The sequence below is a fragment of the Crocodylus siamensis genome, chromosome 3 (assembly GCF_052110815.1).
Source record: "Crocodylus siamensis isolate JL-2025a chromosome 3, ASM5211081v1, whole genome shotgun sequence".
Lineage (NCBI taxonomy): Eukaryota > Metazoa > Chordata > Crocodylia > Crocodylidae > Crocodylus > Crocodylus siamensis.
Window position 1 is genome coordinate 222,402,665 of NC_143397.1, and position 115,120 is coordinate 222,517,784.

Consider the following 115,120-nt stretch of genomic DNA (forward strand, 5'->3'; position numbering starts at 1 on the left):
GCCAAGCATGAGGCCCATCAGCAGCCCAAGGAGCCGCACCTGCAACCAGCCATGGGAAAGCGGGGTGTGGCAGCGCAGGGCCGTGGGTGGCAGCAGTGGCAACACAGGGCAGCGAGTGGTGGCAGTGGCTGCCATGTGTGACCAACACCCCCGGCTGCCACCACCAGAAAGGGTACGCTTGCTAAAAAAGGTTGAAAACCCCTGCATTAGAGGATCATACACAGCTGAGAAGTGCAGAGGGGGTGCAGACAAAGTTAAAGCCAGGTATTTCTGATACATTTGAAAAGTGTATTATGCAATACAACCATACTGATCCTCCCAAATACAGTGCATTATTAATAATTATATAAATATACTCAGTGTTTTAGATGATGGAAAATTAGTTAATTACTCCTAAATTAAGTTTTCTGTAGGTAGTTTCTGTGTAATGAGAGAATGGGCTAAAACTAATAATTTATGTCTAGAGGTATTATTTACTAGTACTATGCAATTTCATATGCTTTACTGTAATTATAAAATGAATTCTTTAAACATTTTCAGTATCTAAAAATATAGGTAATTGGAAAAAGAAAAACAAGTGCAACAATTAGTAAAATTTAAATGCAATTTTTGTTAACAGGAAGAATTACCTTTCATACATTACTAAAATGAATAAATTCAAGCTGCTGCATTTTTTTAAATGAATTGTAAACTAATAATTAGAATTGTATTCCAAACCCTCTTTCCCAGTCTCTGGAGTTCTCATGGCTTTCCTTTATCAAGTGTAAGTATAGATAGCCTAGTTTATTTCTAATATCTCCTTAACCACAGCTAATTATTTGTAAGTTTTAATAAATAATAACAAGCAGAGAACTAATCCACTCTTTTAAAAATCAACACTGAAGTTTACACATCTAACCAGATGAGAGTGAAGTATTTCTAACACCTGCCGCTGTACTGATTACATTTTCATCATTCCATTCAGATCAGATCTGCCTGTTGAAATCAGTCAAGGGGAGAGAATGCTCAGTGGATGAAATTTACCCTGCTATAGAGAGGTTTCTTAAAGTTCCCAACACACAAGTCCCACAATGGGACTAGGAAATGGAGTTGGACTCAATGCACTTTGGGTGGATTATTAGAAATAATACACATTTTTAAATTTTACTAATGTTCCAATACCTTGTTGTGTTAGTCAAAAATGTCTATGAGGCAACCTAATCCTTTTCCTGAAGATTTTTCATTCTGGAACTTAGCATCAATTGCCTGGTTTGTTCATTACTCATCTCATCTTCAGTATCTGTGGCTTAATTTCCAATTACTCCTCCAACGCATAACAGTCAAGTCTTAAATAAATTGCTTTTTGTTCAGGAACTCTCTTTAAAAGGTCTCTGCTGCTCATTTGGTATTTATTACTTTATTGCACTGATATTGGTGTTTATTACCTTATGGAAAATAATGTGGTCATTCACTTATTGTAATGGTGGGCTTCCAATGCCGCATGAACCAACCCTGCTACCTTCCCACCACCTGGGACTGCCTGGGATGGGCTGGCTGCTCCGGGAAGGTGGCAGGAGGGCAGCTGGGTGTGCTGGCAGCCAGAGAAGGCAACAGAGATGGTGCACAGGGGACTGAAAGCCCACCAAACCTGAGCTTTCCTGAGCACACCCAAGCTTCCAGCAACCATGCATCATCCCTACTGCCTTCTCCTGATAGGGCCCTTGTACATGTAAGGAATATCACTGTAATTTGTTACATAGCAAACTAAAATACATGCGATGTGTTTTAGTTTGCTATGTAAAAAAGTTGTTTAAATCGAAATATGCCACCAAACATGTACACTTATAAAATTTGATCATAACAGCCCACCGAACATGTACACTTATACAGGCGATCCTTGACGTACATTCCGAGTTACAACATTTTGCACATACAATGTTTATAAATTGACACCCTGTTTCAACTTTATGACATCAGTTTCAACTTTACAACACTGAATCCGATGCAATGCCACGCCAGCGAACAAGTTTGCTGTGTCGCTCATCTCCCTGGAGAACATCTGTCCAAACTTCCTTGGACACTTTCTTTTAAGAAAGCAGACAAGACTCCAGAAAAAACTGCAGCCAAGACTCCTGAGAAGACTCCAGCCAAGAACCCTTCAAAAAGTCCATCAAAGTCACCTCAGTGAAGTTCTTCCAAATCAATGAGACTGCTATTTACAATATAAGTACATTAATGTATCTATATTACTCATCTATAATTGATCCAGTACAAAATTCTGGGGTATTTTTAGTAAAAATAGGGTGTCGGGCCTTGGTTCAGAGACTAATCCCCCATTTATAACGTTGTTTCTTATGAGAAAATTGGTTCTGAGTTACAATGTTTCGACTTAAGATGCGGTTTTCAGGAATCAATTTTGTCATAAGTCGGAGAACTGCCTGTACAATTAAATCATTAAAAAAGGCAATTAAACCACTAAAAGGGGCAATTTTCTCATGTGTACAAGGGCCCTCTTATTCTATGACTATAAATAAGTCACAAGGTCAGATTTTTGACTGAATATGTATTTATATTCCTACGTCTGTGTTTACATATAGACAGCTTTATGTAGCCTTTTAGACAGCAAGAAGTTTTGATTCTGGTAAAGTATTTGGTCAAAGAATAACTAAAAATCCTGTATTACAATAAAAAGTTACTTGCAGGGGTTTTGTGGGTTTCAGCTAATATAACAATAATGTGCCATCCTTTCTTTTCCCTGGGGAAAACACATCAGGTGACAGCTATAAAAAGTAGTTCCTTCCCTTGTTCCCTCTTCTTTTCTCTTTCCATATTTCCACCTTGATTATTGTCATTTTGATGGTTGTGGTTCTTACTGTTAAATATTGATTCAGTGCTGTCAAGCCACACACATTAAAAATAGGTTCTAGCCCTGAATAGTATATAGTCTCTTAGACAGGATAAACACAAGGCATCATATAAAACAAGTTCAGAACCTGGAAGGTGATGGAGAGGTTACTGAGAAGGAGATATTTAGGAGGAGAAAATTAGGTTTTAAGTTGGACTTTCGGAGTGGGGATAAGGGGTTGTTTAGCAGTTCTGTTACATACAAAACTAAGGTTCCTGGCAAAGGTTCACTTAATGGTGCAATGGGATCTAATTCCTGATCACAACAGTCATGCCTCCTGCCATATCACATGTGCATGGCAGGACCAGAACCCAGTCACAGTTCTGCAGCAGGGAGCCTGGGACATTGGTTTGTAAGAGCTGGATGAGGAGAGTCAATCAACCCTACTTACCTGACACCTACAAACCTATGGGCTCCCTGCTGGGGCCCAGAATCAGAGATCCTCGTCCCAATCCTGAGGTCTCAGTGGATGTCTAAAAACATGAGTGCAGCCATAGGCACAGACTTTTATCTTTGCCGGGGGCAAGGGGCTAAGATGATGGACATGTGGAAAGTTTTACACATTTCAGGTGACAGCCCTCTTTCCGAAAGGGCCCATACCCCCATGTACTTGGCACCTGTGTGTGAAGCTGGGCTACAGCCCTGCTTTTTAAAGGTCCTGGGTTACTGGGACCCCCCTAGATCAGGAAGCTTCTCCACAGTTCTAAGGTTCTGTTGCACCAGAACCGTTAAACACTGTGTGCAGAGGCTCTCCAAACTCAGGGTCCCCATGTGCAAGGATGCCTAAAGTGCTTTGCTTTTAAAGTGAAAAGCATTTTAAAGTGTCTTGTTCTGCAACCCCTTGCATAGTCAGCCTGCCTGGTTGTGGAGAACCCCAGAGCTCCCCATGACTGTGCATTTTAAAGTGCCTTACTATCACAGAGCGGTCCCGATAGAAGGGTCTGCTCAGTGCTGCTGTGTGACGTCAGAAGCCAGGGGCTGAGCTCCAGTACAGTGGAGCCTGTCCGAGACCAGGCTCCAAATACACTTACCCACAGGGACATGGCAGACTGAAGGGGAGCAACAAACTCCACCACCGTGGTGTTTCATTAGCTCTTGCATCATCCAGCTGGGCAGGCACCCCACAGATGATGTCAAACAGCTATGATGAGCCAGAAAATATAAAGAGGAGACAGACCCAGCAGGGAGGAATGAGCAAGAGATGGAGAACACCGGTAGGTGCCTGATAGGTCTGTACTTACCCTTAAGAGAGGGCCCTGGGAGGAAGAGCTGGGGCAAATGAGGGGCAGGCAGTCCCTAGCTGAGCTGGAAAATAAGGGGGATACAAAGAAGCCCCAAACTTGAAGGCAGGCAGACTCAGCTCGCCAGGCCAGCCTGTCCTGAAATAAAGGCAGGAGGCATCCTTAGCCCAAGAGATATCGGGTGCCCCTAAGGGGTTGTGCCTAACAAAAAGGGCAACTCAGTTCATCCATAGGGACACATTATTTTGGGACAATTGCCCGTTTTATTTCCTGGGCCAAACACTGGAGAGACATCCTGTCAGAGAAGTTGAGCTGTAGGACCCTGATTTCACTAACCAAGGAGACCACACATAGCTGCGTTGTTGTCAGGTGATGTGTGGATGGGGTGTAGGTGAGGTGGAGCCCCAGAGCACTGGGGCATCATACCCTGAGTAACCTCCTGGGACACCATTGACTCCTCCTTATCTTTATTATAACAACTAAGGCATGGCAGAAAAGTGAGAGGTGTCCCTCCCACAGGGACGTGAAGGTAGGCCCTTCATGGAAGTTGATCCTGTGACATACACCCTTCACAGAGGGCTGTCCCATGACACTTACCCTGCAGCCCCCATAAGGCAGGAAAGGCTTCTGTGCTTGGGGGCTGCCAAGTTCCTAGCAGGATAAAATTCTCAGCCTCCTCCTCTCATCCCCCCCTCCCCCACAACCACCAGGCCATTGCAACCTATCCTCTCAGCAGCCCATTTTCAGCATCAGGAGCAGGGCTGCCCCAATGCTAATCATCCCAATTAACTGATTGTCAGCATTGCCTTTGACATGCTATTCATGGGCAAGCACATTCAAATTATGACACCATACAAATGAGCCACAAAGATGTTCCACATATTTTGTGCAATATCTTTGTGACTGGTATGCCATTTTACAGTGCCATAAATCAGCTTCACATGTAGCACTTCTACTATTTATGGTGTGATAAACACATGAATTGCACCTTAAATGTTATGTATGCCAGACACCTGACAGATGGAGAGCAGTAGAGCAAGAGAATGGGCAGGAACATAAAAGGTGAGCAAGTATGAGGAAGTTAATTTCTCTTTGCCATCTCATTGTCTCTACAAACATCTCTCTCCACTGCTACAGTTCTTTAAAGATCTTTTTTGAAAAAGTGAATTTATCTTTTCTCTCATTCTTTATCTTCTTCGTTTCAAACATGTCTTTTGGTAGCTGGACTCTTCAAGAAAAGGTGATTCAAAATACAACTCTCTCATCCAGATTAGAATTAGAATCCAATTTAGAACTTATAGCAATAGTTCACCAAGAGAAGTGCTATTTAATACAATAGAGTTGGTGCATGTCTCCCTTTAGTGCTTAGATTTATTGAAGAGAAGAACCAGGCACCCCTCGTTTATTCCATTAATTCCATTCGATTAGTACCAAAAGCACAAAATGGAATTGATACCTACTAGTGATTATGGTGACTATAGATACTCTGCTAAAGCACATTGCATATTTTGGATTGCAGTTAATTCAAGTATCAGGAAATCTATCACACCAATACCTTTATATAAATTGGTGGCAAAGGACATAGAAACCTTACACTGATTATATTACAAAACTAACTCTCCTAATATTACTGTACAATTATGTATATACAAAATTAGCAGTTGTGTAGTACACAGAGAAGTGGAAAATGTGAGCATACATCTCACAGCCAAATGCAGTGAAAAGGAACTGATGGATAGTCAGGCCTATTTTGACTTTTATGCCACCAGGTTGAACCATGTAGGGTCATTCAGGGCACAGGCATGGCCCCAGTGGACACTGCAGGCCAAAATATTCCAATGTCATATGCCTGGGGCACACATGCAGCAGAAATTAAATGTGTCTGGACAGACATTTGAAGAAGAACTGCAAAGTTATCAAGGATATTTGGTTGTTAAAGCTAGAACAGTGAAGTTTGGGTAGTTTGCAATGGCAGAAGAGATGTATGTGCAGCATTATTCACATCTTTCTGGTGTTATTTTACAAATCTGAAAAAAGCTGTTTTCATTACAAGTCAAAGAAATGGACAAAGGCTAGTCCTGAAGTTTTTATGTCTATGGAACTCTAAAAGTTAGTGAGTTTTGCTTATGGACAGAAGGAATCCTATTGGTACTAGTACTAAAAAATGTCAAAAGGTACAAGAAAAAGGGGTTTCCTGGATATGCAAGGAGCAAAAGGATAACAAAAGAAAGTGTGAGCCATCTACTGAATAGGACATCAAAGGAGAGAGAGAAAGAAAATGGACATACATAAAGTGACCAACTTTTAGGGAACAAAATCCAGGAAACAGTCTTCAGTGTTCCTCAGACCTGCAAGTAGTTTATATTGCTTCCAAATCCAGTTAGTGAAGCTATAAGAATATGTTACTAAGACAGTTAAAGCTCATGAAGTGAGAAAGAGGGTAATTGATAGAATAGTATGTTTGCATATCTGAAAATGCTACATCAGTACAAGATAGTTTGTAATTGTTTCAAGAAAAACAAATTTATAAATATGATGGAAGGCAATACTGGTTTAGCAAAAAATAAATAATCCAGTTTCTCTCTTTAATATAGTAAGCTTGGTGGCAAAGGATAATGAGGTTATTCCACAGTGAGATATCAAGTATAATAAGGCTTGTAATATTTCATAGAGATGGCTAGGGGAAACAGCCAAAATATAGGTTAAATTAAATTCCTATCAAATATGTACACACATGCTTTACAAAAAAGTAAAACACATTAAACAATGCAGGTCTTGATTCTGTTTTCAGTTACAGGGATTGGTTTTACAACAAATTTTCCCTAGTGAAAGAGCAGAATTAGGCCCCCAAGGCTCAAGGGTGGGAGCGGAAAAGGAGTTTCTCTTTTCTGTTGCTACTATTGCCCCAAGAAATTGCTATTAAACTGACTGTGGACAAAATGTTGACATGCACAGTGGGGAAAAGAAAACACAGAAAAAACACTGTCCCTCTAATCTCTCAGTTATAGTAACTTTGGGCATTGCTTATAAACATTAGTAGATAAAAATACAATTTAAATAAAAGTAGGACATTTGTTATATTTTAAACAATATCAGAGCAAGTACCGATACAAACACAAAGTCTTTTCAGTACTGAAATACTTTTCAAGAGTTAGTGAAAGTAAGAAAAAATAAATCGTAAGTATTTAACAGCTATTTTTTTCAGAAGGGTCATTGGCGCCCTCTAGTGGTACAATCATTCAAATGCACTCTCTTTTGTTCATGACAGGGTATAACTGAATTTCAAATCGAGTAAGCTAGGAGTCATACTTGTTCTTGCTCTCCACTGCACATGTAGATGCTGAGACTTTACTGCAGAGCTAATTAGGCCTCTACAGTAAACATCTAATGTAGATGCAGTGACTGAGGCCCTTTTAGGCATTCACAAAAGCAGAGCATACAACAACTGGGAAACTTAAACACTGAAAACTAAGGTGCCTGTGGATTTAGCTTCAGGGCTAGGAAGAAGGAGAACAGAAGGGCCTTTATTTTTTTGTTCCAGGATTTAGGATGAATTTAGGTGCTTAAGTCCATTTTAGGTATGCATATTCCTTTTGTGGATCTAGCTATAAGTTGTTTGAGGTAGGAATCTGTGAAACTTCTAGCACACTTGTTCATGTAAAACTCATACTAAAGCCCAATGGAGCTCTCCAGGATCTATCTTGATGTAAGCAGTGGTAAAAGACTGCTCTTTCCAAAGTGATGCAGCACTAACACAACAAAGTTAAAGGGAAATACATAAATAATGCATATTTCTATAACCAACGCTCTCACTAGTTAGGCTGAAGGAGATAGTCAAAATACTCATTAGAAATGTTTTAGCTGTTTTTTAGACACACATAGTATTCCTCTGTAAAATACAATGTATGAGAAAGTACCGATTGACTTCGGAATGTGACATCAGAGAACACATTAGACTACCTCCAGAAAGATTCGTTCCAGTATGTACATCATAAACCAAGAGTCAACTTATCACAAGTTAAAAGGAAAATATATTATGTGATAGCTTTGTTGAGCCAAACATTACTAAGGAGTTTCACAGAAACAGGAAAAAAGATGAAAAGTGTGAGATTTTAAAATATTAAATTAATTTTTTCTGTTCTGAATGTCCCCTAGTGTTTAGTTAAATGACTGAAACATTTAAGTATAGAAAACTCAATTTTTCTCTGATTATGTCCTCTAGAGTCTACCCAGTTGAGAAAGTAGTTACTTGCATAAGTCACATGTTTTCCCCCTGAAAATTAGCTGCTGAAAATTGGGGCACATCTTAAATGAGGAAATGCAGGGAACTGAAGGCCTGATCTTACATGACCTGAACTGCACGATCCCTCTTCCAGAGCCCGGTAGGTGGGCAGCAGCATTTGCTTAGTCAATTAAAGGCAACTCAAAACAGGGCTGGGAAGTTCTACTAATTTGGCAGACATGGTTAACTGAGCCAAACTGCCTGGCCCTGCTTCTCCAGCCACATGGGAAGTCAACAGTGCCTGCTGGGTCCTGGAACTAGGGGGTTCATAGATTAGCCACAAGGTTTTGCTTCTTCCTGTTTTCGCTTCCCCACCCCCCTGCAGCTACCTGTGTTTCCTGCAAAAATACTATACTTACCAGTATTTTCAAGGAAAGATATTTTTCCCCTCATTTCACCTTCCAAAAACCAGGCACATCTTTTTTGGCAGAATGTAGTATGCAAGGAAATACAGTTGTAATAGCAATGTGTAAATGCTTGTACAAAAATAGGCTGCTATATGCTTTTAATGTTGGCTTCCTAAGTATGTTATGAAGGTATTTGAAGAACCTAATAATCCTATTATAATATGCTTTATTATTAACCACACAAATCACCTGATACTAAATTTTAAAACTACAGTGATAGAGGCATATTCAAGACTTGAACATGCTATGTCAGGGGTGGGCAAAATATGGCCCATGGGCCAGATTTGGCCCATGAGGCCATTCTATCTGGCCTGTGGGGTCCCTAAAAAAATTTAGAACATTAATATTTCTCTGCCCTTGGATCCTGTCAAAAATGCAGGAACCAAGGGCAGTAGGACACAGGGGAAGCCTGGCAGTCTCCAACAACGGGGGGCCCACCCCTACCCAGCCCCGCCCCCCAGCTGGAAGCCCCAGCCCGGTTTCTGGTCTGGGAACATGTGGCTGCCCCAGCACGGGAAGCTCAGGTAAGGTGGGAGGGGACCCCAGGCAGGGCAGGAGTGCAGAGGGGGGGAGCAGACCCTCCCCACCCCACCCCCAGTGCCCCATGCTGCAGATGCTTGCAGCCCTCATGGGCTGCCTGTGCTAACTCCAGACAGCCCCATGCAGGCTGCAAGCACCTGCAGTGTGAGGCACCGGCCATGGGAGGATCCGCTTCCCCCCAACACTCAGCTTTTCCCCGGGTGCCTTTCCTGCACAGAGAAAAGCGGCCCCTCACCCATCCCATGGCCAGCGCCCCATACTGCAAGCACACGCAGCCCACACAGGGCTGTCTAGAGCAGGCACAGGCAGCCCCAGACCAGCTGCAAGTGGCTGCAGCATGGGTTGCTAGGCAGGTGAGGGGCTGCTTTCCTCTGCCCCCCAGGCTCAGCACCAGCTTGTAACCCAGCCCCACTCCCAGGCTGACAGTGGACTGGGTTACAAGCTGGTGCTGAGAGTGGGGAAAAGTGGCCCCTCACCCACCCCATTGCCAGCGCCCTGCACTGAAGCCACCCAAGGCTGCCTGTGCCTGCTCCAGAGAGCCCCTCATGGGCTGCGAGCGCCTGCAGCAGGCAGCACCGGCCACGGGCTGGGCGAGGGACCACTTTTCCCTATGCTCAGCACCAGCTTCCTCCCTGCCGGCAAGCAGGGGGTCGGGGCTGTGCGCTGCCCCCCCCGTACCGCAGGGCTGGGGAGCACTGGGTGTGAGCAGGCGGGGAGCCAATGGGAGCACTGGCCTGCACCGATGTCCTGGGGCCAGTGCTGGTGGGGCCCAGACCAGGGTGGCAGGAGCGCGGGATCCCGGCTGACAGGGGCTCTATGGATCCAGGCCAGCTCCCCACTCTCCCTGCTGGTGCAGCCCAACCCAGCTCCATAAACCCCTGCCAGCCTGCACCTTCGTTCTGGGCCGCACCAGTGCCTTTGGTCCCAAGACATTGCCCCAAGATGGTGACCAAGGGGTGGACCACCTGTCAAGGGGTGGGGCTACCCATGCAGCTGTCGACAGCCTGCCAAAACTGGGTAAGCAGCCCTCCACCCAAAATAATTGCCCACCTCTGTGCTATATGAACATTTTATAACAAGTTATTCAAGCAGCAACAGAAGACGCATTTAAATATGAGATGGTTAGATGGCATTTGAGTTAATAGCCCACTTTTGGTCCTTGTCTACTATTCATAAAAAGAATATCAGAGGATATATCTATACCACTTTGTACTGCTGCAGTAAGGCATATGCATCTGTTCTGCATGTGTTATCTTTTAAAATATAACTAATATTGATGTTGTGAGCTAAAAGAGTTTATAGGCATGTTCCCCAGAGATATGATTGCTGCCTAAATTTAGCTAGGATTTAAACACCAGGGAGTGGGGAGGGCTGTCCAAGTTCTTAACATCGGCAAAAGTTAGAGGGCATAAACTAACCATTAAATAAAATTAGGCTGGAAATTAAAATAATGTATCTAGCTATCAGAGTGGTGAGTTCTGTAAAAAGTTTTAAATAAGGCACCCTCTATATGTTCAGGAAGAGGTGCCATCTAATATGCAATCCACATTAATGTGCATACATGGCAGGAGGTGCAATTGTGGGATCATGCATTAGATCCCACTGAGTCTTACTGCTGGTACAGGGGCTCCCCCTACACTGGCAAGAAGCAAACTCTTGAAGCTGAGAGCCCCCTCAGCTGAGAGGTCTTCCAGTCATGGGGGCACCCCATGCACCCCTACAGCTAGGAGATAAAGCTCTTGTGATCTTCCAGCCCTGCAGATGCTAAAATCCCTGGGGCTGGGAGATTGCAGTTTCACCCGATGGCTGCTGGGAGGATCTGCAGGGACCCATCCACAGCTGTGAGCTGCTGCTGGAACCTAGAGTCCACAGCTGCTGCAACTGCAATTCCCCTCAGTTGCAGGACTCTTGGCCCCTACTGAGCATGGTGCACCCCAGCTGAAGGGAGACCCTACTACACATGCAAATTAAAGCTCAACAGCAACCAGCTCTAAAGTTAGTACACATTTTCAAGGTCTAACTTTATCATTTGTTGGAGCCATTTATAGTGTGATAGCTACTTTGCACATTCAGCTGGTCTGGAGGTAATTGTGCAATAAACCAATTAATTGTATGATACCTGTAATGTGTAGAGTGGGCCCGAGAGTAATGGGGCAAAAAAAATCCCAAATACTTTTAAGAGGAAACTTGATCAACTTGTCAAAGGGATGATATGACAAGATTGCCTGCAATTACAGGGGACTGGGCTCATCAATCCAGGAGATCCCCTCCAGTCACAACTTTCCCAACTTTGTAAACACAACATCTCTGAACACTGTGTTTACAAAAGCACATTGATGACTGAAGAGTTAGTCTGCTAGAACACCTGTTGGGAATGAGCAGATCTAACAACTTATCAGTCCCATTTAAGGGAGAATGTTAAGCTCTGTAAGTAAATCCTATTTGAGAACAAAAGAATTTTGATGTAACACAAAATATCTCAACTGGTAACAGCAATCTAAACCAGGCACTGCTAACAGAAAGTCTGTGTGCTAGTCTATGTGCTAGAAACAATTGTGAAGATTTATTGCTTGGATTTCTCTGAGCTCTTGCATTCCTGTCAGCAAAACAAGATTGAAATGGCTTCAAAGACTCTGATCATTTTCCCTCACCAAAACCACTTGAGGCTTATGACTGTTGCTCCAGAGAACTGGAAAAGATGGGTAAAGTATGTGCAGTTTTTCCTGGCATGTTTTGTTGGCAGCAGCAAAGGATGAATTCAAAGAACTAAGCATTCTTCTTAGAATTAATACACACCACTGACTTAAGCCCTCCTTCAGAAACCTTGGAAAACTAAACATTTTCCCTGGGCATTCTTAATAGGTAATGTTTCCCCTCCCACAAGGAACAAGTGTATGTATAAATATAGACAACTCCATAAGATAAAAAGGAATTCAGCATTAATTTGGGAAAGAATAGCAGAAATAACCAACAACCAAATGTTTCTGCCAATACTAAGTCATCATTTACCCCATATTGTTCTGGGTAATGTTGCTGTTTCTCCATTTGTCCACGAGAAAGAATGTCCTTCAAGCATCTCACTGCATACTCCTTACCGTCTAGTGCATCCCACAGTCTGTGGCCACTTGCTACTGCAGGTATCCTTGCTGTCTACACTGTTCTGGGGACATAAGCTCCCCTTGCTCCATTCCAGCTGGGCTGCACATGGTCTGGGCTCAGTTTGGGATGGCAATTGGTGTGTGGGTGGGTTCTCTTTCTGCATCTCAACTCCTGGGATGGCTGGGAACACTGTTAGGGAAATCTCAGAGCACGGGAACATACTCAAGCAGGCTCATCTTGAGTCCTTTGGCAGGGGGAAATGCTTCTTTGAAGTGAGACTTCCATGCCACTTCTTCCTGTCCCCTCACAATGATGTCACTTCAATCCTAGTTTAAACTATAATAATTAAAAATCTGGAGATACTGGGCAGCATCTATTCCAGGTTCTTACTGCAGTTCCTTCATTGCTGTTGTTACACTGAGGAGCTTGGAAGGGTCCAGAGAGCAATCAGATATAAAAATGTTGATCAGACTTTCTGCTACCTGAGATTCACTCTCCATAGGAACACATTTCCTCCTTCTCATTAGTGTCAGAGTTCTGCCTGGGGTAAGGTGGTTGAGGATAGGTTATGGTGAGCTCTTATTCAGAACATTTTAGGTATAGTTCCATTACCCTTGAGTTGCACAATAACAGCCAAAACTTAAATGAACTATAATAAAAACCAACAAGTTACCCACTATGCAAAAGTGGGCATCACTGATGAAAGTCAAGACTGTCTTATTCTTCCTCTTCTTTTAATTAATCAATAGATGGCAGCAGAGATATCATTTTTCTCATCCACAGAGCACATAACTGCTATGGCACACCAAGTATTAAGGGGAGGAGGGGAAAGTTCCTTATAAATTGTAAGAACATGATTTTTCCTCTCTTAAGTTAACCTCTTTCTATAGGTTACAAAGCCTATAAGCTTACTTCATGGCTCCTCTGTTCTTGGTTTTTAATTTAGGGAAAAAAACCCAAAAAAACAACTCCTTGAATCCAGGTTAATTTTCAACTGTCCTAAAAAATGTCAAAAGATGCTTTCCTTAATCAGGGAACTGATAGTATACTGACCAAGAGTCATGCTCTTAGAAAAAAATTCCCACATAACTTTCCACTGCAAGAAGTACCCACTTTCCAGAAAGTGAAAAGTTTCTCCCTTTGGAACAATGACCCAGGAGCTACAGGACTTTGAGAACTACTGTTTAAATCAGAGGTGTCAAACTTACCCCACCCAGCACCTCACAGGCCAGATCTGAATGTGGCAGCAGCTGTGGAAGTTGTTACAACCATCACTTGTTCCCCACTGCCAACACAGGTTCCCAGCCAGATGACATGCCCTGATTTTGGTGGTGAGCCCCATCGCTGCTTCCCTGCCCCTGAATTCCCAGGCCCTCTGGGACCGTTGTGGGACAGATGACAGCTCTTCAGGTTGGATCTAGCCCAGGGGCAGGCAATTATTTTGGGCGGAGGGCCGCTTACCTACCAGTGTCTCAATCAATAAAATGAAATATTGGGTTGTTATTGGGCACTTCTCAACCATTTTTGAACTGGACAGTGTCACTGTGACTCAAAATTTATACCCATGGGGCCTTTTGCAGTAACAACAAATGCCCTTGTTGACAAGTTCAAACCATGCCCTACATTGTTGACTTGTGTCCATTTACAGTGCTACCTGCTGCCCTTCAAGCTCTTTCCGCTGGTGATGACAACACCTTAAGGTGGCTGAAACAATATGGCAAAACCATATACGCTAAATAAGATACATTCTAAACATCTATATATTTTGGCATTTGATTTTGGGTTTTTTTTATCATGGGGGGGGGCAGGGAATAAATAAATCAGAGCTCCCTCTGTCCCCTTTGCTCACCAGGACACAGATCCATCTGTGACTGTCCCCCCCATTTTTTTTGTGGTGCTGAACACTTGTGATATGCCAGTGCCCTACCCATGCCATGTGCCCCTCACTCCCAATTCACAACTGCCCAGCCCCTCTTAGCTCTGCGGCGTTCGCGCCGGGGCGAGCAGGCGGGGCCCAGAGGCTGACCCCTGCTCTGCTAGTAAGGGCAGCAACTCCTGCGATGGTGTCGACACGGAGTTCTGCCAGGGCCCCTGCCCGGGGGGCGCGGCCTTCCCGGGGCTTGTCCGAGGCCTCCACCCAGACAGAGCCCTCGGGGGGGCTGCCGTCCTCCAACCCCCTGGCCTGCGGGAACTGCCTGGCAAGGTCTGGGGGGGCAGGGACTGGGGACTCCTGCACCTGTCCTGTAGGTATCCGCCTTAGGACCCTGGAGGAGCGGGTGCAGGAGCTCCTGGAGGAGGTTAGCAGGCTGAGGGGAATCCGTGAGGCAGAGGAGGAAATTGATAGGTATTTTCTTTCTCTGCAGGGTGATACAACAGAGGAGAGGGCAGACCGGGATGAGCCCTCCACCGCTGAGTGGCAGACAGTCTCCCGCGCCAGAGCTATTAACCATGTTGCGGCACCAGTTCCTCCTGTCCATCTGGAGAACAGATATGAGGTCCTGGCAGCCCTGGAGGAGGAGGGAGCAGTGGAAGATTCCAGGGAGGAGACTTTGTGCACACAATGTCCTGTGCGGGCGGCGGGAGTCAAGAGGCCTAAGAGGAGGAAGCGTCGCGTCATCGTGATTGGTGACTCCATCCTGAGAGGTACGGAGGGCCCCATCTGTCGCCAGGATCCCTCAGCACGTGAGGTATACTGCCTGCCCGGAGCGAAGATTCAGGATGTGAAGGGGATGCTCCAGTCCATCATCCAGCCCTCCGATTATTACCCCATGGTCCTTGTCCATGTGGGTACTAACGATGCGGCCAGGAGAGCCCCTGATCGCCTGATGGAGGACTACCATGCTCTGGGAGGCGTGCTGAGGGAGATGGGCGCACAGGCGGTCTTCTCTTCCATCCTGCCAGTGAGCGGACGCGGCAGACGTCACGAGATGTGCATTGTGGAGACCAACTGGAGGCTACAGGAATGGTGCTTCGAGGCGGGCTTTGGCTTCCTCAGCCATGACCGGCACATCGTGATGAGAGACATGCTGGGATGGGATGGGCTCCACCTTTCCCCTAAAGGTAAGCGTGTGTTCTCTTCCAGGTTGGTGAACCTCCTTCGGCGGGCTTTAAACTAGGCTCGTCGGGGGAGGGGGAAGATGAGGGCGGAGGAGACGATGAGATACCAGGCCCAGCAACAGCCAGCGAGCCCAGACCAATGGTCATAACGGAGAAACAGGTAAGCGATAGGGGACGGGGCATTGCTGAGACTAGGGGGTCAGTGGGCACAACCGCTGAAGGCCTCAAATGCCTCTACACGAATGCTCGAAGTATGGGGAAGAAGCAGGAGGAACTCGCCCTCCTCCTAGCTGTCACCAGCCCTGACATAGTAGGGATCACAGAAACGTGGTGGGACTCATCGCATGACTGGGCGGTGAGTGTCAAGGGCTATAGGCTATACAGGAAGGACAGGATAGGAAGGAAAGGTGGAGGAGTAGCACTCTACATCAAGGAGGAATATACTTCCTCGTTAATTAGCATGGGGGTAGAGGGGGGGCACTCTGAGGTGCTCTGGGTTAGAGTAAAAGGCAGTCCAGGGGAGAGAGACTTAACGGTGGGAGTCTACTATAGACCTCCCAACCAGGGAGAAGAGCTCGACCTGGAATTCTTAGGTCAGCTTACAGAGGCAGTGAGGGCTAAGGATGTGGTCATCATGGGGGACCTAAACTTCCCAGACATCTGCTGGGAGGAGCAGTCAGCCAAGTCTGATCGCTCACGTCGGTTCTTAGCCAGACTGCAGGACCTCCATCTAACCCAGGAGGTGCACAGTCCCACCAGGGGAGACGCCTTGTTGGACCTAGTGCTGGCCACGGGTGATGACCTGGTGAGGGGGCTGCGGGTGATGGGCCACCTGGGAGACAGTGATCATCGCTTGCTGGAATTCACCATCCAGCGTAAGGTGGCAAAGGGCTGCAGCAAGGCAACAGCCCTAGACTTTAGGAGGGCTGACTTCAACAAGCTAAGGAGGATAGTTGGGGAAGCGCTGAGGACCCAGAGGGGAAGGGAATCAGATGTCGAAGGTGAGTGGTTGCTCCTTAAGGAGACGATCCTCCATGCCCAAAGGGAGGTAATCCCAACAAGGGTCAAAGGGAGCAGGAGGGCACATAAACCCCCATGGCTCACTAAGAGCATCCGGGAATGTCTCCTTGCTAAAAGGGAGGCATATACCCAATGGAGAGATGGGGTCATCGCCAAGAAGGACTATGTTATAGTCGCCCGAGGATGTAGGGGGGCAGTCAGGAGGGCCAAGGCAGAGTTGGAGATAGGACTAGCTTCCCGGATTAAGGACAATAAGAAGTCCTTCTTCAAATACATAGGGGGTAAAAAAAGGGTCCCGGGTAATGTGGGGCCCCTGCAGGACACGATGGGCAACTTAGTCATCACGCCAGATGACAAAGCTAACATATTTAACGATTTCTTTGCCTCTGTCTTCCTAAGTAGGGACCAGTTCAGCCACCTCCCTGCTGGGCCCCCCTCGGGCCCCGAGAGAGACACGCCTGGGCCAAGGGTTAGCGAGGAGTTAGTTAGGGTACTTCTGGAGAAGCTGGACGTGTTCAAGTCCGCTGGTCCGGACGATCTTCACCCTAGGGTTCTACAGGAACTGGCTGAGGTCATTGCGGGACCCCTGGCACGGCTCTATGAGCACTCGTGGTGCTCTGGTGAGGTGCCGGAGGACTGGAAGAGGGCCAATGTGGTCCCTATCTTCAAAAAGGGAAAAAAAGAGGACCCGGGAAATTACAGGCCAGTTAGTCTGACCTCAATCCCGGGTAAGCTCTTTGAAAAAATTATCCTGGCACACATCCAGGAGGGCCTTGCGGGGGAATGCATGCTCAGGGGCAACCAACATGGGTTTATCAGTGGCAGGTCTTGTCAGACCAACCTGGTGGCCTTTTACGATCAGGTCACCAAATCATTAGACGCAGGGGTTGCTGTGGATGCAGTCTTTTTGGACTTCCGGAAGGCTTTCGACACTGTCTCTCACCCTGTCCTCATCAAAAAGCTGAGAGACTGTGGTGTCGATGCCCACACGGTCAAATGGGTCGCCAGCTGGTTGGAGGGCCGCACCCAGAGGGTGGTAGTGGATGGGTTCTTCTCGACCTGGAAGGATGTGGGCAGTGGGGTTCCGCAGGGCTCGGTCCTCGGGCCTGCACTGTTCAACATCTTCATCAGTGACTTGGATGAGGGGGTAGAAAGCACCCTGTTCAAGTTTGCTGATGACACTAAGATGTGGGGGGATGTGGGTGCACTAGAAGGGTGCAATAGGCTACAAGCTGACCTTGACAGGTTGCAACGGTGGGCGGATGAGAATAGGATGGGGTTTAACACTGATAAGTGCAAGGTGTTGCACATGGGGAGGAAGAACCGGCACCACACTTACAGGTTGGGGAACTCTCCTCTTGCCAGCACGGAGACGGAAAAGGATCTTGGAGTCGTCATTGACTCCACGATGAACATGGGCCGGCAGTGTGGGGAGGCAGTCAAGAAGGCCAATCGTACCCTATCATGCATCCACAGATGCATCTCGAGCAGGTCCAGGGAGGTGATCCTCCCCCTCTATGCGGCACTGGTCAGGCCACAGCTGGAGTACTGCGTCCAGTTCTGGGCGCCACACTTCAAGAGGGACGTGGACAATATGGAAAGAGTTCAGAGGAGGGCCACTCGTATGATCAGGGGTCAGCAGGGCAGGCCTTATGAGGATAGGCTACGGGACCTGAACCTGTTTAGCCTCCACAAGAGAAGGCTAAGGGGGGACCTTGTGGCCTGCTACAAACTGGTCAGGGGGGATCAGCAGGTATTGGGGGAGTCCCTGTTCCCCCGTGCGCTGCCAGGAGTGACCAGGAATAACGGTCACAAACTGGCGGAGGGTAAGTTTAGATTAGATATTAGGAGGCGCTACTTCACAGTCAGGGTGGCTAGGGCCTGGAACCAGCTTCCAGGGGAAGTGGTGCAGGCTCCTAGCCTGGGGATTTTTAAAAGGAAGTTAGATGAGCACCTTGCCGGGGTCATCTGACCCCGGTGCTCTTTCCTGCTAAGGCAGAGGGTCGGACTAGATGATCTACCTAGGTCCCTTCCGACTCTAGCTACTATGAAACTATGAAACTATGAAACTATGCTGGTGCCTCTCACACCTGACCTGCAGCCCCCCCCCCCCAGTGCCCCTCACTCCTAACCCATTTCCCCCCACCCCCCAATATGTGGGGAAGCAAGCTGGGGTGTGGCACAGACAATGCCATAGGTGACGTGTTGAGGGAGTGGGTATGGGAGGGCATGTTCCCCACCCCCAGATTTCTGTACCCACTACAGCCCCATATTCCCACCTGCTCTGGCCCCAGGCCCCGACCCTGCTCAGTGCTTTCAGCCCTAGTGACCAACCCCCTTCCTCACTGTGCAGTCTCAGCATGACCCACCACCTCAATCCTGCCACAAGTTGTGCCCCACTGCCCACCCTACCCTCCTCCTCATGTGTCACCTATGCCCCTACCATAGACTTACCTGCAGGGAACTGCGGGAGTTGCTCTCCACCATGCTGCCTGGCTATATTGCCAGTCATGCACATGTGTGTACATGGACATGTACATGGTACCACCTGCCTCTGCTTGCCCTCCTTCTGCTCCCCCCAGCCTCAAGCAGCCCCTTGTAAGCTGGAACTCTATCAGCCTGCAAGTGGAAGCCTGCAGTTTCCCAGGTTTTTCTCCTTTAAAAGGAGAAAATCTGCATTTTTCCATGAGAAACAGAAAGTCTGGATCCCTGATCATCAGGTACAGGTGGTGTAAAAGTATATTGAGATCCTGATCTAAGTCACATCAACATCAAGTGCACCCTTATTACAACACTTCACAACAACACGTTAATCTTTAACAACTGAAATGGAACAAGGGACATGGTGTGCTGAATTCTATATGGGCTTATTATTTAAAAAAAGTGCCAATAGCATACTGAGTTCTATTAATAGGAGTCGCAAATCTAGGGACATGATTTTTCTACTGTATTCAGCACTGGTAAGGCCTCACCTGGAGTAGTATGTCCAGTTTGGGACCAGACCCTGCACTTCAAGAAGGATGTGGCAGATTGGAAATGATGCAATACAGAACAACAAAAATGATTACGGGCCTGGGAAGTATGACTTACGAAGAAAGGCTGAAAGAAGTAGTGTTAGTTAGTCTGGAGAAGAGAAGACTAGTGGTGGGGGGCGGTGAGGTTTGATAACATTCTTCAAATACCTAAAGTACAATTACAGAGAGGATGGAGATGAGCTTCTCAGTGGCTGTAGGGGACAGGACTAGGAGCAATGGCCTTGAGATTCAGCCAGATAAATTTAGGTTGGAAACCAGGAGAAACTTCCTGACTATGAGGATGGTCAAACATTGGAACAGGTCATTTAGAGAAATGAGAATCTCTATCATGGGAAGATTTCAAGAGCAGCTTAAAAAGACAATTAGCTGGGATGGTTTAGTCTAAGATGATCCTGCTTTGAGCAGGGGGCTGGACTAAATGACCTTGCTAAGTTTCTGCTCTACCTTCCTACGACTGGGTAGAGAGGACAAAAGGCAGGAAGCAGAAAGGCCAGGTAAAGGGGAACAAAGTTGCACCCAGGGAGAGTACAGGGCTAATCTGTGGCACACCTGCCAAAGAGGTTGGCTCCCAATGCTCTAGAAGATTAAGTTTATCCTAATGGTTTTGCCTGGCCTCCATATCTAACCTAGGCCATGAAGCACTATGGTGAAGAATGCCCAGCCCATTCACTCCTACTCTGTGTATGCCTCACTACTGTGATCTGGTAATGTAGCTGCCTTATAGCAGCACTGTGTGTATGCTAAATAAACATGCTTGACAAAGAGAACCTAAAACAATAGCTAAGGCTGTTACATGGCCTCATTTTTAATGTGTGGTATAGGTGTGAGTAGGTGGGGCATGCTTGATAGCAGGGTTCCCAGGCACAAAATGAAGGCAACACAGAGATGTCCCTAGTTGCATTACATCTGATGTCTGATCACAGCATGGGTTTAAAGACATCAACTCTAACTTTCTCAGCTGTCTTAACAAACAAACAAACAAACAAACAAAAACAAACAAACAACCCACTAAAAGAAAAGGTAATATTTAAAAAGGATTCACTCTTTAATTTGTCATTGAGACAAGAATTACAATTTTAAATATTAAAGTGGTGTTGTGAGTTAAACTGTTGAAGACTATATTGAAAGTACTTTATTGGAAAATTAAGCTGTTGGAAGTGTCTGGCTACATGACAGGTAAAACGAGACATAAAACAGTTAAAAATTCTCATTTTTTTTCAAAAATTTGTCAAAAACCACACTAAGTTAGATTAAGATATATACATGAGAAATCAGCAGCTTGATTAATGAGCAAAATGACATTGAATAATACTTTCAAACTACGTGCAATTAATAAAAATATATACAAGATTAGGAATTGATCAGGAAAGAAAAATTTAAAGTCGTTTTAAATTTCTCTTGCTTTGGGCACTTCCCGGCAGAGCATCTTTTTTATTTTGCCACTTTGCAGATGTTTTACAGCATTCTTTTGATCCATGAAAGGCACATAAACATACTACACAAAAGTCAAATGCACAGGTCCCTCGGCTACATAGTCCCCGTTTCTTTAAAGGCTGATATTTAGCAGGGTACTGACATCTTGGACAGGGTTTTAAAGCTTCATCGGTAAAAAGAGTTCTGGCAACCTGTAGCAAGATGGGTGGGGAGGAGGGAGGAAATTAACGCATATACAGTATTTAGTTCCCACAGTACCTATATCTTAAGAAATCTTCCTTTTCAGTTTTTGCAACTGAAAATTTCTTACCTTAAAATATTCTTCCTGTTTACTAGTTGATGAAACAGAACTGCATCTTGTAGCTATCAGAGGCTCAATGCAACAAGGTGGGGTTTGAAATAAAGCAGTTTTGGCTTGAGCTTGTACAGGTCTTAGAGCAGATCTGCTTAGAATATTAAATCTTGTGGCAGCATCTTCAATATTCAAGAGGCATCCCTTTTAAAGATAATGATCATTAAGAAGGATATTAGGTTTCTATAGAGTGAAAAAATAATCAGGGTTTTATTTAATGCATATTTTAGACCATTTCTAGGTTTCAGAACTATTTTTTCTTCCTTCCCCCTTGTAAAGAGTACAAAATGCCACATGGTGCAAATTTCTCTAAGTAAAAAGAAATTTTTTACTTGATGAAGAGGTGGACAAAAGACGACTCTTGGAGGAAACATTGTGGTCAATAAATACCTGGCCCACTCACTCCTACTCTACCAAATTACAGCAGTGAGACATGCATAATGTAGTTGCCTTAAAAGCAACATTGTGTAAATGCCAATAAACATGCTTGAGACAGAGAGCTCCCCCCGCCCCATTTTACTTTGGGATGAACAAATTAACTCTCCTTTACCATTTAAAAGACAATGTCTCCTTACAACTCCTCAGATGTTCAAGTAGAACACAGATCAAAATAGTAAGCATCTTAAAAGGCATGACAGTCTTGTCACATGCACATCTTGTTGGTAAAACCAATCCTAGAGGCAAGTTAAGCCATGAAGTAAAACATCTGGGAAGAAGTCAAGGTTTGCATTTTACAAGACCACAAGCAGCAAGTGAAATGGAAGAAAAGATGGGGTCTAAGTGGAAGTGAGGTTTGGCCCCAGACTTTACTCAGTTACTATTTTAGACTTAACAGAACTGTCCTCAGATACATGATTATAAACACTACTTGATGTATGGTATTGTTTGAAAATAAACAGAAACAGAAAAACAGAAAACATCCTGAACACTCTCACATGACTGTGTGCATACATTCCATCATACCTACTGGAAAAAATTAACTCTTACCATCAGCTAAAATATTACTGCAACTTCATAAGATCTTCATTCTCTTCCCTGTTCACAGCCCCCTGCTCAAGTCTTAAAAATAAATAAATAAATACTACTTTGGGGAAATACATTACCCCAGCTTCTGCCTTCTGTTGTTTTATGTACAATTTTCTCCTCTGATATGCATTTTTATCTTGAACAACAATTTCACGCCAGTTTTTGCTTACTTTCCAAATGCTGAAACGAAAAGTTATCATCATCATGCCCCTTCCAAATCAAGCTTTTGTTTCTACATGTGGCACAATAAGATCATAATACGGAAACTAACCACTTATCATTCTAACTTACCTTAAAAACATTATATAGCAATATTCTGCTAAGCAGAGATAAGACGGCAGATTTGGTTTAAACACAGTATCACCTCACATGTTCTTCCTCATCATGTAGAATCAGATACAGAAGTCTACCAGACTATTTTATTATAGTACCATAGCATTTCTGTAAATCAACTTATAGCAACACAGAATGTATTTTTCCTTTCCCTAAATATTTTACATTTTTAGATGGTCATATATTTATTTAGGAGTTTGCAATCTGCTTGCTATATTAGCTATTTACAAAGCTGCACACTCTGTCTCTCGGAACAACTTTCATCCATTTCCCTAACCAAGTGTAAGATTTATTTCTTCTTTTTAATAACATTAAGGAAATCTTGGTCCCACTGAAATCAGTGACAATCCCTACAGATTCTAGTTGAAGCCAAGATTTCAGTCATAATGCCATTGCCTTTTCTAAAACTATCCCAATGACATAATAAAAGTTGTTTTTATATTAGGAAATCACCTTTTTGGTCTTCATATTTATAAGTGGCTTAAAGAATCTTAGGCTTTTTAGGGATTAAAGAACAAGATATATTTTTAGAGTATGTATTAAGTGTTACAGTGGGTACATATACACATATACTTTACTGTGGAGTAGACTAATTAACTCCACAGTAAAATATTATCATTTACACATGCAACAGTATTACGGCGCAATAAATTAACTCTGCCATAAGATAGTACTGCCAGGGACTGTACTATCTTATGGCGGAATAATTTACTGCACTGAAACGTGTGGACACTGACTGCAGGCATAAAGTGCCTGGTCAGGTCAGCCCAGCCAGCTGGGGGTCCGCTCCACTCCAGCTCAAATTGCTGCTGTCTTGGGCTCACGTGTAAACACTGCACCCAGGAGCAGTTTCCTCTGGCTCAAAGGGCTCCAGAGTTAATTGTGTTGCATTAATTACACATGTAGATGCTCCCAGTGTTGCTCTTTTTACTGCAAAATAAATAAATAAATAATCCATTTCCTGATTTAGAGAGTTTTTAGTAAGTTTTAAATTTGCAGTTGCTCAGATCAAATAGAATCATAGATTGATGTATGGGAAACGGAGCTCAACACATATTAATATTTTCACTGAAGATGCCAGTATTTTGTTGTGAATAAGTCTATAACAGTGGTCCTCAAGCTTTTGAGCCCATGGGCCTGATGAATGGCATGAGGCTGTTGACAGGCCAAACTGAACCCTGTGCAACAGGACTGTGCCAGGGCCCTGGCACCACCCACTCCCTGCCCCAGACACAGGGATTGGGCCATGGGACTTGGCACCATCACCTGGCCTTGCACACTAGGATTGTGCACCCAATCCAGCACGCAGGGTCCACAATTCCCTGCGAGTCCAGAAATTTGGCAGCAGGGGAGGAGAGCCACCACTTTCCAGCCAAACTTCTGGACCCAATGGGATCTGATCTGCAGACCAGTGGTTGAGCATCCCTGGTCTAAAATTAAATAGAAAGAAGAGGCTAGGTACCAGTAACAATTCTTGTCACATCTACACATCATTAATAGATTATGTTACTCCTCTGACAATAAATAAATAAATAAATAAATAAATACAATAAAGGCAGCCCTGGATCTCAACTAATTTGCAGAAAAGCAACTTTTAAAATACAACTTATGTTTCTCTTTCCTTCTTACCTGCACAGGTTTTCCACAGTCAAAGCCTCTAAAACTATTGCAAGAACATGCTTCAAATCTCTGTATTTTAATTCTGTTAAAATATCTAATTTTTCAAGGCCCATTTTCTTGCCTATAAGTCCAGCAAGAATATAATCCAATACAGACATTTCAGCCCCGTAAGCATTCTCCAAAAGTTCATTTTGCTGTGAACTTCTCTTTTGTCTTTGAATGCAGATTTCCTGGACTACTTGTAAAGCTGGGGTTCTTGATAAATCCCCAAGTTTTAGAACCAAATTTCCACTGTCCTCTTCATTAAAAACCAAACCACTTTCTTTGTTGAGAGTTTCTCTTGTTATTTTTAATTCACATTCTGAATTATTTAGAATATCATTGTCTTCCTCTGTCTCAGAGTGTGAGCCCCTTTCCTGAAGGGTGGATAGTCTTCTGAATTGGTCTAGTTTTCTTAGCTTTCTGTTAATATCAAGAATTTTGGGAGTTTCTTTACGATTTTGAAAGAGTTCTTGGAAAGATCCCTCATGACAAGACAGGGAATCTTCTGTTTTCTCCAAGCTAAGTGAATTGTACCCACTGTCTTCAGGTGTTGAAAGGTCCAGGTCACTTACCACTTTAACAAGGGGAGTAGGTGTATCAGACAAATTAAGCTTAAAATTGGCTAGGAGATTGCTGACCGGGGTCAAAAATTTATTCTCATTTACCCAAGACAACATACAAGTAGGTGTTTTAAGCAACTGCAGAGAAGTACTTTCATTACTACTGCTTGTGAGGGCACTATCAATTAATTCATTAGGAGTCTTTCCAACAGTAGTGTCTTTAGAAGCATTACATTGAATTGGCGATAGACATTCAGGTTCTGGCACCAAGCTGTTTTTACATTTGGAATCATCTACAGTAGAAGTCCTTTGCTGTGAAAAAGCAAGTCTCCATTTTTGACAACCAGGACTAGACTCCTCAGTTTTTAAGGTGCTAGTAGCTAGAGGTTTATAATTTTTATCTCTTGGAGAATCTGAAACACTTTTTGCAAGCCCGTCTTCAAAAGAGAGACTATGAGATAATGTTTTTTTCCTGCTATTCCATGAAGAATTGGCTTGTCTTTCAAAGCTGCCTAAAGTATTATCTGAAGCAGTTTTAGACAGAAGCAGTCTCCTGCGCAGTGATGGGTCTTTTTTACTTGCTTTAGGAGTTTCAAAAAAATCTACACTAAGATTTGCTTTTCTTCTTTCTGATAAGGATGTAGAGTTCTTTTCAATTTCAGTGGAAGATGATACAGGAATCACTAAACTAGGGTGTGAATACTCAGAACACTCATGTAGCAACGAAAACTCTTCTTTATGTTCTGCATCAGGATGATCTAAGCAAGGGTCTTTTAATGATTCATTGTATCCACTGTCTTGAAAGATGGAAGTGGAGTATGAGTCTTTAAAACAGGAATAGTTGATATTGTTGCTGGGAGAGGTCATCCGGCTTCTTTTAAGACTACTCAGCAGGGAATGGCTTTCTGACATCTTGGAATTTTTCCAGTCCTGTAAAGTTAAAGACACTATTTTTCTTTCTGGACTAAGCCATTATTAACATTTGAATGCAGTTATCAATTGATATAATTTATTATACCAAAAGGGCAACTGTTGTTTTTCTGTGCAAACTTATTTAACTATCAATAGTAGCCACAGGAAAAGAAAAATCAATTACATCTTAATGGAAGAAATATTCATTGACCAATATGATTGTGCATTATAGATATTTAGAAAAGTTGGTGGCAAATGCTTAACATCAGTTAGGTAACCAGGATGAACAGTTAAAAGGCACAACCTAGATTAAATGAAAAAAGTGAAAACACATATCCAATTAGCTAGCTGATCTGCTATTCTTCCATGAAGGATGCTTTCAATGAGATCATGGACACTGCAGGTGAAATCTTGGCCCCACTGAAGTCAATGATAAAATGATTTTTGAAAGCCAGCCTTTGAGCCCCTTAATTACAACAGAATCAGGTTTTCACCCATATGTACAATGTCCAGTCCTTCTGCTTTCTACCAGTTTGGGTCTTGAGAACTAATGGGTTAGTTAATTAAAAATGCGTGAAGAAAAAAGCATGTATTTAAAGAAAGAAAGCATTAAATTACCTACCCCTGCTCCCTTCAATTAGTCACTGAAACCAGCGAGTTGGCCCACTTCCAGCATTTCTACTCATGAACTGATAAACCCTTGGATCTGGATAAACCCTTGGAATTCCAGCTCAAAGGACAACAACCAACCACGTAACTATATTTAGCTTCTTTACAAATGTATGGTAATCACCAAATATTTATGCTCAGTTCTATTCATAGTTGAAAGTAATACAACCCCATACCCAGTGCTTGTGGAAGCTGTGGGACAACTCACTTCTTTTCTAGGGTGTGGACTGAAAGATGCTCAACTCAATGGCAATATGTACCCCTACGTCCCTTGCTCCTTTGACCCCTCTCCTTCCCCCTGGTAAGGAGGATATTTTATTTTTGACAATGAAAGAAACAACAGCAGTTCTATAGGAACTTATATGGCTTTTCTCTGAAAGATAAGATCGGTGGTTCACTCATGCAAGTTATAAACACCAGAAAAGAATGCAGGCTGATCACTGTTTCCATTCAGATATGAAGAGGGGTCTTCTCCACAATGCTAGGTCAAGACAGGAACACGGATCAGTTTACTACTTCGCAAGCACAAGACTCAGCAGACAAGTAAACAGATTCAGAATAATGCAACTTATGAGGAGCAGTAGTTCAAAAGACACTAGAGCCACTAAAATAAAAAGGTGTTATATGCTTTTGGAAAGTTTGACTCAAAACTTTGACTATAAAATACTGGTTCCTAGTCTTGACAGTTTGGGAGATGCACCTGGAAACAGCCATTGGTATTTTAGAACCAACAAAAATATTCATAGGCCACATACCAGAGTAGGTGGTCTTCAGTGGTTCAAGGATCCTGAGACAATTTGCTCTCCACTGCAAGGAACAAGATGAGTGCAGTACATCTGCTAAATGAGGTTATACTTTGATGGGTTGGGGATATTAGAATAATTACCTGGTGATGGCAAGTCTACAAGGGAGAAAATTTTCCCTATAGTAAACAGATCTCACCATACACACACTTTTTGGTAGAGAGAAGGATAAGACAGACACAGCGTAGTGGGAAATTACGAGGAGAAATACCAAAGACCAATAGGGTAGGTAGTCTTTTGCCTATAAAATAATAAATGAATGGAAATATAAGGTCAAAAGAATAGCAGCAGAAAAATGGACATGACTCCATTTCTGAACACAAAATTTGGACTATCATCAGATGTTCCTGTGCAACTAGAGGCTGAAGGTGAATTTTTTGCATTATAACATGCAAGGCAGTACTCTGCTTTTGCCCCTCAAAGTTGCTGTTCACTTCAACAGCATAATACCCTGGGAATCAAAATCTGCAGTGGAATAGAGTTCCGAGAGAGGAAGGCTGTGCATTTGTGGTTCGTTCGTTCGTTCGTGTTAGTTAATTTCCCCTTTTTAGATAGAAGGCAAAAATCCTGTAGTGTCCCTGGCTGGATCTGTCTGGAACCATAGCAGCATATTTATCTTAAACGTACAGTGGTGTCTAAGTTGCTGCTGTTACTATGACCACCATACCTTTTCAGATCATAAAAGTTAAAGATTTAGATTAATACTACCTGTATGATCAGTTTAAAAAAAAAAAAAAAATCAATAAAAAGTCAATATTTTGAGTTGACTATAAATAGCTTATTTCTTCATCTTAATATTTTTTAAATTCAGAGACCTTGTTGAAAAAAAATAAAGCTTTCAAGCAAAGAAACATGAGGCCATACCTAAAACTTGAGGAAAGTAAATAAATCTTTTGCTACTTCAGTGGGTATTGGATCAGATTGATAGCCCAGAGAACTACCAAGAATACTAGAAAGAAAGGAAGTGCTGTACTAGAAAACACACACAAATAGTTGGCAGGCAAATGACATCGGCGACTGTTTGGGAAATTTACCTGCATTAAGCTTTGAATCCCAATTAGGGCTTTTTGTTTTTATAAAACATCCATTTGCTCACAGAGCTTGTATCTGTGCCTCCCAGGGCAAGATTGGGCAGGTACAGAATCAAATCATAGAACATCAGGGTTGGAAGGGACCCCAATGTTAACACATAGGGGGATGGCTCTACTTTGAGCAGGGGTCAGACAACTAGATCATCCCAGCCAAGGCTTTGTCTATCTCGGTCTTAAAAACCCTCCAAGGATGGAGCTTCCACAGTCACTCTGGGTAACCTGTTTCAGTGTTTTACTTCCCTTCCAATGAGAAGGTTTTCCCTCATACCTAATCTAAGCCTCCCTTGCTGCAGCTTGAGATCACTGCTCCTTAGTAGTTATTTGCCACTACTGAGAACAGTCCAGCTCCATCCTCTTTGTAGCCACCCTCCAGGCAGCTGAAGGCTGCTATTAAATTCTCCCCCCCCCCAGTCTTCAACTCCTTTCCAACAAAAACCATTAGAAACAATTGGGTCCTTGAACCAAACTCTGCTTCAGGCAAGTCAATAAGAACAAGTAGATAACAAGAATCCTTGCATCAGACTTGGCACTCTCCTGGTTTCTCGGGGCTCCTGCCCGTTGGAGCAAAGGGAAAGAGCAGACAAGTCTCCTGGTACAAGGCAGAGCAGTGCCCCGGTCCCCCCCATGGCACCAGCCGTTTCCCTGCAGCAGACAGGCTTTCGCTGGCGGCGCCCATCCATCGCCCGTCAGGGGAGGGGAGGGGAGGGGAAAGGAGATGCGCCGGTCGAGCTGCCCCGTGGCTTTGGCATCACTTACCCAGCTGTTTCACAAGGCAGGAGATGGGGCAGTGGGACCTAAGCCCACGAAGGCTCCAGCTTAAAGGGGCACTGACAAGATTTAGCCCCCAGGAGTCGGAGCGGGCCACGGGCTCGCACAAGAGCCTGAGGAGAAACACCTGGGGCAAGGGACAGCCTAGCGAGGAGCGCCCCAGTCCCGCGGCCGCCTCAGCGGCTGCTGCCCACCAGCCCGGGCTCTGCCGCCTCCAGCGCGGCCGGTTGCCCTAGTAAGGAGCCGCTTCCCTCCGCCCGGCAGCGGCGGCAGCGGCAGCTTTCCCTCGCTTGGGTTTCAAGTGCCCGCCCTTATCAACTGCTGCTTCCCTCCTCTGCGCGGCACCGGTGGGCGGGGCGGGGCGCGGCGCGGCGCCCCCTGCGGCTTCGTCCCCGCGACCTGCCAGGCTCCACCGGCCCCGCGCGGTGTCCCCGTCTCCTTCCCGCCACTCCGGGGCCCAGACCCGCGCCCCAGGCGTCAAAGCTCCCCCAGTGCTCAACCCACGTGCTCCAGGCCCGGCCCTGCCCACGGCACAGGCTTGAACTCGAGCTCTGCACCTGCCGGCACTAGCCTCGACTACAGGCTAGTTTGGATGCCGCGCCGCGGTGTGCGGGTGCCTCCTGTCCCGCCTGCGCAGAGCAGATCGAGCCCTGCTCTTGGGCGCGGTTCAGGGACTTTGCGTCCTGCCCCATCGGTTAGTCCTTCCGCGCCTCTCCCCACTCGGCGAGGGAAAGGTTAAGCTGCGTTATCCTTCAGCGTTTTAGTCTTAGGATATCCCCCCATCTTCCTTCCCTCTGGAAGTCAACGTCAAACCCACGAAGGGGGGGGGGGGGATACGAATGAAGTCTTGATGTGTTTCATGGAAACAAAGGCACCAGAGAGAAAACTTTGAAGTTATAGCAAACACGTTCAAGTTTGGCAAGTTTGCTCCCTCTTTCTCTTTTCCCTGCCTATTAAACCAGGACTTTAATAAGGCTCTGGGTACCAGTTGGGGAGTGATGTGGACACCGACAGGCAGCAACCAGAGGGAGCTGAAGGACATTCGCTTTAAAGCTTTACAAATGCAAAGCATAGGACATGATATACATTATAAAGGCAAATAATATTGTTTTCCACTTATGCTGGATGAAAAAGCATCCTCCTAGGGAAACAGTTATTTTCCTGGAGGAGGAGGAAATAAATTAACTAACCCCTCAGGGTTTAACACATTATTAGACTGGACATTAGGACTGTATTGATATCCGTTTCATAAGACTGGAAAGATCCTTACAACAGAATAAAGTCAACTGCAAAATAAAAGACAGTATCCTTCCTATATCACTTGTCCTGATTTTAACTCTTTCAAAGTAGGTGTGTCCAGATCCTGAGCGACCCAGACAGATCGATTCCATCTCATTAAAACTATCCTTAAAAGATAATAGATGCTGCTGCTCTCCTGATCAGTATGCGGACATACTATCATTGAGGAGGAAGGCTGACAGTGGTATTTTAAAATAAATGCCCATGAACATGGCAGGGTGCTTTAGGCTAATTTCACATTCCTTTCCAAACCTAATAGTAAATACCTTGTAAACTAAGCATCTCCTGTAAAATAAATAGATAAATAAATAAAGACTGACCTTTACAAAGCAAAGAATGCAACAGGTTCCTGTTTTGCTTGATGTGCCAAATCAGTGATTCTCAATCAGGGTGTTGTGGCACCTAGGAGTGCCTTGGGATCCGTTCACGAGTGCAATGCAAAGTTAGCACTGTTAGATATACAAACATGATACACAAGATAAAACCAGAGATTTCAAATAGGAATCTATAGTGTTCAAAACATTCGGATATATTGTAGGCTTCCTGCCTTCAGTTTAACAGACTAATTGCTGTATTCTTTTTCTGTAGTCAAAAAACAAGTGAAAACTTAGAGTTGGCGTTTTCCAAGGGGTGCCTGAAGTCTATGGAACCTGAGAACCACTGAATTAATACATCAATAAATGGAGTAGTAGGCATTTTTAACTTATTCTTTTAACCTTTTAGTTGCAGATCCAAACTGAGTCTGTCAATATGAGTTATAATGTTGACAATGCATTTCCAACCCTACATTTATTGTACATTTTAAAGTTAAATAAATGTAGAAATAAACCAAGTTATTGATCACAGATGAGGCTAGTTTAGCTGGAAGATAGTTCAGCAAGCCTAGTTTTTGGCATTCACAAAAACAACCTAAAGGGAAGCCTCTGCTTAACTACAAATATCAGCTTAGAAACTGTCAGAAACAGATTGAGTAACCAGAGTTAAGTTTTGAGGTCTCTGTTAAACCTCAAGTTGTTTCAATGAAAAAAGCAATCGACCAATATATTTCTTAAATTTCGAACCTAGTTTTCCAACTAAATCATTAAAATGGCTTTTTGGTGGCTAGGCTACGAACAGGTAAGGTTAAAACTACAAGATAAATTTAAAAAATATGAATGGACCCTGAAAGAGTAAAATTGCAAAAAAGACATGATTTTGTAGAGTTTAATGCCTTTGAAGTGCTTTGGGAAAAAACAAGTGAGTTAATTGAACTAGATGTGGAAAGGATATTGCTAATGCTTAATAAGTGACAGCTATAGAGATGGGCTTTGTAAATTGCCATTTATTTTTATTTGATTTTCTTTCTTTTTCTGCAGAACTGGAAGAATTAAGTCTTTGAGTCTTTTTTTCTCCCTCTCTTATGACATCTCAGTTATTTGAACTTTTTTGGGGGAGAGGGTGAAGTAGGATGTGGGCAGCATGAGCATATAGAATAAGTACAGCAATATTACTGTATGAGTAATACTTAGAGTGAACATAGGTTATATTTTGACAATGCATTTCCAAACCCAAATTCACTGTATATTTTTAAATTAAATACAAATTTAGAAAACTTAAACCAAGTGTTGTTTAGATAAGTTATTAATCACAGATGAGGTTAATTTGGCAAATATCAAAGTAGTACTGGAAAATATAATTAAACAATAAGATTATTAGAGATTTCCAAATATTTAATAATTCACTCAAAACCCCCCAAAAGATTAATTTAATTTACTTTCAGTATTCAGGGTTGTTGACTGATCTCCTAGGTACATGTATTGCCTTTATTGACTAACACACTACATACTGACTATATTATAATGCATAGTTCACGTTTTGTAGGGTTCTATACACATCACTTGTAGTAAAAGTATATTTGGGCCTGAGAATGAGAGAGCAATTGGTATTTTTTCACCATAGTTTAAATGGCTGCAGATATGGAAAACATTTACATTGTTGAAAACTGAACTTTTTTATAACAAAAACCAATCATGTGGCATTGAAAACACACATTTCTTTTTATCTTTGTTTTAATGAATATAGGAGCATATAGTAAGACCTACAAGAAAAAGGTATTTACCTAAAGCTCTGTCTATTAGGCCTAGAATATACACTCTTGAACTTCTGAAAATAAAAAAGAAAGTTCAGGCAAAGGAGACCACTCCTCTCTGGGTAAAAATTCTCTGGTCATGTGACAATGTCTGAGTCATCTGATTGTTTTCCTCAGGATATGTAGATTAGTTCAGGTAGTCAAATATGTAGCAGAATTGCTATTTTGGTGTTGGTTTGTTTTTTAATTAAATACTTACCAAATGTGTGCAAGTTTATGTTCAATAAAGGCTTTTCTCTTCTCTTTCCAAAAGGAATAATATTAACAGCCCAGTGTTCACTGCTTTCTTGATCTCTCTCTGTGTTGTATCTTCAGTGGGCCCCATGCTGTTAGGAATAACAATACAAAGACTGCTGGTACTGGTATGCTTGCCCCATTGCTGGGGATTGGTTTGGCCCCTGTAGCAGGCAAACTGAGTTATGCTCAGGCTTTTAACATAATTTTAGGCCTTTCCAGAACTAAGCAATTAAATTACAGGGTGCTTACAGAGTGACTGGGAAAAGTGAGTGCTGTGATTGGTATGGTGGGCTAACCAGGTAGTTTCCCTATAAGGAACACGCTTGGCACAGTGCCAGGGGAACGCTTGGAACACACACCCAGCAGAGGATCTGAAGTCATTACCCCCAAAGGTCACTGTTATAATGTCTAAAGAAACTGCTTGCCAGGTTGTATTACAGGGAGGAAACTTCTGATAAAGAATAGGGATTGCTACTGAAGTTCACTAGATACCGCGTTGGATGAGCTCCTGCGTTAATCCTCGGAGGGCTCTGGCAAAAAGAATCCTAGGGGCATCAGCCCCCCAAGACTGGTGCCTAACCTTTTTAGAGTCAAGGCACCCTTTCTTAGACTCAAAGCACTCCTCAGAAAATGTCAGCTCTAGTTTTCACTGTTTTTTCCACCAGAGGGATATAATAAGCAACTTTTCTGTTGCAGTGAATTCGGAAAGCCCATAACAGGTCAGGATGTATTTAACACTATGGATTCCTATTTGAAATAGTTAAATCTCAGGATTTATCTTGTGAATCATATTTGCGCACTTCACAGTGCTAACACACAGTGGCAGCCTTGAAAGGATCTCAAGGCAGCCAAGGCACCATGGTTGAGCTTCACCAGTCTATAGTGTGGCATTTGCAATCACATCACAGGTGCTTTCTCTATAATTGCTGTAAAACGTACTAGGTGCTCATTTGGGCTGGGGATTTATTCATACAAATTCTATGAATACAGATTTTCCTACACGCATCAATTCCACAATGTTCTTTTTTCCACTCAGAAACTGTATCTCGCTAAATTAATGGAGAAGCCCTGTAGAACGGCACTTTGCATCCAAAAGGTGGTCTAGCATCTTTTTGAACTATAGTTAGTCCAATAAAACGTCTGACCAAAAAACTTTGTTTCTCACATATTTCCTAGACCACCAAGTCTATAACACTCCCACTCTGATACTAAATTATAGGGAATTTTTAACTACGCTATTTCCCCATTTCTGTGGCCTAAACCAATCCTTCTATATAAACTAGAATACCTGTGTTAGCATGCTCACAAAATTAATGTTATTGTACTGTATAGGACCCAGGAAAGAGTATTGAGATAATCAACTCCTTAGCTCCATTTTTTTTCCTTTTGTACAATTAAAGGTCCAGTCTTGGTTAAATGCACAGTGATCTTTGTTTTGCATATTGAAATCTTCGGTAAATCCTCTAGTGCAGGGATTCCCAGACCGTGATGTGTGTACCCTGGGGTGGGGGGATATGGAGAAATTGTGTAATGGCAGATTTAATTTTTATTACAATTGGCATTTAAGGGGTTAAAATATAAAACATGCTGGTAGGGGTATGCAGGCAGCTGGTAAATCTGGAAGGGGGGACCCAATAAGAAAAAGTTTGCACCCCCCCCAACTGTAGTAGTAACACTACCATAACAATCACATGAGCACAACAGGTACAGAATAACGAACCCCCACAGTAGTAATGGTTTATTTACAGCTTATTCCAAGGCAGTACAACAAAATTAACAATACATTTATATAATTTGCTAAAAACATAACAGTGAAAGTATTCATTCTACCAGTTTACCGCAGAACCCCATACACCAAAAAGTTCATGAGCCAGCCCCTCCATCACTGATCTGTGGGCTGGAAAGGACTTCAAGAGTCTTTTAGTTACTCTCTTCCCCCGCCCCCAAATAACTTGTACTTGTTGATTCGCATTAAATAGTATGCGTGGGGGCTCTTTTTGGCTGCATTCTGGACCTTTAGGGCGCTCTTGTTTCCTGCGCCAAGCCTCTCTCCACACCCAGGAGTACTAGAACCTGACTTTAAAATCGCATTTAAGAAAGCACGGCGAGGCTCACAGAAGCGGGGCCGCAGGAAGGCCTGGCTGTTACGATCCGTGGCGCCCGACCGGAGCACCTGGCCAGGCTGCTCGAAGCGGGCAGGGCGGGGCGGTCCCGTCACCCTCCGCACGCACGCGGCCGCGCGGGGACTGAGCAGACGCGGCGCTGGCTCCTCCCCGGCAGCGGCCGGAAGTTGTCGCGAGTCGTCATCCACCGTGGTCAGGACGGGGCAGGGGCCCGGCGCGGGCTGGGAAGCCGCCGAGGTAGGGCACGGGCTGTTTCCCCACCTTGGCGGCAGGCGCCTGCTGCGCTCTGGCCCTTCCGCGTCCCCGCTGCAGCGGCTGCGCCGCCCGAGGCCTCCAGCCTCCGCCTCCCCGTGCCGTGGGGCCAGCAGGGCAGGACTGGCTCGTCCCTGCCCCGCGCCGGCCGCGTGTTCAGATGCACCGCGGGGAGGGCCCAGGGCGGCTGGGGAAAGGGGCTTTTGAGCAGAATGTGACCAAAGGTTGGTCTTGGAGATGGCTCCTGCCCCCGGGCAGAGGAAGGTTGTCAGGCCGGGCTTTCGGGGAAGGGGGCCCTGTTGGCACCTGGTTTTCCTGTAACGTGCTAGGTTTTTTGGTCTATTGGCAGCCCTTTCCAGCTGCTCTGTACCTAGTGCTTAGCTGGGCTGCTCTTACTCCAGCTCTGTGTGTAACTAAATGTTCCCTGGGGGGAGGGTCAACCTTTTCGGCAGGCCTGCCATGCACCCTCCACAGGTTGCTACTTGGATCCCCCTCCTCTGCTGTGCTTTCTGTTCCTGCGCTATGCTTCCTTGTTTTGATGCCCTACTTCCTGCTTCCTTCCCTCTGCTCACTGCATGAGTTGCTGCTTTGCTTTCTGCTCCCTGTGCTATCTGCTGTGGCTGGCACACAGGGGCTGCCCATGCCATTTGTGGCACCTGTGCCATGGGTTGGCCACCCCTGTTTTAGAGAGTGGGGTTCCTGTGTTCACATATCTTCTGTATGCTAGGGGATCGCTGCCTGCATTCCCTCAGAGTACCGTGGTGTCAGAGTGGTAGACTGGGAACATGTGGATCCCCACACTGGTGATGATACATGATTGTATTGCGAGAAAAGCTTAAGTATAGCCATAGTTTAGATTGCAATGGCAAAACCTGGGCTACAATAATATTGCCAGTGGTTTGTGACCTGCTTGTTTGACCCAGGTATGTTATGTTTGCAGGTGTTTTGCTTTTTAGCAACATTTGTATAGGTGCATTGTGGAAAAGGAGAAGAGCTTTTGCCTTGTACTTCAGCAGGCAGTAAGCATCCAGAGGAGAGGTACGTAGAGCAGCGTTAACGCTGTGAGATGCATAAGGTTGTTCTTCTCTGTGATGGACAAAAACCCAACCAAACAGCAATTTAAGCCGGTTACAAGAAAATAGCTTCATGCTAGCCTGGATTTCATGCGGGATTGGAAAACTGGCAGCAAACCATGTTCTGGTTTCTAATTGGGTAGAAATAGTGATAGACACGTTTGGTTCCCATGATGCATGTGTGCATGACCTGAAATGTGGAGTAAGAAGGGTCTAGATTCCTTGTACAGAAAATAAGGTTATGCTGTCTGTTCTCTCTCCTTTTTTTTGACAAACCAAGTTTCTTACATTTGACTTTTTAGTGACAAAGGATGGATTCTCAAAAGGATGTTCAGCCACCAAAGCAGCAGCCAATGATTTATATCTGTGGAGGTAAGAGTGATGTTACTGACACAAATGTTTCAGTAGTATCTGATGCACATAAGAGAAGTCCGTTACTGGTTGCAAAAAGTTAAAATTCTCTGAATAGTTTGCCATTTACCAGGATCATTTTGGGAAGTGGTGGTGCATCCCCCAAAGGGAACATGCATTTCCCCAGTGGCAAACAGCAGTGGCAGGGGAACACCTGCATGTGTGGTGCATGTGGTGTCTGTGGCACTGCATATTGTACAGCTGCGCTTGTCTGGATGCATCTGTTTAGTTCTCTTGATGCAAGGCACAGGATTGCACGTTTTGGTCTTCTTGTAAAGTGTTTATAATAGTCTGTTTATAGGGAATAGGTGTTGGCATAAAAATGGCTTTATAAGGATTGCTTTAAGGCTAAAGATTAATTGAAGCCTTGAAGAAATATGTGTCCAAAAGAATAAAGTTAATTTCCAACAGATGAAAAAGATTAAAATAACTTATTATTAAATTATTATTATTAAATTTATTATTAAAAACTCTAATAGAAAGAAGAAATAATATCAAATGCAGCTATGGGAGGACTTTGTAACTGCAGGGAATAATAATAATAGCCACTTTTTGGGAAAGTTATAGCCAAGGGGCTATAACTATAACAATTGAGTTTAATTCCTGATGCTTATCTTTCTGAACGTATGTGAACATCACTTGTATTAAAAAAAAAATAAGTTCAACAATTTAACTTGCAGTTGATGAGGAAAGTGGTGGTTACCTGGTGAATGACATTTTATCTGTTAAAATACAAGCAGATTATTAACTGGACTCTGAGGCTGCTTGCAGACATTAAAGAAATACAAAAAAAATCTGTGTTTTACTTTAAACTCCTCATGTCCCCACACCATACTCGGTGCATGTCCAGAAGAGGTAATGCATTAGTTGGACCTAGCTCACCCAATGTCTTTATAGATTGGACACCTTAGTGGGGCTTTTTTGGTGCTTTTGTCTAATAGCTGATTGAATATTAGATAAAAATGCCAAAAGGACCTGATGAAGCAGCCAGTCTATATACACGCTGCAGAGCTGGGTCGAAGTAATGTGCTGCTACTTCTGCTAAAGTACATGCTTTGTTTTGTTTTTGTCTTGTTTTTAAAAACATCTGCAAGCAGCCTGAATGCCAAGTAAAATTATATAGATTGTGTCCGAGTATTGGAAAGGACCCCAGTCTTAATCCCCACCCCCTTGCTACCCCCTTCTTCCTCAGAAATTGCCAAGGAGTTCTGACAAAAAACATAATAGTATTATTTTAGGAAGTATTGGAATGAAACTATAATAGTTCTGATCTTTAAAAATGGTGATAACAGGATGATATACTATTGCATCTCTCAATTTTATGTGTAGTCCAGTCAAAATATTTAGACAGTGTTATTTTTTCACCCCACCTACAGGGGTGGGGCAGAGGCAGGAAGCAGAAGCTAGAAAAGGAATGGGAGACTGGAGATCCCACCCCAGCAGCAGCTGGAGTGTTGGGTTCTGGGGGAAGTGCCCAGGCTGGAGTCTGCAGGCAGCCAGGTGGGCCACTCTGGGTTAGGAAATGTGTTGACAGTGATTCACCCAGTATTTCATTTTTTTAAATTTAAAAATGACAGATTATGTGACCAGATTATGCAGGGAATAAGATTTTTCTCGAACTTCCTGTTTTTTGAAGTTTAAAGCATTTTTTGGTCTAGAAACCTACTTGTCTGCATGCTATAAACAAAAACTAAAAATGAGGTTACACTTCACTTTAATTAAATCTGTATTGATGGGTGGTTTTGGACCCCATTCTCAAATGGAATATGTTCTTGTAGGGAGAGTAAAATAAATGTTTCAAATCACTCTGGAGAATAAAGACCACCACAAGTAAAGATAAGTGGAAAATGGGTATCTCCATTACTGGAAAATGTGAAATGTTGATGAAGAGAAAACAATTTGGCTTCTTTCTAATGACTCAAAGTCTGTCTTATATTCCCTATGTCAGGGATGGGCAAAATACAGCCCACAGGCTTTGACCTGGGCCCTGGCCCCACACTATCACCACCCCGTGATAGTGGCCCCTGCCCACCTGTCCTGTTCCCGGATGCCGCTCCCTGCCTATGGCCCCATTCCGTCCACCCAGCTGGGTGCACCCTGATTGCAGGGCCCCGTCTGGCTGCTCCATCCGGCACCCCTGGCAGTGGGTGTGAGGTGGACAGGCCCCAGGCTGGCTTATATCAATTTTACACCCCTCACTCCCCTCTTTCGGGCTGCAACAGCTCACCCAAATTCCTAAAGTGGCCCTCCAGCCAAAATAATTACTCATCTCTGCCCTATGCGTATTTGCAATACCTGCCCAAATAATAATGGTCAAAATCAGTTAAAATACCTGTTTTACCTTACTGTTGTATGTCATTTCATTTAATCAGTTTGTTTTTATTTTTTTGTACCATTCTACCTGTTTAATGGTAAAAAACATGGTAAAACTGGTGGAATATATGTTTTTAGCAACACCCATAATTGTATATAACTTTTATTATATGATATAATAAAATGGACAATGAGATTATATATAGTTTCAGTAAAATCTGTATATAAATAAATGAAGAAAAATAACGGCTTTTCTGAGAGGATGATAGTTTTAGGAAATGCTATGTGGCCATTTAGCTTGCTTGTTATGAACAAGCAAAGATTGTTATGAGCTATGTTCAAATGCATTAACTTGCACATTGATTATAGATGTTGAATTAGGAGGTACATATACTTATTTTGAGGAATGTTTTCCTGGAATACTGTACATATTGTATGGGGCAAACAAAAGACAAATTTATTTTGTCTCTTAGAAGAATTGTTAAGCTAAGGAAAAGTAATGGATAGATAATATAAGTGCATTTGGAGAGAGGAACATACTCCATTAAAGTAGAATCTTTCTCCAAGTCAAAAGTTTAGAGTGAAAAATGATTCATATTGTCATGTGGGTGCTTTGACCAGTAGTATGTGGTACATATTTTTTTTTAAACTGCAGTATCTTAAAGCTACTCAGTTATTAACATAATCTGGGTAATTTAGTTTTGCATGGTTTTGAGATCTGTTATAGCTTTATTCTAGGTACTTTAGTTTGAATACTGATAGCTCTGAAATCAATAGAACAATAAATTACAACTTTATCAGTGAACTTAAAGTGTATATGCTGAAGAAAAATAAATTAAAAACTGAAATTGACATTTTGCTAGTTTACTAAAAGTGTTCTTTGCTTTGTCATATGCATGTTTTAAATTTTAGTATGCGTTTTTTTAAAAAAGAAATACAAATGCAAAATATTGCTTATAACTTGGGCCTAACAATATTGTCTCCCCACAGAATGTCACACAGAAAATGAAATAAAAGCAAGAGATCCTATCAGATGTCGAGAATGTGGATACAGAATAATGTACAAGAAAAGGACAAAAAGATGTATCCTTTTACAGTCCTCTTATCTTTGGGTGGGTAGAGAAAAGATAAAGGTTAGAATAAGAAATTGGGTTGATTTTTATGACTCTGTGCAGGGACAAAAAAAGCTTAAAAATGAAAAATGCGTATGAAGAACAACCTGTACATCTCTGCAACTTACAGTATTTTCACTGATAGTAGAATCATTCTGGATATGTCAATCACTTTTTGTTAATACAAACTACAGTAAACTGTGTCAGCTGTAATCATCTGTAACAGTAAAGACAGATACAAAGTACACTGGGTAATGAGATTGTATTTGTATCTTAAAACTTGGAACATGCATGGCAAACTATTGGGCTTATAACTAAAAATGAGTTTGGAATTGTGTTCTGTGCCACTCTTATGATCTGCTCTTTTTCAAGTTTTCTACTTTTTCTTTAACACTATTTTATAACAGTGGTGGTTTTTGATGCCCGATGATGTGAACCCAAGAGATAGCTGCTTTATCTTAATGCTGAATTATCTCTGATAACTTTTTGCTCTATAAGTGTGTGCAGCCACATGTACTCTTCCATCCTGTTACCTGCTGTTATAAGTTATTTGTTTGCAATAAAATTTTAACATCAGATATTCAGTCTAATGATTTCTATACATATAATGATTTTTATTCAGTAAGCAGGCTTCTAAAACTATTAGACAAGCTTTCAAATGCAAGACGTGCTTCTTCAGGTTCCCAAGGGTGGTGCTTGGTGCTGAGCTTTGAGATCTTCTGTTACCTGATAAACTCTGATCTGCTCTGGTGAGGACCCTGTGACAGGATAAGAGCTTCCAGTTTAGTGTAACTTTGTAGAAGTCCTTGGGGTTCAGTGGAGTTAAGTTAACTTGGCCTCACATCTCCAAGCTATCTGCCCCCCCCCTTCCCCCCCCCCAATCTCTTGAAACTCATAAAGGTAATATATCTTATCCAATGTACCAAATGCCTAGATGGAAAATATATAGGAGAGACAAAACAATAACTGTGCACCAGAATGAACGCATACTGGGAATCTATCGGAGAGGGGAATACCCAATTACCGGTGGGGGCACATTTCTTGCAAGAAAACCACTCTGTCTCTAATATCTCAGTTCTGATCCTCAAAGGAAATTTAAAAAAACACTTTCCAGAGACGAGCCTATGAACTCCACTTCATCAACCTCCTGGACACCAAAAATCGTGGACTAAATATAGACCTTGGATTTATGACACGACCTGCCCAGGTACTTCTCCACTATTCATCCCCCTTTCCCCCCCCCCCCCGGCCTATCTCTCGTCCATTGGTGCCTCACTCTGCATTTTCACTGACTACCTGTCTTGTATGCATACCAGCCCAGCCTCTGGCTGCTTTACTTTTCATTCCAACCAGGAAGAGCACACATCAACTGCTGAAACTTCCTTAGCCTGATGAAGGGTTTTTGAACCCAAAAGCTTGCTTAAATATTGTTCTCTATTTAGTTGGTCTAATAAAAGATATCAGATTCACCCAAAAAACCTTGTCTGCCAGTCCTTTGAGGTACTCATAAAGAGAAACTCATGAAGGCACCGGATTGCCATCCTTGATTTCCAAGGTACCGTTTAATGGATTAAGGCAAACATATGTAATGGTTAAATGCAGTCTGTTAACTACAGACATCATCACTATTGCTTGCTAGGTGTTACTGAGAGGGAAGGTGTAGCTGTAAGTGGTGTAGCCCTGATGGTCCAGCAATTGAGAGGCGAGGATCCCTTAGAGGGGATATCCATCTTTTATTGGACCAGCTGTATTTGGGATACAGTTAGGCAACGTTTCCAAAGCAAAACGTATTCTTCCTCAGCTCTCCGATGTAGGAAGGGGGGTGTAACTCAAAACGCTGAGTTTGAATGACTTGAAGTCCTTCACCGCTGTTTTTCAGTGATCAAACCCGCTATTTCTATTGCTCAGCATTGGGTGTCTGGGGGCGGGGAAGGGAGGGCACTTGTGGCTGCCTCCTAAGGGCTTTTGGTCGCTCGCTTTCTCTTCCTGCAGCCGAACAAAGCTCTATTTTAGGCGGAAACGGGATTGTCACCTCCTTCATCTACGCTCCGAAACGGGAGGAGAGGCTGGGTCTGGTTGCCAGTCTCCCACACACGGCGGTGCCCACTCCCTCAGGCCCCGCCCCGTCCAACGGTCTGGCCGAGACGCCCGTGCGCATGCGCGCTTCGCTGTGGGCGGGCCCGCGCGGAGACGGCGTTCAGGTTGTGGGACAGCGCAGAGCTCCGCGCAGGTGGGTCGGGTTGGGCACGGGGGCTTGACTCACCCGCCCCTGCTCCGGGTGCGTGTGGGGAGGTGTCCCCTGCATGGGGTGCTGTGGCTTGCGGGGCACGACTCTGTCCGTCCCGCGCCTCGGAGGGGGGTTTTCTCCGGGGCTCGCAGCGCCCCTCCCCGCGTCGGGGCGCTGAGTAAGGCACCATGGCAACCGTTGCTAGGGAAGGACGCGGCGGGGGGCGGGGCCGCTGTGCTGAGCGCTCCGCGCCCCCGCACAGGTGGATCCGGAGGGGAGCTTTGCCTGGTGTCTTTTGGGCATGAGGGGCCTTCCTCAGGGTTTGCAGCAGGAACTAGCTACCGCGTTTCTCAGAAATCTGTACTGCCGCCACGTTATCATGGAGGAAAAAGGGAGTGAAAAGCATCTCCTCTTGCCTCGCATCTGTCCCGAGAGGCTGTGGGTTGTGCCGCGGGAAATATTGGCCGCACTTTACATCAGCGCAGCTCTGAGAAACGTTCATGTAAAAAACAAAAAAAGAAAAAGGTTGATCCGCTAGGTAGGCAGGAGAGTCAGTGGTTTTTGTTTGAGTGCAGGGAACGGTTAGGGTAGAAATAGGAATCTTTGTTGGTGAGCCATCGGCTGTGCAGTGGTGTGTCACTGCTTAGCTGATCACACTCTGGGAATGTTTCTGGACATCTCTGGTAGCTGCACTCTGATGTGGGGCATATCTGTAAGTGGGGGAGGGGAAATCCCTGCTTGCAAACTTGCTCCTCCTGTTAGGCAGGAAAAAAGTCCTGCAGGGGATTTTCCTTGTGCACCTGCCAGCCTGGAGTTGGGGGAATTCTCCCACAGGGGATCCCCCTCCCCATTTGCAGCCCAGGCCCATGCTGTTCCTAGCAACAGCATGCAGTATGGTCTGCAACGGGAAGTGGGACCCCCATAGCTGACTCCCCACTTCCCTCTGCTTCAGGTGTACCAGGGGAAATCCCCTGTAAAGGGATTCTCTTGCCCTGCTGGGGGAGCTTTGTATGCAAGAAAGGAACCCCCACTTGCAAGACATGCTCCATGAAGCCCCGACTTTCCTAGTTTACCCAGACATGTCCGTGGAGGGACGCAGCTGGGTATGCAGGGAAAGTGAGGCAAACACTCTCAGGGCTTGAGGGGGGCAATTTGGTGTGAAAATTCCCAGGATGTGTAGGACTGGGCCCACCAAGCCTGAGGAACCCCTGCCCCAGGGAGACTGTTAGACTTCTACCATAAACAAACATGCAGGCAACAATAAAGTTTATTACTGCCCTTTTGTTCTGGACACAAATTTCAGCTTTTGTGGGACAACCAAAGATACAAGCATCTATTAACTTTCACTTTTTACCACCATAAAAAATTTTATGCCAGTGCAAAGGTTTCCATCCTTAGTGTGGTAATACTATTGGCAGTGTTAGGGTGATGTAACCATGATGTTCCAAGAATTATGTAAGAGGCAAAGATTTCTTTGAGTGGTATATTTTATTGGACAAACTGCATAGTTGGGATAGAGTTAGACAAGCTTTCAAATGCAAGAAGTTTGTCTTCAGGTCCCTGAAGGTGGTCCCCAGGGTGTGGAGCTCTGAGATCTATTATGGGATCAGTTTGGGTCAGCTCAGGTGGGAAGGAACCTGTGATGGGACAAGAGCATTCCACTCTGAAAACAAGTTTTATTAACCAGATATATACGCTAAACTAACTAACACAGGTTGTCTTGGTAAGTGCATATTAGTAACCCATTGAGCCGGTGGATCTGAGAGAGCCAGTTGCTAGGGGTCCTACAAGTCACCCTTTGGTATTGTCAGCTGGTATTGTCTCTCTTTGTTCTCAGTCTGTCTTGGGCAGATCAGGTGAGCTGGCAGATCTCATGCAGATTTCTTTTCTGAATGCTCTGCACCCTGTTGTTACCAGGCAGACTTCCCTAATTGCATGGGCAGTTTAGTTATATATGAGGCACGCTACTGGCTAGCAGCCTCTAATGGAAGCAACCAGTAGTCGGTGGTTCTCAACCTTTTTAGACTGTCATCCCTCAGTAGACTTCAGGCATTCCTCAGGAAATGCCAGCTCTTAATTTTCACTTTTTTTTTGACTACAGAAAAGTACAATACAACATTTTTTTTGTTGCAGAGAACTGAGAGAGACCACAACAGGTCAGAAAGAAATGTAGTGTTAAAAACAATTTGAACCCTGGTTGAGAATCACTGCAGTAAGCAAAAATCAATAACACTTTGCAGTTAACCCTCTTTTACCCTAGTCAGGTCTGCACTTCTCCACAGGTGAAAAATCTGCAAGATCAAATCTTAAATTTAACAAATTTGGCAATCCCATCTTTATGGCAATAGGATTGTTTGTATGAGAGAGGATTATGCAGGATTAAGGCAAGACCATTCTCTCAAAATATATTTAGTACCATTTTACACAACAGAATAATTAGGTTTATCTTTCAAAGTTTTAGTTATGAGTGACCAGCCAATGCCATCTATGTTGGACCAAGGATTAACAAAAACATACCAGATTCCTATTGGTCATCTGGACTACAAATTCATTGAGAAATGCACAGATGTGAAACACCTTGAAAAGATTCTGAAGATATTAAGGTAAACATTTGAAATTCTGTTTTTGTTACTTCATTATTGACAACACTGAAAATGTTAATCCACCAAATACATATAGCATAAGCAGAAGTAGTATCACCTGCTTCTCGCTGTCCCATCTTTATACTCTAGTTGTAGCATGGAGGTACCTCCCCCAAAAGAAGGTAGTGATTTCAGGCACCTTACCTGTTTAATCCTTGGAACATTTGTTGAGAGTGATACATGACTGTGTTTACACTAATTGCAATGATGTTTTTTTATAATATGGATGTATATCTGCTGGAAACTAGTCTCAAACTCATTTTAAGTTTGTTACCAGACTGCTGCTAGGTGGTAACAGCTCTCAGTTGCTTGGAGGGAAACTATCCTCCCTGGTTCCTATTGTGTGTTATACACAGAAGTATTTATATTTCTGGAGAACACAATCTTATTTGTTTCTTGTGCTTAACTTTTAAATTATGTAGATTTTCTGTTTCTGTAAGGTCTGGTGAGGAAGGGTATTACCCCGATCTCACATTATTTTGTGAAAAGCGCATTGAATGTTTAGCTCCTGGGAGCAGAGCCCTTCGAAAAGATAAACCTGCAGCCACTGCAGCTGACTTTACAACTGAAGAATGGGAAGAAATAAATGGTGAAATTAAGGTATAGTATAATTTCAGTCTCTAAGGTACAGTACTAGTACTGTAAACTTTATGTTAAAACCAATTACTTAGGTGGTGATTGAGCTAGTTTTAGGCCCAGTTTATAATTTGGTTAGGGTTCTTTGTTCTCATATTATATGTACAGATTATCAGTGGCCAGTAACTCTCTCACAACCTTTTGTATTAAAACCTGTATAACTGAGCGAGGAAATATTGGCCGGGGGTGTTGGTTGTAGACGTGTTGGTCCAAGGGTGTAGGCAGACAAGATTCTTTGGGTAAATCTGATATCTTTTATTAGACCCACTACAACAATTGGAAAAATTCTTTGCAAGCTTTTGAGTACAAACACCCTTCTTCAGGCAGAGGGAGCATCTGCAGTTGTGCTCTTCCTGGTTGAGATAAAAATCACAAAACAAAGCAACTGCAGATGCTCCCACTGCCTAAAGAAGTGTATTTCTACATGAAACCTTGCACAGAAGTGTTTTTTCCCCAACTATTTTATTTGGTCTAATAAAAGAGATCAGATTTTCCCAAAGAAATATTGCCCGAGCGCTTTGATTATCCTTTCTTTCATTTGAATAGTGCTACTAGTTCTTTAATTTCTAGCTGAATATAAAGAACCTTTAATTTAGAAGAACTGGAAGGTATTGACATATTATAGTTAGGAAATGCATTGCTCATCATTTAAATCTGACATCTAATTACACTGTGTTATAGCAATATTATACTATAGGATAGGAAATGAGGAATTCCTGAAAATGCAGGGGGAATTTAGCAAGGTAGACAAGCCTTAGGCTTTAATGTTTCTTTGGAAGACAGTATGTTTAATGGTTCTGTGCCTTAGCAGTAACAATTAGATACAAGTCCAAGTCTTAATGTGAAATAAACCTATGATTTTTCTAGCCCGGAGTAGACTGAGTAGTCTATTAAATCATACTGAGGTTGATCCTGACATGTATCAAGCATTAACAGTAATTTTGAAAAGATATTCCTTGCATTTATAATAGACATCTAAGTATTTGTTATTATTACAGTATTTTAAGACAAATTATGGGCAACTTTTATATTACAATTAGTGTAGTGTCCTAATAATATTCTGCTTTTTATGTTTTGAATTATTTCCACTTCTTGCAAGAAGATTCTCCAAACCCTTTTCAAAGACTCCTTGGCTCCTTTCCTATTGTATATTTTTCTTTATTATCTTTCCTCCCTCTGCTTTAAAAAGCCAATGTCTGTTATGATTGTTACATCAGCAGAGGAGGGTTGAAAAATGACTCCTACATAAGCCCATCAATTGCTCCTTGAGTTGACCACAGGGCTCGGTAGAAAGTAACCCTTTTGGCCCAAGGAAAAAAGACTAAATTTAGGTTTAAACTGCACAGGACTATGTTTTGTTCATAATAGATTATGTCTTTACTATTTTGAGGTATGGTGATATTATATGTTTCTTTTCAGAGCTGGATGACAGAAATGCAAGAAGATTATAAAATACAGCTTCCTAAAACACAAATATTTCATGAGAGACTGGACAATTTGCCACCAGTTCGTGGTTCAGATAGCTGTGTTCCTATTGGCCAAGTATTTAACTTTTAAAGATATGCTTAAAAATTTATTTTACATTTTAAAAATGTCTTTATATTGCTGTGCAATAATAATCAGTATTAACTGAGGTTTTTCTTCACCAGTATTTTGTAAGTAGAAAAAAACTACTTACTAGTGGAGGGTTTCTTGTAGGTGATTAAAGCTAGATTGAAACTGCCTCTTTAATACTGTATTTAATCTCTGCTCATTTTATATCTGCATTAGTACTCCCAGTCTTCATTTCTTTTTCCCCATAACTCATGATTTCCCCAGAAATCATGTTTAACATGAAGAAGTACATAGTAATATTTTAAGTATCTTCCTGTGGATCTGTTTCTTCAGGTTTTTTTAGTTCTTTGGCTGGCTGATCAAGTACAGTACTTTAGAATGGAATAAGACTAAAATGTGGACTTAACATCTAAATTGCCAATTAAATGTTTATCTGATTCTCATCCAGTATTAGTGAGGTCTGGGACACTGCTTGGATTAGCTGACTGAAACCATTTCCCTTTTAACAGTGTATGAATTTGTGATTCACATTGATATAATGGGTCTTTAAATGATCCATTGGTTTCTTGTTAGTTGCTAGATTGATTAATTGTCTAGGACTGTTTCTATACTAACAAACTATCATTTATGATTAAAAATTACTCTAACACACATGTGCCTTAAACTTGTGGAGAATTCATAGTAATATGAGTGACAATCCTAGGCAATTTCTTTTATTTAGAGGCTTGTATTGATCAGTGACATCATGGAGTTGATTCATGGCTGCTTTACAAACCTTTTGAAATTTGAAAGCCAAATACCTGTATAAATTCAGCTAAGCCAACTAAGTAGTGATGTGATCTTTGATAATTTCTGAGTAACAGAATCAATTCTGTTGTATTAGTCCATCTAGGTTCACCACTGACTATATTAATTCTTCCTGAGTGCCTTACATTACTGTGCTGGTAAACTGACTATTTTTATCTCACTCTTCTGAGTGGTTCCAGACCAGAAGATATATCTGGACTTAGAGAATCCAGAAATGGAAATGTTATCATAAGCCTTAACAGGTGACTTAAGCTGTAAACACATTAAAAAATCTGGGCAAATTCTCCCAGGTTTGCTTTCTTAAGACTTACCCAGACCTACGTGTAAAGATGTTCACAAGCTGAGGCCCTGGAGAGTAGAGAGCTCACAGTGCTTACACCTCTTTGCACACGTCTTAGTGTGCTCATCAAACTCTTTCGGTCTGCCTGGCAACAGATGGCAGCAGTACATATGGTAGCCCTGATGGCTGACCCAGACTGTCCATGGTCAGCCTGCATTTCCCTGCAGCACAGTGTGGTGTTTGGGAAGGCAGTGTGTTTTGTGCCGTGCTGAAGCAGCGTAGTACAGCGAATGATGCACTGTCTCCCTGAGGGACAGGGAGGTATTGCTGAAGGAGTATGTTCTCTTCTGAGATATGCCATAGCATGTACAGACATTTGCTCTCCCAGGAGAAACTTTACCTAGTTATTCCCAAATTATTTTTCCTGAGACAGTCATTTTTACCATGGGAGAAAAAGCTTGAACATCTATATATTTATGGTTTTTTCCTGGGAAAGCAGTGATTCTCCCAGGAGAAACTGAGTGTCTATATGAGGCCTTAGTCATCAGCATAGAAAGTATATCAGAAATGGACATGTTCTCCCTTAACGCATTAATAATTTGCATTTGTTCTCCATTTCCCCCTCCCACTATCTAGTACTGTGGGACATACTCTACACATAAAGCATTCTTCCATGCTTTAAGGATCTGTATTACAACAATTATCTTTCAAGCTAAAGAGCTTGGATATAACTTCATGGCATTTCTGTCAGTTATGCCCAGCCTCCCTGTCTGCCTTCCACTTGGCTATGTGGGTTGTCTCTGTAATACCCCTCGGTTCATAGATTTCACTGAGAAGTAAGGCTGGAAGGGACAGGGAGAAAGACCTGAAATAGTGTTTTGTATGTGGATTGTTCTTTGTGGGGATGCTGTCAAGCTTTTTATGCATTACGTATATCAGTTCTCTGAAGACCAATGTTCAAATTTAATGTAAAAAATTAATGATTCATTTACTTGTGATTATGTTTTCCTCTCCAGCTTGAAACAGTCATACCAAATCTATTGCCCTATCAACCCAAATCCAAGACAACTTCAAATTTAAGACAACCCCCCAATAATTAGATTCTGTATGTAGAAAATTTATAATTTTGTTATAATTTTCCATGTTTATAATGTAATTATTGCAGAGTTGTCTTAAATTCATCCTTCCAACCACTGAATTGGGGAAAGTAGCAACAGGGAGGCAGGTTTAGGGGTGGGGGGAGGAGGCAGGTGGCCTGCATCTTGCCTCCTATTGCCTGTCCCACTCACCACCACTTGCCCTCCCGATTGCCTGCAACCCCCCAGCACTCTCCCGTAGTGCCTGTGTTCCCTGCTGTCTCTCCTCCCCTCTCCCCCCCCATGCCTGTACCCCTGTGGTGTCTGTCGGCTCCAGCCCCCTTCAATTCTGGTTGGTCCCTCTGCTCCCTACTTCCTTTACCCCCCACATCACTTGGGCCCCTTCTGCTACTTATCCTCAGTAAGGGCTCTGGGTCCAGTCTGTGCCTGGCCAACGAGCAGGGGTTGTAGCAGTAGCAGCAGCTCCAGGCCTGACCCTGGGACTGGCTTGGAGTTGGAGCTGCTGCTGGGCTGTGTGGGGCCCAGACTCAGTGTGCTCGGTGCCCTAAGCTAAGTGGGGCCAGAGGCACAACTTAGGGTAAGCAAGGAGGCAGAGGTGGCAGGTTGAGCCATAACTCTCAATTCCAAGCTGGGTTGTAGCCAAAGCTACAGCTGGAGCTGTAGCAGCTGCCTGTCTTCCCACATGTTCTCGAATCCAAGACTATGGGCTTTTTTCCCCCATGCTGAATGGAGGAAATAAAATTCATCTTGGATTTAAAGAAAATATAATTACAAAATTAGAGATCAGTTGTATGTAGTTCCAGTGCTGCTTGTTCTCTTGTCTGCCAGAAGGAAATCCAATGAAAATATTGACTCTCTAATGCAGTGGTCACCAACCAGTTGATTGGGGTTGACCGGTGGATCCCGGAGCCTCTTGAAATAGATCCTGGACTGTGGGGGCTGAGCATGCATGTGCATGTGCACACCACCCTGCCAAGTCCAGCAGGTCAGTCGGTGGGGGAGGGAAGGGGTGGAGGCCTGGTGGGCATGTGTAGCAGGGCTTAGAGCACAAAACCCAGCCTGCAGCTGCAGCTGGGGCAGGGGATGGTGCTGCAACTGGCTCATTCGGGGAGGGGAAGGGCATGCAGCCTGGGAGGACAAGGGGGGAGGCGGGGGTGGAACGACATGGGGCTGGCTGAGGCCAGGGCAGTGGCAGGCCCAGGCTGTTCCCAGCTGGGTTGCGCTCAGACTGGGCAGCTGCGGCGGTGGTTCTGGGAGCGAGGTGTTCCCACTGGGCCTGGCCCGTGCCGCACTTGGTGTTGGCGCTGGAAGCGGGGGTTGGGAGGGCTATGCCTCCTCCCCCACCTTTGGCCCCGTTCCCAGTGCTGCCTCTACAGCCACTCCATCCCTAGGTCCCCAGTGTGTGAGGAATAGGGTGTGTGTGTGGGGAAGGGGGGTGTGGCCACAGGCAATGTGAGGGGTGGGAGGGGGTACAGGCGACACAGAGGGGGGTGGGGGGCATGTCCCCTCCCTCCCCCTCCAAGATTTCTGTGCCTACAGCAGGGTGCGGAGTTGCAGCTGGGTCGAACCAGCTCCAAGCAGGAGCTTCCTCCACAGCCCAGTTGGTAGGACCTGGCATGAGAGGGAGTGCAGTACTACCATGGCCAGCAAGGTGAGGCACCCCCTGCCCACCCAGCAGTAACGGGGCACAACTCCGTGCCAATGCTGCTGTCATACCTCGCCATGGTGGTGCTCCCTCCCACACCATGTCCTGCCTGCTGGGCCACAGAAGCAGCTCTTGTCCTGAGCTGGTCTGGCCTAACTGCAGCCCTGCACCCCATGCCCCACTGTGGGTGCAGAAATCTCATGGGGCACATACCCCCGCCACATCACCTTGGTCCCCCTCCCCTCTCTACTATGTTGCCTGTGCCTCTGCCTACCCCTCTCCACTGTGTTTCCTGTGGCCCACCCAACACGTTGTCTGTGCCCCTCCTGTCCCCCCAACCTATTGCCTTGGTCCCCCCACCCTTCTGTGCTGTTGCCTCTGCTCCCTGACCCTCGATATGTTGCCTGTTCCCCGCGTCCCAATGTATCACCTGTGCCCTCTTCCCCGCTCCCCCCATAGACTTATCTGGAGGGAGCTATGGGAGCTGCTCTTCACTGCTGCTTGCCTGCCATATGCATATACATGCACACATGCACATGGTGCCCCCTGCCCTTGATCACCCTCCTCGCTCCCCACAGTTCCAGGCAGCTCCTTGCAGGCTGGAACTCATCCAACCTGCAAGGGGAAAAGCAGTTTCTTGCGTTTTTCTCCTTTAAAGGAGAAAATCTAAATTTTTCCACAGTGAGAGGAAAACTTGGATCCCCGGTAAATAGCTCAGGGCCTCAGTTATCATTTTTAAGCACATCACCTTACTTCCAGCACGCTCAACATAACTGAACCCATCTTTTACAGCATAAAATAATGTAGAAATATTCCATTATTTTTCTCGGGTTTGGGTCCCAATAGTCCTCTTCCTGAGGGGGTCCAGCATCCTCAGCCCCCCATGTACTTGGCGTCGATACACCCTTCTGAAAACAGGTTTGCAGAATGGGACCTTGTATTTTGTTTGTGGGCCATAGTTTCTCACCAAAATTGCATCTGGCTGATACTGTAAATAACAGCTAGTTGCTTCTTTAACTCCACACTCTTATTTTTTTTTTTTTAACAAGATAAGTTTTTACAGACCAGGCTTTCTGGTCACTCATTGATGACCTGAAGGAGCCTTCTGTATTCAGGTGTTACCCTTATGGGCAGAAATCATAGGATCAAAGGAAATTAGGGCTGGAAAGGACTTAATGTGGTTGTCTAGTCCAGGGGTTTTCAACCTTTTTGGATCAGTGTACCCTGGTGGCTGGACACTGAGCGGGGGCGGGGGAGTGGCGTGTGGCTAAACACGGAGTAGCGGCAGGCAACGCGAGCAAGCATCCCCCCACCACTGTGTCTGGCTGGGTGGGCAGCACCTGCACAATAGCACAGGATGGTGCATGACTGCGCTAGGTCCCTGCCCACCCACACATACCCCCTAGATCCTTCTCAAGTACCCTTGGTCTAGACAACCCTTGGTCTAGTTCAACCCCTGTTCAAGGCAGGATCATCTCTGGCTAGACAATCCCAGCCAAAAGTCTTTCTAACCTGCGCTTGAAAATTTTCAGGGATATACATTCCATAACTTTTCTCTGTAGTCTGTTCCAAAACTTAATCTACCTCCCAGTCAAAAAGTTCTTCCTAATCTCCAACCTAAACTTACTCTGCTCCAGTGTGAAGCCATTGCTCCTGCTTGTGCCCCTATAGCAGGGGTGGGCAAAATGCGGCCCATGGGCCAGATGTGACCAGCCAGCCCATTCTGTCTGGCCTGCATGGCCCCTAAAAAATTTAGAAAATTAATATTTATCTGCCCCGGCTGCCTGTCATGCGGCCCTTGATGGCTTGGCAAAACTCAGCATGCATCCCTCTGCCTGAAATAATTGCCTGCCCCTGCCCTATAGCCACAGAGAAAATATATCTCCATTCTCTTTGTTATCACTTTTCAAGTATTTGAAGACTGTTATCAAATCTGCCCTCAGTCTTTTTTCCTCCAGACTAAGTAACCCTGGCTCCTTCAGTTTTTCCTCATAAGTCTTGCTTCCCAGCCCCCTCATCATTTTTGTTGTATTGCACTTGAGTCTTTCCAGTCTGTCCACATCTTTCTTGAAGTGTGGGGCTCCAGACTGAACACAGTATTCCAGATGAGGCTTCATCACTATCAAATAGGGTAGAAGAACCACTTCCTTGATTTGCAGGTGACACTCATGTTAATACAACCTAGTGTGCTGTTTGCTTTTTATGCAATAACTGCATTGGTGGCTCATTCAGTTTATCCAATGAAACCTGTAGGTCCTTTTCTTTAGTGCTGCAGTCTAGCCAAACATTCCCCAGATTAGATTGGTTCATGTTCTAGTTTTGTTTAATTATTCTATTGCAAATGCAGCTATTTGCACTTGTTGTTGAATCTCATCTGATTGAATACAGACTTTTTCCAATCCATCCAGGTCATTCTGGATCCTAGGCCTGCCCTCCATTGTCTGAAACTCCACCCAGCTTTGTGTCATCCACAGTATGCTAAGCATACACTCAGTCCCATCATCCATATCATTAATGAAGATGATGTTGAACAGTACCAGACCTAGGGCAGACCCCTGGGGAACTCTGCTTGATACTTCCTCCCAACTAGACATTGAGCCATTGATGACTGTTTGTTAAAAATGTATGTCCAATACTTAATAGATTTTCTTTAAAACAGGAGTAATAACTAACCATGTTTCAAAACACTAATTCTGAGACCAATCACAAATGGTGTTAATCTCTCTTGTGGTTAAGTTTGGGTTGAAAAATGTAAATTGCCTGTAAAGCAAATTGGATAAGAATTAATTTTCAGCCTGTTTGTTTTTCTTCCAGAATCAAGGTTCAGGAAATAAACAAAGAAAGAAGAATGTACCACGGGATTACAGGGAATGGGACAAGTATGTTAAATACTCTCTTATTTTACATTTTTAGTGAACTTCCTATTTTAATTTTATTTTAAAGACCTGTTTTACAAATTTTACATTTTCATGGAATTATACAGTGTAGGGAACCTTGCTTTTAATAAAAATGTATGCATTGCAAAGCAAACAGTGCATAATGGTACTAAAACTTGAGAAGAATAACATGAAGCTGCATAGCTTGTCTTTTTTTCTAGGTAAATGTAGAGCAGAAAGTGAATAGAAAACATAAATAAAAATAATTTGTTCCAAATTTCATGTTTTTTAACAATCTAAGATGTTAACATATACATCTTCTTGGATAAGTCTTTAAATGTTACAATTTATTATTTGATAAGTTGGATTCACTGATAATATTTTTAAAAAATGAGATCTTATAAGGACATATTGATACACGACATCAAATAAGGAAATTAACAATTTGATTTTTACCTGAACAATTTTGTTAAACAGAATTGTGTAGATTTTTGTGCTGTGTTAATCATTGTAGTGATTGGGTACCTTGGAAGCAAAGAGAAGAATCTCTGCTGCTCTACCAGATCATTGACTTCATAGAATGGGCCTTGTAGCAAGTGGATGTCTACCCATGCACATTTACATGGATGATCAGAGCCTTATACACCGCCAGTTCCCTTCACTGGTGATAACTGGTAGTGAGGGGAAGTGGCTACAGTCACTGAATAGTGAGGGTATGACAGCAGTCAACCCTGGTGTGGTGGGATATAAACTCACAAAGCTTAAGAAATGCTGGGTTACAGGATAAAGTCCCAATCTTCCAAACACTTCCAATCTATATGTAGTTTAGTAAAATAATGACATCTAAAATAAATGTGATAGAAATTCACCTTGCACAGAGGTGGGCAAAAGACGGCCTGCAGGCACGATTCAGCCCATGGAGGGACTTAGTTCAGCCCGTGGCAGGTCCCTTGCTCCTGCCTGGCCCAGGTGCTGTTCAGCTTGTGGCAAGTCCTGCTGCACCTTGGAACACGGTAGGCCTGGGCTGGCTCTGCAGCTGGATTACTTTTCTAGGCAGCTCAGGTAGTGGAAGCTCCTTTTGACTGCCACTGACCCCAGCCCTGTAGTACTGGCAGGCACCTGCGTGCACAGCCCTGACCCCAGCCTGTCCTGCGTCCTCTCCAGACTCATTCCAGCGGAGCAGGCAAGCTGGAACCCATGCTTACATAGCCCTGACCCAGCCCACCCTGCACCTGCTCCAGACTTGCCCGCCCAGGCTGAGCACTAGCAGCGGCTGGGCAAAAGCTCTTGCTCGGCATGGGGCGGGAAGGGGGTGGGGAAAGCAGCCCCTCCCTTTCACTGCTACCAGCTCCTTCTTGCTGCAGCCACCCAGAGCCTGCACCCAGGCTTCCCTACTGCTCCTCTGCACTGCCACCACTGCCCCACTGAGTGGCCCAATGACAGTGGCAGAGAGGAGTGGCAGGGCAGCTTGGGCGCAGGCTCTGGGCAGCTGCAGCAAGAGTGGCCCAACAGGGGCGAGTGGAGTGGGTGCTTTTCCCGTGGGCTCAGCAGCAGCTTCTGCCCAGCTGCTGCTGCTGCTCAGCGTGGGTGGGCAGTCCAGAGCAGGCACAGGGTGAGCTGAGTCAAAGCTGTGCTTGCCGGTTCTGTCTGCTTCGGAGCTGGGCCACTTGGCCAGGCTGAGCTCTGAGCGGGTGTGGGGTGGGCTGGGGCTGTGCGTGCGTGTCCCTGCCGGTACCACAGAGCTGGGGCCAGCAGCAGTTGTAGAGAGAAGGAGGCATCAGCACTGCCTTGGCTATCTAGCGAGGCAGGGCAGGTGGGATTGGAGCTGTGTGCTATTAGTGGTAGCACGTGAGCTCCAGACTGTTGTGGAGGTGATGCTGACCAGCTCATGGCACCTCCACAGAACTGCCTATGTCGCCTGTGGGCCCAAATAATTGCCTGCCTTTGCTCTTGCATCTAGTCCAGGGTTGACTTGAGAAACAGTTAGTTAAATGTTCCCTAATGCTTGGACTACCATAATTTGACATACAAGTTTTTGGGAGTATTTATAGTGGGTGGAATGGAAGAAGGCATACAGAAAGGAAATGGAGATACAATATACTATATTATCCTACCTACAGTATCATATAAGTCTGTTTATTTTGGATGGTTCAAATAGACCAAATCACTCTTTATAGCCGATTTGTTTTCTTTTACATAAGAAACATAGTGTATCCTTTTTCTGATGGAGCAGTCGTGTTATGCTGCATGATTATATATTTGCATGGTTTTAATTTTAAGATTTGATGTGGAAAAAGAATGTTCCAAAATTGATGAATGCTATGAAGAAAATAATTCAAAATCAAGACTTCTTACCAATTCAAGTGGGCCCAAAATTGAGACGACAATAGATATAACAGGTAAATGCTGACTTAGAAATTGTTTTTTTCTTCAATTATATATTCAACTAATTTTAAAGAGTGCAGTATTCATGCAAACTGAAGAAACACATTACAGAGAAAAAAATGCTTTTGCTGTGTATTATTTTTTACTTCACCTCTCACAGGAAACAAGTGGCATCCTGTTTGTGTTAGGCTAGTTTGGAAAGGGACCATATTTACAGACATTCTGGTATGGCTTCTGATAATATTTATTGTTGGGAAGAAAATCTCTTTTAAAGCCAATGTAGAAAATTGTTTTTGGAATGGGGCCTCTGGGTAAAAGTATAACTTCAAGATGAGTACTGTTGGAGTGATGTGACTGCAGTGGTCCAGGAATATAGGAGAGGCAAAAACTTTTGGGTAGTATCTTTTATCGGACCAGCTGTGTAGATGAGATAGACTTATACAAGCTTTCAAATGCAGTGTATTCTTCCCCAGGTCAAATGCATTGCATTTGAAAGTTTGCGTTAAGTCTGTCCCAACTATGCAGTTGATCCAATAAAAGATCTGTTACAAAAAAACCTTGTTCTTCACATAACATCAAGATTTGATTCCCCATTCCACCCCCAGCCCCATAGTAAATAAAGTCTTTTAAATGTGTCAGAACCTAATTAGGATAGTCACTTGTAAGAAAAAATATCATATTTACCCAAATCCAAGATGACTCTCTGAGTTTAAGATAAGCCCCCAGTAATTAGATGAAATACATGGAAAAATTATAAATGTTATAATTTTCCATATATAGAATCTAATTATTGCAGGGTCATCTTAAATTTGTCTCCCTCTGCCACTGATGCTGTGGGGAAAGGAGTGGCAGGAGGGAAGGTGGTGCAAGAGATAGTTGGGGAAGGGTCAAGCAGCTTGATTTTTGGCCTTCCCCTTTTCTGTACCCTCTTTTGCTGATGCCTGCCTGACCCTCATGGCTATCTGCCCCTGCTGTAGCTTCTGCCACCTCTGTCTCCCCACCCACAGTCCTTTTTCCCCCACTGCCTCTCCTGACCCCAGACCTCCCACTGCAGCCTTTGCTCAGGCTCCAGGGCCTGGACAGAATTGCCACTGCTACCATCAGCTATTACTGGGCCAGGCTGGGGCTGGAGTATGCCCTAGGTTGCAATGGAGCTGGAGTGAAGGTAAGTGGTCAGGGTCTAGAACAGAGGCGGTAGGGAGGCAGGCAGCAGCTGTGGCTCTGATCTTGACCCTGAGTTGCAGCTGGACCTCGAGTTGCAGCAGTTGCCTGCTGTCCTGCCACCTCATAACTGAATCCAAGACGAGGGGCTTTCCCCCTATTTAAATGAGAAAGAAAACTTTGTCTTGTATTCAGGTAAATATGGTAATTTTAAAATTCTTGGTTATAAAAAACTACTGTCTAATGCCATTTTTTCTATAATATTGACACTAGATTTGGATTGTACCATTATTTTTGAGTGCTGGGCTGCTAGCGATGTTTGAGGTAAAATTGTTGTATTTTAATGATTTGAAAAAACATACATTAACATTTTCTTACTGAGCTGGTCCAGCTTTGGGTATATTAATAGTTTCAAGATACTGCAGAATTAAAACTTTGTCTGAATATAGATCTGCTGGAAACCTTGTTCTCTTCCTCAGTTATCTTCTGGTGACCTGGCATTGTATCTCCTTGCAACACAATAACCTATTTTGTCAAATAGCCAGGGGATAACTGTTTTTCCAGAAAAACTGAAACAGCATTTATTCAACAGTGCAAATTACTTATCCCAACATACTACATTCTAATATCACTGCAGAAAAATCAGTTGTTCAGCTGAAATCATTCTTCTGCATAGTGAACTTGTCAAGGTGACAGCATAGTGATTTTGTAGAACAGAATATTTGTAACAAAAATGGATATAAAATCAGTTTAATATTTTAATACACTTTACAAATAGTATTTATTATATGTTTAATAATGGAAGAAAGTTACAGACAGCAATGGCCTACGTGACAGGGGTAAGCTCAGGGCTGAGTCTCAAGTCAGCCCACCCACCTGTCTATGGGGCAGTCTGCCAAGTCTCACCTGCCATGACTTTGCTGTAACAATAAACTGGTGGTAAATGCCAGGAGGCTGCCCATTACATGCCCTGATGCCAAGGGGCGCTAGCCACAGCTCCATACCATCCCTATACCATGGCCCATGCCTCACAGATGGCATCCAGTATCTCACTATGCTTCCGGCCTAAAGCCGGGCCATCTTAGTCCTACGTCAGGTCTCATTCACTCACACACTCATATCCCCCCTCTCACAGGATATCTTGCCCGCCACACTATGCTGTGCCCCCTTCACTCTGCCCTGCCCCCTGAGCAGCCCTGTAGGCCATTAGGGTCATCCAAGTCATGCCTCAGGTGGCAACATGTAGTTTTTTGGGCCTCTCCTGCAACCCTCACCTGGGTAGTGGCCAGCTGATTCACCAAACCGAGTACTAACTCTGCGCTAGCACCTCACCGGGCTTCTCATGCCCTACACCTTTATCTCATGGGCGTTTCATAGACATCGGGGCTGGAAGGGACCTCGGGAGATCATCGAGTCCAGCTCCCTGCCCAAAGGGCAGGAAGTCAGCTGGGGTCATAGGATCCCAGCAAGATAAGCATCCAATTTACTCTTGAAGGTGATCAATGTAGGTGCTTGAACCACCTCCACTGGCAGACTGTTCCGGACCTTGGGGCTCAGACAGTAAAGAAATTCTTCCTTATGTACAGCCTGAAACAGTCTTGCAAGAGTTTGTGACCGTTCGACCTAGTCATCCCTTGGGGCGCTCTGGTGAACAAACGTTCCCCCAGATCCTGGTGGTCACCCCTGATAAACTTATACGTGGCCATCAGATCACCCCTGAACCTATGCTTTTCCAGGCTAAAGAGTCCCATGTCTCTCAGCCTGTCATCGTAAGATCTGTTTTCCTGACCTCTGATCATGCGCGTGGCTCTCCTCTGGACTCTCTCAAGCTTCTCCACATCCTTTTTGAATTGTGGAGCCCAAAACTGGACGCAGTACTCCAGCTGTGGCCTCACCAAGGCCGAGTACAAGGGGAGAATGATGTCCCGGGATTTGCTCGAGAAGCATCTATGGATGCAAGCCAGCGTTTTGGTCGCTTTATTAGCCGCAGCATCGCATTGCAGGCTCATGTTCATCTTGTGGTCAATGATGACCCCCAAGTCTCTTTCTTCTGTAGTGCTATGCAACGTAGCACTGCCGAGCCTATAAGGATGCTGCAGGTTTTTCCTCCCAAGGTGGAGAACCTTGCATTTTTCGGTGTTAAAAACCATCTCGTTCTTGTCTGCCCATTTGCTGAGCTTGTCCAAGTCAGCCTGGATCACCCGCCTATCTTCTGGCGTGGATGCTTTGCCCCAAAGTTTGGTGTCATCAGCGAACTTGGCCAGTCCACTCCTGACTCCAGTGTCCATATCGTTAATGAAGATGTTGAACAATATGGGTCCAAGGACAGAGCCTTGGGGGACCCCACTGGTCACAGGGCACCACGATGAGTGACTGCCATCAGTTACGACCCTCTGGGTCTGACCACGGAGCCAATTTCCCAGCCAGCGGATCGTGGTGGAGCCAAGGCCACAACTGGCCAGTTTGGCCAAGAGGTGATCATGGGATACCAGATCAAAAGCTTTTTTGAAGTCAAGATATATGACATCAATCTCTTCTCCCTTGTCCAGGTGATAGGTCACCTGGTCATAGAAGGAAATGAGATTGGTCAAACAAGACCTACCCGCAACAAACCCGTGCTGGCTATCCCTTAGGATGTTAGCCTGGGCCAGTCCATCAAGGATGGCCTCCTTAATAAACTTTTCTAAGATCTTCCCCAGGATAGAAGTCAGGCTAATGGGCCTGTAGTTAGCTGGATCCACTCGCCTCCCTTTCTTGAAGATCGGCACCACATTGGCCTTCTTTCAGTCTTTGGGCACTACACCAGAATGCCAGGAGTTTTCAAAGATCTGTGCCAGGGGCTGGGCTATGACGCTCGCCAGCTCCTTGAGTACCCTGGGGTGCAGATTGTCAGGGCCGGCTGACTTGAAGGTATCCAGCTCCTCAAGGTGTTCCTTCACGAGGTCAGCATTTATGGAGGGTAGGGGATCCCCCTCACCCAGATTTCCCTGTCCCATAGCAGGCATGGGCATCCCATGTGACTGACTGATGAAAGACTGATGCAAAGTACCTATTTAATAGGTTGGCTTTTTCCTGGGCGTCAGTTGTCAGTTGCCCCATCTGGTTTAGCAGGGGTCCAACGTTGCCTTTGCTTTTCCTCCGGCTCCCCACATATCTGAAAAAGGACTTTTTGTTGTCCTTGATGCTTGAAGCTAGTTGGAGTTCAGTTGCAGCCTTGGCTTTCCTGGTTTGCTCCCTGCAGGACCGGACCAGAGCAGAATAATCCTCCTTGGAGGTGAATCCCGTCCTCCATCCTTTGTAGGCTTTCCTTTTTAGCCGCAGGAGGTCCGCTAGGTTCCTGGAGAGCCAGGAGGGCTGCTGTGCCTTCTTGCTGCCTTTCCTCCAAGTTGGAATAGATTTAGCTTGTGCATTGAGGATCACTTCCTTGAGCAGTAACCACTCTTCTTGAACTCCCATCTCCCTGGGGTCATGGTCCCTAAGGGCCTGACCGACAAGCCTCTTGAGCTTGTCAAAGTCGGCTTTTCTGAAGTCAAGGACTTCTGTGTTGCTGACTGACTTGCCAGCTTTACGGCGGATGGTGAAGGTGATCAGCTCGTGGTCGCTGTCACCCAGCTTCCCATCGATCACTAGGTCACCGATTAGGTCGTCCCCCGTAGCCAGTACCAGGTCGAGCAGCGCTTTGCCTCTCGTTGGCCCAGAGACTTCTTGAGTCAGGTAGAGGTCATCCACGCATGAGAGAGAGCTTTGCGACTGCTCGGATTTTGCTGAGTGATCTTCCCACGAGATGTCTGGGTAATTGAAGTTACCCATGACAACCAAGGTCCTGGAGCAAGCGGCCTCAGTCAGTTCCCAGGCGAACTCCTGGTCAAGCTCAGGACTGTGAGTGGGAGGTCTGTTAGACTCCCACCGTTGTGTCCCCTGTGCCGTATTCCCCACGAATTTTTACCCAGAGGGCCTCTAGCTGTCCATGCTGGTCGCCAACATCAGCTTGCAGGGACATGTAGCTTTCCTTGACATAGAGAGCTACACCCCCCCCTTTGTCAACACGATCCCTCCTGTACAGGGTATAGCCCTCTATACCCGTGGTCCAGTCGTGGGTGGAGTCCCACCAGGTCTCTGTTATCCCAATGACGTCATAATTCTTTGCACTGAGCAAGAGGATGAGCTCCTCCTGCTTGTTGCCCAGGCTCCTGGCATTAGTGTACAGGCACGCAAGTGTCCCCTTGGGGGCTCTTGCCTTGCCCACAGGTTGTGCCAGGGCTGGGGCAGGGGTGGGCTCCCTTAAGTGCCTTGGTCTGCTGGCTTTGCAAGGGTTGCTCAGCGGGCCAGCAGTGGCAGTAGTCCCCCCATCCCCCAGCGGGCTTAGTTTAAAGCCTGGTGGAGCAGGTCAGCCAGCCTGGCTGAGATGAGCCTCCTCCCCAGTGGGGAGAGGTGGAGGCCATCTCTTCCCAGGAGCTCGCTGCCTCTCTCACCAAAGAGCGGGCTGTGGTCATGGAAGCCAAAGCCTTCCCGATGACACCAGCTCCGCAGTCTTTGGTTCACTGCGTGGATCCTCCTCTCTCTCCTCAGCCCATAGCCTGAGACTGGGAGGATTGACGAAAACACCACCTGAGCTCCCAGACCCCTAAGCCCTGCTCCCAAATCGCTGTAGCGCCTCATGACCTGGCTGGGGGTACTCCGAGCCGTGTCATTGGTGCCCACGTGAATAAGGAGCATGGGATAGTGGTCTGTGGGCTGGAGGAGCTCTGGGATCCTCTCCGCAATGTCTTGGATGCGGGCCCCTGGGAAGCAGCAGACTTCCCGGGCTAAGGGGTTGGGGCAGCAGATTGCCCCCTCAGTCCGCCGCAGGATGGAGTCTCCCACAACAAACACCTTTCGTTTTGTCTTGGGGAGAGCGGGGGCAGTAGCTGTGGTTGAGCCTGGGTTGCCTGCGGGAGCTGGCAACTGAGCAGGCTCTGCTGGGGCTGCAAGAGGTGCGAACCTGTTGCTAAGCTCTGGCGAGGGAGGGGCCTTGGCGCGGCGGGCCTTAGGGCCCTTGACCACCTTGGTCCATGCCCCTGACTGGGCAGAGCGGGAGGTCCCAGAGTCCTCCTTAGTCCTGGAGGGAGACGGTGCTCTCCCCTGCGGCTCCTGGGGGAGAAGGGCCTGGCAGTAGGAGTCTATCTCCTGCTCACAGTCCCTGATGGCACGCAGTCTCTGGACTGTGGCCTGGAGTTCCTCCAGCTGGCGCACCAGAGACCCCAGTAGGGAGCAGACCCCGCAAGGGGAGGTGGCCATGCTCCCGGGCCCCAGAGCCTGAAAAAGGGACAGGCAGCCCCCGCAGCCAAGAGCCAGGGGCTCTGTCTGCGTGGAGCCCGGAACCATGGGCTCCGTCTGGGTGGCCGTCCCTGAGGTACCCAATGGGGGGGGCCGCAGAGCCCGAGGGGACCCTCGGGGTGCGGTGTGTGGCTATCCGTGTCAGGCCTCTGGTAGGCTGGCTACGGCTGGGGCTGACTACTCTGGGGGGTTCGCAGGCATGGTCTCGTGCCCTCCCACGCCCTCTCCTCTGCGAACTCCGCGCTAACTCGAGCGCCTGTTTACGCAGCCTGTTTGCGCGGCTCCAGTCGCGTGGCTCCCTGGGGGGCTGGGCCAAGTAGGGTTCTGGGCGGGGGCTCCACGCAGCCGCCTCCCAGGGAGTGAGGATTAACCCCTTCCCATCACGAGCCCGCTTACCTCCAGCTGTGCTGTGGGTTGGCAGGGGGCTCTGCGGCTGCTGAGGGGGTGTCTGGGGGGCTTCGGGGGAGTGGGGGCACAGTGGGCTTCACCCGCGCGTCTCTCACCGCTCTGGAGCCTAACTGAGCTTTTTTTTCCCTGTTTGGCGGCCCTTTTAAACTGCGCACATGCGCAGTAGGCCTGCCATCGGGGAAAGCTGATTTCTCAGCCGGGGGGGCCCTGCCCTACAGGAGGGGGACTGGTGAGTACCCCCTCCTTCTCTTCTCTCTCCCTGGGGGGCTGGGCCAAGTAGGGGCCTGGGCTGGGGTTGGCCCATGTGCTGCCCTTCTAGCCATCCCACAGCCCTACTCGGCATACCCCTTGGGCTGTTCTTCAGTCTGACCCTCAGCCCTACTCAACCCCTGTCAGGGCCTTCCCTACTGCCCCCTCTCTGGGGCTACACAACTATCCCCACCCCCCTGGGGCCACCAAGTTCTTTCACCCCTGTGGGTTCAGGTTGGCACAGCCATACCTGGCCCTACTCCTTTCCTGGGGTCTTGCACCCCCTGGGGCTCAGGTGACCGTAGTTGTGCTTGGCCCCCTTACCCACAGTATTGTGGGGGCTGGGGTTATTAGGGCGCCCTTGCCTGCCTTTCACCAGGGAGGTGAGCAGTCCTGGTATTTGAGTAGGGTTGCCACACCACTGGCAGTCCCACCAGGCCTTCTTTCCCCAGCAGGGTGCAGTTTTAGGTCATGCCCAGGACTAGGAGCCTCCAAGTCTTCCCCCTAGCTCCTGCCCTTGCCTGCAGGGTGTTCCACACTGCAAAGGAGCAAGAAGGTGCTGCTCCTTGGCTGCAAGCAGTTGACTGCTGTCTTTACTTGGATGACCTTTGTTTGAAAATGGCTGCCTTAATCAGGTACCTGTTGGCTGCCTGCTCCAGTCCTTAAAGTTGCAGTTACCAAAATGCATTGCCACAGCCTACATGATATACTAGCAAATTGCCTGTTGAGAATGATGGTGGGGACAGAACAGGGATGGTGGGGACAGGGGTTGGGGGGTGAAGCCAACACCATGCTACTACCACCCTGCACTGCCACTGCCTCCATGGAGCAGGGCTGGGGGAGAGGCATTGCTGGCCTTGCCCCCCCCAGCTCCATCCCCTCTGTTCCTCCTATCACACCCCCACCCTGCCCCTGCCTCTGCATTCAGCCCCATGTACCCCATTCCCCTCCCCCACAACTTTCTCTGTACCCGCTGTCATGGCAGCACTCCCTACTGTCCCTACTGTCATTCTTGATGGGCAATTCATTCCGCATGCAGCATTGGCTGGACCCATGCCTCTCCGGGAGCCACCCCCCCTCCCCCCCCACGAATGTTACAAACAGACAGACAGACAGACTAAGCCCTTATGTATATAGATGCCATTCATGTACACAGAGAAAGCTTACTACAGGTTTCCCTTGATTTATGTGGTAGATGCTTTCCCAGGGAATGGCGCATAAATTGAATTAACATAAAGTGAACCCAGTTTACAATGAAACAGATAGGGATGCATTCTCACAGTGGTGAGGGAAGGAGTAAGGCTGGGAGTAGGGAAGAGGCAGGGAGAGGGGCATGACAGCCCAGTTGCTGCAAACAGGTGGTGTCTGCCGCTCCCGGCATTGCAGCATGGGTGTCACAAGGCTCTTTGCAGTACTTGGGGTGGGCAGTAGCCCCACTCAGCCCACTTCTCCCCACTAGCCCCACTGCTCTGCTCCCCAGTCACCGCAGCCCCTGCTGCAGCTGCCTAGCGAGCGGCTGATGCCAGCTGCCTGCAGCCACTGGGCTGCACCGTGCCCCAAACCTCCCAGCATGGTGCAGCCCATCGGCTTTGAGCAGGTAGTGTCTGCTGCTTCCAGGGCTGCAGCAGTCTTCAGCAGGACGAAAGCAGGCTGGGGCTAGTGGTGGCACTAGGTTCTTCCCAGCGCTCGGCAACAGTGATGGGAGAGCAGTTTGTGGGGGGCTACAGTGAATTTTGGGGTGGCAGCAGCTCCCCTCCTATTGCTGCAGCCCACCCTGAGTGCTGGGAGGAGCCTGGTGCTGCCGCTGGCCCCAGTCCGCTCTTGTCTTGCTGCAGGCAGCTGCCTGCCCCTGCTGCAGCCCTGGGAGTGGCAGACACCGCCTGCTTGTAGCCACTGGATTACGCCGTGCTGGGGGGGCTCGGGGCATGGTCCTTCAAGGGAAGCAGAGCCCCAGGGGGTTTGGGGCACGGCACAGCCCAGCGGCTGCAAGCCGTTGGCATCGGCAGCTCCCAGAGCAGCTGCAGCAGGGGCTGCAGTTAGTGGAGTCCCAGCCCCACAGCCTTTTCCCCTGCCCTTACCCCTCCCCTCAGCTTACAGCCCTTTCCCTTCACCTCACAAACTCACAGATTTACCTGCTTAGGGGAGGGGAGAGGGCGCCTATGCCAATTGCATAACAGTGAATTTACCTCACGTATAATGAATTTCAGATATAAAAAGTGTCATCACGTAAGAGCGAATTCGCATAAATCAAACCCACATAAATTGAGGGAAACCTGTGCAGTGAAATGTCAGTATAATAAGTGTCACAAGAATGAAAATTGTAGTACAGTAAAATCCCTGTTATCTGGCACAAGTGGGGAATGGGGGGTGCCGGTAAGCTAAAAATGCCAGTTACCTGGGGCACAGGGTTTCTGGCTGGATGGGCACTGAGGGGGCGAGGCGGCAACTGCTGCGTGCAAGCTTCTCTCCCGCCCCTCGTGCAGCAGAAGGCAAAGTGGCATGGCACGGCGCCGTGAGCGTCCCACTGCTTTCAGTGGTGCAATGGGAGACAAAGCGGTGTGGTGCGGCGCCATGTGCGTCCTGCTGCTTCTGGTGTGGTGCAGTGCCGAAATTCCAATTAATAAGGTATTCCAGATGGTGAAGTACCAGATAACAGAGATTATACTGTATAATGAAGAAACACAAAGTCATCCCATTTCCTGTGTAAAACTGTGTTGTTGTGCTTCAGTATAATAAATTTCAGTTTAACAAATATGATTTGACACCATTGTAATACTGGGTATAGTATTATGAACCATAAACTTAATTTCAACTTCAAGCACAATGGCAACAGATTAAATTAAATATCTAAAAGAAGCAGCCATCTGTGTCATGTAAAACTGTCTTATTTCTCCTGTAATTTGCGAATTAGCACAGCATAGGTCTTGGGTATAGGGAACCATGTGATAAAACCATGTCTCCACTTGCACATATACCATGCTGCTGTTTGGTTTGCTTTTTCCATTGCTTTCTTCACTGGAAAAACCTATGGATGCCACGGGAAGGAAGGGAAAGCATATATAATTTTGTTTGAAGGAAATATTATGAATTATAAATGAAATGGATAAGTAAAATCAAGAAGGGTGATGTTTAGAAATACAGTGTTATCAACTCTGCACTTTTAAAAGACAGATATAAAATTGAAAGCAAAGTCTAGGGTGATACACTTGTTGGAGTTAGTTGTACTGTAATGTATTATTGACATTACACTGTATTGGGCAGCCATATATCTCAACACTGATGTAAACAAAGAGGTGTATGTGGTATATTTGTTGGGGAGAGAACCTTAATACCTATTCCAAATGCTGTAAAGTGTTGCATATATTTCAAGTAGTATGTTTCTAAAGCAGACCAAATCTCTGGAGCTGGACTTTCTGCTTATCCTAGTATTTTAGAGCACATTTTACATACAGAAGAATCTTGAAAAGTAACATATTCCATGTCTGTTTTAAAAGAGATGTACAAATTATAATGATAGTTTTTGTGTTAAATTTCTTATTTTGCATCTTTAAATATTAGGTGTTATATAAAAATGCTATTTTCTAGGTATGTCTCAGAGAGAGAGATTCTTTATTGCGAATCGTGAAAAAGAAAAAGGTAATGAAGCTTTTGCCACTGGGGACTACAAAGAAGCAGTGACATATTATGCTCGGTGAGTTAAAGATGTTGTTAAATATTGTTACAATTCATAGTTGTACAGTGAGTCCCTCTTAGCTGAGGATAATAATGCTGTGGTGTCTGTTGGTGGCTGAGTCAAACATGGTGAGTAAACAGATGACTGTCCAGGCCTATGCATAATATGTGTGTTTTTCTCATGAAATTTGTAGTGCTTCTCATGTCAGCTGGTCTTCTGTTGTTGTTCAGAAAGATTTATACCTTCTCTTACCTTGATGCTATGCTGCTGCCTATTTACAACTAACAGGTTAAAAGAGTTAGCTGGTAGTTTATGATAAATTAAGCAAGCCTTTAGTATGCCCATGAAGTACTTTCTTTGACCACTGTGCTGCTGCTTCCTATACTTCAGTTCACCATAAAGTGGTTGCTTGTGAATTCATGCATTGTCTGTCCTAGTTGTTGTTGTAAATTCCTCTGTGACCATCCAACCAGTATGCTGCAGGACTTTTGTTCTTGGTCAGTTTATTTCACCAGTTTATTAAGAATAAAGATGTGAAAGAGCCTCTGTTGGAACTTATCCAGTTGATTGATCAATGCATCTTTTGTACAATGTCCACATCTTTCACAGTGTGGGGTGGTAAGCATGACAGCTTTGTATAACTTGAATTTGGAGGAAGGCTTGATTCCACATTAGATTCACACTTGCTTTGTAAGCAGGCCAGAGACTATGCTAGCTTTTTTAATATGAGAGACTACCTACCCATCAGTGCTGGCATGATTGGTCAAAACATTTCCAAAATAAATGAACTCATGAATGAAATGGAAGTTTAGTTCTTCCATTGGAGGTAAAAGGGATCATATGTTCTCTTCTAGGGGATGGCTGATGCATAATCTCAGTCTTCCTTAAACTGAAAGTTAATCCAAAGCTCAATGCAGATGCTGCAAAATAGTTTACCAAGAGTGGAAACTCTTCCACAGAGTGGCCACCAGTACAGTTGTCAGAGATCCTGTCGAGCTGGTAACCTTGGAGCCAGCATACAGTTAGAAGTTTAAGCAACTCTCTAGTAAGTGGATCTTAGTGCCTACCTGAATATAACAGTTATCTTTTCTAGCATTGCTACATAGAACAGCGTGAACAGGATTGGCTCAGAGATGCATACTTGTGTCATACTGTTCATCAAGGGGAAGGGGTCATATAGATATTGTTGATCTTTACCATATGTATTACCATGGAGCTGTCTCAAGATCGGAAGAAACTTTCTTGGCCAGCTGAGTCTTTCCATAAGATCCAAACCAGAATTGCAGCTCACTGTACCTGAGGTTTCTGCCAAATCTTTGAAGGGTATGTAGAGGTTGAGATTTTGTTTTTGACATTTCTTTTGAATTTGCTAAACAGCAAAAATCATATCAGGTATTCCCTGGTTTGCCCTGAAGCTGCATTGTGATTCTGTTTCCCTCCCTCCCAGGCTCCTGGAGCACATGTAAAGATACCCACCATGCCTAAATAAATAGGTAATAAGAAATTAAATAGCTTAGGAAATCATTATACCAGGGTGGATATGGCTAGACAACGCAACTGGTTTAATGTATTTTGGGACAGATTTTCTACTGGTAATTCTTTGTGGGAGAGGAAGTAGAGCTTTAGGGCTTTAGGGGTTTTGTCATTTCTCCTTTTTTTTTTTTACAATGGTGAAATGCCAATTAAATTACAATGGTGAAATGACAATTTAAATACTTTGTCTGTCCAGGCTTGTAAGCTCTTCTGTAGGAAGAAACTTCCTGTAGACAAGTTATTCCACATTTGCACCTTCTCCTAAAACATTTGGTATTGGTCACTGTCAGAGACCAGATACCCTGCTAGTGCTAGCTGGGTACTAGTTTAATTCTGTATGGTAATTCCTATTTTCTTAAATTTAAAAAGTTATAAGATTTAAATAAGATGCATGATAAACTGTGCTTACAGCATTTTAAAGGGGTTACAATCATATTTAGTGTATAGCTATATAGAATAAGTACATTGTAACCAGATTATTTAATATTAAACTTAAATTTTTTTTCCTATGCATTGTCTGTTTTCTCTTCCTGCTCCAAATTGGAAGTAGACAGTAGTGTATATTTAAGTGTTTTAGTTCATAAGGAAGATTTAATGAGCGACTAAGAGCTTCAAAACTTTTTTGCACAAAGCTTGTTGTACAACTGTGCCCATATGTTGGCTTGATTTTAAAATCTCACTTTTCACTTCCTTTTTTACAAATTTCTAATTGTAACAATATCAGCTTACTGAATTTAAATTGTATACAATAAATGTTTATATAAAACTGAAAGTAGTTACAATTCAAAACTGAGTTCACTGAATTCTTGAGTACTCTTGTTTTCTTGCTAGCAGACAGCTGTGCAATATCCTTTGTCTTTTGTAGGAGTATATCAGTATTGCCAACTGCGGCTGCATATAACAACAAAGCTCAAGCAGAAATCAAACTTAAGGACTGGCACAGTGCTTTGCAGGATTGCGAGAAAGTATTAGATATGGAGCCTGACAACCTAAAAGGTAAAATTAAATGTAAACTTTTCTGAAGATAATTTTGTTTTTAACAAAAGAGAACACTAGTTCAGGATCCATTGAAGCCAAAGGGAGATCTTTCTATTGACTTCCATGATCACTAGGTCAGATCCCAACTGTGGAAGACTAACTCCCCCTGCACTTAATTTCTTAATGGTAGTTTTGAGATTTGTTCAGGTTTTGCTCCTGTGCTGGTTGATTTTTCTGAAACTGGGTGAAGCTACAAGAAGGTGGAAGCATGCAGCCAGATCATGCATTCAGAGTGATTGCTAACAGCCTCATAGCGCATGGTTTCTTAATACTCATAGAGAGGCATTCCTTTTAGCAGTTCTAACAGCTAAATTAAACTGCAGTCAAAGATGTTGTGTTGTGCTTTCTTACTAAGCTAAGTATTTGAAACCTAGTTAACTAAACTTGGATTACAAGAGTCTAGTACAAGAGAGTAGATGTTGGGAAAATATTAAAATTGTAATATTTCACGTATTACCATATAACAATAGAATGTCATGTTGAATTATGTTGCCCAAAAAAAGTAGAAAATTGGTTAATGATTGACACAGGGTTATTGTAAAGTCGATGTAAGCTTTTATTTAATACAGCATTATTTTATATTTACATTGTAAATTTTGTTACCATATTTACTCAAATATAAGCCAACCCTGATTATTAGATGAGTCCCCAGTAGGTTCTGTATATGGAACATTTATAAATTTGATATAATTTTCCAAGTATAGAATCTAATTATTGGAGGTTTGTCTTGTTTTTTTTTTCAATCTCCCACTGCTACAGCAAGGAAAATAAATCTGGGGGGTCAGGTAGCCCCTTTGCCTGGCTCCCTCCCCCCAACTTCTTCCCTCTGCAGCCCTTTCCTCCCTCCTTACTGTCAGACCCTGCTGTCCCTGAGCACATGGAAGTGAGGAATAAATTTTTTAAAAAATGACCTTGAAATAAACATAGCTGTAGCAATTTGCATATAACACTTACAGCCTTAGTTCACCCAGAAATAGCGCATATTACCTTTTTGAAACAGCCGCAAGTTTTACCACAGGTACTCTGTAAACATACTTTTAAGAGGCATTTTAGTACTTCCTGTATATAATACAGATTATGCATTATATTAATCCATACCAAAAGCGTCATGATTTACCATATCCCTTCTATCCCAGGGAAGGTCTTAGAAAAGTTTATTAAAGAGGCCATCCTTAATGGACTGGCCAATGCCAACATCCTGAGGGATAGCCAGTATGGGTTTGTTGCTGGTAGGTCTTGCTTGACCAACCTCATTTCCTTTTATGACCAGGTGACCTATCACCTGGACAAGGGAGAAGAGATTGATGTCATATATCTTGACCATGATCACTTCTTGGTGAAACTGACCAAGTGTGGCCTTGGGTCCACCATGATCCGCTGGCTGAGAAATTGTCTCCATGGTCAGACCCAAAGGGTGGTAACTGACGGAAGTCAATCATCATGGTGCCCTGTGACCAGTGGGGTCCCCCAAGGCCCTGTCTTTGGACCCATACTGTTCAACATCTTCTTTTAATGATGTGGACATTGGAGACAGAAGCAGACTGGCCAAGTTTACCAGTAACACCAAACTTTGGGATAAAGCATGCACACCTGAAGACAAGAGGGCTATCCAGGCTGACCTGGACAGGCTCAGCAGATGGGCAGACAAGAACCTGATGGTGTCTAACACTGAAAAATGCAAGGTTCTCCACCTTGGTAGGAAAAATCTCCAGCATCCTTATAGGCTCAGCAGTGCTACACTGGCTAGTACTGTGGAAGAAAGAGATTTGGGGGTCGTCATTGACCACAAGATGAACATGAGCCTTCAACACAATGCTGCAGCTAGTAAAGCGACCAAAACGTTGGCTTGTATCCATAGATGCTTCTCGAGCAAATCCTGGGACATCATTCTCCCCTTGTACTTGGCCTTGGTGAGGCCACAGCTGGAGTACTGTGTCCAGTTTTGGGCTCCACAATTCAAAACGGATGTGGAGAAGCTTGCGAGAGTCCAGAGGAGAGCCACGCGCATGATCAGAGGTCAGGAGAACAGACCTTACAACGACAGTCTGAGATCTGTGAGGCTGTTTAACCTGGAAAAGCGCAGGCTTAGGGGTGATCTGATGGCCACGTATAAGTTTATCGGGATGACCACCAGTACCTGGGGGAACATTTGTTCACCAGAGCGCCTCAAGGAATGATGAGGTCGAACGGTTATAAACTACTGCAAGACTGTTTCAGGCTGGACATAACAAAGAATTTCTTTACTGTCCGAGCCCCCAAGGTCTGGAATAACCTGCCATAGGAGGTGGGTCAAGCACCTATAATGAACACCTTCAAGAGCAAATTGGATACTTATCTTGCTGGGATCCTATGACCCCAGCTGACTTCCTGCCCTTTGGGTGGAGAGCTGGACTCAATCTTCCAAGGTCCCTTCCAGCCCTAATGTCTATGAAATGTATGAAATATAACTTATTAGGCTGGGTCCCAACCAAGTCCAACAGCATTTCAACCCATGGTGACCCCACAGCTTGGCATGTGTATGCACTCCAGATTCCATCCCCACAAAGGATCCATGTACTGATTAGCCTACCTGTCATGATTAGAACCCGGGTGTTCTTGTCATGAATCCTGGAATCCTTCAAAAATGCATATGCAGATGAGGCATAGGGCAAACTCATGGAGGGCAGAGCCACACTAATTATACGAGACAGGCTGGGTGGGGGGAAATGGAGGGATTTGGGATAAATTGCTTGGGGCCCCATTTGGTGATGTTTGCCAGATATTTAAGGCTGGTGAAGAAACAGGAATAATTGGAAATGGGAAAGAAAGGTGCATCTCAACTGTGGGAGTGAAGAAGTTGAAACACATGCAGCGTAGTGGCTCACCATGACTTGAACAAGAGTCAGTGCTGAGGGGGACTGCACTCAATGGGCTCTACCACATATTTTATTCAGATGGGTTGTGCTAATCTCTGTTTGTTGAGAGTCATGTAGCCATGTACTTTATAATTATGTTCTGTGTTGGCTGCTTTTGATCAACTTCATAGTTAGTTTCCATTACTGAGCACATGGTGCTTTTCGCAGTAGTTCAGAGATGGTCAGTGTATTTAATGTGATTTCTTTGCATGCAAATAAAAAAGAGGGGCTTTTCCCCTCATGTTGATTGAGGGAGGACTTCGTCTTGCACATGAGTAAATATGGTAAATATAAATTGTTGTTTGACACATAATTTGGGACAATGCAATATAAATATGTTCTTTGTTAATTTGTAGCTCTTATGCGCCATGCCACTGCAAATAAACATCTACAGAATTACCAGGCAGCTATAAAGGATTTGACCGAAGTATTGTACGTTGAACCAGAAAATGCATTAGCCAAGGTAAAGAATATCACTTGGTATTTCTAGAACAACCGTTGTTAACTGGGGGTACGCAGGAAGGCCCTAGGGGTATGTGTGGGTGGGCTAGGATGGAGCACCACCACCCACAACCCTGCGCCACGGCCTCCCAGGGGCAGGGGAACGGGGAAGGGGTGGCGAGGGTAGTGCCATCCCTCTACAGGCCACACAGGCACCACCTGCCCAGCTAGATTGGTGGGGAAGCTCATATGCAGTGGCCCCTACTGCCACTCGCCACCCTGCAGTACCACCACTGTGCATCTGGACATGCCCCCCTCTGTCTTCCCCCAGCTCTGCGTCTGGCTGCTGGTGATACACTTCATAGATTCATAGATTGTAAGGAGCTGGAAGGGACCTTGGAAAATCATCAGGTCTAGCCCCTTCCACTAGGCAGGAAAAACAACTGGCCAGTCTCCTCTGGAAGATTTCCAGGGTAGGCAATTGCACCACTGCTGGATGGAGCTTATTCCCCAGGCTGGACATCCTAACTGTGAAGTTTTTCCTAATATTGAGCCTGAAATGGTCTTCCAGAAGTTTGTGGCCATTAAAAAAGGTTGAAAACCCCTGACTTAAGCATCCCTACCCTGTGCTGGTTGTTATGAACGCCATTCTTTGGCACCTAACTCTTCCCATGCATTATACATAGAACTTTAGTATATAACTAGGGTTTGGGGTGGCCTCATTTTTCTGAACAAGCTAATTTACTTTACTTTGAGGCCTCAACTACTGCCTTTTGATAATGGCAAATGCACAGGTATAAAACTTAAAAGATCCCAGTTAAAACTCTTGTAAACTTACCAACATACATTTTTTATATATATAACATATAAAAAAAAAAATGAATAAATGATTTGTGCATCCATGTCATGTTGACTATAAAGGAGGATATGCTAAATCTAACCTGCCAAGAGGATGTTAAAGAGCCACACCTACACTTTAGTTGGAAAACTTGGAGGTTGTTCCAAGCTGCACTTTGGTCAGTAGGTAAAATAGAATTCTGCCCAGTGGTTTTTTTTTTTTTTTTCAGTCAAAATTGATTACAGTCCTACAACTTTTGTTGCCCTTTAACATGAATGCACACCTTTCTGATTAGAGCAGTAAGACCAAAAACAGTACGTTCTTGCAAATCCAGGCATACCTTCTGACATGAATGAAAGGAATTGTAGCTTTTGAATTATCTTGCTCTTTTTTACAGAACTTGTATCAGTTTTCACATCGCTTTACTGGTCTGCAAGAAATTCTTTTTCTTAGTTTTATGTTTCCCTAGCTGTGACAGTTAAAATATGTAAAAAGAAAAAAATATTCTTATCAAACAATGGGGCTTTTTCTAGTGTGGATTTTGGTTAAATTATTTTGAGTTCTCTCCCAAAGTTCCAGGAAATAGTTTAGTGTCTGTAAACCTTGAATCTGTTACTCTCTCTCAAACAGGCCATTCTAGTTAATTCTTATCATCATAACTGTATTGTCTGCACACACAGAAACATACAGTCAGTATCCCAAATAACTCATTTACAAATGGCACAGATGTCTATATAGATATGGTATTTATATTGCATATGCTTTGGCTTCTAGTGAATTTAAGACTGGACTAGGAACCAAAAACCCCATTTCAAATCCAAGTTCGGATACTTGCACTAATATCTTGAAGAAATTACTTAACCTTTCTCTGTCTAATTTCGTGTTTATAGTATAACAATATTTACTTGAGAATGGAAGGTAATATCCAAATACTAGCTTCAAAAGAGCACTTCTAATGTTGCTATTATTGCTCTTCTGCAGAAAAATCTGTTGGAAATGGAACAGAAACTTAAAGATATAAAGCCTGTATCCAAGACCCATACTAAACAACAAAGAATACTTATTCAAGATATAGAAAACTCAAATGGGGAAGAAGAATGTGACAGAGGCAGTGGAGATAAAAGTAATGTAATGTTTGTCTGTGTAATTATTAGTCTGTGTAATTATTATTTGTGAAAGATGCAAGGCCTTAATTCTGCAGTCTTTATTTAGGAAAAATAGTTTTTGCTTCCTAAAAATTTTGCCTAAGAACTGTGGAACTGAGTCCACTGCTTATAAATATGAAGCTGAGTCGCATCTGTTAGGGAGAAATTGGAGTCCTTTGGAGATTAGAGTCTAGTCAAAGAGTCCTTTGGAAAATTGTGCCAAAGTGATACTCCTCTTGGTGCTTAAAGGTCCCTCAGTCAGTATATTAGCAAGTGATCTAAAATATAGCGAATAAAAACAGCTAAATCCAGAATACTAAGTGTACCGTACCAATTAATATGGGCTTGTATCAAGTGTCTGAGACAGTGGGCAAGAAAAGACAACATGAGAGCGTACTGGAAGCTACTATTACAAAAATTACAATTTGATATTAGAAGTAACTTGCCAGAGACAAAAAAAAAACCCCAACCCACAATGGGCTTGTTTTGATGTGTTACGTTCTGTTTTTTGCTTCTTTATTATGCATGTAGAAGACCTGAACAGACCTGAGGAAATGGGTTCTCTTTTGCTTGCTTTCAATACAAGAAATACAGATCTTTTCTCCATTAGTGATTGCTAGTCTTTGGTGATTTGAAGACCTAGTAAGATTATGAAATCACAACAGACTGAAATTTGAGGCACTGAGAGAAGAAAAAGGTTCCTGGAAAGACATTTGTTTCTAGCTCTCATTTAATACCAGTGTCTAATGATAATTTGAGATTTTTTTTTTTTGAAGGTGTAGTGGTGCTGACCCTTGAATTAAGGTGAGGAGTTAATAATGAGATGCACAAAAAGTCATATGGTAAAACCAGGAAGATAGGGCATATTTGATATTCAAAACAGTATGTAAAATAGTAATATGTTAAAAGAAAAAAAGTTCTTTGCACTCCCAAAAAACACATTTCTGTCATTCCTTCTGCGTTTTAAAGGAACAAAAAAAGTTGCAAATTACAATTGATGGGAAATTTTTTGATGGAATACTTTTTCTTGTTGAAAAGTGTTGATTCATCAAGAAACTATCTAAGAGGAACCAGTAAATTTGGTTTGAGCAGGGGCTTGAACCTGAGTTTCTCCATCCCATGTAAATGACCTAACTAGCAGGATATCGGCAGTTTTGGTGTGAGTGTTTAATTTTTTTTGTGTTAAATATTTGAAATATCTTAGTTGTGTCAAATGGAAGAAGAAAACAAATGCTAAAACTTAGAACGTTTTGAAAACAAAATGCTTATTTTCAGGCCAGTCCAAGCACAAGGCTAGCTTTTTATATAAAATTCTTTTACACAGTATATGCAGAGGCAGATCCAGAAGGGTTTAAGTGGTACAGTTGCAAATCCCTTTTGGATCACACAGTGGGAGCAGCAGGCAGGTACTTTTTCTAAGCCCCCAGATCAGGTGAGAATCCCACGCTCCCTGGTCTCAGTAGGCCCCTTCATCCTCTTTATGCTCAGTGGGTCATTGTTTTGAATATCTTTATTCTGTCTTTCCCCTTCCCTCTTCTTCCTGCTGCTGCTGCCACTGCCTGTAGCTGACTTGGAGTTGGGGAGGACGTCTATAGCCATTCCTGCCCTACTCTGGCCAGGCTGCCTGGGACAGTAGGCTCAGCTAGGGACAGTAGTGGTGGCAGGCAGATTCCCCGTCTGGTCCTATAGGTTAGCAGGTGTTTCCTGCTAACCTGGAAGCAGGTGCAGAGAGCAGGAACTTGGCCAAACCCCACTCTCTGTACTCTCTGTACAGCCCCTTCCCCTGAAGCAGGTCAGGAGTGCTGGGTTTCCCCTTCCTATACCCAGAAATGTAAGCAGAGAGGGCAAAGAGATAAAGGGAGAGGTGAGGAGGTGTAGTAAGCACAGATGCTAAGAGAAGGGGAGCCTAGACCAGGGGGTGGGGGTGGAATTTTTGCCTGATTTAAAAAGTCCCTGCCTGCTGCTCCTGTGGCATGATCTACGTATCTTGGAAGGGGGTAGGAGAGGGGAGGCTGGGAGTGGGAGAGTGCAGCTACCCCTGCAGCTCAGGTCATGGTTCTTCACCTGCCTTTTTTAAATCATGGATCTGCTCATGAATATATGTCTTTGTATAGAGAAAATATAGATAATTCTGTATTTTGGAATTCCATTAATCCAGGGACACTGGATTTTCTTGTGATTGGCAAAGGCAGCCCAGTTACAATACCAGAATGATATAAGGCTGTGAAAAACCATAATATGTTTTCTACATTTCTGAAGTACCTTAATATATCTTGTACTGTATAACAACACTGCCACTCACCACCCCGCACTACCACCACTGTGCATCTGGACATGCCCCCCTCTGTCTTCCCCCCAGCTCTGCGTCTGGCTGCTGGTGGTACACTTCATAGATTCATACATTCATAGATTGTAAGGAGCTGGAAGGGACCTCATAGGCTGGATCTAGCATCAGACAGCTATAGCAGGGCCAGTAGTGGCAACAGTTGTAGCAAGGTGGATCCAGCACAGGTCACAGAGCAGTGGCAGTAAGTCAGCACAGCCTTCGTTCACTTGCTTTCCTCCCACCAAGGGCCCATGTGGCCTTGGGACCCTGAATTTTGTGACAAGCAAAACCATCTGCAGCCATACCCCGAGATTCCCTAGTCTGCCAACAGCATGATTGGCTGGCTAGAGCATCACAGCAAGCTGGATCCAGCCTCTTGTTCACGTGTTTACTCTAATTCCTTTACTCTAAGGAATCAGAAATGTTGTTATGGAAGAGAACTTTTTGACAAATAGTGACTGACTGATTTTTGGCTCCATCCTGCCAATTTTATACGATCATAAACTTTCACTGAAACATTGTGAGAAAACCAAAATATCTTTGAAAGTATGTCAGCATTAGAAGAAATTATATGATTCTTGTTAGCAGTCCTTAAAAATGAGCATTTGTCAACTTTTTCTGTGTTGGCTACCTTTTAGCTTTGAGGCTTATGGATGTATTTCCATTTTCTTTCTGGCAAGCCTTTTTGGTCTTGCTTCCAGCTTGGCTCCCTCTATGGTCTTAAATTCAGCAGTACTGGCTGTTTAGAATGCTTTACAGATCTCTAGGTAGTTCGCTGTCTTGTTCTCAGCTTCACGAGTGTTTTCTTAATGCAGAAGGTACTACTGAAAGTGACAGAATGCGTATGAAGTTCCTCTCTCAAATATGATAAGCATCATTCTTAAAACTGGACCTTTTCCAGCCATGAATTCCCTTTATGGAGGTTTGCATTTTCACCTTTCATCAATTTATATTTTGTCTTGTCATTGTCAGGAGCCATAAATGGTTAACTGAATAGCTGAGAGAACTTACTCAGATGCCTTGATGAATCATATAACCTGCGATCAGCTGACGTTAACCAAGTATGATGTTTTTCTCCAAGTTGTATGCTCCCTGTCACTGGCTAGGTGCGGCCTTCCAAAATAAGAATGGGTTGCTATTACTAATGGACTTTGTCTCCATATATAGTTTATTGATTTTTCTAAACATGTTGGGAAATGAAAGTCTCAGAATAAAACTATATTACTTGTCCTCAGATTTTCTTACTATTTTGAGCTGGAAAATCCCTTTTGGAGTTGTGAATAATTTCTTTGACATTGCAGTTAATTCTTTAGTATTGGTGGCAATGCTGTATGATGAATACTTCAAGCTTTTCACAGGAAATAATGAGAGAAAAGTCCTGGGTTTGTGTTTTGAAATTCCTATTTTATTCGGTAAAAAGACATTGCAGATAGAGACCAGAACTTACTGCTGCTCAAAAAATCAGTTCTGTTTGTTGTGCTAGCATTAGGAGTCTCATTTTTTACCTCTGAAGAAGGAAAATAACCATTCCATTAGTGAATTTAGCAATTTGAAGGTTGTTAGTAGTTATTTGTCACTGCACAATTAGCCCAATTCCGCAGAGGCAATCAAAACTACAGAGGAAACTTGTGAGTTCTACTTTGGTACCTTTTTCTGACTCTTTGAAGATGATTATTCCATTTCCTTCCAGGATTGCTTTTTATTATCCTGAAATTGCTATGTCTTTGAGCTAATTGAGAAGGGTATCAGCCCCCTGTTAAACGTTACAGTGCCTCTTTGTTCCCTATCTTTATGACATTATACCACGTCCAAATTCTCCTCTTCCCCAAATTTGAATCTTGTGGGATCCTTCTCACAGTTTTGCTGCACTGAATGATTTTGTTCCTAATGGAAACTAATGTAATAGACCAGGGTGCTCAATCCCTGGTCCGTAGGCAAGATTTCCCCCCCTCTCCCTTTCTATCACCGTGTCATCTGGCCTACAGGTTCCCCATGGATCCGTGAAGCCTAATTTCTGCCAGAAGGGTGCAGCATGGGGCCCCAGTCCAGCCCATGGACTGTCCCTGTGCCATTTGTCTGGCTGGCAAGGCCAAAACCTTGAGCACTGCAGTAATAGACCATTCATTCCATTTACAAAGATAAAGAGATTTAATTATGCTATCTTGTTATCAGGACAAGTAGCCCTAATTTGTCCCTTTTGGTATGTGTTATATTAGTTACCTTCTTTGTTCATCCTGTCCATCTTTTTTTTGTCTCATCTTTTAGACTGTAAACTCTTTGATGCAGGCACTGTTATTTGTTGCTGATTTTGTGTAACATCTGCCACAGTGAGACCCAAGCTAATTGTGGCTTTTAGTCTCTGAGTTTTAATTATAGCCTTGTATAATTTCAGAGCATTTAAAATAAAAATAATGAAATCTAACTCTAAAACTAACTGTAGAATTAATTTCTTGAAGCTAAGAAGAGTATTCAGTTATAGATTCATATAAATGTTAAATAACAACAGCTCTTTCTTGTCACTGTTTAAGAGAAAAGACTTCAGGTTTTTTTCTTCCTGTGACTTTCATACATACAATGTCACTTGACCTTTGTTTGGCTACACCTAAGCAGTCAAAGAAAATATTTCTTTAAGAGTTTATCTAGTGAATTTTCTACAATGGAACAAGTCAAATCCAGGCTGTAATAGATAACACGAAAATAAGTATCTATTGACAATTTAGGGTACAGAAAATAACATTAAATATTATTAAATACTAATCAGCAGAGATTATTATCAGTTTTTTCAAGTGGCCCTGGCCTTAGAAAAGTAGGGTTGGAAGGGATTTCAGGGGACCCTGCTATACAGTCAAATTAAAACTGGATAGAAACCAGCTATAAAGCTGTTACATATTTTCAAGCACAATCTTTATAGCTGGTTGGTTCTTTTTATAGCTGCACAGACATTTTTATGTCATGATGATTACTTTCCACTTGTGGCTGGTCTTACTTTGCATGTGTGGCCAGTCTGAATTTATTGTATGATTAACCAGTTAATTGCATAATATACGTAGCATGTGGCAGGGACCTCTGGATGTCAACTAGTCCAGCCCCCCTGCCTGAGGCGCAGGATCATCCCTATCCAAACATCTCAAGCAAATCCTTGTCTAACCTATTACTAGAATTACACAATCAACTCTGTCACATAACCTAACTTGCCACAGGCAGAGCAGGAGGATAACACCAGTCAGTGTCGTTCTGCTGGAAGGGTTGTCAAAACATACTTGAGACATCCAAGGAAAAGGGCCCACCCATGCCAGAGGAGAAGGCCATGCTAGTCTGACCATGGATTAAAATTCCTTCCTGACCCCAAAAGTGGCAATTGGTCTGACTGTGAGCAAGGGAGCAAGACCCTCTAGCCAGAAACTTACAGGTTCAGTTCCAGCAGGAGCACTGGTATATCCAGTTACAATCCTTAGCATTGGCTTAGGCTGTAATAGAGCAGATAATATCAGGCAAATTGTTACCCAGCAGGTTTTATTATATTTAAACTGATTCTTTTACATTTGACTGTTCTGTCTCATTCTGTCATTGTTACCATATATCACACATGTGGGAACCAAAGTCTTGTGCCACCGGACACCTAATTTTTAAATTGCTCCTACCTTTTTTAGAATGATGTCACCTTTTTAAAAGGTTTCAGAATACTTATTAGCTTTTAGGTTATGCCAGTCCTTCCATTTTTAAGTCAATGAAATTATAAATTCCAGGAGTTTTTCTTCTGATACTTACTGGCAAGTTAAAATACATCCTATTTTGTATTTGTTTAGTTTATTGTCTCTTGCTACCTGAATATAACCTTGTGAATTCATTTCAGTTAGTTTTTCTTTTGAATTATTAATATATCCAAAGAAGAGTTAATTTGCAGTGCTTGTATTTAAAATAAAGCATGGTCCACTACTTTAGGGAAGGAAAGTCCATTACTTCAAGGGGCTTGCATATCCATAATTTTTTTAAGATCAGTAGGGAAATGCAGTGTTGAATCCTAAATACAGACACTGAAAAGCCTAAAAAGTGGATTTTTGACTATTGTTGCATAGTTTTAGTAGTACTAGTTGCTCATTTCAAAGAAGTTTTCATTAAATAATTAGGCTGTCTCAAAGCTTAACACATTTCTCTGAAGGATAATATTTCTCAAAGTGACTCCAAGTGCTTTTTCTCTTCCCTCAGATTTATTTTCTTCCACATTGTGCAAAGGACAACTGATATGAATTATCTTCTTTTTTTGCTTTTCTCTTCTTGTGGCATTTGGGGTGATTATCAAGTTCTTATATGCGGATTGCTTGGTTCCAGTGACCTCTTCGGATGTTGTAACAATAGTAGGGAATCACAGAAGGCAAAATTCACTTTCTTTTAGCACTGAACAAGAAATTTTCATTAGAGTGAGGAAAAAGGAATTATCATAAAATCTACTCCGTCTGTTTCAGCTGCACTATACAACTAATGCCTAGATTCTTACTGGGTCCTCTTCTGTCTTTTTTTTTTTTTGCCACTACAAGAATTGGAAATTTCTTCTCGCTGTGAAAGTGAAAGTATGCCCGAGTCTAAAGGCCTATTGGGCCACTGTGATTAAGGGATTCTAGTTCCTTAACCAGCAGCAAACAGGGAGTTATGTGGTTAGCACCATGTTGCAGATGCCTGTGACTCCCCAGCCTGAATGGCCAGGTACCCATTTGCAGCGGGGTTGACTGGGGCAGCCTTTGGCACAAGTCTTAACAAAGCTTAACCTCACACTGCTGGAATCACAACAAGGCACCTTAACTGTTGTGCCACTGTGCCCTTCACCCTACTGGATGAACCTCTATAGCGTCTTGTATGTATGGGTCAGTCACAAGTAAAATGATTTTTCCCTCTGTCTTGATATGTCCTGTTCCTCTTAGTTTGATTTCAGTGATCTTTTTGTACATGTAAAGTCAGAAACAGCTTGAGAATTCTAAACTATAGGTTGTTGTATAAGCTATGGAAATATTAATAAGTGTCAGTCAGTTGGAGTCAATCCTGAAAGAAATAAGAATATGTAAAGCTCCTTCTAGATGACTTGTTTATAAAAGTAAAAAAAATAAAAAGCCTAGCCTCTAGATCAGTGGTGCCAAGATACCTAGTGTGTACAATTAACTGACGCTTTCTGTTAAAATTGCTACTTAGCTCCTCTAATGATAGGCTATTAGAAATTAAAATATTGAGTTAAATAATTGAGGAGGACTCTTTATCTATTTGCTTCTGACTGTCACTAGAACTATTATTTTGATACTTATGTAATTCTAAATTGACAATTCTTATTGAGGGCTGGAAAAAGTGAATCGGAAGTTCAATGTCCATATATCAGCTTTTTATTTAACATGTGGTATTTAAGGAGTTAATTTCCAGGTGAATTCTGTACCATTACATCACCTCAGAAAGGGGGTGGGAGATAAGTTGCTTATCAGCAAGGAGACACCAGATTTCATAGTAATACATTCTTACTATCTGCTGTAGACTATTTCTTACTATATAGCCATTTTTTTCTGCGAATGTTTTCTGAGAAAGATGACTCCCTATAAATAAATACTCCTGAACTATTTTGTGCTGTGCTCTGTTCAAGTACACCCCTCCTTTGCCTTGGCAATAGTTTCTTCTGATGATGCAGACTCTAACCTAGCTGATTAACTTCCTTGTAGAAACTGGTGTGCTAGTGCAGGAAGAGATTGCAACTGAGAAGAGTGAAATGGGGAATGTACAAAAAAAGTTTACCAGCAAAGGAGATGGCTGTAGGTCAGACGATAAGGAGACACAGAATCAGAGGGAGCATACTGAGAGTGGAGCCAAAAAAGGAAGATCTGAAAACAGGACATCTAAACATTTACCAGATCAAGAAGCTGAAGTTAATGGCTATTTGAACAATGATAAAAAAAAGAGTGGGAACAGTAACATTAAGGAGGAGAACCCCAGATCGTGTGGGACAGTGTCTTCATCTTCTGGAAAAAACATTTCTACTTTGCTTCCTACTACTGCAGCAAAACTAAAAAGTGAAGGAAATGAGTTATTTAAGAATGGACAGTTTGGAGAGGCTGTGTTGAAATACTCAGAGGCAATTGAAAGTGCCATCAATTTAGGTAAGTGATGTTTCTTTATAAAACAACTAGATTGTCTGTTTAAAATTGCTTGAAGACCCACAATTTAGCCATCACAGAGTATCCCTATACTCTTGGCAGGAGCTGATGGGCAATGTATACCAGTGCAGTGAATAATAGAGTCAAGTTAAGAAATGATTCACATAAGATACCCTAGTGTAAAGTTATCTTAAACTTCTCTGTAGTATTGCTACTAGTGTTTGTTTGCATAACTATATATTGTAGATGGCATAACTGAATAAACAAAAGCTTCTTGAAGCTTTGCATCCTCAGCAAACTGCAGCACTGCAGTGCAACTGGGAACCTATAGTAATCTTTTAGTTCTAATTTAAATGTAATGTCAGTAATGAATTTTCACTGTCATTGCGTATCCTTTTAGGAGTGCAAAATCCACATGATTTAAGTATCTTATACTCAAACAGAGCAGCATGTTACCTAAAAGAAGGCAACTGCAGTGACTGCATTCAAGACTGTAACAGGTAAACAGTGTCCTTTCATTGTAGGGGAACCACATTCCTGATGACTAAACATTTAAATTGGTTTCTTGTTGTTGAAATACTATTTTAACTGAGTCATCTTTAAGGCTAACTCTTTATCATATTTATTTGTCAAAATATCTTCGGGATTGGTTAGATGTTAGGTTCAGGGTGATTTAAAAAAATATTCCAGGAGTTAAGTTTTAAATACACATAGAATTGCATGAGTGGCTTTAATAACATTCATTTTAAATTAGTATAGACTCAGTAGTGAACAGTTCACTAAAACTCTATTTATATATAAAATGCTGTTCACCATAAATCTCTTAATCATTTTGGAAATGATTTTCAATCATGTTTACAATATAAGTGGGTGTTTGTAGGTTTCTTTTGCAGGTACACTTTGCATAGTTATAAATGGTATTAACAGCTGAACTCAGAAACTTAGCTGCAGTCCTGTCATGTACTTATAGTTTGCCCTGACTCCTCCCAAAAATCTCCCTCCAAACCCCTCTTACTCTTGAAATATTGCTCTCTTTATCTAAAGTGATATTTATTACATTTTTATAAATTTTGGTTCATGGGTCAAGAGACCTTAAGGTTTAAGCAAACTTCCAGTAATCAGAACTCTCATCAGCCAAATTTCTTCTTTCAAAGTGTGATGTACAGCTTAAAATATAAAAATGCCTGGATATATTTAGAACCAGATTCAAATTAGTTCTTTAGGTGCTGAACTGGGACTTAGGGTAAGACTTCGATGTCTGAATCCCTAGGAGTGATTCAAATTGGCCTGGTGCCAGTCCCCTACAAACACATTATGCACATTATGTGGTTCAATACATACAAGGGTGCACTTATCCACACTTGGCTACATTGTACATGTGTAAAAGCCAACCAGAGCTCCCACTTAAATGGCTGGCTGTCCCATAAGTTCTAGGATAAATTCAAATCAGCCCTGAGAGGTAGCCGAGTTCTGCTTAAGACTCTGGAGAGGGCTATGCCATTATACAGACAAAACTGTAGTGAATTTACATTGACAGCACCAAATTCAGCTGAAGAATGCCTTTGGTAGTGGTGCTTGCTTCTTGTCCAGTAGCCTAATAGGTAGACCATTCACTCTAGGATTTGGAAAATGTGGTTTGTAGGTCTGTAGCCTTTATCCTGAAGGCATATAAACATCATAGCCAAACAGGCTAGCTAAAGGCATTTTTGACATTCCTCTTGAAGCTGGGCCACTAGGCAGAAAAGTGTGCAAGAATCATGGGGCCAGAATGAAAACAACCAAGAAGGAACCAGACTATACTGTACTGATTGTCATGGGGGATGGAGACTTGGGATCTAGGCCCTTGTCCTTGCGTCCCAGCACTGATTATACATTTTACTGAGTTATAAATCAGTGGTTCTCAAAGCTTTAGGCTCTGGGCTCCCCTCCTTAGACTCTATGGATTTTCAGTTAGAAATTTCTGGGTTTATCTTATGAGTCATAGATGGGTATCTGCCATTTAACAGTGCTAATTATGCAACACTAGCACCCTTAAAAGGGTCTCACAGCATCCCATACTGTTGTAGGACCCTGGCTGAGAATCAGTGCTTTATGAAGGCATTAAGTACAAAACAAAAATACTCAGGATCATAGGAAAGTAGAGCTGGAAGGGACCTCATGAGGTCATCTAGTCCAGCTCCCTGTACAAGGCAGGATCATCCCTAACTAAACCATCCTAGCCAAGTGTCTGTTTAACCTGCTTCTGAAAACTTCCAAGGATGGAGATTTTACAGCTTCTCTAGGTAGCCTGTTGCAGTGCTTGACTACCCTCCTAGCTAAAAAGTTGTTTTCTAATTTACAACCTAAATTTCTTTTGCTGAAGTTTGAGACCATTAGTCCTATTTTTGTCCCCAGCAGCCATAGAGAAAAGTCCTCTGTTCTCTTTATAATCGCCCATATCCCCCCACCCAGTCTTTTCTTTTCCAAACTAAATTACCCTAGACCTTTCAGCTTTTGCTCTCCTATTTCCTAGGCCTCTAATAATTTTTTTGGTCTTTGTTGGATTCTGTCTGTCCATATCTTTGTTGAAGTGTGGGACCCCAAACTGGACACAGTACTCCAGAAGAGGCCTCACCCATGCTGAAGAGAGTTGAAGATTTATTTTCCTTCATTTACGAGTGATAACTTGTGTTAATACAACCACAGGTGACTGGAAAGGGGGGCACATGTCCCTCCTGAGATTGGCCCCTGACTTGGCACCACTCCGGATGGGGCAGGTTTTTTGCTGCATGGATTGGTGGTGTGTTGGATCAGGGGAGCACTAAGCTGCGGCGCAGAAGTATAGGAATGGATACGGGGCTTTTGCTCCCCCCCCCCCCCCGAGCCCACCCTCAAATTGTGTCCCCCGCGACTCAGGAAGCACCAGTCACCCCTGAATAGAACAAGCCAGTATGTTGTTGACTTTTTTGTAACAGGAGCACACTGTTGGCTCACGTTCAGTTTATGGTCCTTTGTAATCCTCAGATCTCTCCCTGCAGTAGTGCAGCCTAGCCAAGCATTCCCCAGTTCATATTTGTGCCTGTGGTTATTCCAGCCCAAGTGCAGAACTTTTCACTTGTCCTTGCTGAATTTAATCCGAGTGAATTTTTTTTTTTTTTTTTTTTGCACAAATTTCTGTGAAATCACAATTTCAGCAAGTCCCTAGTAATAGATAACTTGAGATGAGGTTGGATATACCCTTCCACATCACTGGGTTTTTTTGGCTTCTGAATTGCCTTTTGGGATGCCTACTATCTCCTATTCTTTTTATAGAGCCTGTAGATGCATAAACCTGCATCACCTTAGGCAACTCTGAAAGGTCTCCACTGATTCTCGGAGATGCTAGAATTTACTTCCTAGGGCAGGCACGCAAGTTAGTGTTGAGCTGCCTGAAATCTCAGGTACTTTCTGAGACTGTCTGAATCCTGCCTGTAGCTCTTAGTTTTTATTAATTAAATGGAAATCATATTGCAAATAATACAATATCTGCTTTAAAAGTTTTCTTACAACAAGGACTTTCCTCTTTTAAATTAGCTTTGTAATCTTTGATATAAATTTCAGTTTTGGGATAATTACTAATAGTTGAAAGAGACATTTACTGCCTAAAAGTATATATTTATATAAAACAAATCTCTTCTTCTCTTAGTTTCAGAGTATAACTCTGACATTATAACAATGCTATTAATCTTTCTTCTGTATTTTCACTAAGTTGAAACTCGTTTCATGATTATTAATAATTTATAATACCCATAATGTTGTAGATGATTTCAGTAGACAAGGAGGTATTGTGTCTGCCTGTCCTTAGGGCCCACAAATAGACAGAAATTAGGGCAAGTGGAAAATGGTATGTTATTTTGAAAAGGTTAACATATATGCCAAGTGGTTTGGCTGTAAGTGGCATAGGAGAAATACACAAGGTTTAAGAATATGCTTGGGGTTTTTTTTAAATTTATTTCAGCCATACCTAAGAGCACTTATATTTAGAGGTACACTGATACATTGGTCTGATATTGGATCAGCACCAATGTAAGTAAAATTGATTGTATTGGAAATTGGTCTGATACGGTGATAATTTGGCTGATAAATGCCTGTGCATGCATGCTGCCGCAGCGCAGCATGTAGGTCAGGAGCACAGCCTGGGAGCTTGAAGAGCTGTGTGTAGCTGGTAAGTCTGTTGTGGTGGACTGGGGGGTGCAGATCAATGCCCCCTGCAGTAAGGGAGGGAGTGGGGCTGGGGAACATGCTGCCAAGCCGTGGCGGGGCACAGGACAGAGCCACAGCTTGTTCGGAGGGCGTGGGATGAGGAAGGGGGGTGCCTCCTGCCACTGCACTCACCCCAGAATGGTGGGGGGAGCATGTGCTCCCGGATCTGTGCAGGGGGCAGGGGCGGGGTGGGCTGCAGCTGCAGGCTGGGGCTGGGGCTGGGACCAGGGCTGTGCTAGGCTCTTTCCAGTGCATGAGGGCTGTGCTCAGGGCTGTGCTCCTGTTATGTGCACAAGGCTGCGATCAGGGCAGGCAGCAGCAGCGCTGGGAGGGGGGGTGCTATGCCATAATTTGGGGTGGCTGCAGACCCTCTGCAACCCCCCTCCCAGCACTGCCACGACTTGCCCTGAGCACAGCCCTGGCCCAACTCCCCTTTACCGCCCCCATGTACCGGGAAGAGCCTGGCACAGCCCTAGCCCACAGCTGCAGCCTCCTCTGCCCCCCCATCCCCTCCAGGAGTGCATACAGTAGCGGGAGCCACCCCACACCCTGCACCCCCCAGATGAGCTGTGGCTATGTCCAGCACCCTGCTCCGCCCTGGCTGGACAGTGCCTGCCCCAGCCCCACTCCCTCCCTCACTGCAGAGGGACATTGATCTTTCCCCCCCCATGCCCCTTCCCTTCCCCCTCCCTGTCTACCACAACAGACTTACCAGCTCCACACAGCTGTATCGGAAATCAGATCAGTATCGGCTGATATGCTTCCTTAAGAATCGGCTGTCAGTATCGGCCCCCAAAATCTCTATCGATGCAACATTGCACCTATATAACTACTTATATTGATTAAAAAAAATATGTTCTGCATGTTTCTCTTTTAATTTTTTACTTCTTGGAAATATTCCAGGGACCCTCCCTATTTAGTTCCTGTCCTGCTTGAGACACTAAGGTTGCAATCACTTTCTATTTGACTGCAAGGGGGCAGGCGTGGCTTTCATATACTAACTTCTGTTTCCCTGGACAAGTGCTTTTACTTGATTTTTGTTACATGGCTATCATTCTCCAGTCATACCCTAGAAATATATGTGGGACAACTTTCTTCCCCTAGTTGCAGTCTTCTCTAAGAAATGTCTCTTCCCCCCATTGAATTTACAACTAGTGTTTAGATTGCACCAAATTTCCTCATATAATGAACCTGGAAATTGGGTTAACATTTTACAGGTTATAAAGAAGACATTTCTGAGCCTCTGTAATTCAATTAAGTGATGCAGAATTGAATTTCTAAACTGTATTTAGTGATAGGAGAGATCTTGGTAGTTTAGCTAAAACAATCTTTATTATTTTTTGAGATTTTTATGGGGGTACCCATCCTAACATGTAGCTGCTTAAAATCCTCTGAATGGTACTATTCTAGTACATAGCTTTTTACCTCATTATTAGGAATTCATGATTAAGAAATGCTTTTGTGGGTTTCTGCAGAACTCATTGTGTTGCTGGAATAATCCATAGAGTTTTTGGAAGAAATCTTGTTTCCTCCGTGGTAGGGACTGAGTTTGCTGTCTGCTAGTGTCACTGCCAGTGGCATTGGAGAAATGCTATAATTGACTAGTAAGCAACTGAAGCTGTTGTGCAAGGAAAAAAACTATAGCCAAGAACAGGCAATGATGTGTTGCTATATGCATTATCATTACAGTGGAGGAGGAACTGAAAACTGTTAAGGAACAGACAGAAACAGCATATGTTTGAGAACCACACAGATCTAGGCACCACTGAAGCAGAAAAACCACCTCCCTTTAGATTTTACCTCACAACAGTATTCTGTTTTTCTGAAGGAATAGATCTGTTAAATCTAATGGAAGTAGTTTTCCAAACTTAGTATACACATGTAAATAAAATATATGGTAATATACATACTAACATGTACATGACTGTAGTCCTGTTTTACGTGTTTAAACCTAATCGCTTAAGCTTTGCTTTTTATCCTATGTTAAATTAACTCCAAGATGAAATTGTAGAAGTACTAAATCTCATTAGATGATTTAATTTTAATTTACTCACCAGTTCAATTCCAAGCTTGCACTGCTTGTCATCTATTTTCTTTTGTAATTTTTCCCCCCACAGAGCTCTGGAACTTCAACCATTTTCACTTAAACCTCTCCTGCGAAGAGCGATGGCATATGAGTCCATGGAGCGGTATCGGCAAGCTTATGTTGATTTTAAAACAGTTCTACAGATAGACAGTGGGATCCAGGCAGCAAATGACAGTGTTAATAGGTAACCTCAATTTGTGACTTTCCTATTTGTATGTGAGGCTGAATGGAAATGTAAGAGTCTGCATTTTGTTTATTTTCCTTTATTGTTTCTGTAGTCCCTGAAAGTTAGAAGTATCCTATATGGAGATGTCAGTCGTTTGTTGTTAGTTAAATTCTTGTGCCTCAATCATTTCCTGTTACCGTAGCTACTTTATGATTGATTAGACCATGAAGATGAGCTTGAATGAGGACTTCTCTGAAACGGTATATTAAAAAGAATTTTAAAACATCTGTGGCAATGACCTCTTGGTAGAACAAACATTTAAATGCTATGCCTTCAGCACCTGTGAATATGTACTATTTTTCCTTCTACTGTTTTGTCATTTTTTTTCCCTTCAGTGTATTGTGCCTTTCAGTCTTGTCCTGCACTTTCCTTCTTTTTTTATTTTCTTTTGTATTCTGCCCAGTGTGCTGGCAGCAGCAAAATGAATCTTGTGTGATTCCTGATCGTGCAAGTGCTAGGTTAACATTAGGAGTCTTCTAGCCTACAGAAATCCATGTTTTATTATACTGTATTAAATTGTGCTGCCAAGTACTACATTAAAGAATGGCGGGAAAATTAGCTAAATATAAGAGAGCCCCATTTCAGCATCTGCTTACATTATATTTCTATACCTCAGAATGGTATAAATATCCATGTTAAACTTAATCAACTGATATTTAGTAGTGATGGAATTTGTATCTTTATTTTCTCATTTACAGTACTCATAGGATCATAGAAAAGTAGGGGTGGAAGGGACTTCCTGAGGTCATCTAGTTCAGCTCCCTGTACAAGGCAGGATCATCCCTGACTAAATCATTCCTATGTCTAAATCATTCTATGTCTGTCTAAGCTGCTCTTGAAAAGTTCCAGAGATAGAGATTGCACAATTTCTCTAGGTAGCCTGCTCCAATATGTGACCACCCTCATAGTCAGAAAGATCCTCCTAATCTCCAACCTAAATTTCCCTGGCTGGAGCTTCAGGCCTTTGCTTTTGGTCCTGCCCCCTACAGCCACAGAAAAAAGACCACCTCCATCCTCTATCCTCTTCAGGTATTTGAAGACTGTTATCAAATCCCCCTTCATCTTCTCTTCTCCAGACTAAATAAACCCTAGTTCTTTCTGCCTTCTTTCCACCTTTCTCCATAAGTCTTGCCTCCCAGGTCCCTAATAATTTCTATTACTCTGTGCTGGACTCTTTCCAAACTGTCCACACTGTTCTTGAAGTATGAGGCTTAAAACTGGACACAGTGCTTCAGGTGAGAGCAATGCTGAATAGAATAAAAGAACCACTCCTTGATTTGTAAGTAACACTCCTGCTAATGCAACAAGAGCACACTGTTGGCTCAGATTCATCTTACGGTTCATTGCAACTCCCAGGTCCTCCTGTAGTACTGCAGCCTAGCCAGTCATTCCCAGTCTATATTTCTGCATGCTGTTGTTTTATCCCAAGTGCACTTGTCCTTGTTGAATCTCATTTTACTTATTGTGGACCATCCCTGCACTCCATCCAGATGATTTTGGATCCTAGCCCTGCCCTCAAAGTGTCTGCAGTTCACACAACTACAAATAGTTTTGTAGGAAAATTAATATATGTTATAGTAGGTGTTTGTCTTTTAGTATATGATTTGGGGGGTTTTTTGTTCAAAGATGGCAACCCTCCCCTTCCAAAAGGAGTATTTCCAGGAGGGAAGGGGAAGGACAGGGGCAAGAGAAAGGGCTTTGAGTGGCAAAGGTCAGGGAGTTAGGGGCAGAACTTCCAGTCCCAAGATGGTGACCAGGGGGTGGAGCACCTGTCAAGGGGTGGGGTTATCTTTGTGGTGCTTGACAGATCACCAAAACTCATTAAGTGACCCTCCAGCTGAAATAATTGCCTGCTCTGACTTAAGGCAACCTCATCAGAGCAGCTTTTGCCTCTGATGTTCTTTTCTTTTTAGTTCTACAGCTTGCATAGTGTTTTAAATTTGAGGTGTTTGTATATATCAAGAGCAAAATATCAGAGCTGAGAATTTTGCCTTTAACAGTTTGAAAAACATTAATGAGATATTAAACTATATTATTTATGTTAGATAACAAAATACTGATGTAGGTGGGGTAGAATAGTTTTACATCAGCGTTACTGCCAGAAAGGTCTCCTTGTAAGATAGTGGTCTTTTGGACTGAATTAGTCATCCATTTAATGCAGAGGCAGGCAATTATTTTGGGCAGAGGGTTGCTTACTGAGTTTTGGCAAGCCATCAAGGGCCACATGACAGGCAGCTAGGTGCAGATAAATATTAATTTTCTAAATTTTTTTTAGGGGCCCTGCGGACTGGATAGAATGGCCTTGCGAGCTGCATCTGGCTCGTGGGTCGCATTTTGCCCACCCTGATTTAATCATAGAATCAATGAGTCGTAAGGGACCTAGACGGATCATCTAGTCCAACCCCCTGCCATGGGCAGGAAGGAGCACTGGGGTGGCAGGGGTCATAAGAACTCAGCCAGGTGCCTATCCAGTCTCCTTTTGAAGATCTCCAGGGAAGGTGAGAGCACTACCTCTCTGGGAAGCCTATTCCAGGCTCTGGCCACCCTTACAGTGAAGTAGTTCTTCCTAATATCTAACCTAAACCTGTCCTCCCTCAGCTTGTGGCCATTGTTCCTGGTGACTGCAAGGGGGGTCCTGGTGAACAGACTTTCCCCGAGTCCCTGCTGGTGGCCCCTGATAAGGTTGTAGGCAGTCACTTGAGGAGACTGAAGAGATTGAGGTCGCTCAGCCTCTCCTCATAGGGCTGGCTACGGAGGCCCCCAGCTGTAAGAGTGGGCTCCTCTGGACCCTCTCCAGGTTTTCCACATCCTTCTTGAAGTGTGGCGCCCAGAACTGGACACAGTACTCCAGCTGTGGCCTGACCAGCGCCGCATAAAGGGGGAGCAAGACCTCTCTGGACCTGTTAGTGATAACACAACAATTAGGTTTTGTAATAAGAGATTGAAATTATGTGGCTAAGTGACATTATACTCAAGGCCAGATTCATAAATTCAGGTAAATGACCAAGGTTTACATGACTGCCAGCAGTGACAGTGTGAGAGAGTTCCAAGGAGCTATATTTCAGTGACTGAGTAACAATATTTATCCAGGGTCTCAGATTTGTAACTCAGTGTAGTGTCACCTTTTGGAAAGACGATTCTGAGTTATGGATAGTTGTGCAGAATGTTGAACAAACTTACTACAAGTATTACTCAAAAAGGTATGGGTGAGCCCCAAACATGTTTTTAGAGTGATTTTTCTTTTAAGCTAAAATATATTTTAAGGACTTTAATTAATTTGCCTCAGTTCATTTCCCTGGTTTTGTATCTAATAGCAGGTCAAATAATATCTAGCCTTCCCTAAAATTCTTTCTTCCATTAATATTTATATTATGGTAGCCATGTCTGGAATCAGGCCTTGATATGCTGGAGCTTTACAAAGCTAGAAACAGACACAGTGTCTGTTTGCTTAATTTTCAGTTTAAAACATTTATGTGGAATACAGTTTTTCTTGGTACTTCCACATCCCTATATAATTTCTGTTGTCAGCTGCCATCCCTTAATTTCTTTGTTTGTTATAAAGTGTGTAAATTTTGTGTGAACGCTGTCAAGCCTCTATTTCCATTAAGTTACAGTAAGTGTCTCTGTCCAGGAATGTCAAAATTACATTTGCTTTCTCATTCATACTTAAAAATGCATATGAGAAGAGATCAGATATTATTCATTGAGCAAGAACCCTCATACTTTACACCTTCAACAAAAGAACTCAAGTTTTGTTTATTTTTTAAAAGTAGGACAGGACATTGAGTTTATTCCCTCTGATTCTTAAAAAGTTCAGTTTCCTTTAACTTTTTCCTATCGGGGCACCAAAGATGGGCAGAAAGAATACCAGTTCACTTTCTCCTCTGTAGAGCTGCAGCCCAGTGCGTGAGTGGCTGGCGGTGGGAGACAGTAAGGGCAGCATAGCCTCCTCCGTCCATTGATACTGGCACTGCTGGTGGTGCAGGGGTCCTGGTTGCAGGAGCAGTAACAAGTCTGCTGCCCTGCTCTGTTCCTCCTGCACTGGGCCCACCAACTGGGCTAGAGAGGTGATTCCTGCCCATGCCAGTCTGGCCAGGCTGCAGCCCCAGGGCACACAGATTTGGGGTGCACGTGCCCCCTCCTACCCCCACCCTGGCCCCACATACTGGGTGGCTGGAGTTTAGGGGTAGATGGGAGCAGGTCAGGGGTTAGGGGCACCAGCAGGGCTGGGGGGCTGTTTTCTACTTAAACTTTTTACTGTGTCAAGAGTGACTCTTGATGTTTACAAATTGGTCCTGGTACAAATACATTTGAGAACCACTGCTCTAATGGATGGTACTTTCCCTCTGCTTAGCAGTTTGCTACTAGAATCTGAGTCTGTGTTGTGGTATGTTCTGGGGTGGTGAAATCACTGATGTCCAGCTGGTTTTGTGCAGTTTTACTTCCGTTATTTTTATCTTGTATATGCATGCAAGCACTTCTAATAGTTCCCCAAGGTAGATTTTGTAACTTGCTTAGTGTTAAGCTTACTTCATATTTTTCCCTTAACATTCTTCATTTTCTCCTCTCTAGGCCTTCCTTATGTTTTAGCTTCACTGCTCATTACTCTTTCCTCCCTGGCAACCCATCACCTTAGTTCAGCTGCTTCTTCCTTCTTCTCTTCTGCTGGTAATTCATTTTCAGCTTGGAAATTCTTAGAGCATAGATCTGCTGCATATATTGAATTTTTAATACAGTTTATTCTGTGTCTTACCTACTTCGTTTATAGTTTAAAGTGCTAACCAAATATCGAAAAGGATATTTTCAGTGAGGAAAGACAATTAATTGAAAGGGGTTTTTTACTTTTTAATGTGAACTGCAAAGTAAAAAAGGCAGAGAATCCTACCTTTACTTTCCCTTTTAATTTAAATGGTGACCTCAAAATGTATTTTTTTTTTTTAATATTTTGCTATTTGTCTTTTATACTAAGAATAGTAGGTCCTGGCTGCTTATTTTTATTGAAGGTTTTTGCAAAGTTCCTGAGGCAGGGGTGGGGAATGGGAGTGCAGGGAAAAGGGAGGGGAGTAGATGGTGACATTGGGAAAATTAGATGACCCTGAGTTGCTGATCTTCCTTCCCTGCTTGCAGAGGTGGGGATTACTCACGTAAAAGACAGGTTAAAATGTTTTTAAAAACTGAGGTTAGCTTTGTATATCATAAACAAGAATATTTGAGAGGGTGAGAAATTATTACTTTGCAGTGCACCTTTTAAAAAAATAGCAGTTGTCTGAGAGACTTTATTACCTGATGCTTGTTTTGTGATTTCCTGACCATATACACATTGAAGAGTAATAGCAAGAGCTCTCATTCTAAAGGTTTTTACTTACAGACACTGTTCCTTATTGTGGTATGGCAGAACTAAGATTTGGGGCTCTTCTTTTCCAAAAAGTTTTAATTAGCCGCATTTTATTGCGTCTGTGCCCAACATCACATTTCTGGGCTGATTTGTTTTTCAGTTTTATGTTGAATTAACTGATAGTTTTGCAGCTGGCTTTTAGTTATTGTGAGAGTGCAGATGCCATGGCACTGGGCTCTGACTGCCTCCTTCCTCTCAGTGAATTGACTTATCATTCTTATTGTCTCTTTCTGCTTTTATATCTCTTATTAAATTGCATCAGAACTACTCAGCAGCTTTTGTTGCCAGCTTTCATTTGAGAATGGTATTATATTTTTCTGATGGGTGCCAGTAAATTCTAACATTTCAGCATGACTGAGTGTTTCGTTACAAAATACCATGTTTGGTCTAAGAGCTTTCCTCATGCAGAAGAATAAGTGGGTACAATGGGTTGCTACATCAAGTCTCGTCCTCATCCCATCCATCCCAGGCAAGGGCCAGGGACAAATGTGGTTTGCTCCCCTGAGCATTTAGAATTAGTTATTAGGAATCTTTCAGTTGTCTATGGACATTGCATCAGACCATCTGTGCAATGTCAGGGCCACATTGCTACAAAGGGAAAAAGAGCTGGGCAGGAAGGAAGCAGGTCCATGTTTAGTGTGAAGTTGAACATGCTCCTCACTCAGAATAGTATTTTAGCAATTTTTTATCTGACTTTCTGTGTGTAACATAACTCGTTTAACAGTGAAAAAAAGAGGAAATTAAAAAGGTATATAGAGCGCCCATAATTTTATAAAAACTAGCTTTATTTTAGGGACTGAAGCTGTAGTGAAGTTAAATGAAAAATAAAAAATCTTTTGCAAAAGAATGGCTCAATAATGATTTTGGGAACATAACACAGAGCTTACTGTAAGGCATCTTTACTTACTACACCAACAAACATTGTTACTGTTCAGTCAGGGAAGAAATTAGGCAACCTGATAATGTGGAATGGGTGAAAAATATCTTGTATACAATTCTTATGTTTGCTTTTAAAAATAAATTTACATATATCAGTTTAGCACAATGCACAAAACAGTACATCATACAAGCCTAACAGTTTATCAGAATTCATTTGAATTCTGTTACTTTGTAGAATAGTAGAACATTACATGATAAAATATACTTAAATCAGTAAAACTTCTCATAGGCCTAAGTAAGGAGAGGAGTATTTGGCCCTATTCTCCTTGTATAGTTATACTATAATACTGAAATACCCTTAATTTTATAAGCATTACTAATATTTAAGGTCTTCAGAAAATTTAAGAGAATAAAATTAAGGGTAAAACATGTCCATCTGGCTTGCTTTTCTTTATCCGTACCACATCCTTAATGTTACATTCAATGCTATTCATCCTTTTTCAGATGTAATTGCATTAAATAAATTTAGGAAAGGATATACATCTGAAAAATATATTTAATATATTTTTGCCTGAGTGCTATGTCAAATGATCAAACTTCAGGATCAAGAAATACAGTTACAATATGCAGTAGATTTTAATCTTGTCTGAAGTAGCACTTTATTTATTAGATTCATGTGCTGTCCTCCTGACAAGAGGCTCAGGGTAGATTACAGTACATTTTTCTAAATTAAGAAGGCCTCTCAGTGACTGGTTTTATTAGTGATTAATACTTCTTCTTTTTTAAAGTTGCTACAAAACTATATAGCTTTGTATAACCCTTGATGGGCTAATTTGATTACCTGTGTTGAGGTCTTGATCCAGTGCTTTCTCTCTCCTCCACTGCCTCCTTTAGTTTTTTTAGTTTATATTTTTAGGCTGGATTTGGAAGCTATCTTGCAGTTAATCTTGTACTTAAATGTTTTGCTGGCTCAGGTGGAAGTTAGTTTCTCCACTGCTGAAAAGACTCTTCCATTTTAACAGGAAGTATAAAAACAAATTAAAAAAGGAATTTAGGACCTCTTTCTTTTTTAAAAAAAAAAAAGAGTACATTTTAAATTGGACACTCAGGTTTTTTTTTTAATGAGGTTTTGTTTTTTGTTTTTTACTGAAAACTGCTTATTTTTAACTTTAAATAATAAAAAGAATAAATATATGGAAAATGTGTGTTTTTCTTTAGAATAACAAAAACTCTAATAGATCAGTATGGCCCAAGTTGGAGGGAGAAGCTATCACCAATTCCAGTTGTCCCTGTTTCTGCTCAACAGCACAGATGGAATGGAACCTTTACTTCAGAGTCTAAGCAAAAGAGCGTCACAGATGTCAGTGGAGATAAACAGCTGCAGATCAACAGTATGTGTAACATATGCACATCTATCATTTCAAAAAGGAAAATTTAAATGTGAAAAGCAAGAAGCTTTGGGGGCTGGACCTGGGGGAGTGCTGTGGTGTGGTTGCACCTTTCCTTGGCTGTCTAGCACATGTCCAGTGAGTGATCCACTGCCAAGATCTCTGGTCTCAGCTGCTGGTTGCATCCCCCATACCAGTAAGGTGCCCAACCCATGCCCTAGTTCCAATATCCTCAATCCACTCCTGGAAGCATCCCATTACTTTTCAGAATGTTAGCTGAAGAAAGTTAGCTGACCATAAATATTTCTGAAAAGAAGAATTAGATTTAATTTGCATGTGGACCCAGTGGTGCTCAGTGTTTGGGCCGGTCTGTGGTCTGGATTGGAACCTGCATCTCAGGATCAGACCTGCACACCCAGATCAGCTGCTGCTGTCTGACCCTGCATGCTGGGATTAGGGACCAGAAAGAACCCTGCGTTGCCTCCATCCCATCTAGCTTGCTTGGATCGGGGGCCCAGGACCTCCTGACATGTTCACCCAGCCCTGCAGGCTGGGATTAGGGCCACAGACCCAATGCCACCTCCAACAGGTTCCATGTGCCAGGGTCCTGTAGACAAATTTATATTTACAGTTACTTGTCTTTAAGTTATTCAAAATTGCTTTCTTTTCAATAATAAGTTGAAAAGTGTTGTTTGTTTAGGTATTTAATATGGCCTAGCTAGTATGGTGACAGGCACTTTGTTACATGTATGCTCAATCCACCTGTGTCAATGATAGCACTACAGGAGAATCAGGTTCCTCAGAAGACCTGTCATCCCTCCAGAGTGTTCAAGAGAGAGAAGGCTGAGGGCAGTGAATGTGTGGCGCTGGGGATCTGCACTCCCATTGCACCTTGCAGTATACCTATACTAGTGTATTGGGGAATATTTGCACTGTCAGATTCCTATTTGGTCCATTGGGTGAGACCAGGGAGAAAACTGTGACTTGAAGGAGTTACTCTATCTCTCTTGAGCTACCTTGGGGAAAATGTGTTGTTCTTAGGATAAATTATTAATTTGTGCATAATATATTGGTCTGTCTTTAAATAACATTTGGTCCTTTTGAAACCTAGGTGAAAAAACTGAAGAGAGGTTCAGAATCCTGAAGACTGAAGGGAATGAATTAGTAAAAAAGGGTAAATATAATGAAGCTCTAATAAAGTACAATGAGTGCATGAAGTTGAACTCCCAGGAAAGTACTGTCTACACTAATAGGTAAGGAAGGAGCTGAAATCTCTGCCCCATTTTGTAAGTTTCCTAGATAGCAATGTTTGATTCTAAATCATGACTACTGATAATTTCATGCACTTTACTCACTTTTTTTTATATTACAGAAGATTGGATTTTCCAGTGTTTGAGTTGTGGTTCAAATAACTTCTTATTTTAATCCATAGTTATCTTTATTTTTTTAGGGACAGCATGTTTAAAGTGATTGAAAATGTTCTCCAAGGTCTCTATGTAAGAGACTGTAGTAACTGTTGTAATGAATTTGTAAAATGAAAATTGTTGTATTTTGTTCCATTTTCCAAGAATATCAATGTCATGGTTGGATACCTTAAATCTCATATGTAGTAACATCGTGAGAATTATGGAAAAATTTCAAATATCTTTCAGAAAAGCTGTACATTTTTTAAAGATAAGTGGTCATAATCAGGGATCCTGGTTTTCCCTGATTAAAAAAAATCTAAAATTCTTTGATTAAAACACTAAAATCCATGACTAAAATGAAACAGCAGTTTGGAACCCTCCCAGTGCCTCAGTCACTATAATAAAAATGTATTCAAAATAGCTATACATTTTAGTATTTGATTTTGCATTTTTTATCATGGAAAATCAGAGCTCCCCCTGCCCCCTTAGCCCCCTGGCCTTGTTGGTGCTCCTTGCCTGCCACTCACAGCCCAGTGCCCCCCCAGCCCTGCTGGAAGTGACCCCTAGCTGACAGGGTTACTAGAGCTGGGTCTGCAGTCCCCTGTCCCCTGCAGTAGTGCCTGAGCCTCAGCTGCTACCCATAGGAAGTGGCAGCTGCTGAAGTGTAATGGAGCATGGAGCCCAGCTCCCTTTCCCCCATGGGCAGCACAGCCGACTGGAGCCTGTGGGGAGGGCAATGTGGGCTGCCTGCTGCGGGCTCAGGTGGGAGGTGGGGCTGGCTCTCTGTTGCCGTGCACACTACTGGGGGTAGAAACAGGTAGGACCCAAATCCCCCAGATCTGTGCACAGGGTGGGTAAAGGCTGCCTACTACAGGCTTGAGCTCCCCACCCTGCTGCCCTCCCCATGGGGCCTCCACAGCCTGGCAGGCAAGACCCAGTATGGCAGAGTAGAGTGAAGCTGGGTAGGGAAGTTCCTTGTCACTGTGAGCTCTGTGCTGCCTTGGCAAGGCACCCCCTGCCCACTCAAAGCAGTGAGGGGCACAACCCCAAACTACCACCCCCACTGCTGCAGAGCGGGCAGGGGGCACCTTGCCAGGGTGATGGGCTCACAGCAGCAAGGAGCTTCCCCACCCGGCCCCACTCTGCCCTGCTGCACTGGGTCCTGCCCACAGGGCTGTGGAGGTCCTGGGGGAGGGCAGCAGGGCAGGGAGCCCTAGTCTGTAGCGGGCAGCCTGCACCCGCCCAATGCACAGATCTTGGAGGCATGGGTCCTCCCTGCCCCCTGGAAGTGCAGTCCCCACTCCCCTGCCTCCCGGACGAGCTGCCAGCGGCCCCATCCCACTCCCTGCTGGGACCCCACACACCACCCGGCTTGGCAGCAACCCCAGCTCCAGCCCTGCCCAACTCCCTCCCTGTGTGGCCCTCAATCTCCCTCTCTCCCTACCACCACCAGATTTACCTGCAGGAGCTACTCTCCAGGCTGCCTGGTAGCCATGTGCACACACATGCATATGGCATCCCTTGCCTGACCACCCTCCTCCTGCTCCCCCCAGGTCCTTGCAGGTTGGAACTGAAGAGAGCTCTTTGCAAAACTGCAAAATTTGCATGTCTCTCTTGGGCAAAAAGGGAAATAAATACATGGGTTTTTTTCTGTTTTCCCATGGGAAATGGAAAACCTGGATCCCTGGTCATAATAATAAAATAGTGTTAATTTTTAAAGGACAGCTTTCAGCTGCAGTCATAATTCTTTTTCTTTCCACAGACTAAGAAGGTTTGAATAGGTCAATGGTAAGCTGGGAGACCCCCAGAAAATACTGTTGTGTGAGAAACAGCAGAAAACAATATTAATGAAATAAAATTAATGAAAAAGACACTACTCCGTTTTTCTTAGCTACCTTTGAAGGATTGCCCCATTTTGGCATTAAGCAGCTGACAGGGACCCTGATTCTGCAAACTTACCGCCCATGCTTTATTTTGACTTTTTGAGTGACTACATTGACTTTTTATTTTTCCCCCCTTGGAAACATTGCAGGAATTGGTCCTAAATAGAAACTATTAATGCATTGCTGTAATAAATTACACTCGGGTATTTTTGAAGAATTCCACAATATGTGTGTGTAGGGGGGAGGGGGAGCAGAGAATTGATTTGGAATAGAATCAAGCAATATAACTCAATGTTTTGAATCAGATACTGTCAGCAATTCAATACGTTACAATTCCCTTATCCTGCACTGTGTTTTGTTGTGTTATGGTAGAGCTCTTTGTCACCTGAAACTGTGTAAATATGAAGAGGCGAAACAGGATTGTGATCGTGTTCTTCAAATAGAAGATACTAATATTAAAGCCTTTTATAGGCGAGCTCTAGCATACAAAGGACTACAGGTAAGAATAAAGATTATGGCAGGTATTCTTACATCTTTTGAAATTTACTTATTTACCTCAAAGGCAATTCCATGATCGCCATTTATACGTAAATACAAGCAAGGGAGTAAGTGAATCCTTCACATTACACCAAAGTTCACACAATGCTGGCAAAATGTAAAACACTGTAACTAGTGTTCTGTCCAAATTTAAATCACCACCTGTCATCCTGGCATCATTTCTTTGATTACAGTTGTCAATTCCAGCTCAAAATAGCTAAAATAGATCTCTTCATCACACTCCCCCGTCTCAAAAACCTTTGTACTACTTTCTTTTTTATTTTTGGTGTGGAAAACATCATTTCCATCTTTCTTGACACTCACCCCGGTAAAGTTGGTGTCATAGTTGAGTTAGACTTATATATAGGTCCTTACATCCAGGCTACATCTAAGTCTACCAGATCTGTCTACATAATATCTCTGAGATGAGTCCTTTATTGGCCCAACCTCCATTTTGCTGGCATTGACAAATAGAGGGTTGCACACAGAATGTTGCTACAAAATCTTTCCTAGCGCATCAATTAGAGCATGTTACCTTTTGTGCCGCCCTTCACTGGCTCACTCCTCAGTTGCTTCAAACATAAATTCTTTGTCTTCGTTTTCAAAATTCTTTATAGTCTGTCTTCACCCTCTCATTCAGTGTAGAAAGGTTGATTCCCATCTTTGATCAGCCTGTGATTGCCAGCCTGTATCACTCATTAGATTTTTTTTTCAAACAACTACCCTCATGTTTTATGTTGCCTCACATGCTTGGGAGGAGCTCCTTGTAATCATCCCTCCAGGTGCTTGGTTACATGCCTTCAGATTGGCTCCATAAAACTCTCCTTTGAGACAATGCCTACAAAACAGCTTGAAGTGCTGATGCCAGTGACCGTTAGGCTGGCCAATAATGTCACTTTGTTCTTTGTGGTTCCATGTCTGTCTGTCTGCATCTCTCACCTCTTATCCTAGGGTCTGGACACATGCACATTTGGAGCTGTTTCAAAAAGGAAGGAGGAACTCCTCTCTTCAAAAAGGGGAGAACTTCTCCCTTTTTGGAAATGGATCCAAAAGTGTGTGTGTAAATACCCTAATGTCCAGAGCCCATACCTTCTTCTGAACTGTGCAGCAGCTGTTAGGTTCTAACAATTGTGTGTGGACAAGCTAGGAATGATACAAATGTAGCAAAAGAGCTCCAGTCTTACCATGCTTCATTCAGGGTTAAATTGGAGCAGGTTTGCTAATTTTGTAATGCTCTGGCTTGTCCACACATAATGGTTAAGATGTACCAGCTTCTGAATGCTCCTAATCATCTGCTCCCCTTTTGAAATGGCTCCAGATGTACATGTCCATACCTTCATGCCTTCACACTCAGACTGTAAGTTCTTTGGGGCCAGGACTGTCTGTTTGTACATTGCAGAATGGTGACCTTGTCCATGGCTGTTCTTTCTAGATGCTATGATAATACGTATAATAACCAAAATAAAGTAAGAGCATGTGCTGTTGAGCATGAAAGGACTAGAAACCAAGTAATGCAGCAGACAAAGACACTCTAACCTTCATTTGCCCTCAACTTAGCTATGATTTCCAAATGTAAGTCTTAGTAAGAACCAGGCAGTTTTTGATGACAAGTCAGATTCCTTTACTTATTAAAAATACCTGAAAAACTGCTGCAGTTAAAAAAAAAGTTTAATTTTTCTGGAAAACCACTTTTGCTTTGTATCAAATATTTAAGCAGACTGTACTTGATAAACTCTAATCTCCTTATGCGTTATTGTTGTCAATAGAAATTAATATAGATGGTGAAACCAGAGTGATTCAGCCTGCCAAAAGGCAACCAGAGATTACAGAAAAAATTGTCTTTCCTGATTGTTTATTTAGAGGGAACATGTAAAGAGACTGAGAAATCAACTCTTCTACTTCCCTGTCTCTGCTTGAAATACTTTGATTGGTACATCCTACAATTGCATTGCCTTTTTCACAGGTCTGTTGCATTGGGTGTTCAGAATCATTCTGTGATTGATTGATACATCTAGGTGTGTCCCCTCATCTGCCAATTCAAGCTAATGAAACCTGAGCTTCTGTTAGAAATTCTCATTCTTTGGTTCAGTGGAAGTTGGGGCACCTAATATACCTAAATACTGTTTGAATCTGGTCCTGTTCAAGTGCATGACTGTGTGTGTACTGTACTATGTTATTTCATCTTTAATCCATTCTCTGACATAAGGATGAATTGTGTCCAAGCAGTTTGAGCCACAATGTGTATATTTACATATATCACCTGTAAATATTTGGCTACAAAGTATTTGTTTAAAAGAACAAAAAACCTGTTCTCATGCCTTTTCTTTAGTAAAATTGTGTATCTTAAATCATAAGTAAAATTGTGCATCTTAAGTCTTGTTTAGACGATACTTATTGTTAGTGTTCCAGGTTTTTTTAAGTAATTGTAAAATTGACCATTGCAGTTCCAGCAAATTCTCTTATCTTACTCTTTGTTTCACCTTTTACTTTCAGAATTACCAAGCCAGTGTTGATGATCTTAGAAAAGTACTTTGCATAGATCCTAATGTTGCTGAAGCAAAGAAAGAACTAGAGGAAATAACCCAATTTCTTAACCCTAACCATAATGTCACAGCCAGCAGCCAACAAAAGCAAAGAAAGAAAATCAAAATTCATGAGGTATTTCCATTATTGTGAAAAGTTATCAGTAGGGGAGTCACACAGTAAATAAGATTAAAACTTAGATCTTGTTTTGTAATATTGATAGCTTTTTTAACTACATGTATTAATTTGTTTATTGTTTTAAAGGATACTAGTGTACTGAAATATTAAATGTGGTGTTTGATCCAAGGAGGTCTATAGTGCTTTGGGCAACATCCATAACTCCAGTAGAAGGAAACTATTTATCATTCTTGGACAAAACAGTTTACGGTGGAGGTAGCTGAGGACATTTACTGTTGAGTTTTCAGAATATGTCTCTCATCTGATCTGATAGGGCAACAGATGTTGCTTATAGAGAACCAACAGAGCCTATGCTATCCTGTTGCTGTGGCTGAGCCAGCAGAGGTATGCTGTCCAACAGGACCTCTGACTCTCCTTTCAGTGAAACTTAGCAATTTGATCAGAGAACAGAAGAAGCCCAAATATACATAAAGCTCTAGAGCATGTGTGCGCAAAGCTACAAAACCATCAGAGAGTGATAGTGTGCCTTAAGTTTTGATGTTGTAAAACAAGCAAGCAATGTAAGTGGGTGAAAACATCAGTTATGCTGAGTTTCTTGGCATCCACACAGGTCCTGTGTTCAACACTGAATCACTCAAAGAATGGATTTCTCTGTAATTAGATGCTTAGGGTTGGTAACTGTGTCAGTTCACAGATCTTTCTAGTTTTATTACAAGAAATATGGCTAGTGATCAATACAGTCCCATTAAGTGACATTAACATTTGGACCTGTAACTTCAAAAATGTATGAATTTTGTTAAAACTGGATCTGTAGATGGTAACATAATGGATGGATAATTCAGTCATGCAGGAATTCAAAGCCAAAGAGATGTTTAGTACTTTATATAACTGGCCATGAGTGAGAAGCTGTTTTTTTTATTTTACCAAGATGTAACACATCTGAGATCCAGAAACCTCCCTTAACAATAACAACAATTGGAGGCTCCTACAGGATTATAGAAAAAGAGAAAATAATAGCAGGGTAAGACCAGTGATATAACTCCACGTTATTGGAGTGCCTTGTATACTTACCTGAGCTAGTTTCTCAGCAGAGCTAATTAGCCTAATGAGGCTAGACTGCTTCTGATACCCATACTAATTAGTTCAGAACTAGCTCTGGGAATGTCTGCATTCACTGCTACATGTAGATGTTTTAAGGTCCCTTGAAACTTTTTCAAAAAGGGTGATATTCAGTGTCAGGAGACTAACTGACTGTTGAGTGTTTATTAACCTAGTTCTGGGACTCTGTATTTTAAAGTAGAAGCTGGTCTTTTAGCAGGTGCTCACTAGGGATATGTCTACCGTGTAGCCACTGCATCACGAATCTCAGGACAGGCAGTAAAACCCACCAGAGAATCTGAGTAAATACTGAGGCAGTTGCACTGTGCTGAGGTGCTTGCTGCCACAGCTGGTATGCTGTCAGTACTAAAGTTAACTTTGGGTACATCTACCTCACACTGCAGTCACAGCAATGAATCCAGTACAGTCCTACCTTGTGCAGACACACAAAATAGTTTAACTGTTCCAGAATATCACCCATTAGGTACTGGTTCAAAGTTGTGTGAAATGTTGTGGTTCCAATACCTGGGTGAGCATCAGAGTGAGTGTCCAGCTCAGCAGTCGTGACAGTGGGCAAGTGGAGAGGGATGCTTTCACCTGTGCTTTGGGGAGACATCCAGTAAGTGGGTGACCTGTGGCTGGGGATGTTTTCACTTTGCTTCTTACCACTGTCTCCTAAACATCAGTTCAAGAAGCTTCAGTAAGCAGCAAATGACTGAAGTCTGCAATGTGCTTATCTAACTGAGCGGCAGGTTTGCCAACCCAAGAATTTCTTGTTTTCACTAACAGTCTGCAAACCTTTTCCTGACAGTCAGACTTTTTTTTACTGACGTATGTTTTACCTAATGCAAATGCAACCTTCTGCCTTAAGTGGCAGTGACATGGCAGGATTCAAATGTGGGGTTTAACACCCACCAGAATAAAAACAAGTTTGCTGCTTGACTGCAGCAGTTGTTTTATACCATGCTTCTCCCATGCCAGGGGTTCCCTACTCACCCCCAAATGGACCCAAGGCAGTGCTGCCCCTACCCCAACTCACTCCACAGCCTTACCTCCACCGATCCTACACCTTGTCCAAGCATGGACCCCTGTCTTCCCCTCTCAGCCTGTAGCTCTGTCCCAGCTGCATTGTCCTCCTCCCTGTACGCTTGAGGCAAGCAGCTGTTAAAGCCAGGGGACAGCCAAAGGGACAGAGTGGCAGCACATGTCTGGGCAGGGGGAAGAGGGCTATACAAACTCCAGTGAACCACAGAGCCCTGACAAGAGCTCCCTGCAGGGTTCTGAGCTCCCATTCAGACACTGCTTGGTGCTGCTGTGCTCCTTCTGTCCATCAAGCTCATCATTATTTAGTTTTTATGGACAGCTCCATTTTTTACAGACTTTATAGACAAGCATTTTTGCCTTATTTTTTTTATGGGCTGCCCATAAGTTTGTAGTCAGTTGGCAACCCTGCCATTGGGGGAAATGCTTGGAGTTGTATCTGCATTTGAAGTGTGTTTTATGATTCTTAGGGTCTGATGGGCTGTGCTTGAGTAAGTGGTGAGAACACAGCTGGTGGTTAGAAAGATAACACTGATTGAACAAGCGGTGCAAGTGAGCTCGTTGATAAAAGTGCCAACAAAAGGGAAAAAAAGGGGAGAGTACAGTTCTGCCACCAGAGGGGCAGTTGCAGCAGTATGTATGTGTGAGGGGTAGGGGGCAGGGAGGTGCAGTGCACTGTCAGATGCCTAAAGGACTGAGCAGATGTGTCACTGAATACTTGATATCTACACTAATACCAAACTGTTTCATGGTGAACTGGTTCAAAATAGTATTTGATTTTCCAAGTACACTTTTGAACTGTTCCAGTTTAAACCAGTTTAACAAGCTTGTATGTCTGTCTGCTTCAGTTATAAACTGCATTTAAACTGTTCTAAACTGTCCATGTCCTGTTATGTCATTAGTTATATGGTCAATTTTCTCTTGAAACCTTTCAGATCTCACCTTAGAAAAGGGAGGACAGGTGTAAGATGCATGTTGACACAGAGACAGTCTTTTAAGACACTTGACTATTAGGATATTACTTCTGCAAAGGGACCTGGCAGAAAGGAGGAGGACCATCATACTCTGAAAATCCTCCCTCTAGAAGAGGAAGTGATAACCACTATTTTAGTGGTATCTCTGCTTTATGTACTCTCATCTGGTTTATGAAACATGAGGTATTATATACATCAACATTTAAATGGTTTGTTGTTGTTTCCTTTTAAAGGTGACTGAGAGCAACAAACAGGAAAGCCAGGTCAGTACTTCAGAGGATGCTATGATTAATCACATACCTGTTGAAGGAGGAGCAGAAAAGTGTGTGCCATTGAAAAGGTCTGAAAAACTGCTCATTTCAGAACCATCTACTGCCTATGACTTCGGTCAGAGCATAAATGCTGTGAATGCCCGGAAGGATAAAGCAGCCTGTGCAGATCTTCTAATGATCATCAACCCCCCAAAATTGCCAATGCTGCTAAGTAACAAGCTAGATGGGGATACGTTTCTGATCTTTATCCAGGCACTGGAATGCTATATACTTGGGAAAGATCCTGGTCTTGTCTATCAGCACCTTTTCTATCTGAGTAAAGCAGAAAGGTTTAAGGTAAGAGCATATCTTCTGTTTAATTTCCCTTTGTAAAATAAAAGGGACGAAACTAAAAATTTGAAAAAAACTTAGTGGAACAGAAAGTATGTTGATTTCAGCATTTAACAGAAAACCAGTCCATGCAGACAACCACTCACCTGCACTGACTGTACCCATACTGGTTTCTTTTTTCAGGTGGTGCTGACCCTTCTTAGCAAAAATGAAAAAGAACAAGTTCAGCATCTGTTTGAATTGCTTTCAGAAAAGCATAATCATCAGTTTTCATCAGAAGACCTGGAGAGCCTTAAAAGGGTTTATGAACTTTAAACAGAACTTGATTTTACAATTTCTTCTCGCTCCATATGGCTGAGGTATGAATGGAGGTATGAACTGCAGATTTGCATGGGAAGAACTTGGTCTGTTACCTGAATTGTTCAACTGCTGTATTTTTTACAGTATGTGCACATCTAATGTTTGCTGCTCTTTTGTCTTGTAGTTGTATACATTTTAACCCCAGTTGAGTTCTAATGCATGTCTGTATTTAATAACATAGGTGATATTTGAGGATATGTTGATTTAATAAGAATGTATCAATTAAATGTATAAAAATATCTTAAGTCCTACAATAACTATCCAGCGTTTTAGCTATTCATTTATTATAAGGTAGATCATATTTTCTTGGATAAAGGCAAGTTCTCAAAATAAATGGGTTATTAGGAATAATGTTGCTGAAATAAGTTTACAGAAGGTGTTAACTTTTTTCCCCCCGATATGTAAAGTAACTACTGTATTACATATTTGTTCTCATGGAATGTACAAAAACAGTTAAATATTTTTTGTGCAATACAATTTAAAAGCAAACATGAATAAAAATAGATTAGTTTGTTATGGAACTCTTCAAAGCAATTTAGCTATTAAATAAATTGTTATGTTTTTTTAAATGGAAAATGCATAATTAAGAGTTTTTAAATTATTAATGGCATAATTGTTTTAAGCAAGATTTCTGGGTGTTTGCACTGTTTTAGGAAGTGGCACTTGGCAGTGACCAAATTCTTCACTGACCCCTTCAGTGGTTTGCTCACATGTAGTTCATTTTTGTTCAATTTATTTAGGAGCACATATGTTTGATTCATCTGAGACTTAAATGGTCTTTTAAAAGGTTGGTATACTAATAATCTGTTTTTAGTTGTGCTTGTGAAAACAAAACAAAATAGTTTCTTAAACCCATAGCGAGTTTTGCTTTATTTTGCACAGAACTGTATACATTTTCAGATTTGTAGGTAAAGAAACTGCTTTTTTCCCAAAATAATGTAGTTTTTCTTCTAATACAGTTTCTTTTTGAATTTGACCACGTTCCTTTCTTTGTTATATTACATATATACGTTATATTTGTCTTAGGCATATATTAATAGAAAATCAATGTATTTCTCTTCAGGGTATAATCTATGGATTCTCACTTCTGATTCCAAATTATTCAGACTTTAACTGAAACATAGCTAATAAGATTTGTCTTGTGACAAAGCTATCAAGAGTATGTCACTATCAGGAGTACTTAAAAGAAAGATAAATCAAGTTGCATAATTAACTTTTATCTCGGGAGTTTGTCATATGGTCAAACGACTGGTCCATCTGCAGATATATCTGTTTGCTTGCAGTCAATGACACTGCACATCTGTCTAGCCTGTTACTAAGTCTTCAAGGTCATTTACTTTTTATGATGACAAGATGCCAATTTCTGTTTCTTCATTGTTTAAATATTTATGAAGTGCTGATCAAATACCATATGTATGCTTAATGGAACTGAGAAGTATTTTTACCTAATTCACACTTCTGAAATGTGGCTAATTAAAGAAAACCGAAGGGAAGTAGGGACAACGAAGACTGGGTTTTCATTAAATGAGATGTTTTCTAGTTCTCTGATACAAAGATAACCCTGACGTTTACACAATGTTGGAATACCTTATATTCCAACACATTTTTACAGCATATTTGTTCTGCATTATGCTAAGGGGCCAAATGACTGAATACTTTAAATGGAGATATGTAATTATAGGTAGTAAGTGGAAGGCTACATGAAGGTTTTGTTATGGTCATCCTGGCAAGTTACTTGCCGTTCTTATTTTCATTGTCTAAGTAAGTCATTGTTGCTTATGAAATCCTTCCAAAGCTTTTCCTGTGGTTTTCTTCTTTCAGTATGAGCAGTGAGCAGAAACTTTGTCTTGCACCAAACCACTAAACATGGAACCGTTGTATGGAACACAGGGGTTTTACGGTGCCTTTATCAACAAATGATTTCTCAGGATAAGTCACTTGCACAAGTAGATTCTGTGTTGGACTCAAGTCTGGAAAGAAGATCATTTTGTTGCTTTGTTGATATTTATTTCTTTATATGCATGGCGCACAGATTTTGCTCCGTAATCTTTCAAGTCTCTCTTAAAGAAGAAGGCCTATTGATTATCTTCACTATATCTAAAGGAACACTGTCAAGCTGCAACTTATGTATATAAAATAAAACCTTTTCCTTTCCTGCCTCATTTGATTTTAAAAATCTTTGCAATTTTAATAATGTAGTTGGCAACAAGTGTGCTGGGGCGGGAAGGGGAAAAGAATTTTGCATCATCCTTGAGACTATTTCCATTTATTGCAGTACCAGTGTCACACTCAAGCACTGCTAGTTCTAGGGGCATAAATACTGCCATGAAAGGATGGCGTAAGTTATCAAATCTCTATTATTTTTAAACTTTATGGAAGGCAATTGGGTTTACACAGAATCTGTATTTAGTTGCTTGCCATTATCTTTTCAGCCAGCGAAGTGTTTAGTTTTCAGCTTCATTTTTTTTAATCACTTGGCCTGAACATAAGCATATTTTTAAAGCTGCTGAGGTAGGGCAGAAAGGATCCACTCAAGGATACTGTGCCCTGTACAAAGAGAGAGACAGTTCCAGCCCCATTGGGTTTACAGTACAAAAGCCCCCAAAATAAGTTTAGGATAAGGTTATGATATACAAATAAATGATCTTCCTGGTTGGTGATTGGCCTAGTTTTATTAGCCAGACATGTTGAGGCTGAGGAAGGACTGCCAGGAATGTGGAAGTAAGGAAGAAGAAAGGGAAAATGGAGACTTCCATGTTGTTACTAGTCCAGGCACAGACAGACATCACAGCTGAGATAAGTCTGAGCCCCTGGCGCACATTCAACTAATGGTGCAATGGGATCTGTTTCTTGCTCCCAACAATCATGCCTCCTGCCATGCCACAAATGCATGGCAAGATGTGAAATTTGTGGATTGGGGACCAGACCCCAGCCACACTATTACTGCTTGTCAATGCAGAAGGATCATGACCTTGGGCTCCCCCTGCACTGGCAACTAGAAATCTGGGTGCCTGGTGAACTGGTGCTGATTGAGAGTCCCAGCCTCCTGACCACACTGGGACTTTGTCCCAGAGCCCCACAATGCAGCTGGCATCAGGCAACAGGACAGGGACCCTGCCACACATTCAAATTATGGCATGATGGAAACCAGTCACAAAATTATTACAGACTTTATACAACTAATTTGTGTATCTTATTTCCTGTTTTTTTGCACCTTTAAATGTGTGTTTGTGTGTGGCTGGGTTACTATTTAAAACCTGATTAACGGGTTAATCACATCTTAGTGTAATGTCTGCTAGGGGCCTTGGGGATAGATTCAATAAAGGGCTTAGGGCTGCAGTGCCTCACTTGAGGCATCTGGCCCTCATACTGAAACCCAGAAGCTGGTAGTAGACCTCCTTTGATACCTTGGCAGTACAAGGCAGAATTGGAGCATGAGGAGTAGCAGCTCCATGACTTCTACCTGCGGTGTGGGGCTTCCTCTGCTGTGGCAAAGACTCCAAGGGGGATGGGGGGTGGAAGCTGGCATTTCCCATCATAGTCAGCCCCCAGGGCAGATGTCCCTATGCCCTGTCCTACTTAAGCTACTGGGTGAGGTGACAAAAGCAAGGCAAGTGTCAGCAGGTATTAACTTACCTCAGGCTCCACAGCTGAAAGACAGCGAGTGGCCTACGATAAGACCTGATGATACTTCATTAATGACTATGATTTGGGGGGGTTGTTTCCAGCTCGATCTACAGGCTACATTTTCCTGTTACTAGTGTTCCCAGTACTGAAGCCACTTAGTGCCCAGCAGTGGAGGCTGTTCACAACAAAATTTAAACCTACAAAACCAACTATACAGTAGCTTTCAGACCTGCGAACAGTAGTAGTAGAACGTCTTGGTCCCAACTCCTACTGTGGACAAAGGGCTTGTCAGTGTGTTACTCCTGTTCTCTATTCCTGTTTTGATTCCCCTTGGTGTTCCTCTGAGCCTCAGCAGTTTCTTTCTTCCTAGTCCCTCACTGTCAGTTCCTTGTTCTCTGTCTGTTCGTCAGTTGCACTCAGCCAAGGTTGTCACTTTGTGTTAATGCTAAATGCCCTGTGGGAAACAGCTCCAACTTCAGTGAATAATAATAGCAGGAACTTGATGCAGTCCTTCTCCTCTCATGTGGGAATGGGGTAGAATCCACCTGTGTACTACTCTAGCAGTGGGTATGGTTCTATTTGTTTGCCATGTGACTGCAAAACCAAATGCATATTTGAAATGATTCGAGCCATATGATATGAAATATGTTTAAAGATAATAAAATCATGGACAAGTAGGAAAGATTCTGGAAGACACTGAGTCCAAGTCCCCTGCTCAAGGCAGGTTCATTCCTGTCCAGCCATCCTATTCAAATGTTGGTCTAATGATTAGACTCTAACCTATTCGTAAAAGCTCTAGAACCAACCCTCTTGCTCAACTGCAAGGTATCATGTCCTTTAACTTACCATAGGTATAACAGGGGTTGAGGGCACTGTGTCCGAAGAAAAGGGCAAGGGAATCCAAGTCTTCCTTCTTTGTGTGTGAGCAAACCAGGTAAGGGCCAGCTGCACTCACTGAGAGCCTGTTGTAAATGACCTGCAGTGCTGGCTTCCCAAGCAGCAGAGAGTAGGTATCCACTTCACACTGTATTACAGATTACTTGAGCTTTTTGAGAACGTCAGCAGGGTTCAAGAGCTGCAACTTGGCAATTTACAGATGTAGCCAGTTTGACCCTCTACCACTCACTGGTTGTGCCCCATGGGACTTGTTACATGCCCAGTGTCAATCATTCTCGCTTGTTATGCTCTGCTGTGGGTGACATCAAGCCTTTGAGAAGCAACTAGTCATAAATTTAAGAGTTCAAGGCATTTTCAAATGTTAATAGGGTTAAGTGAAACATTTGTACACCTAGAAGTAGAATGACTGGTCAGCCACAGGTTATTGCAGCTTGATGTGAATAGATGGAGACCTGACATGTTACAACAGTTAAAAAACAGAGTCAAGTCATGTGAAGATGTTTCTGTAGCAAGTGGTGGGGTAAAAGTGGCTGGGACTTTGGCGTCTTGTAAGTGTGGCCTTGCATATACTCTGCAAATTGAGACAAGGGGGATTGAAGTTGAACAAGCAGTGGAAGTCCAGGGGGGATGAGGTAGCATATGCTTAGTGGAAAGATGACCCTCACAGCTCTATGGAGCAGTGAAGGCCATCTCTGGGCAGGCTGGAACTCCACTGGCTGAAAAGTAAAGTTCAAGCCTTAAATGTCCTAGTGAAGTGTGTGAGGCTGGGCTCAGTCCACTCATACTTCTTACCTATGTGTGGGGCAAGGAGATAATGGCCAAACTGTTCCTGCCCCATGTGCGGTTTCTTCAGTTGCGAAGACAGTACTCCTTTGCTCTCAACCCCACGCGTGCACACAGCTCAGGATAGTTTCTAGGCCAAGCCCTTTTCAAGATGAATGACGCCCCCCCCCAAAAATGAGGAAAATGTTTGTATAGGTGGAACAGAGGCAGGGTCCATGGTGCTTGCCTGCTCTCTCTGTGCACCAGCATTCTTAAACTGATGGAGATGGATCAGCTACAATACTACAGAGCCACCAAGTACCTTTGAAAATAGACCATACTCTTGTGCTGGGAAGACATGTGACATGCAGAACATCAGGGCAAACAGCTTCCTTTAAGAAGCTGAAGGGAGACTTGGTTATAACAAATGCTGAGACCTGGAATCAGTTAGTTGAAACAACGTGCTTTTTCACTGTTTTGGTCATCTGGAACTTGATACATACCAATGTGAGTGTCTTTTGAGACTGCTGCAGGGAGAACAGGTATGCAGAAAAGTCCATTATCTATATAAGATTAAACTCTGTTGGTGCCCTCTTTCCCTGCCTCCCGCTTGCTAGTCCATGGGCTCTGTCACTGGTGCAAACCCAGGTGGGTTTGGGCAAGTCCTTCCAGGGTCCTAGAAAGGCTCCTGGCCAAGTGTTTGATGTATCCCAATGCTGATTCCTCTGGCCTGGGCCACCTTGGTCTCAATGAACAACACAACAAGAACACTGCAGCATTAACAGCAAGTTTTATGTTGCGAACACAAGATGCTAAGCTAACTCCATGTTACCAGCTGGTCTACACAACAGGTGATGCCTGCCCAGACTGGGTAGGAGGGGTGGTGTCCTTCAGGCCACGTGCAGCTCTTCAGTGAGGTTGCACAGGCATCCATGTCCTACAGGATCGCATGTCAGGCCTCTGCCTAAAGCAAGGTTAAGCTGCTGTAGAATTTCTGCTGCTGCTGTTGCTTCTTCCCTATCCCAAGCATCTTTCCTGTAGTCAGATGGAAAAATGAATTGCTGTTACTGTTCATAAATAGGAACTTTACAAAACATCCTGCTCCCTAGTCCTGTTTAACTCTGAGACAGGCAGCAGTAACATGGCATCTGCTTTGGCACACTGTAATGCCAACTTGGAGCAGGAAGCCCAGTCAGGCCTCCCTTGTCCTGGCAGGGATGTGGCTGTTCATTTTCCTCAGGAAAATGATCCCAGGCCTTGCCCTCTGAATTCTACCATTTTTGCCTCACAGCAGCAGTCTCCTCATCCCCACGTGTGCTGTCCCAGCACTGTCTAGGCAAACTGAAGCAGCTTCCCTCCATTCTTGCCACAGCTGTTGTCTTGCTCCTCTTTCACAAACCTCTTCCAAGTAGGTCTCCCTCTATTTGCAACCTAGATTAATTTACTTTTTCCTTTACCTAGTTGGTTCTTAGCTTCTGCTCGTAATTCAAGCAATTATAGCTCCATAGTTTGCTGTCAAAAACTACACCCCTTAATGCTTGGCTCACTAGCTTTACAACAAAAAAAGCTTAGTGCTGCTTTGATAACAGAAGTTATCTTCAAAAAGTGCTTATATTAGAAAATAATTATTTAAAAATAGTTCATTAATCCATGTTAAC

The 115,120-nt window shown here is 43.3% G+C and overlaps 3 protein-coding genes across 10 annotated transcripts; 2 read left to right on the top strand and 1 right to left on the bottom strand.

Moving 5' to 3' along the window:
• Positions 1-20,674: 20,674 nt before the first annotated feature.
• Positions 20,675-25,844, bottom strand: FBXO43 (F-box protein 43). Of its 2 annotated transcripts, XM_090037361.1 has the most exons (5): positions 25,727-25,844; positions 24,340-25,690; positions 22,455-22,557; positions 21,310-21,495; positions 20,675-21,190 (listed from the first exon to the last, which is right to left on the bottom strand). In XM_090037361.1, the coding sequence occupies exons 1-5, from the start codon at positions 25,842-25,844 to the stop codon at positions 20,942-20,944; spliced, it is 2,007 nt and encodes a 668-aa protein (XP_089893487.1). In that variant the 3' UTR covers positions 20,675-20,941. The 2 variants fall into 2 exon arrangements, with proteins under 2 accessions (XP_089893487.1, XP_089893486.1); XM_090037360.1 differs by having other exon boundaries at positions 24,340-25,844.
• A 9,211-nt stretch (positions 25,845-35,055) lies between these two features.
• On the top strand, positions 35,056-40,701 carry POLR2K (RNA polymerase II, I and III subunit K). 3 transcript variants are annotated; one of them, XM_090040429.1, is made up of 5 exons: positions 35,056-35,199; positions 36,155-36,252; positions 36,590-36,659; positions 40,002-40,094; positions 40,531-40,701. In XM_090040429.1, exons 3-5 carry the CDS (start codon positions 36,599-36,601, stop codon positions 40,551-40,553), a joined length of 177 nt encoding a protein of 58 aa, XP_089896555.1. In that variant the 5' UTR covers positions 35,056-35,199; positions 36,155-36,252; positions 36,590-36,598; the 3' UTR covers positions 40,554-40,701. The 3 variants fall into 3 exon arrangements, with proteins under 3 accessions (XP_089896555.1, XP_089896557.1, XP_089896556.1); XM_090040430.1 differs by lacking the exon at positions 35,056-35,199 and adding an exon at positions 35,211-35,438; XM_090040431.1 differs by lacking the exon at positions 36,155-36,252 and having other exon boundaries at positions 35,061-35,199.
• A 1,543-nt stretch (positions 40,702-42,244) lies between these two features.
• SPAG1 (sperm associated antigen 1) lies at positions 42,245-110,338 on the top strand. Of its 5 annotated transcripts, XR_016441486.1 has the most exons (20): positions 42,245-42,353; positions 44,806-44,953; positions 45,433-45,592; positions 47,048-47,170; positions 53,826-53,890; positions 56,168-56,286; positions 66,992-67,097; positions 69,478-69,608; positions 72,901-73,007; positions 74,805-74,946; positions 82,988-83,422; positions 83,820-83,919; positions 89,758-89,910; positions 97,445-97,617; positions 98,726-98,867; positions 101,276-101,402; positions 103,934-104,098; positions 107,448-107,822; positions 108,000-108,963; positions 109,998-110,338. XR_016441486.1 is itself a non-coding variant. In XM_090040425.1 (19 exons), the coding sequence occupies exons 2-19, from the start codon at positions 44,814-44,816 to the stop codon at positions 108,129-108,131; spliced, it is 2,895 nt and encodes a 964-aa protein (XP_089896551.1). In that variant the 5' UTR covers positions 42,245-42,353; positions 44,806-44,813; the 3' UTR covers positions 108,132-110,338. The 5 variants fall into 5 exon arrangements, 4 of the variants coding, with proteins under 4 accessions (XP_089896551.1, XP_089896552.1, XP_089896553.1 ...); XM_090040425.1 differs by having other exon boundaries at positions 108,000-110,338; XM_090040426.1 differs by having other exon boundaries at positions 42,291-42,353; positions 44,812-44,953; positions 108,000-110,338.
• The last annotated feature ends 4,782 nt before the right edge of the window (positions 110,339-115,120 follow it).

Excerpts from the sequence above, each read along its gene's own strand:
- FBXO43 (XM_090037360.1), bottom strand. The coding sequence starts at position 25,844 with ATGTCAGAAAGCCATTCCCTGCTGAGTAGTCTTAAAAGAAGCCGGATG. Across the intron at positions 22,558-24,339 it reads ACTGTGGAAAACCTGTGCAG|CATTTGGAAAGTAAGCAAAA; the intron begins GTAAGAAGGAAA and ends TTTTCGTTTCAG. Across the intron at positions 21,496-22,454 it reads AACAGAAGGCAGAAGCTGGG|GGATGCCTCTTGAATATTGA; the intron begins GTAATGTATTTC and ends TATCTTTAAAAG.
- POLR2K (XM_090040429.1), top strand. The coding sequence starts at position 36,599 with ATGGATTCTCAAAAGGATGTTCAGCCACCAAAGCAGCAGCCAATGATT. Across the intron at positions 36,660-40,001 it reads AATGATTTATATCTGTGGAG|AATGTCACACAGAAAATGAA; the intron begins GTAAGAGTGATG and ends GTCTCCCCACAG. Across the intron at positions 40,095-40,530 it reads CAAGAAAAGGACAAAAAGAT|TGGTGGTTTTTGATGCCCGA; the intron begins GTATCCTTTTAC and ends ATTTTATAACAG.
- SPAG1 (XM_090040425.1), top strand. The coding sequence starts at position 44,814 with ATGAGTGACCAGCCAATGCCATCTATGTTGGACCAAGGATTAACAAAA. Across the intron at positions 53,891-56,167 it reads GATTACAGGGAATGGGACAA|ATTTGATGTGGAAAAAGAAT; the intron begins GTATGTTAAATA and ends TTTAATTTTAAG. Across the intron at positions 83,423-83,819 it reads TGAAAGTGCCATCAATTTAG|GAGTGCAAAATCCACATGAT; the intron begins GTAAGTGATGTT and ends GTATCCTTTTAG.